General features: G+C 41.8%; 5 protein-coding genes across 6 annotated transcripts; 3 read left to right on the top strand and 2 right to left on the bottom strand.

Moving 5' to 3' along the window:
* Positions 1 to 1,415: 1,415 nt before the first annotated feature.
* PPP1R3E (protein phosphatase 1 regulatory subunit 3E) lies at positions 1,416 to 9,133 on the top strand. Its single transcript, XM_064723576.1, has one exon. It carries the CDS (start codon positions 1,767 to 1,769, stop codon positions 2,724 to 2,726), a length of 960 nt encoding a protein of 319 aa, XP_064579646.1. The 5' UTR covers positions 1,416 to 1,766; the 3' UTR covers positions 2,727 to 9,133.
* A 5,289-nt stretch (positions 9,134 to 14,422) lies between these two features.
* Positions 14,423 to 21,455, bottom strand: GCSH (glycine cleavage system protein H). The gene is made up of 5 exons (XM_064723069.1): positions 21,322 to 21,455; positions 17,882 to 17,961; positions 16,828 to 16,891; positions 15,123 to 15,254; positions 14,423 to 14,552 (listed from the first exon to the last, which is right to left on the bottom strand). The coding sequence occupies exons 1-5, from the start codon at positions 21,440 to 21,442 to the stop codon at positions 14,455 to 14,457; spliced, it is 495 nt and encodes a 164-aa protein (XP_064579139.1). The 5' UTR covers positions 21,443 to 21,455; the 3' UTR covers positions 14,423 to 14,454.
* Positions 21,456 to 21,678: 223 nt separating this feature from the next.
* Positions 21,679 to 57,818, bottom strand: LOC135452696 (polycystin-1-like protein 2). Its single transcript, XM_064723051.1, is given in 44 exon segments — positions 21,679 to 22,325; positions 23,113 to 23,244; positions 24,381 to 24,482; positions 24,999 to 25,209; positions 25,879 to 26,039; positions 26,375 to 26,502; positions 27,374 to 27,507; positions 27,606 to 27,933; positions 28,746 to 28,931; positions 29,637 to 29,777; positions 30,439 to 30,529; positions 30,967 to 31,195; positions 31,943 to 32,171; positions 33,102 to 33,315; positions 33,825 to 34,051; positions 34,212 to 34,411; positions 34,917 to 35,063; positions 35,410 to 35,588; positions 35,779 to 35,880; positions 36,111 to 36,341; positions 36,747 to 36,940; positions 37,198 to 37,420; positions 38,062 to 38,196; positions 39,076 to 39,202; positions 40,009 to 40,133; positions 41,130 to 41,312; positions 42,582 to 42,707; positions 43,540 to 43,734; positions 44,210 to 44,355; positions 44,510 to 44,695; positions 45,458 to 45,599; positions 45,851 to 45,971; positions 46,572 to 46,779; positions 47,372 to 47,477; positions 48,575 to 48,624; positions 49,344 to 49,442; positions 50,509 to 50,913; positions 51,554 to 51,783; positions 52,342 to 52,489; positions 52,912 to 53,022; positions 53,894 to 54,079; positions 56,658 to 56,822; positions 57,369 to 57,779; positions 57,782 to 57,818. Coding segments are annotated over 44 exon segments (7,557 nt in total). The 3' UTR covers positions 21,679 to 22,199.
* An 8,071-nt stretch (positions 57,819 to 65,889) lies between these two features.
* BCO1 (beta-carotene oxygenase 1) lies at positions 65,890 to 80,512 on the top strand. The gene is made up of 11 exons (XM_064723309.1): positions 65,890 to 66,062; positions 68,776 to 68,904; positions 70,630 to 70,759; positions 71,982 to 72,129; positions 72,985 to 73,132; positions 74,082 to 74,302; positions 75,142 to 75,399; positions 76,492 to 76,594; positions 77,201 to 77,295; positions 78,933 to 79,044; positions 79,221 to 80,512. The coding sequence occupies exons 1-11, from the start codon at positions 65,999 to 66,001 to the stop codon at positions 79,391 to 79,393; spliced, it is 1,581 nt and encodes a 526-aa protein (XP_064579379.1). The 5' UTR covers positions 65,890 to 65,998; the 3' UTR covers positions 79,394 to 80,512.
* Positions 80,513 to 84,557: 4,045 nt separating this feature from the next.
* GAN (gigaxonin) lies at positions 84,558 to 124,460 on the top strand. Of its 2 annotated transcripts, XR_010441657.1 has the most exons (12): positions 84,558 to 84,788; positions 98,122 to 98,236; positions 99,076 to 99,426; positions 99,901 to 100,118; positions 100,989 to 101,110; positions 101,609 to 101,721; positions 102,788 to 102,937; positions 103,280 to 103,416; positions 103,906 to 104,034; positions 109,861 to 109,970; positions 110,714 to 111,650; positions 112,913 to 124,460. XR_010441657.1 is itself a non-coding variant. In XM_064722843.1 (11 exons), the coding sequence occupies exons 1-11, from the start codon at positions 84,622 to 84,624 to the stop codon at positions 110,893 to 110,895; spliced, it is 1,794 nt and encodes a 597-aa protein (XP_064578913.1). In that variant the 5' UTR covers positions 84,558 to 84,621; the 3' UTR covers positions 110,896 to 112,903. The 2 variants fall into 2 exon arrangements, 1 of the variants encoding a protein (XP_064578913.1); XM_064722843.1 differs by lacking the exon at positions 112,913 to 124,460 and having other exon boundaries at positions 110,714 to 112,903.
* The last annotated feature ends 4,000 nt before the right edge of the window (positions 124,461 to 128,460 follow it).

Raw genomic sequence — 128,460 nt, 5'->3', positions numbered from 1 at the left:
TTCGCATATTGATGTAAAAAATAAAGTTCTCTACTTGATTTTAAGTGAAATTAACATCAGCAAAACCAAGTGTCAGTTCATTAGAAAATGTACATTATGACAGAGAGAAATTACAGAAAAATTAATTAAAAAGGATGTAGCCTTAAAACCTGTTTGACAATTATTTGAGTCTGTTCTTGTCCCCCTATTAACATGAGTAGACAAAAACCACACCACACAGGAAAGAGACCTAATAATATCTTTCTCATGGTGTGCATTAAAGGACAAGTGAGACAATTTAAAGATTCTGGGCTAATGAATTCAGATGTACTTATTTATATTGTTACTATTTGATTTTTCAAGACCTCTAATCAGGCTGCAAATGTGAGACAGTGGCACAATGAAACATAATGGTGTCAAATTTAATACCGATGGGCATAATTTTCTCTACTTATGAATCATCTGTCAATAAAAAGATTTGGAAGCCAGCAGCAATAATCTAGGAATTATTTTCATACTTATTAGTAAAGGAATTAAAGCTGATTGTGCTAATATGAGGCAGTGGGTAACTTCTCCCTGTGTTCTGGTGGCTTTTTTTTTTCCTCTTAGTCCTTATCAGGTTTACTTGTCCTATTCTTAATCTTATCAGCCGCATTTCCACTGCCTAGACTGTCAAAGGGACACCAAGTGCTGCAGATAAAATGCTGGAGGTGTAAAAAGCTCCTGCTCAGAAGCTAAATCAGAATCACATGTCAACACAGTTCAGGCTCAGGCTCTGGCAGGATGGTAGGATCATTGTTTTTAATGCCATTTACTAATTAAAAACGAGTCCCAGATTACGGAAAGTCTGGAATGAAGCGGCTTACTAAAGTGATGGTTTAGCTTCTTGAACCGGCTACATCAGAGTCTGTCATTAAAATGTAATTTATTTGAATATTGCTCAGCAGTTTCCAGATGCTCTTCTGAGGAGAGGCGGCGCGGTTTGTGTTTCACACAATCAACCCCCCGTGTTTCGGCCGGAGCTCGTTGTACCCCGATGGACACGCGTGGCAGGACTGCGGCAGGTGTATTTTATTCGGCAGATGTACTGTAAAGGCATTACAGCAGATCAGCTGGATTTCTTCCTTTAAATGTACACTGTGAGATCCAACTCGCAAGCCAGCTGTTTCTTATCGGCCCGTGTAATCTTCCCGAGCCCGGCTTTGCCTCTTCCTCTCGCAGCTATTTCTGTAACGGGATCGGACGAGCGAGAGCACCGCTATGAATTTTAATGCTTCCACTGGGGAATCCCTGCCGCCTCCTCTTTTTGGATGAGATCCTCGAGGAAAGACCCAGAACAGAGCGAGGAGAGGAGGAGGCGGAGGAGGAGGAGGAGGAGAGGGACGGCGTAGCCGCGGTACCGGGGAGAGCGGGAAGGGGGAGCCGCGGGGCGCACTCAGGGGCCGTGGCACGGCGACAGCGAGGCGGGCACCGGGGCGGGTGGGAGCCATGGGGAAGGAAGGATGGCTCGGGGCGTGTGGCGCTGCCTGACCGCGGCACGTCACCAGCGGCAGCGGCCGGAGCGCCGCGGTCCCGCCACCGCCCCCGCACACATGCACCCGCCGGCATCCCCCGGGGCCGGCCGTGACCTGGACAGCGCCGAGGGCATCCCGCTGGGTCCGGGCGACAGACAGAGCCCGCGGACCGGGCGCTAAAACCGCCTCGCCATCCGCACGCCGCGGTCCGAGAGGAGGAGCCCCGGGTGCCGCGCCAGCCGCCGGCACCGTCGCCGCTCCCGCCGGCACCCCATGGATAAGGCGGGCTCGCTGCACAGCTCGGTGCCCGGGCCGCCGCCCCGGCTCTACCTGCCGCGCAACTTCAGCTGCAGCGCCTGCCTCTATGGCAGCCTGGCCGAGCAGTGCAGGGCGGGCTGCAGCCCCGACGGCGACGCCGCGCCCACGCCCGTGGTGCGGGAAGCGGCGGACGAGAAGCCGCCGCCGACCCGCGGCCGGGAGCCCACGCTGCCCGCCGTGCCCCCCAGCCCCACGCAGCGCCGCCGCGCCAAGTCGCTGCCAACGCCCGGCGACCGCAGCCTGCGCCCCGCGCTGCAGCAGAGCCCGTCGCGCCGCAAGACCGTGCGGTTCGCCGACTCGCTGGGGCTGGAGCTCACCTCCGTACACCTCTTCTGCGAGGCCGACCTGCCGCGGGTGCCGCTGCCCGCGCCGCCCACGCCGCGCCCCGCCGACCTCCTCAAGACCAGGAAGCCGCCGGCGCTGGGCGACCTGGAGCCGGTGCTGTTCGGGCCGCCGCCGCCGCTGCTGGAGCCGCTGTTCCCGCCGCAGCCCGGCGCCAGCCCCGGCTTCGCGGAGCGGGTGCGGCAGCACAAGGTGAGGCTGGAGTGGGTGCGGGCAGAGCCGGCGGGGCTGCGCGGGGCCGTGCGCGTCCTCAACCTCGCCTACGAGAAGGTGGTGTCGGTGCGCTACACGCTCAATGGCTGGGCCAGCTGCGCCGAGGCTGCCGCCACGTACCAGCCGCCCGCGCCGACCGACGGCATCAGCGACCGCTTCGCCTTCCTGCTGCCCCTGGGCGCCGCCGCCGCCGCCGCCGAGACCACGCTGGAGTTCGCCGTCCGCTACCGCGTCGCCGGCGCCGAGTACTGGGACAACAACGAGGGCAAGAACTACCGGCTGCGGGGCCGGCAGCGCGTCCCGCCCGCCCCAGGCCCCCCGCAGGACCCCGACAGCTCTGCCTGGATCCACTTCATCTGAAACGGGGAGCGCGGAGCCCGCGCAGGGCCGGGGGAGCCCTCCCGAGTTGTGTTTACAGAGGGGGAATTTGTGTTTGCTGGGTTCTAGCGGGGCCGGGGGGAACCCTGGCTCGCCTCCCGGCGCTCACGGGCTGTGGGCAGGGAGGCCGGGCGCGGGTTCCCCCGCAGCGTCCCCAGCACTGTGGCTTCACCAAAGCAGCGGCTGCCGGCCGGGCTCCGGTGACAAGGCCGGGAATGTGCGGGATTCGCCGGTCAGGACCGGGATCCGCAGGTGAGTGCACATCCTCCCGGCCCCGGAGGCCAGGCTGTCACCTCGGCAGGTTACACGGAAGGCGCTGCCACAGGGCATCCTCCGTGTTTGCCTAATCCTGCTCAGGCAAAGCTCGGATCCGCCCTCAGCGCCTCGCTGACCCGCGCCTGTTAATTGTCCCACGGGGTCAAGGGCCTGACAGCGCAGGCTGAGGGGCAGATCGGTTCTGAACCCAAAACCACAAAAGTATGGATGCCCCAAGGCGTAGCTCTGTTTCATTACACAGTGAAAGTATTCGATTTAAAGCAAAGATTTTTTTTTTAATTTTTGAACCCTGTTTTCAGGTATTTAATCATACTTAGAAAGCAAAAAAATAGCGTCACATCCTATTTGAAACGCAACTCACTGAGAGGTTTTTAAAAGAAAGTGTTTTGGTTTAGAATTCATGCGGTAGGTTGATGGAAAGTTTGTCAGGATGTGGTGTTTGTTTCAGTAGGATTGGTCCCACAGAGCTGCTTGTGTTCAGGGCAGCAGGAGAGTTGTGGAATTGCACCAAAAGAGTGAGAGACGACAAGAGTTGAATCCCTAATTCCAGTCTGCATCATGAGCAACACCTTCATTTTTCTTCTTTTGACAGTTTAATTAAACAGTATCAGTGCAAGAGCCTGCTTTCTGAATTTCCTGCTCCAAATTCTTCATAATAATTTCAGTAAGTGATGGATTTTATAAAACTGGTGAGGTTTAATCAGAGAAATCAAAGAAACTTCTACCTTGCCATATAAAAGTATATCAATCAAATTTACACAGCATACTGACTTCTGCCTTCAAAGGTATATTTTAAATTATATCAGCACTAAGCAAAGCATTTTCCTTTTTAAACATGCTTTTTCAGGAGTTCAGCTGAATACAGGTTGTGCTGGTGCCAAATCTGGGTGCTAATTTTCCAGGATTGAGGCATGAATGTGTTTGCTGGAGAGGGGCCTCTGCAAATATAACTAATGAGAGTGGTAAAACCATGTCAGTGTGATTTTCTGGTTGTGAAGGGCTGTAAGATCAGGCATTTAGGTTTGAATTTTCTGTAGGTTTCAGGAGGAAATGCAATTTTTTAAACTGCATTTTGGTATTTCTTGAAAGGGTTAAGTGTCCCAAGCAGCTTGAGTAATGTCTGGAGTAATGAGTTCTCACAGAACCTTTTGACTCTGGTGAGAACTGAGAGCAGTTTTGTCTCCTGAGGGTCGGATTCAGTCAGAATAATTAAACTTATAAATTCTGGGGGAAAAAGAGCTGTGGAAACTCAATGGGAAAAGAACATTTTATTTCATTTCTGTAGATTACTGGTTCTGATTTAAGGGAAGTAATAGCAAGACTGCTTTCTGTAGTATTGGTAGCTTGGTTTTAATTTCCCAGTCAGTGTTCTAATCCCTGTGCTTTTAATGAAACTAAACAGAAATACACTGTCAGCATCTACTGAGTATTTCACATTTTAGTATATTAAGGTCCCCATCTTGTAATCCTGTAAGTTAGTAGAACACATTTATAAAGCTAGAATTGCACAAATAGGATCTTAAAATGTTCATGATTAAAACATACTAAGTGGTGTATTTGATAAAGCAAGCCCAAGTGTCTTTTAGTTGAACTTTTATAAGAGCCTTAATACTGGAGAGAAGGAAAAGGACTTGTCTCCATTTGAAAGCACTTTGAAATCTGGTAGAAATATAGCAAACCATCATTTATTTATGTGTTGTAGCTTTCCAAAGCTTGGCCTTTTTAACTGACAGAGTGAACCAACAGCAGTTATGTGGACTAATGAAAATGCTTGGAGAAAAAAGATCAACTGATGCTGCAACTTTGCTTTTGAAGTTTTAACAGGATTTTCTGTTTATTGTTTCAATGGCTTTAAAAAACATGGACAGCTCTAAAAAACGTTTTTCTAATGAGCAATTCTAGAACTCCAAAATTATTTCCCAGTGATTGGCAGTTTTCATTGTTGTTTGATTTATGCAGCATGTGTAGGTCTCCAAAAAAGTTTAAAAATCTCCTTCCAGCACCTGTGGCTTAAATACTTTCAATCTGGATTACCTAAGTGGATGTACCTGCATCAAGTGCTCAGGGAGGTTGTTGTATTTCACTTCATTTTTGATCATGACTTAAGTGAACTCACTGTTGTTCTTGGTTGGAATTTTGCAAGCAGAATTGAGTTTTATAATACTGTTCAGATATTACTGTTATTTATGGCCACCTTTGCCAAACACAAATCTGAATATTCAACATTTTGAAGCATACCAGGGGAGTGTTTTGCAAAACAGTCTCTTGAGCTTTCAACCAGTTAATCCTGACCTTAACCTAAATTTTGTGAGTAACTTTATCAGAGATTATTGATGAGACACATGCAAGTCCAGTAAAAGACTTGGTCTTGTAGGAGGTTCAGAGCCAGCTCCATGGGAAGGCTGCACCAGCTTTGGCCAGAGAATGCCATTGGTGAAGGCTGTGGAAGGAGGTTGAGGTGTTTTCATGGAAATTATCAGTAGCCTATGCCAAAACTGCATTACTTCAATTACATATTTTCACTTCTGTCACATGAATTTATTTCTGAGAAAGGTTTATTCACATTTTCAAATATGTGTTCAGTTCAGAGTATTCTTCCACTGGCAGCATTCATGTAGTTTTCAATCCATTAGATTTCAATCTGAGCCCATCTATTCCATCTAATACTTGCTAGAAGCGCTGTGATAAATGGAGATGAAATAGAAATGTCAAATGATATTTATATCATACATAAACAATGACTTTGAGGAGAAAAACCTGTGTTGAAAGGGGGTCATTTGCAAGTTGGCAGAACACCAACTATTTTATTGGGAGCTTGAGCAAAACATCATTTCAAACTTGTATTTCTAAAGAATATTGTTCAAGAAAAAACTTTCACAAGCAAAGTTAAATATTTGAAAATTTTCAAACCAATCTTCTTCTGGAAAAAAATTGTTTTATATGCATGAATAGGGCTCATGCCACCTCCCTTTGCAAGTGATTCCAGGATGGTTTAGGCAAGGCAAAAATCCTTTGGTTGTGTAATTCCCTGGTAAGGGAATCATTCATTGCTCGTGTCTCTGCAGGTGTAAAAATGTGTCTGTCATTTATGGAGCAAAGCTGTAGCTTTATGGAATGTGCCATGCTGTTTTATGGGCATTAATGCTCATTTATCCAGAGCTGGGTTGTCCTGTGTGTCTGACAGATGTGGATGGTTGCTGCTTCACCTGGAACTGGTGGGCTTTTGCATGTGGCTCTATGCCTTCTGTGGCAATATTTTGGAGATTTACCCTAATTATTAGAAATCCTAAAACAAATGAGAACTATTAAGTGACCATGAATGGAATTTCAGCTAGCTAAACATATTATTTATTAGCATAAAATCAGTAAATGAAGGTGTTGCACTTACTTTCACTAAATGTACATCATTTCAGGTAAATTAATTTCTTTCTCCTTTTACCATTTGCAAGTAACTTTTTGATGTGAATGTGTGTGCCTCAGTATCTCAGTAAACAACAGAGGAAGTGCACACTCAGTTGTTTCAGCAGATGTGAGGGGCAAATATATCACTTGAATGAACAAATGTCTGTTCATGCATGAGCATCCTCCCTTTACAGATATGTGAAATGTTTTTCCATAATGCCAACAGGCAAGCAGCTGCTAATTTTAATGTAAAGTAACCTGCAGAAATATTCAGAATCTGATTTTTTGAACATATCTTATATTCAAATTTTTATGTGCCTTTCAGCATTTCCTAGAAATAAAGCTCATGTGTTCCTTAGCTCTCCACCACAAATCCAATAATGAACTTGTCATTAAAATGAAATTTTTACAAAAATACAATAATCCTAATTCCTGACACATGATTTCTGGCACAGCTAAAAATGTATCTATAGAAGCCAGAAGGATTTGGTAATATTTTTCCCATATTACAGTGAAAGATTTGTCTGTCAGAAATGTCTTCCTGGTACACCTCTACATTTATGTAGTTAAGTAAAAAAAGAAACCAATTATGACTACAGTTAATATAACAGAGTATATTTGTTGTATATATTCACTTCTTGCACAAATATTCTAAATATATATTCTCTCTGAAGCCAGAAGTTCTAGTTTTCTACAAAATCCATTCATGGAGATCTGGCCTTTTCAACTTCTACTGTTACTTATCTGATGCTGCATAATGCATATTGTTAAAATTTTTTATGGGTTTAATCTGTCTACAGGATTTATATCATGAAACAGAAGTGCTCAGTGCAAGGAATACCTGAAGTAAATTACTTTTACCTTCCAGCTGTTCTGCAGGGCTTTTTGGCAAATCCCCAGCAATTCTGTTTCCTGTACATACTCCACATGCACATGCTTGGAGTGAATGGAGGGATTATTAATGGAATGGAAATATTTTTGAGCACTAAAATGAAGGATTTTCCTACATAAATAGTTCAAGGCAAGAAGTAAATATAGTCAATATTGCTGTAGAACAAAGCCCACTGGCCTTATGAAGAGCTGATCAGGATTTTGTTTAAATGGAAGACAGTGGTGTATTTCAAAATTAAATATGTTCAGGGAAATGCACCTGTTTCTGTGAAGGTTTTCTCAGGTTCAGCTGATAGAATTGCCCTAAAATAAAGAAGTGATAAGAGTATTTCCTTACATTTGTGGATGGGCTTGAATGTAGGTCTTCCATGAGCAAAGTGGACACTGAGCTATAAAACCATTGGCTATTGCTTGGAGGTTTTCTTTATCCAATTTACAAATACTGTTTTAAAATCCTCACAGAAAGGGTTTTTGACCCTGGGTTTTCCCCTCTCATGTGAATATCCTCTTCATCAGTCACTCTGGCTTTTGATTGAGGCCTCTGTTGTTGAGGAAAGATTTGATTTTATTTTTATGCTACATAGGAAGATTATTTTACATTAGATTTTTGGAGGGGAAGGCAAGGAGATTTTTTCCTTGCAATTTTCACTTTATAGATATTAAACAATAGCATGAAGTATAAAAATTGCTTGAAATTACATATGCACTAGTGATTCCAAAGAATATAGCTAAGACTAATGTCAAGTGTGAGATGTGCTTTTTAAAAAACATATGTGCTTTGATCTAGAAAGGCAGGGAGAAAGTCCTAGACTGCAGTGCAAGCTATTAATGCCAGGGATTTCTTTCTATGCAATTCTATGGTGCACCTGTTTTTATAGGGATTAACTTGATTGGTGTAGTTCATGTATCAGTGTGTTATGTGTAGAATACTCTGTTTAAAGTGTCATTAAGGAAACTGTGTGTCTTAAATGGTGTTACAACTTTAGGCTCTTTTTTGTCTAACCTGACTTCACTAAATCATAAGAAACTCCTCTGAATAACAATAACCAGACAATATTTCATAACATCGCATAATCAAGTCTCACACGTTACACTTATCACCTTCTAGGACAAAAGTTTTGTTACTGTTGTGAGTTTTAAAATTTTTTGTATTTCTGACTCTTAAAAAGCCAAACTGTGCTACACTTTTAAACACAAAGAGCTAAAAGTGTGTTTGGAAAGCTGATCAACAGTAGTCAAACTGAAATTGGCTGGGATTATTCGTGTGTCCAGTTCCTGAACTGTGGTATAAAAATGTTTGTGACCCTCCTGTGCCTCCTGCATGGAGGGACAACCTGCCAGACACAAACCCAGGCTGCACTGCAGGAAAATCGCTGTTCTTGGAGAGGTTTGAACAAACCCAACTCCTCCCTTGTAGCATTACACAAACAGAGGTTCTGTCTGTTGGAGAGAGTGTTCTTCAACATGCAGGTTTTTATTGCTGTTTCTTTGATTTACTGTGATTTCATTCTGAGAAAAATATTGTTACTTAACTCTGTACTTGACTAGTAAATTACTTTTAGCTGTAGTGTCTTTCTGCAATGTTTATATTTCACCAAATAATCTTTGTTTCTAATGTTTGTAAAAGTTAATGTAATATCACCAAAAGTCAAAAATCAACATTTTCTAATAATGCCTTGTAATTTACCTAGCCTTACAGTATTTCAGAAGATTTTCCACCAAAACTGCATCTAGTCACTGCTTGTCACAATGATGAAAAAGAGATATTTATAAACCTGTAGCTTCTAGCTGCCATTAAAGATTAATGAGACGAATCGTGAGCATGTGGTGACTATAAACTCTTTTTTTTTTAATTAAACCTACAAAAGATGATGACTTTTTTGTTGAGGATCTGAAGCAATGATGTTCCAAAAGCTCTACAGTGCATGTTGGGATGTACCTGCAAATCTGATATTTGGGGCATTTCCCAGGCAGCCTGTCCTGGGGATGTTCTCTGTGGAGGCTGCAGGAGGAGTTCTGGTGAGGGGATGGGAGTGGGTGTAAATGTACATGGCTGTTTTTATTTTCTTGTTTCAATGGCACCATTTCAGCCCCATTTCAGCTCTCTGAGGTTGGGGAAGGGCTGCCTGAACTGCAGAGCTGAGGCTGTCCCTGGATCAGCTAAATGATCCCAAGCATTCTTCCAAATATTCTTTCTCTGTTCATTGCCTACTTTACAATATTTATTTATTGAATTATTACAATGTGCTGCCATTCAGTCTTTTAGTGTATTCAGCATCTTCTGTTGCAATGCCAAGAACAGTTTTCAGCTTTTCTTTAAATAACAATTTTTAAGCCTTTTTTATAATACAGATAAAAGCCCTATAGCCACAAGGAGAAAAAATGTTCTGTGTTTGTTCTCATGTAATTGGTACAACTTATTTTTCTATCCTCTTTCAGAAACATCTGCCTAGCTGTCTCATTAATAATAATTATTTTTTGTGCAGGCATTTCTTTGGAAGGGTGCAGTAATTAATACTAGCCCTAGATTTTTAATTTTTTTTTCTCCAGAGGGAATTTTTCATGATTTAACCTCCATCTAATCTTTCTGTTCAAGTAAAAAAGAACTCTTAGCCCACATAAATTACAGAATCCAGAACTATTTTCTTAGCATACCATTACATAAATATTAGACTGCATTAGTTAGAATCACAGTGTGTAATTTAGATTTCTTTTTGGTAAGGAATATGCTTTGAATTTTAAACTGCTGTTATACTTGAATGCTCCTGAAGTAATGAGATTACAGTTCTGAGTGAAGATTATAATGAAGTTTAATGTAGTTTTACATTGTTCTTGGATTCATTTTTCTTTTAGTTCACCATTCCACGGGACATTACATGACTATGGTATTTCATCTGATGATTAATCAGAATTACATGTTGTAGATAGTCTTATATCAGAATTACATGTTGTAGATAGTCTTATTAATAACAGGAGTTAAAATTAGTGAAGTATTCAGACAGTTGTACTACTGCTAATGATAATAATAATAATAATAATTGTGGATGAGGGTGATGCAGTGCAGGAAAAAGGAGCTGTACAAGGGTGATCTTACACCACTTTTACCACTGGCTTTGCCTTACCAGTTGTGGCACAAGTGAGGACTTCTCAGAACAGCCAGGAGTTGCCAAGAACACTCAATTCTGTCATTTCCTCTTGATCCAGACCCACACAGTAAAGAAGGGAGGCAGGTGATGGCAGAAAGCAGAAGTTTGTGTCCTGAGAAGTGCAGACTCATCCTCCTGTGCTGTGGATTGACTTTCATGGGCAGAGAAAGGTACAAGTGCTGTACCTGCATTTAAATGCTCCTTACACAAAATACATTCAACAGCATAAATAATTAAGCACTATAAACAAAAGACAAATAAAACAGCCTAATAGCAAAGGATGTAGGATACTTATACTGCATTAAAATAGATCAGGTCTGAAGTGACTGGATTGTGCTTTGTCAGGAGGAGACAGCCATCAATATTGTGGGCAAACTCTGAGCAATCCAGATACCACAGAGTCAATTCTACTGCCAAGGACTGTTCTTGGACTGTCTCAAGGAGTGTGGGGAGAGAGGAGAAAATCACATCAAGGACACTCCTAAGCTGCTCTCAGAATTGGTCTGTGCCAGCTGCAGCATTTCTTGGTGGTAATTTGCAATGGTTGGACGTTGCTCGAGAGTTTTAACGTTGCCTCACAGGCATGAGCTCCTGTTCCCTGGGAATAGAATCCCCAGGGATGCTGCTTTCCATCACTTCAGTCACATAACAATGGGTACAATGAAAGGACGTTTAGGTTAATTTCTTTGTTACATGCAGTGCTGTGAGAAATGCGTTTGTGTGTTTTAAACATTTCCAATGGTGTCTTCATCTTTTTGCTGCTCTCGCAGTTGCCCTGGGGGAGTTGGAGGTCCCTGAGCTGCGCTGAGCCTGCAGCCCCGGGAGCTCCCTGCCCGGCTCCAAGGCTCCAAGTGCCACCGTGTGGTGAATCGGGCAATAATTCCTGTTTTTACTTGCAGTCCTTTCAGCCAGAGCACCGTTTGTAACCTGAAGAATTTTTTCCACCGGTGACCTGTGTTTATTAAGTAATTCTGCGATATTCTCAGGTTTGAGTTCTCTTCTCCAGAATATTTAGTGCAGGTGGTGCAGTTCCCTTTGCTCTTTGCTGTGTGAGCTCCCCACACCACAGCAGAGAAGCCTCGAGTGCCCAGAGGTTGATTGATTGCTGCAGTTCAGTTTATCCACTCAGCTGGGCTGAAGATGGATGGCGTGTCCTTTCTGTGTCAGTCTGGAAAATTAAAACTCAGTGATGGGAACCATTTCTATGGGGAGATTTTGGATTCCCACCCTATCAGTGTGAAGGAAAAGGAAAGAGGATCCTCAGCCAGGCATAGATTAAACCAGTATGGATTCTGGAGATTTGTGCATTCCCCAATCAGTGTGATAAAAGAGTGGTCTCATGCTAATTTAGATGCCATCCTTTTGCAACCCAGTATTTTACTGAGTTTTGCTGCTTTTATGTATTTAACAGAATTTTTCTTTCTGTAAGTAACATTACATGTTTTATCTCCATCAAAGCCCTAAGTAAGTAGTTTTGTTCCCTCTATCTGGCTGAAAAATCAAGGAAAAAAAAATGTAAGGTATTCAAGCTTTTGGGGACTGGTATCGATAAAATTCTTGGAAAATAAAATATGGACTGCAAAACTTAGTTCCAAGTTTAGCTTCTATTAGTCAGATAGATAATTGGGGAGGTAAAGGAGGTATTTGTGGAACAGTGAGGAAGTGTTGGCACAAAGAAAGGTGATGATGTAATTAACCCCCAGGAGATACAGAGATGTAATTATTGGTTGTGGGATTATAACTTGCTGTAAAGCAAATCTCTCTATATTGAATCTATAATGTATATAAATTATCCTGTAATTGTAATTGTTAAGTTCTTAAGAGGTCACAGATGAAGTGCTTATTTTTGTAAGAAATCACCTCCTTTATTACTTATCTGTAGGAGCACACACTGGTGGAAAAGTTTGATGTTTTTTCAGGTACTTTTCCCAGACAGTTGTCATTTATCCAGACTGATGTATGTAAGCTGCTAATACAGTTTAAATGGGCAAAGTTTGAGAACAGACCAGGTTTGCCAGCTTTTATTGTTCCCCAGGTTCCCTAGGTCATGATAGAAATTACTATTTTATTGATCAAAATAAAAGAATACAAACATTTTAAGGGAAAATGGTATAAAAATGCCCTAAAGTACTCGGGACTAACCTCTTTGAGGAGACCAACAAAGGTTACATGTTACATGGTAAATAATGAAGGGCCTGTTACTCTCTAGCCAAGTGGGATAAAAGCTGATGAAAGAAACAGTATCAAATAGAAACATTTTCCTGCATTCCTACCTCCATTTGCCCACACTTACTGTATTGGAAACAAACTTTCTCTTTCCCTTCCGAAGTGCAAACTGAGGCAGGGAGTTTGTAAGAGGCCAGGCCCAAGCTCCCAGCTCCCCGAGCCCTGAATGTTGTCTCAATAAATACTGCATGGAACTGTGAATAATGGATAAGAACTGAGAGTTTTTAAAACATTTACACTTGGTTTACAAGAGCCTTCTGTTTATCAGCCACTGCCAAGTTAGAGCTCCAGCGGAACAGTCAAACTCCCTCTTTCCTCTTACTCATTTTGCAGTTTAACTCCTGTGGAGAAGATGAAACCATCTTAAATACACAGTGGATTCTCTCCTGGCAGGGCTTTGATGTGTGACTTGTGCAGCAAAGGTTTGCTCCTAGGATCTAAACCCAAAAACCACCAGAGCAATTACTTTGACATCCTTTCAGATCATAAAAGAAACCCTCTTTTTTATACATTAGAAAGGTTTCTATATTACCAGCAGTGTATTTATGCACTTTAGAAGGTCAGTGATTCACATCCCTTTAGAAAGAAGGAACTCTCAAAGCAATATGAATTTTGCTTTAGTCATCTCACAGGAATTAACGTTCCCCTGCTTCCTCTTACATTGACCTAAATTGTTGGGGTTTGTTCCCTTTTTGTGCTTAGCTGCTCACAACCATTTATAATTGTGGGGAAAAGTTTAAGACCAAAACCCTGCTGTACTACTGTGTTTTCCTAAAGTGCAGGTGTGTACAACTCCATCTTATCATCAGATGTCACATCAACTTTGAGTTGACATTTGTGGATTCATTAAATATTAATTCTAATGGAATCAGCTGCTTTAGTTCACTGGTTTGCAACAGGTAAGTTTTGGGTTCAGTCCTGTGGAGTCATTAGAGCAGTTTGGTACTTGATTTTAAATACAGACACACACAGACACAGGATATGTCAAATTATTGCTGATCTCACAATTTTTACAAGTACCTGGCTCTGCTGAAATCACCACAACTGCCAGGCAAAAGATGTAAAATTAATTCCTTAATTACTTGTGACTTGGGTAGTTCTTACTAGACAAAAATACAGCCCAAATAACCCACTGTAGAACCTTGATAAACAATCACTGCAGGAGCTTTGCACACTAAGAAAGCACAGAAAGGGGAAGGTAGGGCCCCAATCCCTCCTGCCTCACAGGCAGCACTATTTGATTACACAATTAAAAAAAAAAAAAGGAAAGCAGAGGATTAATAAATTATATAAAGAAATAAAAATCACACAGAGAGGTAGTTGATATGGCTTCTCCTTTTTTGGTATCATCTTTGTAACCTTAAGAAAGAAGAACATGAGTAGGTTAGGAAGACACTGCTTTTCAGTGGTTTGGGAGCAATAGGAAAGTCCCCAGGTAATAAGAACAGTCATGTGCCTATGACAAAATTAACATGTTAAGGCTGCTATTACTAAATTTGATGTCAAATTAATCTATGGAACTATATATTTCAGCAAGTGAATTCTGTTTCCCAAAATATTACAGATAACATCTGCAGTTACACAAATCAGACAACGGAATAAAAAACCCTCACAGGTACACAGATGTGAAACACATTTATCACTGTAATTATTTATATGTGATCTTAAGTGATATTTTTCAAGTTGCCAAAACTGGATATTCAGTATTTCCTTAATTGATGACAAACTACACTGAGATATTTTATAGGAATTTATTTCATTATTCCAGCTCAGTCCTCAATGGATTTTATGTATTTCTCATAGGCATCTTCGGTCATCAGTTCATCAAGTTCAGCAGGATTTGCCACAGTCATCTTGATAAGCCAACCTGCAGTTAGGAAATCAAAAAGAATTGCTAATATCCTACAAGAACAATTCATTCATGTTACTGCTTTAGGAAAGCACTCCCAGCAGGAACAACCAGCCTTGGATCACTGGAGAATCAGCCAGGTTTTTGTGCAGGCAAAACAACATTTCAGTACTTAAAAAAATGAACAACCAACTAACATAAAAAATGTCCTTTTGAGTCAGAGCAGTTGTGTAATTTAGTGCTGGCTGTGACAGAGGCATAGAGGGAGATGCTGCCTCAAAAAATTAAAGGAGCCTGACCTCAAGATCATGGACTCTTACAAGATCCAAAACCCAGAAATGCAATCAAGGCAAATAGATTTAAATTCAGCCACAGTGTATATCTGAAACTAAGATGTTGTAAAACAGCTGTTCAAAGATGACACTGTGATAATGCTTTATATTAAATTTTACTGGGCTTGAACTATATTCAGTATATTCCATTTAAGTCTCCACACCATTAAGCTGGAAGAACAGGAATTGCAGAGCCATTTGTAATAGCAAGAATCCACAGACTATTCACTATTCAAAGATAAAAGTGACATCTTACCATCTTTATAACAGGATTTATTGACAAGCCCTGGATTATCTGCAAGGGCAACATTAATCTCAGTCACTTCTCCTGAGAGAGGGGAGTAGAGTTCACTAGCAGCTTTCACACTTTCCAAAGCCCCAAACTCATCTGAAACACAGAATATGATTGAGTGTTCCTAAGAGGAAAACACAAAGCACTTCCCTTTGTTCAGTCAGACACTCTGGTGATGACCCAAGCAGTGAAGAAATGTCTTATCTTGTGCAAGAAAATAGATTGAAGTCACCCACTTTATGACAGGGATCAGCATTATTAAATTTGATGTTTATGCTCTTGAATTCTGGGGAATTTGTGCTAGCTGGCTGCTACAGAAGGGACAGGAGCTCCTCACATTTGGGTAATCCTTTGCCTGAAGCCCACAGCACACGATACTGACTTAGAAGGAACAACACCCAGCTCTTACTGCAAGAGACTTAAATATGCCTTTTACCTACAATTTAAACCTTTTTATTTGTAATTTGGTTACAAAATCAACAAAGCCACAATTTCAGCAATCCCATTTTCCCTTCAGGAACACTATCAAGTGTTACATCTGCACTCACTGGAAAACACACATTAGTATTCAGGAGCACCACACTGGAAGCACCCAGAGCTCTTCCCTTTTCCCTGTTTTGTAGGGAGTTATGGAAATGGTGCCTGGAGCAATGTTAACCCAGAGCAGCTCCCAGGCACAAACAAGACAGAGGCTGAAGGAACAGGGAGCTGTCACAGAGTAGATAGGCACCAGGACAAGGGATCAGGGAACAACTTGTTCTGGGAAAGCTTGGAATTAGACTGAGGCCAGAATGGGCAGAAAAGAGAAGAACTTAAATGGAAATGAAATTCCTTCAAATAAAGCAAAACTACAAGTTGGTTAATTAAAATCCTACACAGAGGGACCTTTTGTCTAACAGTCAGCATTCAATGCAACAGATTTGGCCAAAACACTTTGATGGGGATCTATTCCACAAGAAGGATGGCAGAAGAAAGGCCTTCTACTTTACCTCATAAACCCCCATTTCTTTTTAAAAAAATTCTCAAAATAATGACAATTTTTTCTTCATATACTACTGAGACAGCTCTCCATATTAATACAGGAAAAGATTTTCATTTCTTCCTGTTAATGTTCACTTTCTTTAACAGGAAAAGTTGCATAATTGAATGATGAAGAATGTAACAACTTGTACACCACTAACAAGCAAAAACTCTGTGTCATATTTGATACCTCAAAATTACTGAGTCTCTACATTCAGAGAAAAATTAGAGCTTGATATAAATTAGAAGTTTCACATCATGCAACTCACAAAGTGCATAACTGGAGAATTGCAAATCAACACTTGCAAGTTCAGATCAAAGTATAAATATTTTAAAAATATAGATACAATTATTACAAAAATATTTTAATGCTTTATTTTTGAATCTTCACAGTTTAAAAACTGTGTATCTTCACAGTTTAAAAACTGTGTATCTTCTGCTGCTAAGCACAGTCTGACAGTGAGAATTTAAAATTAAAACTGTCATTTGTAGAAATACCTGAATTTCAGGTAAAAGGCATCCAAAAGCTGTATAATGGTATTAATAACCATAAATATTATTTCAGGAAATTTATCTTTGCAAAGGAAGAGTGGGATGAGTAGAATAATCACTTCACGAGCAACTAGAACCAAAACGTACTGAAACTTACCATGTTTACTTAATTTTGTCCCAACTTCTGGAAGACTACAGTAAACAACATCTCCTAATGCTTCCTTAAAAGAAAAACAAAAGCATCAGAGCATACATTAACAAAAATACATACAGGAGAGAACTGATACAGTGACTCTAGAATCTGCATATAAGTATTCTCTGTCTCTAAATATTGTTCTCATTCTTTATAGATTGAATATTTTTCACTTTTTCTTAACAAACACTGAATGTGAATAAACAGTCATGTTATCATGCCCCAAATACCAAATAATTGTTTCTCTATTACATTGCTAATAACCCTCAGGCTCAGTTTATATGCAGATTTCTTCTGGAAGAATAAGGAATAACACTGACTGACCTTCTTAGCATCAGCTACAGAGAGCTGTTAGCACACAGTTTGTCCTCACTGACTTAATTGGGACCCTTATCATCATAACAACTGGATCAACTCTTCTCTGGCACATGTACCCTATCTCACAAAGGGCCAGAGAGTATCAGTTATTGACAGAAATGTGAGATTAAAAGGAATGCTGCTTGTCCTGAGAAACATTAATTCCATTTATTGGTAACTTGTCCCATTCCTCTTTAAGTTTTACATACAGGCCAGAATTTTCCTGTGACTATTCCAAATCAAGTACAGCATGAGAACAAAAAATCCAAAGGAATTCCTGTGCTAGAGTAAAAACTCTGTACTGCCATGCTGTACATCTGCTCACAACTGTTCTTTAGCCAGAGGGATTTCACCATATTTGTGTTCAGAGGAAATCTGACCTAAAGCAGACATGATGTCCTTTCACACAGCCATGAACTGCTCTGGCTTAGACCAGAACATTGAAGTCTCCCACCAAGTTCAGCTCTCCACAGGTCCAACCTGAGGCCATGAAGGCCTTATCAGAATGCTGAGGTGGCACAAATCTCACAAATAACGCTCACTGTGTCGCATATGCGATTGAAACAATAAAAACACCCCCGTGAATGTCCAAAGAGCAAGGACAGAGCAGATAGGGATAAATAAATATTGCAGAGCTGGGCAAGGGCAGAGGGATCAATACCTGTGCAAAATTGCTGATTCCTACTGTTCCAATGCCATTTTCCACAGATACCCACTCATGCTTGTCTGTGAACTTGCGGGCTGAAAGGAAACAAAGCTGTCATTTCAGAAAGAAGTGACATGCTTAAACACAATAACACATTTCCAGGCTTAAACTGTGGGGCTTTTCACTGAGTTTGTTCATTTTTCTTGGAAAATATTTTAACCAGCACATGTAATTTAGAGAGAAGCTCAGAACACGCTCAGTGACAGGGCAGAGGCTCACTGGGTGTCCTGCTCAGAGCATTATCAGCTCCTGTGCAACCATCTGGAGACTGATAAAGTACAGGAGCAAAAAGAGCAGTTCTACTTCAAACAGAAGTGCAAACCTAAAGCTTAGATGTGTGTTTTACTCATAGTTATACATGTCTATGATAGCACAGTGGCTTTTCAAACATATTTAGTGTTTATTTCTGATAACTACTTATTGTGGCTGGGAAGGCTGGTGTTGGTGATTCCAGAAACCCTGTGAGCATTACAGCATCTCATTAAAGTGCAAAGCTGGCACAGTTCTATGTATTATTAAGGCAAATTAATACAGGACAAATTAATAAGGCAACTCATACAGACAACTGCTACTTAATAGACTTGCTCTCTGTTAATATTGTTACTGTGAGAAGAACACAGTAGTTATTCTATATCTCTATAAAATAGGTCTGTTAAAACCTTGTTAAGTCTTTTCACAGCAAGGTTACAATTCTCCTTACATTTCAGATCTGGAAGATTCAAGACAGCTTTATTAGAGGCAATTGTTTTTATAAAGTCATATGGAGAAACTTCAAAAGAAGTAACTGAAGCAAGCAACATTTTCCTTGCTCACATTCTTCCTGGAACTTTTCTTACTCTGAGAATTTTCAGCCTGCCATGTCTGTTTTCTCATTTCTACACTATTTTCCTAATATAAATATTATAAATAAAAAGGCCTTACTATCTTTTTTTTTTTTTTAATTTTAATTAATTTATTTTTATTTTCCACTTGCAGCACCCATCCAGTCAAGCAAGGGATGCTGTAAAAACTGGCTCCCTGAGGGATTAATGCCACCTTCCTTTCGAGTTCAACTCTCCTCTCAACTCATCCTGTGGGCTGAACTCTTTAAGGCAAACACCAGAGAAACTACACTTCTGCACCTGTATACTGGTATATTCCTTGTGTATTTTCTAAAACTGTACATGAAGGAAAACAGAAGCTCTCACTGTAGACCTGGTAAAATCTTTCCAGACAGTCAATACTTTAAGCTTCTTTAGTTGCAGTGATCCTCTTGTGTTTGAAAAGTTCAAGAGTAGCAAGTCTCAGATAAAACTGTTTATCTTAGAATAGGGCTCAAATTTTATAGAGCTCAGTAGAACAACATGTGGGTTTACAAGTATAATACACAAACAAACATGAGTCAACTGTAAACATGGAAATATTTTCCTATGAATTATCAGTCAAAAATACACAGAATTTCACCTAGCACTGTTTTCTATAACTACAAGAAATCTCATTACACACTCTAATGAACAGAGCCTTAAATGTCTCAAATCATTTTGTGTCAAGATGCTAAAGCCATGGGAATTCTACTGGAAATGAGTAATGAACCGTAAGAATGGAGAATGACAATTGACAAATCTCAAACTCAAGCTGAACATTAGTGATGTTACACATGGCACAAAGAAGCCAAGCAGTACATTTTTATTCAGGATAATAATAGTGTATGGAATCTGTTTATAAAGCAAAGCTAATAAAAAAAACCCAGAATATTTCACACCACTTTGGAATACAGCAGTGAAATGTCCAGTGCAGTTAGAAGAGCATGTAACTTTCTTGCAGGAGAAAAGAAAAAAAAAACAACAAAACAAAAGTGAAAAATTAAAATTCTGAGCATGCAACAAAAACCACTGGAAATGAAGGTCAAATTAAAGACAGTTAATAAGTAATCTCAAAATTTGAACTTTGAGCTTATGTGGGCAGCCCATTAAATAAATCAACCTAAAGGAATATGAAATGTCAATGCATACCAAATCTCTCTCTGCATTTTTTTACAGAAGAGCAGCTGAACTTACTCTAGCTTCATTCATTTCAACAGGACTTTGGTTTCAGCTTAACTAGCACTTTCTGAACTTGGCCCCTGACTTAGTGTAACCTGCCTCTATGAAGTATTTAATATATACCTGAAGAGTGAACTCACACCTCCACAGAGAGGCATACAAAGCTTTTCCTCACTGCCTCAAACAAAATCACTGTTATTCCTTTGAGTGATGCATACAGAAAAGCAATGGGTACATTGGCCAGAATAGTGAAAAACAGCTTAGATCTTGACTCAGTTTGCAAGTAATGAACAATAAAAAATATTTCTTTCACTTGCAACAGAAGGCCATTAAACATGTGGGTTTAAGATAGTCTGGAGAGAAATGGATGAGCTCTTTCCAGTGGTAGTCATTACCTTTACAGCCTATTCTCCTCCTCTTTTTGACCACTTTTTGAACATTTCTATTTGCTAGAGTACCACAGATTCTGTTTTTCAGACTTTCAGGAGTAATTTCCATTTAGAGAGCTTTGACATCGGCAGATGCTTTCAGAATTAACTGCACCAAACGCAAACTCACAGCAAGCAGTGATGCACGGGTCCATCCCGTGCCGTGCCGCTGGAGCAGCTGTGGCTGCACAGGAGCCAGAGCCAAACCTGGGCAGCGGCTCAGGGCCCTGCGAGCCTGGCGGCTCTGTCTGTGTGCCCACGCCAGTCCCTGCTGCGCTCTGACCCCGCCAGACACCCACCCCTGCCCCTTTCCTGTGCTGCTGCTGCTCCTTGGAGCCAACATCAGCTCTTTGTGAGCGGCAATCCTGGGAAAAGCCATCCGCTGCTTCGGGCAAGCTGATGCGCTCCCCGCTCTGCGAAGCCTCTGTCCGGGACCAGAGGGGACTGAGCGGAGACTCAGAGCAGAGGGACTGAGAGGAGACTTTGCTCAACACCAGCAGTGTGAGGATGAGGGTAAAAGTTTCTGGCCAAGTAACGGAGGTGCAGTTGCTCCTGTGGGAGTGCCAGCAGCGTCCCGGCCAGGTGAGAGGGGTTCAGCCATCTTGCGAGGTTCTCTGGGCCCCGCCGGCACCGGGGGGCTCCGGGCGGCTGCAGCATCGCGCTCCGAGGGCCGCCGGGACACGGCGCGGCGGGAGGCAGGGGAGGAGGGAGGGATAGAGAGAGAGAGGACGGCTGCCGCCCGCGGCCGCCAGCGGGACCCGCGCTACGGCCGCTCCGCGCACCCAGTCCCGGCTGGCGGGGGCTTCCCCTGCGGGCTGGCCCGGGTCGAGCCCCCGCAGCCCACCCTGCGCACCCTCCCGGGCACAGGCACCGCCGGCTCCCCGCTGCACCGGGCCGCCGTCCCGCCCGCCCGCCGCGCACCTCCCTCCCTCGGGCCGCCACTCACCGGCCAGCAGCAGCGAGCTGGTGCCCAGCCTGCGGGCCGCGGGCTCCCGCGGCGGCAGCGAGAGGAGCGGGCAGCGCGGCGCCAGCACCGGCCCGACCCGCCGCAGCGCTCGCCACGCCATCTTTGCCGGGGGCGGGCGGGGGCGGTGCCGGCGGGAGGTGGCGATGGCGGCGGGGCGGAGCCGGCGGCGGCCGAGGGGACCCGCAGGCCCTGGGGAGCGGCCCGGGCTCGGCTCCGCGCCCCGGCGGCAGCGGGCACCGGGCCCTGAGGGAGGGGAGCAGAGCCGCCATGTTCCGTGCGCCGCCGCGGCGGAGACGGAGAGGATTCAGCCAGACAGTGCAACAGCCGCTTGGTGTTTATTAAATAAATACAGGCGCCAAGTCTACAGCAAGTGCACGTGGGACGTTTCGCCTTAGGCTTACCGCTATTTCTTAGCTATTACTCCAGAATAACACGCCGGCAGCGCTTTAGGGGTGAGCATCACGTTGTTTACCCAGAGTCGCAGAACAGCTGAGTTGGAAGGGACCCACAAGGATCGAAGTCCAACTCCTGGCCCTGCAGAGACACCCCAACAATCCCACATGGGGCTGAGAGCGTTGTCCAAAAGCTTCATGAGCTCTCCTTGGCTTGGGGCCGTGCCCATTCTCTGGGGAGCCTGTTCAGGGCCCCAACACCCTCTGGGTGAAAGAACCTTCTCCTAGTATCCAGCATAAACCTTCCCTGACACAGCTCCAGCCATTCCCTTGGGTAAACCCATTTTAATCAGAAGCTGTAATAACCTAAGCCTGTAGCCTAACCTAACTCTAACCACTGCAGCTGATAGCAAACAAGTAAATAATTTGCCCACAAGCAAAGTGACTTTTCAAGGTGGTCTTCCTTCACTTGCTGACAGGTTGCTCCAGTTGTTCGCCAGTGACCGGCTTCTCTTCCTTCTTGCATTTTATCCCAAAGAAACTGAAGAGTTTCATTAGCATTAGATCAACAATCTCCTCTTCTTCTGAAGCCTGAAATAATAACAAATAACTTACTCAGAGGTGCCAAAGTGGATTCAGTCTCTGCTAAAGCCAGGGCAAGTTGCAAGACAGAATCTCTACTTGAGGTGAAATAAGCCAACTTTCACCAGAGCATGAGTGACTGCCAGGCAAAACACTGTGCCAATATTTTTATCCAGACAGAAGCCCCAGATGAGTATGGACTCTACAGAAATTTTGGCTGGCAAATTCCATGGAAATCTCTCTACAGGAGCCTGGAGTGCACTTGCCAACTCCCATAATCATGGTATACACAATGAGACGCCCACCATTTCAAGACGAAGTAAATGAGAAAAACTAAATATATATTGTATTCTATCAACCATATCCTTTGTTTTCATCTCCCTTGACTTTATTTAAAACATAGAGGAATTCTGGGCAGGAGTGTTAAGATGGATTTCACACCGCACTATCAATAGCTTGAATGGGTCAGGCACTCACAGTGAGTTTTAAAAGGAGCTGTAAAGCCTCATGCACTTCAGTTGCAATTTTGGCACTGATTTCATTACAGCCCAGCACAAACCTAAGAGTTTTTTGATGGATGTAGTATGTGAACAGAAGGCTACAAATCAGATCTGAACAGGGACTCATCTGAACAGGAAAGGACAGTGTAAATCTGGAAAATCTGAAGTGTACTTTCTCAGCAAATGTTGCCTTGTTAAGAGTTGGACTGAATTTACATGGCTTTCATCCATGGTTGAATACCTGAATAGGCACTGAACAAAAAATGTTAAAAGCAAGAGAGCTTAGATGAACAAACCTGGTAATGCTTCTGCTCCTCACTAAAAGCAACCAGAATCACCGAAATGAACAGATTCAGTACCACAAATGTCATAAAAACGATGCAGGATCCAATTAAGAAGGAGCCTAAAACTGGATTGTAGTCCAAGACCTGTATAATCCATAAGGTAAGACATTAAAAAACCAAACAAAAAAGCATACATACCTATCTGTATACATACATACAAGCAGTTAAGACCCAATAAGAAGTCTATCACCTTGAAAATCCTGTGTCTAATCAATTATGACATATGCATTATACACAAATCTAAATTTTCTACTCTAGTATTGCCCTATGTTGATATGATATAGTACAACAGAATATTTTATATATGTGTGTGTGAATGTGGGCAGCCTTTGGGGGTTTTTAAGTATTTGCATTTAATTGTAATTGTATGACAGTTTCATGTGAAAGTTGATCTCTTCACAATCTGTTTATCCACAGAACAGCTGAAGCTTCCTAATGCCTCAGCTTTCACAATAGGTGAAATCCCTGTAAGCATGTCATTTATTTTTCTGTATGCTTTACAAAGAAGCACACTCAGACTGTCAGAGACACTTGTAAACCAAGGGTTGCAAAAAATCAAACCACTAATTTTTATATAAGCTACAACATAGGAATATATTTTCATGATTAGGATGTAGAGGTGAAAATGTGCCAAATTACTGATCTTCAAAGCCACCCATGTCCCATTGGATCCATGGTCTAAAAACATCCACCAAGGAGGACTTCACAGAGATGTCCAAAAATTAATCCACAAATAAATGTTCAAAGGATATTGAAATATTTGAAAGATCTTACTGAAAAAGTGCTATATAAAGAATAACAACAGCAACAAATTAACATAAAGTTCCCTTGTGGGAGGCCTTGCCTTTCTTGGGAAGATAGAAGAGGTGTTCAGAACAAACACAGGGCTTTCCTCACATTTCTATCTGTAGCTTTCTAAGGAAATTGCTCAAAACATTTTGTAATCAATTTGTAACAGCTCTAGTAGAAATTTGAGCAGGTTTCTTAATGAAAGGTTCATTATGAGCCTCCTCGTGGTCAAAATAGAAAATGAAAGAGCTTTCACTGGATGTCCTTGTCTTGCTCAGAAAGGGTGACTGCCTTAGGGAGCTGGGGAGCTTGCAAAATTAGATTAATGTTTAGCACTAATTGAAAGTCCTTCTATTTGCTGGGTCAATGCATATTTGATAGCTGAGATGCCAATTGTATGGCTGCAAACTTCTCCAAATTAGATGTGGTACCTCCTCATAGTTGAAGATTCCCAGCTGAAGACTGACCATGGTCTCTGCTGAATCAAGGAGGGTTTTGTAAGAGAAGAGCTTCCAGCCAAATATCAGGTTTGCCTGCAGAGGACAGAAGTCATGTCTTGTGTCATGATCAGAGACCTTGCTGCAAAATGTGTTCAGCTTGAAGACCTTCTATCATGGATACCAGAATGTCTTGTATCTGATCAGCTTGCCACTAGATATGTAAAAATTATAATTATTTCCCACTTATAAACTAACCAAACAGAAAACGGCACTTTCTCAATGCTCTACAATTTAAGCTTTATCCAGAAAATCCTTTTTCCAGTACTTTGTTCTTTGTTGCATCTATTACACGCAAAAAGTCCTTATTTTTCAGCTCAGTGTTTGATTTTTCACTAAATTTCAGTTGGCAAAGAACAGACAAGTGGATGTTTTAATTTCTCTTTCATACAGAATACTTGGGCTCCAAGCTGCTGAACTAAGATATAGACAGGCAGCTTTATTCCATTTTGCATGGCAAGGCTGTGTTGCCTTTGGCATTCAGAAATAGTTGATTTAACCTGACAGCACCTGGGAGGAGACTGCAGACAGAGAAAGCACCATGGTACTCACAGCAATGGAGTAGGCAAGGAACATGACTGCAATAACAGTGATGAACCCAGAGATATCACCCCATGCCCTCCTCAGAGTTGAAGTGATCATGTTCAGTTTAGGGTTGAGCCTCAGCAGATGCCACAGTTTCACTGTGGAGAGAAGCACCAGGAATGCAATCAGGTAGCCAAGAACTGCATCAGCTCTTGCTGTTTCACTGAAGCTTATGGAGCTGTTAGGGGAAAAAGGGAAAATACATAATTTACTGTGCACACAGAATCCTTTGAAGTGCATAAGTGGGTATGCTAGAAAAGCCAGTCACCCTGTGCTGGGGTTTAGTAGAGACCTGATGAGTTCCTGTTTGAGTGTTCCCACTTGCAATTCCTGCTGTGTGCACACAAAAAGCTCAGTTGTGCATGGCTAAGATTTTTAAGGAGAGGAGGTCGAGGCTGTAGCCCAAATCCTGCTCATTATTCTGTGATTCTATCATCTCTTTCCTGTGTGACCATTTTTTAAAAGATGTTATAATTTTCTATTCTGTACTAAATGTTCCATTATTATCCTCTCACCAATGGCTTTTTACAACAAAGAGCAAGGCAGATTATGTGCTTTCTGGGTGGATGTCCTGTAGCAGAAAGGCTTGTTGGTTCACAAGAGGGTGATGCAGACAGGAAGGGAACCTGGTGCTCAAGGCTGCTGGATTTTATTAGAGCAGTATCAGAGGAAATTCCTATTGCTGACACAAATCTAAGCCCTGACACACTTACAGCCTTCATGAATACATAGCCATCTAGGATAGCAATATTTAGCACAGAAAAGGTGCTATCTGGGAAGAGGAAAAACATTTATTTCTGCATAAGTAGCAACAACAAAGGGTGCAGTAAATAGCATTAGTACTTACTCCTCCTTGTGTTCCTGGTAGTAGCTGATGTCCCTGGTCCCAAGGACCGTCCGTTTCACAAACACTGACAGAGCACTCCAGCTAATCAGTATAATGGCCATCTCCAGGAGATTCCACTTGCTGTGGAAGTATCTCCATCTCAGACTCTTCAGCAGCTTTCCCTGGGAGGAGTTTCACTGTTTCAGTCTCATGACTCCATATCACACAATCCACCTCTGAAGATTAGGGCAATGCTCTCCACAATAAAGCAGACTGCTCTGCATTAATAAAACTACATCTTGCACTAGTTTCTCATTATCTTTCTCAAAAACAGCATCCAAGCCAAATAAAATGTTGCCTTCCTATTATTTAATACTGACACTGTACCTGATTCAGTCTTCCATTGGTGTAGCAGCTCCAGTGCTACTGAAATCAAGTACAGTCCTGAAGCTTTTGTAAGTGAAATCAACAGCAGGCACAAGGTCATGCTCTCAGGCAGACCTTCCATGGGGCTCACCTGTGCTATCATGTAGTACACAATGAAGAGGAAATAAATGATTTCTGCTGCAACCACAAAGATGTGGAGGCTGTCGGTGTAGGGGTACAGCCGGACACTTTGCAGCTCTGCCCTTGTGAAGAAGGCCCCTAAAAAACAAACAGGGGTCACCTCAGGGCTCCTTCTGCCTCAATTCAAACAACTCAGCTCACCAGTGAGACTTCTGTACTTGCTTTCACATCAGTGTGAGGCTGAATTCAACCATCAAACTTAGATTTAGAGTTGACTGTGTGAGTAACCCTGTAAGGGTTTGAAATTTTCCTCAAACAGGAATTTCAAAGAGTGGTAGTGCTGTCTTGTGTGATAGCACAATAGTAATCCCAGGACTGAGTTTGGATTGGACTGCAAATGCAGAAATACAGCAGGAGGACTTGCAATTTTTCAAAAAAGCTGAATCTCATTCTAAACCCAAAATGAGCTCAGTTTGGGCATTTTCCAGTACTTGGACACACCCTAAGGAGGCTGCTGCTCAGATGAAATGTTTTCCTATAGCCCCTAAACCAGAATCTGCTTTCACTCTTTTTGTTGTATCCAGATAATGTATTACATGATTACACAGCTAAACATTAGAAGTCATCAGGAACAAAAAAAACCCAGACCATTATTTGCATTTTTGTCCTAATATTGTATTGATTAGCTGAAGTGATTAGGAAACAGAATTTTTCTTGTTCCTGTTGTGTAAATTCTCGAGATCAAGTCTCAGTGTCATGTTTTCTTCATCAGCAGATGACCACAGCATAAGAAACATAAGATATTCCATTATGATCTATATTACTGTGATGCTGCATTTTTTTCCTAAATGGTTTAAAAAATTTGCATTGATTCTCTCATGATTAGATTTATTAATACACTTGTGTTTCCTGAGGAAAGAACCAGGAAAACACTGATAATGTGTAAATCTATCCTCTAGGTGCATTTCTTGCTGTCTTCAGAAATGTGAAACTGAGGAAAGGCTCTCACCTAAAGCATTGCTTTCAAACATCAGGCTTATAATGCAGAACAGGTTCACGTTGGCATTGTAGACTGTAAATTCAACAAACACTGCTCTTGTGAAGGTGTCAAGCCAGACATTGTTGAAAAGGTACTGGAGAATTCTGCCAAAAGAATGTGTAGCCAGTGATTTCATTCTTACAGGAATGATACAGTATCACATGGAGGATGCACTGATAATTTACAAGAACACCAGTGGTACCTGGAGGCATTTTTGGGGTCAGTTCCCAGGTGAATCACATATCCCCCTCCGCTGTAGACAGCAAATTTACCCCAGCTGGGGTGTCCTCTCAGTTTGGACTGACTCTGATAGTGCCATGCTGAGCTGAAGTCAGAGGAGTTATCAGGGGCTGAGGTATTCCAGTGCTCCCCATAAAGTGATGTATCTTCTGTCTGCAGGGAGTAGGGAGCGTGGCATTCCTCAAGCACGTGCTGGAGTCTGGGAGAAACAGGGCAGGTGTCTCCTTTCACTCTTACTTGGCGAATCCGAGCACTTCCCACCAGCTTGGAATTGCCATCTGTAATGAATCCTAAACAGGAGATGGAAAAGAGCAGCACTGGCAATATGACAAAATTAATAATATTTCTTCATTTCATTTATGATTCACTGATGCATTAATATTTTGCCATATATTCTTTTCTCGAAAACACTGTAAGCAAAATAGTCATGAAAATGAAACCCTCATATTTATTTGAACTGAGTTCTTAAATAATTTTCCCAATAACAGAGTTCTGTGTCACCCCCATCAGTATTTTATACACAGGGAAAGTGAGGCCTGGGGAGAAAAGTGACTCACCTCAAGTCCCATAGAAGAGTAGCTTTATGCAGTGTTCATGTCCAAAGAACAACTCTGCTAATAAATTTCAATATTTACCCTTAAATGTGAGCTGGAAATGGGTCATATTTTACTGGATATGGCTGGATAGAAACATGCTGGTATTGCATAATTTGCCTTCACATTGACACAAGTTGTGATGCAAACAACTCTCCTAAGGAAAGCTGTATGGTGCCACCTGTCTGCCATTCTTTTTTTAATTATGGAAACAAAGTTGTGTAAACTTTCTGATATATCTGAATATCTGGAGTAAGTAATATAAAATGTGAAAAATTTAGCATTGCAGTGCAGAACTTTTGGGTTATATTAAATATAAAGAAAATATCAGGGGATATTTAACGTAGGGTCAAGCTGTGGGGTTTTGTTATCCACTGGTATTCATATTATAAAATTCCTTGCTAGCCTCATACACTCACAGTGCCTTTCTCCACTCAAATATGAAAGTTAGAGATAAAAATAAAGTTTCAGAATCCAGCAAGCTGAAGGGAAACAATGTGACTCTGCACCTTTATATGATCCATAAAGATTTCTGAGTAAAGTCGTGTTTGCCCACGTGAAAAAATCCTGGTAACTGTAGACATCATGGAATCCATCTGTAAAGCTGTCCTCAATGTGTTTGTTTAAATAGTAGGAATTGGGGTCTCTCTGCCCATAGGCAACCAGTAACAGCATCCATAAAAACCCCAGATAGGCTGGAAAAAACCAGAAAGAGACAACACATGTGAGCTCTGGTTAACAATGCTGTTCAAAATAGATTGCATGAATGATTACTGCTGCCAGCAGCCATTAGGCCAAGGAGGAGCTTTGTGCACTCTGAGTGACCAGTGCTAATGAAGGCACCCAAGGTGCTTCAGTGTGCTGCAGTTTAAGTGTTTCACGTTTGGAATATGAGTAGCAGTCAAGAAAAGAAGTGGGAAGGCTGAGTAGATGTAGTCATGGTAGCTCCAAATAAAATGACTAGTCTAACTTTGTTCCAAGTGAAGTTGAGGTAATTTTTTTTGCCTTGGATTTTAGAGGAAATAAAACAGGGGCATAAATCATTACCTATAGATACTGTCTGCTTTTAGAAAGATGGCCTCCATCTGCTCTTTGGTTCAGCTTCATTTAACTGTTCACCTCCTCCTTTTATCCTTTCTGCTGTTCTTCAATCTCTCATGTTTGTGATGTGTTTTTTAACCATAAAATGAAGCCTTAGCCACACTTTTAGCTCCAGCTAACACTCCCACCTCCCTGCAGCTCCAGCTGCCAGGGAACAGCCTGTCTCTACATCAGAATGGCTGGCAGAAAGCTGAAGATATGCCAAAACTTTGTCACCCTAGAGAACAATATTTTCACTGAAGTAAAATTACTGATGAGTATCACTGAATAAAACAAGATAATCTACAGATGGGTAATACCCAGGATTTCTCTGATGAGGGCAAATGCTTTCTGCTCCTTCATGTGGCTGAGTTTCATTTTCTCCACATCAGCAGCAGGAGGTGGCCGGTAAATGTTGCTCCCACTGTCCCTTCGGACCCCGAAGAGAGGGTGTGAATCACCTGTGAGGGACAGCATAGTTAATTGATCATCCATGTCCTGCTTTTTGTTTGTTTGGACTTTCTAAGGAAACATTTCTATCTACTGCTTTCCCTCAGGAATAGAGGATGTGATTTAAACAATTCCTATAGCAATTGTAAGGGAAACAGTGGGGAGGGAAGGAGCTCACAAAAACTGTGCTGGGTTTAGGACCAGGTGTGGTCCAGGTGTCTCTCTAGGTGGTGCATTCACAGCCTGAGGCTGAGCAGGGAGGAAGCTGCAGATCAGATAACTTTGCTGGGCCCTAGGATTCCTGTCTGCTAGTGAAGGCTTTATTTAGAGATGATTATGACTGCAGAAGCCACTGCTCAGTTTAGGAAATAATACAAATAATTGTGGCTGTGGAAAAGTATGTAACCTGAGAGCCTCCATATAGGGCTTAAGGGATGTGGGAAATTTCCTTGTGAGAGGTTTTAGTTATGCTTGTCAGATACAGACCTACCAGTCTACATGAAGGGTGATTTTTTTTTACTGTTCATTTATTTATTTTCACTAAGTTGTGGAATAGTTACAGGTTTTGTTGCAAACCAGTTGAGCTTAGTCACAGAATCATTCATTAAGCACTCCAAAAGCTTGGAGAATTCTGCACTTTCTTTAATAATTGTTAACTTTGCAGACAGTTACCTGGTAAAGGTCCATCAATAGCTGTGTTTTCTTCATCCTCATGTTCCACCTTCTTCAGAACCAGAGCAAAAAAAGCAGCAAATCCCAGCACCTGGAAGGAATCAGCTATAGACTCACCATATTCCCATTGCATATAAAGAAGCTCAGGCTTTGACCTGGATCCCTTTGCATCCAGGCACTGCAGGCAAACAGCTGTGCTTGGTTTGTTGAACCCATGCAGCTGAAGCCCATAAACAAGAGAACAGTGCACAGTGCTGGGGCTTGTCCTGCTAAACTGACTCTGTGACACATCCTCACTAGTCAGAAACCTCATTAAACCCTGGCAAAGCAAGGGAGATGAAACTAATGGAGTTAGTGTCAGCAAAACCCATCAGAACTCTAAACCACCTGCCTGCTCTTGTTTGAAGGGCAAAGAATTCTCATTTTATATCTTAAATCCTGCAGCTCTTTAGAACATTTTACATTGTCTTCCTGCAATGGCAGCAGGTGAGTTCATCTTGACTGGTGGTGTATTTCTGAGGCTCTCACCTTCAAGGGCTGTGTGATGAAAAGACTTTCCAAGAAGGAGATGACCATGGAGATGAGCCACTTGATGGAGTTCTCCTTGCCATAATGGAGTCCATAGAGCATGGTGAAGAACCCAGACACACCGCTGGTGGCTGCCACAAGGAACCAAGCAATGAACACAAACCACCAGGGCAGACCTCTGGGAGAACTTTTCTTGTCATCACTGGACAAATTTGGAGTATGGGACCACCTTGAGAGTGAACCAGAAGAGAAAATTCAGTCTGTGATGGAACAGGAACCAAAATCAGGTCATCAGGTTCACTGGGAACAGGCAACATCTTATGATATAAAATCAAAATATTCTTTTAATTAATGCAGTTATGTAGGATATATGGATACCAAAAAGTACAGTGAGAAAAAAATAATGAAGAAGTGTGCACAGAGATCAGCTAAAATCAAAATAAATGTGATGGGCTTCTTTACTCCTCAGTTCATGCATAACTGAATCTCCAGTAGAATTATTGACAAAGCTGTGAGTGCATTAAAGCTGCTGAATGCATCTCTTGTGATCACCATAATGGCCAAGTGACGTAATTAGTGCAATTGTTTCAATACTTCCAACTTAATAATCAGATTTCACAGAACTATTTTTGTCTGCTTATTAACTTTTCTTTATCCATACATTTTAAAAGGCTTCTGTGACTTTGGAGCTGGGTGATTTTCCCAGCCCTTTACTATCACATGGCATTTATTGTAACTTTCCACTTTGGAGGCAAAAATGACAAACAGCAATGATCTGTCATTATTGCCTTTGTGTGCAGTTCACAGTGCATGGAAATTTCTCTGTAACTCCTGCAGTGGTATAATAGTAAGACTTATTTTTACAGATATAATAATAGTTATCTAGCACATGTTAAGCAGTAATTATTTGGGCTCTGTCATCCTGTCCAATTTTGAATTCATGACCTGAATTCACTTATACTGAGAACTGGGTTACCCCTCACTGATGGATGCTGATGAGCAGATTTGCTTCTCCAGGAGGTTCTTCATATGCTGAACCTGACAAACAGCTTGTGTGTAACTCTGAGGCATCTGAAATTTATGGGGCCCCAGTAATTCCAGCTCCATCTCTACACGCTGGAGTTGCATGTACAAGCAGCGATGGTAACCACTGTATTTCAGCTGGTCACAAATTCTCTTCTCTGTAGTTGGACTTCTTGTTTTTTCTGCAGATAAAGAATAAATTTATTAAATTTATTTATTTATTGAGAAAATAAATAGATTAGAACACTGTTCAAAGGGTGGTTTCTCTGGAGCTAAAGATCATGAATGGTATGAAGTGAAGACTAACATATGAAAGGATATGTAAAAGCAGCTTTAGTACTAGAGTTTAATGATGTTCTGCTGGAATGGCCTGCAACTTTTTCCAGAAGGCAACTGAGTTGAACAGCAGTCCTAAAATCTTAATCCAGGTCAGATCAGATCAACTCTTAATTTGTTCATGGTTTACCTGTGCAATTAGTAGCTTGGAAGACTCCCTGGAAAAGCTAAATGTGAGTCTTAATGAAATCAGTGAGATTGTTTACTCATATATTCCTGTTTAATTGAGAGTCATACTGAAAGGAACAACAGCACAAGGCCAAGAAGAAAAGAAAATGACAGGTTAAAGAGTTTGTGAAACAAGTGATATTTGTGAGTCTTTTCATTTGTAGATGCTGATCCATCTCCCAAGCCATAGCAAGCATTTGATTCTACAACATAAGAAACAGAGATTTCACAGTTGTCTTTACTTAGTTGGGTGCTCAGTGAAAGAGCAAGAGGCAATGGGCACATCTTAAAACATGGGAAATTTCTGAACATAAGCAAAAACATAGATACTGGGCACTGGAGTGGGTTGCTCCAGTTGAGAATTTGTGGAGTCTTCATCCTTGGGGACATTCAGCACCTGACAGATTGGATCTTGGGCAATCCTGCTCCTGCTGACCCTGCTCAGAGCAGCGTGGTGGGATCCAGAGATCCCCTCTAACCTCAGCTGTTCTGTGATTCTGGAGTTGCCTTTGAGTCAGAATGTAAGAAGAGCTTGGGTCATCACATCCAGTGCTATCATCATTTTCATTGCAAGGGTTTCAGCAGGTATTTCTCAGTGTGTTATTTACCTTGGATATCCATAGCACCCAGTGTGACAATTATAGGGCCATCCTTCTTGCTCTCATCACAAAACCCTTGCCCAGCTCTGTTCTGCTGACAGATGACATCCTCAACCAATGACAGGAGTGTGTTGATATTAGCTGGTTTTTCAAGGTCTGGTGCTGAGGTGGGAGATGGAGTCTTCAGGGCTTTAAAGAGTGAGCTGGCAATTCTTCTTATGTCCTAGGAAAGACAGCAGCAGCACAGCAGTGACTCTGGCTGCAGTGGCTTAAGCTGATGTGATCTGACAGTACCAGTGGCTGGGAGCTGCACCAACTGCTAAAATCTCCAGAATGGATAAGAATAGCACATCCTACAGAGCTGGATGTGACAGGCAGATTTCAGTGAGTTCAGCAAGGCAGCTTTTGTGGTTCAAAAGGGCAGCGTGCCTGCCTGGGGACCTAAGCTGAGAAGATGTGGTCCATGATACCTTTTATCTTCACTGTCTTGCCTAGTGTTTGCTCCAACTCCTGAACACAGTGATTTGGGCACACACAATAACTGTGCAAGGGTTGGCATGTACAAGGGCAGACCTTAATGAAGGATTGCATTTAGGTGGGCACTTTGCACCAGTGGTAATTGGGTTTTCCCTTCAGACAGGCTGAAGAGCATTGAAACAGGGAAATTTGTGGAGCTGGGGAAGCCGGTGGTGTGTGGCAGCAGAGGGCAGTGCAGGACTCACTGGGACTTGCCTTTGTCACAGCCTCGGGAGTGAGAGAGGCAGCCTGGGAGGCCCCTGGGGTGGGAGGCAGGCTTGGGGACACTCGGCCGTTCTTTCCCAGCTTCTTCTCTCTGCCCTGCTGGGCTGGCCGGGGTCGTATGTTCCTGAAGATCTGCACAATGAGCAGGTTGATGGGGAACATGAGGAGGGAGCTCTCAAAGCCAATCATCACTTCCTGCCATGTGAATTCGATCTTACCTGTCAAGGTCAAACAGAGCAGAGAAGGAAGAATAACCCCAGGCAAAATAACCCATCAAGTCCCTTTCTTGTGAAAAAACCCCAAACATTTAATCAACTCTTGCTTCCAGATTCTGCTGTGTCTCTATTTGCCTGCCCAAGCAATGGTGAGGATTGTTACCCAGATCCATTTTCTGCTCAGCAGGATCCTTTGGCACCCCCCAGAAGATGATGCTGGTGAGCATGGTGCAGAGGAGCAGCGAGAAGCAGCAGGACACGCGCTGGGCGCGCGTGAAGGAGCTCCGAGGGGAGCGGCTGAACACCGAGTACCAGATGTGCCCATCCTGGAAACCCTTGGAGGTCTTCATGAAAAACAGATTGCTGGGAAGGAGAAGAGGGAAGTCAAATGGATATGTAGAAAGGAGAGGCAAGAACAAAGCCCTGGTTCGGGCTCCCAACCTGTTTATGCTTCTAGGCACTATCAGCAGAAGTAATAATTACGAGAAATGATCAAATATGATGGCTTGATTTGCATGGATTGGTCATAGGTACTTATGTCCTTTTCTTTTGGACACAGCATAGAGGGAAAGCAAATAGTCCTATTAAAATTGTTAAGAAAATTACAATTAAGAGAAGATGTTAGGGTTTCTGTGGGTTTGTCAGGCTATCCTTCTTTAGCACCAATATTTTCAGTATGGTACTACTGTTAGGGTAATGATTTGTGTAATCATCCTCCCTCTCACCCTTATTCAGAGCCCTTTAAGGACAGTGGAAAGACCTTCCTTGTTTTCATTTTTTTCTAGGGCTTTGGTCTGGTTTTTTCATGCTTGTTTTTCAAGACTGACTGCTATCAAGAGAAAAAAAAAATCCATTAAATAGGAGGTACCTGAACTGCTTCATGTCCTGTTCTGTTGCTACTGGGAACACTTTATCTAGGACACATTCTCCAATATCAATGGCTAGCCAAGAGTTGCAGAGGAAGTACCATTTCTGATCCCATGCCAGGTCATGGACTAATACTCGATTCACATACCTGTTGGAAAAACACACAGGGCACTGTCACATACCTATGAGTGTGTGAAATCCAGAGCTCAGCAAGGCTGTGGAGGACAAACTCTGGCCATCAGCTACTTGGGGTGACTAAACTGTAATGCACAGGACATATCCCATCCTGTACTGGACGTGGGATATGGGAAACACTCCTGGTCCTGCACTTTAGGCTATGATTTGATCTATTTAGCTGCAAAAAGTAGAATCTAACACTTCTTTCTAGAACTGCAGAAAGGAAAATTTTCAAGTGTTAGAAAGGGAAAGCTGTTGTCATTATAAAAATGTTTTAGTGGATTTTTACTTCCCAGCCTCTCCAGATCTCCACTTACCAGGATGGACTGTGCCCTGAATTATCATGCCACAATCTAATACTCTGCAGTTCCCCAAGAGGAAAGAAGGTACAGAGGAGGAAAACATCCACTCCTCCACGTTCAAAGACTGGTGTATCAGGATCATTTAGATGGTGGGGCTCACTCTCTCCATCCAGTCCATAGAGGGTAAGAGTCACCTGGAAAATAAAAAGGCAAAATGAAGATTTGCACATCTCCATCCTAACTGATTATTTCTCCTTTCATCAAACCTCAGGGCTTTCTGGCTCAGACAGTGCATTTGAGCCATCCTGTTCAATAGCCTCAGGTGCTCTATTATTCACCCAGCTCTCAAAGCAAATAAACTCCTCCCACACAGTGCACTGATACCTTGGAGGTTGTGGCTGCGCCCCGGCGGTGTCCTGTGAAAACTGTCACCAGGTAACGGTACTGGGCAAAGGGGTCATTGTCTTCCAGGACTGTGACTTTCACCTGCAGAGCCACACAACATGGGCAGCGTGTTAGCTGAACTGTAAGTACAGACTCCTGAAGGCTGTGAGTAGGAATTTGTGATCTTGTGAACAATGATTACTTACCAGTAAACAGAGAGTTACAGGGAAAGGAGTAGGAAAGGTTGTTTTCCTATTGAAAGAGGCTAGGCATGGTGGGAATTGAATACATGGTGGGCCTGAATACATGGACTTTATTAGCTGGAGACTTACTTTGGCATCATCCTGGATGTCTTTCCTTCGAGCCCAAATAACTACAAGCACATATATCAGAAAGATGCATCCTACAGTTGTCACCACCACAGGATTGTCCACGAATGTACCAAACAGCTGTGCTGTTTTGCTGACATCTATGGCATTGGGTATGACAAAGAAGGAGCTCCCAAAGAAGGTCAGATGGTTGCAGAGGCACTGTGTGCTGCTAGGGTTTGTTTTTGGTCCTACCTGAAACCCAGAAAAGATTTCTGATAAAACATCTGCCTTCACTATTAGATGACTTACCAAGCAAATGAAAAGACAGTGCTGATATTGGTAAGTTAGTATAGAGAGCTGCTGCACACCAAATTGTTCAAGTTCCAATAAAGAATGTTAATTCTAACACCTAAGCAGTAATGGGCATTACAATATATTATGGCCTTGTCAGAATGGTTCCATTTCTTCTTATATAGAAGTTCATCCCAAGAAATGGGACTGTTGTTCAAAGGTTAGTTCAAAATGACTAAACTTCTTGAGTTTATTAAAACATCTCAGATTGTTCATATTTCATGGTGTCAGTTACTGCAGATGGTGGTTATGAGGGCTGGCTTTGAAGTGTGTAACAGACACATGGTTTTGTTTTGCTCTACTTACAAAACATCCATAACTGTTCCAGCCTCCCTGGTGCTCGTCCCAAAACACGCAGCGGGATGCAAAGCAAGTGGCATTTATGGTTAGCCCACTGTAGGCTGCTGAATCCATTTCCATATCTTGTAAAACCATGAAATAGTAGGTTCCCTCTCCAAAAATGAGTTCTTCTGGGCTGAGAACCCAGCTGTTCGTCTCACCTTGAACATAAATATTTTAGTTTCCATGTATATATAGAAAGGCTAAATCAGAAGCATGCATGTAATAAATGAAGCAAAGAAACAGGTGTGAAATCATTCTTAGCAACTCATTGATCAAATCAATCTTTCCTCCTGTTAATGAACACTTTATTCAAGAGATTGGAACTTTGAAGCATGAGGTTTCTTTCCAGCTAGACACCTGAACTCATGGTCAAGACTCATTCTGCAAGTTCATGAGTCATAACCACTTCTCTTACCTCCAGTTTTCTTACAGAACAGATGATTTTTCATATCATAGTTGGTTTCATTTGGGTGATAACCATACCCTAAGTAAAGTATTAGTGGAATGTCGTGTTCAGATTCCAGGTGGATCACTATAGATGTATTTTCTGAGGTAACATTGACTTGAAAAGTGCTATAATTGCCCAGATTCAACAGAATCTTATCTTCCTGAGTTGCTGAAAGCCTTGGTAACATGATCTGTTTTTAAACAAAAAGACATAGGTTTAAATACAGAAAAGCATTTTTCTTCTTAGCATGCAGCCCACATGCTAGATTATCTTTTTTCATAACATCAGGATATCATGGCCAGCAAAAGTACCACTTTCAAAGTAATTTTCTTTTTAATGTCAACTAACCTCTGAAAAATTAATTTGAAATCTGTGTAGACTCATCACAAAGCCTAGGGTTAGTGCATTTCTGAACTGAGAACTGTGATTATGACTGAGACATTGGCTGCATAAAGTGCATGTATGAATGATTCAGATGTCAGTTTTCACATGGGCTAGGAAGCCAAAGAGTAGTTCAATAAATACAGTTGCTGGTTGGTGAAATCAGACTTCACATTGTGCTTTGGGATGATTGTAATCTGGAATCTATTTCCACAACCAGTAGCATTCTTACATCCATTCAAAGGAAGAATAAAATGCCTCCTTTTCAAGAAAAGACAGAAATATTTGGGGTTTTTTTTCACCACAACTACAGACAGCCCATTATCTGATGTAATGAACACCACCAGCATCTGTGTTCACCTCACAAATGATAACACAAATGACAGTTTGGTAATGGAGAGAAGAAAAAAATAGGAAAAGAGAGTGAGAGTTAGGAAATAGTGGATTTACCTCAATGTTCTCTTTGAGGTTGCTGACAGGTATGATCAAACCATCCAGACCAGTTAGACTTAGACCTCCCACTGTTCCACTGATGTCAAAACTGCTGTCACTGGAGAAAAAGGGATTCATGGCAAAGCTCACCATCTGTTAGGAGACATGAACAATCAGACAACTGAGCTATTGTCAATATTTCATTTTATTCACACCCTGATTATACTGAAAGAATGAGCTCAGACCCAAATAGAAGTAAACTTACATGAAGTCTGCATCTGGATTTTAATAAGACTCTACCTTATCTCTAAGGTGGGTCTATAAACCTTGGAAGTGATTTTCATTCTGAAATGTATACAATCTTTATTGTTTCCATACAGGGTGACACCTTTTTGGCAGAGGTGGAAGAGGTATAATGAAAAAAAAAATGTTTGCAGGGATTTTAGGGGTCTTCTGAGAGGATTAAACCAAGCAGAGAGATCTTCAGAAAATGTATTATGAAAATATGACAATTATATGCAATCTATTGTTTTGAGAGAAAGAACACCATGTCCTAATTCAGATGGGGGCTGTGCTACCATCAGCACATTTGTCTCCTGCAGGATCTGAGTCCCCACACTCAGGTGTTTCCTGCTGGGATGAAAGAAGGCTGCTGTGGCTTAGTTTGAATGTGATGTGGACTGTGAGCTGTTGCATCCTCCTCAGAGCATAAGAAGTAAACAAACAGCAAACAGATGTGGAGGTCTTGATTCATTCCATTGCCTGCTCCTGCCATCAATGTGTGAATCAAAGTGTATGTAAGGGGCTGATGGGATGGGGAATTTAGGAATTCAGTTGTCTTTGCTGAACCAACCTCATGCAATTAAGATAAATGAAAGCTTCTTTGACCAATAATTTCAAATTTTCTTGGCATGACAGGAGGAATGACACGTGCTCGTGTGTTCATTGTGAAAGGATAAACAATTCTAAACCCATTAGATGAGGAATGGAAGCTGGATATCAAATAGAGTTAGATAAAAGCTGTTTACTTGCCCTTATATCCACTGTTTCACCATCAACTCCTGAAATATTGAGAGAGGAAGCAGGTGGGAGAGTAAAGCTGGCAGAGCTGGAATTGGAGATGTTAATGGATGTGCTATCCATGTTTTCTGTTTGCAATCTGTCCAGTTAGGGTTGGGCATAAGCAAAGCAGAATAAAAGAGAAAAAATAATAGAAGGAAAAATATCCACCAGAAAAAAACCCAAACATCAATAGCATGGACTTCATATCTACAGAGAAATCTTTCTCTCTTCAAGAATATAATTTAGTTGCAAAACAATTTCTAAGTCTGCCAGTAAATGCTTTGTACATGACTCTGTCCCTGATGCAGTACTCCATGTAATGCTACCAGAGAATCATCAAAAAAGGGGCGGAATTGGCACATCTGGAGAGGAAGTTTTACCAAGGTGTACTTGTTTGAAAGCCTTGGTTTCTGTGTGAACATGCTCTTGCTTGGAATGCACAGTTTGATGTGGATGAAAACCAGGCTCTTGGGGAACAATTTAGGGATGATTATAGGGAATGGAAAATGCTCATCAGGCTCCTCAGGATTTTATTTGCTTCTGCCAAGCTGCTTCCAGTTCCATGTAACATGTCATTATTGGCAACTTGGAAAAGAAAAGAAACCCTCAGCTGGTATGACATGAGTTTTCTACATCATTTCAAAAGTAAGTGACTACTGCCTCATTCAGGAAATTGTAGCAAATTCTCTGCTGGTTAAAGAACACACAGCATGGGAATTTCTGAGGTGATGCTCCTGGAGTCCAAACTGTTCTTACTGTCAGCCACTAACAACAGACTTGATGCACTATTGAAATTGTCATTATGCTACAGTATTTAGTTAGTTCCAAACCTTGTGTTTAAGCAGAATGGAATTAACATTTGTAGCTCTCAGAAGCTTCACTGAGGGACACTGCAGCTTTTACCTGTGCATGTACATTGTGGCAGAGGGCAAGGTGAGCACTGTTGGCTCATCACCTGGTGCCTTCCCAAACAGAAGGGCACTCTGGAGATTTTCAACTGTACTCAGGAGCTGGTGTGACACTGAACTCTGGAAAAGAATTGGAGGAGGAAATTTACAACAAAGGTACTCAGGATTATCAAACTGCACATTATTTGTCATTGCTCCCATTTAATTTTGGTGTTTTACTAAGCTGACAAACTTGGTGATAAGCTTCCTAATCTCAGAGAAAGTTATTCTATTGCAATTCAGTTTCTGTAATTCTCATTGTGGCAAATAAATGCCTTACAGATTTTTACTTCTATATTGTTATATTTATAACTTCTATACAATGAAATGACAAGCATGCCATCAATCAATATATTCATGTACTTCTGTGTATTCATGCCCTTAGCTGCACATGTTAGTGTTTTGTTACTTGGAAAAGCAAGACCTAATTACATATCAGTTGTGTATTATTAGCGAGTTATTGTTGGAAAACTTGTCCAGTTGATAATCTTTTCTCTCAGATTTATTTCATCCCTGCTCCCTTGCAGTGATGAAATTAAAGTATGTTCAGCCCAGGACACTCACAGAGTTAGCTGTGACAATTCACATATAGATAGGAAAGGGTAGGACAAAATAGATATGTTGTGTCTTTCTGAACAGATAATCAGAGCTTTCTGCAAAAGTGTCAGCAGCAACCAGAGCTGCTTCAAGCTGTGAAGTAGTGGTGGCAATCATGAATATTTAATACCTGTGGCTTCCTTGAATTATGAGGCAAAAGGAGGGGATAGAAGCAAATCTGAAAAGAATCTCAACATGCTTGTCATTAATTAGGGGTCAGAGCTGATGCTGTGTTCCCTGTCCTGTTCAGCTTTCAATATAACAAGTCTTGGGAGGCCTCTATCATCTTCATTAACAGATATCTAATCTAACATGTCTAACTGGGGAGAAGTTTCCTCTGATATTTAGGTCTATCATGGTATCACAATGAATCTTTCCCAGTGGCAATTTAAAAATACAAGAGACAGCAGAGATTTTAAAAACCTCCCAAAGCAAACAAATATTCAGAGTACAGTACAAACTGGACCAAATCTAAATTACCTGCTTTGCCTCTGGCACTGAAGTGTTCCCAGCTCTGATTTCTACAGAAGCTTTAAGAACACTGCTCACTGCATCAAACAAATAGTTGGCTGCTTGCTTTAACTCCTGGCCATCTCTGCTGTGCTCTGTGTTTACAGTGAGCAAGGAAGCACTGACATGTTTCAGAGTGTTGCTGGCTTCCACCTGCAGGAGAAACACAGGAGCAGTTTAAATGTGCTGGCACTACAAATGACAGAAGTGACACTTGTGTCATTTACTGAATATTGCAACATCAGTAATCTTTTGGGACTATTAGTGGGTAATGCCATTTTTACTATAATTATTTGTGCTGGGGTAATACTTCAAATGCTAATAAAGATTATATACTAGGTGGTACACCAAAATGGAATACAGGCATGAAAAATGCAGCCTGCTTCTACAGATGTAATCCATAAAAAGATGAATAAATCTGAAAGAAGCTTGTCTGTCAAACCCTAGGCAAGGATAGCTTTTAGATGTAGGCTAAAGTACTAAATTAGGTTATAAGTTTCTATCTTAGTGACAAAGTGCTAAGTGCCAAAGGAGAATGAGTTTTACAATTTTTATTTTGTGCCTGGATGCAGCTTTGGGACTGGGAAAGCATTGGCCAGATTTTAGCCCAGGATAGTGAAGGAGCCAGGCAAATTCACTGCAGGCTTGGACACATCCATCCCCACAGCCTGTGAATGCTGAGCAGCCTTTCTGGAGGGAGAGGGCTGGATCTGAGCTGTGTTCTTGTCTTGCCAAAGTTAACCACATCCTGCTGAAATGCTCCAAGCCATTGTCTGGCTCCAACTCTACAATCCATCAGAAATCAGGACAGGTGTTTTTATTGCCTGCATATTTGGGAAACTTCCCCCAGTGACAGTTTGTTCTGTCCTGCCATGTGCTCACCCCATAACCATAAATAGCATCAGCTACTAATAATGCCTTGTTGCCAGACAAGACTCAGGAGATACTACTGTGGGGCCAACCTGCACATTTGTGCCCAGCTCCTCTGGGTGCTGACATGTTCCTTGACCATTGCCTATCTGCATTTTGTGCAGTGCCAGGATCAGGGATGAATGAATGTGGGCAACTCTAGAAAAACCCTCTTGGGACAGTTCTTCTTCAGGGCTCTAAAAGTGCTTTACAGGAGAAAATGTACACCCTGACATGTTTTTGACTAAAAGTTAAGGATTCTGTCTCAAAAATGTATGATGAATGTAATGGTCATAGCCTGGGTTGTAGAGATTGCTGAGACAATATCTGAGACTTGAATTTACTTACTCTAGACAGAGTCAAAATACTGCTGGTCAAAATACACATACTGGTACAGTTGAAAAAATGGGTAAGAACAGATAATTATAAAGCACTGAAACTCTTCCAAGGTCAGTGGGATAATTAGAGTCTGTACTATTAGTGTGAGGAAATATAAGATGAATTGCTTCTTACCTGTGCTGAGACAGACAGCTCCTCACTCCTGTAAGTGATTTCTTTCAATACCTCTGACATCTTCAGAGCAGTCTGCATTGATGTTATGTTAACAACAGAGAGAGTTGTCAGCATCAGCCCTCGGAGCTTGGGATGAAAAGGGATAATTAGGCAAAGGAACAAGATGCTAATTAGGCTGTGAAAGTAGTGCTGTGTATTGACAGCCAGGCTTGCTGTAAGTTATGCAGTAGAGTAAGACTCCACAACAAGGATCATTTGAGCTCATATTAGCTCTACTGACAAGATGCCACTTGCCCTAGTAATTATATAATCATGAGTTTTATGTTACCTCCCAGCACAGAGAATTCATACACTTAACATCCATTAAGAGCAAGGAGAGTTACTTGTGAGAATTTGTACTAATGTATGTGAATTACTGTGTAAATGCCACTTGCAGAGAAAGCAGAGCCATGTGTGATTGATGTTATTCAAATAATGAATCTTAATTGAAGGATGCATTCTCTAGATCTCTTCATCTGAGGCACTCAAAGCACTGTACAAATATCAGCTTGTGACTGAAACATCAACTGGTGGCTAAAATGGACTAAAGAAAATTACCTGCCATCTAGTGCTTTTGGGGGAAATTAGATAGGATAGTTATCCCTCTGGAGATGCCATTTTATTGATATTTGATATTCAAATTGCTTGGGAAAATTAGGTTTAGATTAACTAGTTCAAATTAATGAAATAACAATTGAGAATTAACTGTTTTACTGATGAATGATAAAACAAATAATTTATGTAGACAAATAGTGAAAACTAGCTGAGACCTGTGCCAAACACTGAGACAGATGCTCGAAACTTGAAACCTTCATTGATTTCAAGTGGTGATATGTGAGCTTTTTATTACACAAGAACTGTCAAAGAATATGAAGAGTCCATTATATGACATTTTACTGCAAGAAAGCATTTTGCTGACCTCTTTTCGTGTGTCTGTCTGTAAAGACATGTTAAAACTTTGCTCTTGGCTCTGCTGATTAAGGACAGATGTGACTGACTTGTACAGCTGGAAGAGACTCATGCTGCTGTTGCCATCTTTTAGGATGGTGTTTGCCTTCTCAGATACCACAGCCTGCAGGGTCAGGTTCCCCTCCATCACATCTGCAGGTCCAACCTGGTGAAGGAATCAGATATGCTCTCAACATTGTCAAGGCTGTTATAATTTTCTTTGAACAGCTTCCATGATCATCTTAATCACAGCCTAGGTAGAGTGGGACATAAAACTTCATGTTCCCCATTTTAAATGTTTTTTTTTTAATGGCCTGATAAGGATCTCCGTACTGTGGCACTGGGGAAGAAGCAGGAGGCTTTTGGGGCCTGGACAGAGTAATTCCAGACTCAGTAAATAGGCTTACACTGCTCAGTCAATGTACAAACAATTCTTATAGGCTTTTGTTCTAGAAAAAAGGGCAGTGGAAGATCTTTTGACCTTGAGCACACAGAGAATTGTCTCCGTTAGGTAGAGAAATGGTGATTATGGCACATTCAGAAGGAAGTATTACATCTAAAAGAGGAAGAAACTCCAAAAGTCAATTATGGGTTAGTTATCCACTTGAGAGTTCTTGAAACTAATTAATTCTACTGTGTACCTTCACTGAAGCATTTGTTTGAACGGTATCACCAAAGTTGTTGCTAACAATAATTTTTACATGTACAATAAAATCATTTTCCTCTTCTCCAAGCGGAAGATAAACTGGGAAGAGTTCAGGATCCGGGCTACAATCCAGGAGAGAATCTGAAACAGGAAAGAAGGGGTCAGGGACAGCACAGAGACACCTCCTGCTCTCTGAGAGCAGGGGACTCAGGCCGTGTTCACCCGTGAGCAAAGCAGGGCGGGTTGTGCCTCTGCTCTTGTCAGGAGAAGCCAAACACTTGGCCTGGGGACTTACCTGGTGTCACATAGAAGCAATAGGTGAGCTGCCTGCCAGGGCTGGCCGAGCCGGGAGCGCTGCAGGAGACTCTGAAGGCGGTGAGCACCGAGCCGCGCTCGGGGCTCAGGGCACAGCCGGGGGCTGAGGGCGGGGGCGCGGTGCTCAGCAGGAACCTGCGCTCCCCATAACCTCGCTGGGTCCTGCCTGCGAGGGGAGGGAGCAGGAGTCAGGCAGGAGTGAGCCCAGCAGAGCCTGGGGCAGCTCTGCATCGAGCCCAGCGAGCGACCGGGTCTGCATCGAGCCCAGCGAGCGACCGGGTCTGCATCGAGCCCACTGAGCAACCGGGTCTGCATCGAGCCCACCCAGCGACCGGGTCTGCATCGAGCCCACCGAGCAACCGGGTCTGCATCGTGCCCACTGAGCGACCGGGTCTGCATCGTGCAGAGCAACCGGTCTGCATCGAGCCCACCCAGCAACCGGGTCTGCATCGAGCCCACTGAGCAACCGGGTCTGCATCGTGCAGAGCAACCGGGTCTGCATCGTGCCCACCGGGCTGCCTGTCGGGCACACACACAGCAGGCTGGGCTAACGCGCAATTAAATCCTGCTACTGAATCAACCATAAGACAAAAGAACAATTTCCAGTATGTTAATGTCTGATTATAAAGCAAAGTGTTATTATTTGATCAAGCATTTAGCATAACTTTATTTCAGGTGAGCCCTAACAAAGTTATTGACAGCTTGGAGTGAGATAACTGAATTTCTCCTGCTATGCAACACCCCAGAACAAACTTATATCCTCATTATTTTAAAGAACTTGCATATAAAGTAACACTTTCAACTTGTGGACTAATTTACCTTCATATTTGTCAGTGAGGCTATGCATGTGTGACATCAATATGATGTCACGTCAGCAGAGATTATCTCAAAGGACTCTGTAAACCCTAAAAACCTTGTTAGCCCCTACCTGTTACTTTAATCTGAAAAGCTTCTCCCTGTGTCTGCAAGAAGGAGCTGTTCATTCTCAACGTGGATGAGTTGCTTTGAAGCAAATTCAAAGAGTGCTGCTGGAAACCAGTCAGGCCACAGGCTAGAGGGAGGGTTGTAGGCTGGAAAATCAGACAGAAAAGAACACATGGCAGTAGAGGCTTTTTGCTGTTCTTTCTGTTGTGATTTAGCAGAAGCAGGGGAGCAGTTTGGTGCCCTTCATTGTAACCCCTCCCAATCCAGGCACCCATTGTCTCCACCTTCACTAGTATTTTCTAAGCATCACTTGACAAAATACCCCTCTGCGGCCATATGGCTTTGTGGATATTTATTTGTGTCAGTGCAGTATTTCTGACAAATCTGGTGCTCTCACCTTGTTTTGGAATGTGTTATCTAAATACCAGTTATAATATATGGCCTGGGAGTCCTCCTGTCCAGAGACACTCAAAACAACTTCATCACTAACATTCACTGGCTTGCAGTTTGCCTCACACCTGCAAGGAAGTAAGATGGGCGTTACACATAGTATGAGATGTCTAGGAGAAATTTCACACAAATCTTATGGCATTTTTTCCTGTTGTTTCAATGAGGTTGATACATTGCAATTTCCAACACTGCAGTGGGGTCAAAAACCCTAAGTGGTTTTCAGAAGAATGTGTTTCAGTTTGTAAAAGGATCGTGTTCAAAAACATGGACTGAAAAATGCAGCAAGACTTATTTGGTCAGCATTTTTTATAATGGTAGGGCACAAATGGATTTAGAACAATAAGTTTTCTTTACTGTGAGGGTGTTGAGGCCCTGGCACAGGTTGCCCAGAGAAGGTGTGGATGCTCCATCCCTGGAAGTGTTCAAGGCCAGGCTGGATGGAGCTCTGAGTAACTTGATCTAGTGGAATGTGTTCTGCCCATGACTGAGGGGTGGAACAAGATGATCTTTAAAGTCTCTTCCAACCCAAAGCATTCTGTGATTCTAGTTCTCTATGATTCTAAAAGTACAGTACTACTTTATTATCATTATTATTGGAAACTGTGGCCTTGCACTATGCTTGTGCAGTAATAATATTAACCTGTGAATGCCAGGCTTTCAAACCAGACCTGATTTCCAGTTGCAGTTCCTGTTTTGCAGTCACATAGAGACATTGCTCATCCTGCCTCTCTTCACTGCCATGGTTTTGGACAGTAATCCTGACAGTCACTGCTGATTTCGGAGGAGGAAGGCAGGAAGGTGGGATTTGCACCTCACTTTGGTTGATTAGGATTATCTGTTGCTTCACACATTCATTCCAGGCAGGCCAGCAAGCTCCTGCAGAAACATTTCCTTTATGGTTAGAACAGCAGCCTATAAAGGACTTTCCTGCCATAAGTTTCAAAGAGCTTTAGAAACAAATTTCTTGAACACAATTTAAAGAGTTGGTAATCTGGATTCAGAGTACAGGCTTTTCCAAAGTCATGTGTGAGGTCAGGGATAATTATGAGGATAGGACACAGATGGCCTGAATCCCAATTCTGTTTTCAGCCAGAAATGTGTTTGCATCATGTTTAATGTTAATTATTGCTGTTTTATTGAGACACAGGTACTTTGAAAATGCCTGTGTAAGTCACTTGGGATTAGTCCTTGGCTATGAGAGAGAAGCTTAGGACAGGTAGATCTTGAAAAACTGAAACCTTTGGGAGAAGACAAAGTGGAGTACTATGCCATATTATATACATAATTAGTTTGGTCCCAAAACTAGGGTTGGGTAGAAGGAAATTCTTCATGTACATTGAGTAACAAACTTTAAAGCCACAAAATGAAGCATCCTTAAGTCAAATTTTTAACACTGGATCTGACACAACAGTGAGTTTGTTACTCATCAAGTACAACTTGGTGAAAAAAGCTCAGGAAATGCACAAACCACAGGTCCAGAGAAAACTGGAATTATTGTTGTTGTCTGGCCAGCCAAGTGTAACAGTTGTGAAAGGATCCACATGGCGACTTGGTTTAATATATATTTTGTGATCCTAAATAAGAAGTAAATGCATCAGTTAGAACACAAACATGAATAAACACATGTTTATACATATGTTGCTTCTTTATAATGAAAAAGGTCTGAAAGTTTAGACCCCGAATCACTGGATGCAGCTTTGTACTTTATATAATCTTTCTCTTAGCAGAGGTAGTGTGGCAGTAGAAGCAATGGGAATAGAAGAAGATAGCACAGAAAAATTGTGTGGCAAAATTCTCCCATTGGTTTAGGAGTGCAGCTCCCATTTTCAGAACTAGGTACTTAGGAAATCAATTCCTATTAAACCTTCACATCTGGACCAAGACTTCTAACCCTTGAACAACCACTTGTCTTCTGGTGCATTCCTTTTTTATCTTAATTGGATACATTGCAGCTATAAACAAAGAGGAGAAGGGGTAGCTGAGTTTGTATTTCTGTGTACCAAACTGTGATAAACTTGGGTGTGGATTAGATTTATATTCCTCTGATGCAATATATTTTCACAGGCAATCTGTAAAGCATGATGGCTTCTTGTGAAGCAGTATATCTCCCATAGCAGATGTCTGTCTGCTAGTGTTACTGTTAAAAACTAGACTTTTAACATTATTAAATATTCTGTCTGGCATTTTTATTATTTAAATTTGGACAGCTGCTAGCAATTGGTTTATCATTAACTTCTTAGTTTGCCAAAAACTGGGAGATTTTTCATTGCAAAATAATTTAAACACTCCAATACAAAAGCAGAAAACACTTGGGAGCCATATAAAATATATTAAACTCTACTTGAAGGATCACTTTCCAGAGAGAGGTTTACATTAGTCAAGTAGATGAATTAAAAAGTTCATCTAAACATATTTTAACTTCCAAAACTGAGTTGTTGTAAAAAGTTCATTTTCTTTAATCTTTTTTATGCATTGTAGATGGAATGCCTGTAAACACATTTGTCTCCAAGACTTGTGGTATAGATTTTGTGTTAAACCATATGGAGAACAGAACATCTAGTCCATAATTTACTGTGCTGCAAATACTTCTTTTCCTTGTCTTATACAGCACTTTCACTGGTAAGAAAAATCTCTAAGCAATTTTAAAGTAAGGTTCTTAAATAATACTTACATTTTTCTTTGGGATATTTGTTTTGTAGCTGCTTTCTTCCATATCAAAATCTGTTTAATGCAAAAAAGAACAGAATATTTTAGTGCTACCTGTAAAGCTTTCAGACATCCTCAGTGAATATGATTTAAATCCACAGGATTTGACTTGTGACAGTGTGAAAGATGGGGCTGTAAGAATCAGATCCAGAGCTGTGACAAACAGCACAGTCAAATGGGTAAAATGGTAACAACAAGCTCATCACAGACTACAAAGGGAGGATCCTGATTCTTCAAACATAACGGTATAAATCAAAATATATCCACAGAAGGTGGTGGAGTTTCACTGATGTACAAAGGAAAATTGATGGAAAGCACTGGAAAACTTTCAATACAATTAGTGCTGAGGTTATTTTATTTCTGGTATAATCTGCTCTTGTAAATGTGAGGATGAGCCATCTAGAAGCCATTAGTGACAGCAATTTATGAGACTGCTGTGATGCAAATATTTTCTGGTTTCAAAGCTATGTCCCAAGCCATAAACTTCACTCATTATTTCTAGGACAAACAGCAAATGTGCAATGTGTTACATATACAGAGTGATGCTAATTTATGACTACATCAAAGTCAGGGAATCTGCCTTCATCAGGAAGAAGCCTCCACAAAAGTTTTCAGCACTGTTGCTGGAAGGAAAGAAATTACTACATGCAAACCATAAACACTCCATGAAATGTTCTGATTGCAAAAAGACACTTCCATGGTGAAAACCAGCACTGTCAGATTAATGTAATTACCTTCTTTATGGGAGCTGTTTGCCAACACAGTGATGAATCCAAGATCCAGACTCATGTTGGAGAAGTCATTCATGGCCACCACTTTCACTAGATAAGTACCTAGAGAAGGAAAAGGGCCAGTTAAGAGTAGCAGTGAGCCCAGTCCAAAGGGTTTGTAAAGAAAATCCCCTTCTTTTCTGTTAAGAGTTTTCAGGAGGGTTTCTGATGGGTGTCCACTGCTGAAAGGCTTTTCCTGAAATGTTTTTCCCCTTTATCTCAATTTCTGAATAACTCAGCTGCCCTTTTCCTAGCCCTTGTCATGCAATTGTTTGTCAGCTGACTATGATATCACACAGGAAACTAGAGGTGTACAAACACTGGAGGCCAAATGAGTTTAAGCATCTTGAGACAGCAGTTATCTTGTTTGAAAATTTCTGCCTATGGGGAAGAGATGTTCAAATGGGTACAGGGAGAACAAATAAAACTTTTAATATTGAATAATTTAAAAATATGAAATGAAATCATAATTAGCTTCTACTGTTCCCACTTTGGCATGGGGCTGGAATAGCTCATTAGAGGTGGAAACTTTTTTATCTTCTGCCACTGTTAATTAACTCTTAGGCACAATCTGCCTAATTCCACGTTTTAAAGGCTTTGACTATGTAATAATGGAAGGATAATATTACTAAAATGTTTATTCATAATTAACTCCAAGAAAAGTTATGTGTTGGAAATGGACATGCAGAAAAACTCCCCTTTTTTTGTCATCTCTACTGAGAACTCCTCAGATTATGAATTACTTCAGTGTAAAATGCAGAGCAGTCTAAACTTGAAACATAATGAACAAATGGGAGGAAAACACTTTGCTATTCAAGCAAATGTCCTCATTTGTACTTTAATCAGATGGTGCCATGAAAAAATAAACCCTATGTCTCTTTACTGTGTGTTTTCCATTGCAAGAATCAGGTGAAGCCTTGCTCTGACTCTGCAGAGCAGAGCCATTTGTCGGCTTCAATTTTAGCTCGCTTACATAGGACTGTGCTGTTCATCCTGCTCTGCAGACTTTGAGCAGTCAGAAAAGCTGTCAAATTCAGCTGTGCACTACTGTCCCCTAGCCCAGGATGCTGTGACTCTTTGTGTGACCTGTGCTGTCCTGGAAGCACAGGAGGCGTTGATATTTCTGTACCTTCCCAGGGCACGGGAACGCCGTACGCCCGCGGCTCCCCACGAGGGCCGTCTGCTTTGTGCCGCTGGCTTTGGTTGGATCCAATCACCTCAAACATCAGCTCCTCTGGGGCACCATGGGACACAGAGACATTCACCTCCAAATCCTGCCCCAGCTGCAGAGTGTGGGAAGCCACTGCAGCCTGAATTCCAGACACTGGCTCAATTAAATGAACAGCAATAGTCACAGAGATCTGCGATGCCATCGTGCTCCTGGATGCTCGGATCTCCAGCTGGTGCATCCCTGGGCCTATCAGCTCCTGAGAGGCCCTGCTGAGTGTCAGGTTATGGGGGACAAAGCCTTCCTTTGCACTGGATTCACTCAGTGTCATGTTATCTGCTAGCACACTGTAGGTTACTCCATCGCCTGCAAAAACACAGATGAAAATTTCTCACAGCTTGTGCAACAGGCCAGCAAGTTCCAGCTGCTTTGTGCAGCATTCCAGTGTTTATACAGGAGTCACAAGAACACTGCAGCAATGCAGTCATTTTTAATAAAGTCACTTAAGGTGACTTAATGCAAATCTATTGCGTGTTTTCTGCTGGGAATGTTTTGAAAAGAGAATTCAAACATACACTACTGATTTTTATTTTTTTTCAGCACATATGTGGCTTCCAGGAACTTGAAGTGAGAAAGAAATGTACACCAGCAAATGTGTCCAGCTCAGAGAGGAATCCTCTTACTCTAATCAGAGGAAACTTCTAACTTCAAATACAGAAATATTCTGACTGGCATCACATAGATTTTTGTGACTAAAGTTAAGCTTGTGCTATCAGCTTTGCCAATAGGAAAAAAGGGTTTATGCTCATGCTTTAGGTGGTGAAATATCTCTGAGAAAGGACCCCTCCAAGGGAGCTGAGAGAATAAAATTGCAGGAATACAATTAGCGGGAAAGCATTGACTAAAAGAGAATTATTATTTTGCATCATGACAATCCTGCTTCTATCCTAAGAATGGCAATGATATTTATCCTTCCCTTTAAACCATGCAGAGAAAGGATGCTCACCTGCAGTGAGCTGAACCTGGATCCAGAGCAGCTCCCCATAGAGCGTTCGGCAGCAGGAGCTGTTCCCTGCCTCGTGCTGGCTGTAGCACCCGGTGATGCTGAGCTGCTCCTCCTGCTCCTGAACTGTCACCTGCCTCTGGGCCATCACGTGCCACTCGCTGCTGGTGCACTCCACAAAAACACTGAACTCCCCAGGAGAGGAGTACCTGTATGTGAGGTTGCTGACCAGGCTAGAATAGAAAGACAACTTGTTGTGAAAGACCATTCTGGGAAATCTTTCACCTTACAAGATAACACATCCCCAAATTTCATTCATTCAAAATGTCATTCCTACCACTAAGATGAAAACTGATTTTTAAATGCAGCAGAAAAATGTTCGCTCTATTAAAGACAGGATTTCTATGCAATTAAAATAGAAACTACAGAATGTCCTTGTTATATTTTGTTATCAAAAAAACCCTCTTTAAACTTAAAGAAATAATATTTGCTTATAGTTTAGCAATTACTGACATGTTTTCAGTAATTCTGCATCTTAAGATTTGGAATTAATAGTCTTGGAAATCAGAAACCCTTGTTATAATAGAAGAAAGATTGTGGTTGGCAGCTTCATATAAAATTTTATCTTGATTTCTAAACAGGTTTTTGCAGAATCCAAATCTCTCATAGGTATGTTCTATTACTGAGCTATCTAGTTTTTAACATCTCATTTATGAGACTTTGCACATTCAATAAAATGCAAGCAATGAAATGTACTGCTTGTCTGAAGAGAAATGAAGGCTACATCTTACGTTAGAGGGTAGTAAGGATCAATGGTGTGACCATCTCCAGTGCTGATGGTACAGGAAAGGTTCCCAGAGTAAGGTGATAGCAGCCAGATCAAAGTGACTGTGATATTTTCAAAGACAAAACATGTGTCTTTCATAACCAGCTGCAGACCTGCAAAGCAGAATCACAATTCAGTGCCACTGTTTGTCTACTTTCCTTACAAAATTCAATTTATTTTCAGGCATTGAGAGCCAGCCTGCTCCAAACCACAGCTGGTACTGTTGCTAATTTGTGTGCATTAGTGGTGTGACAGGGAGCTGATTCTTTTCCATGACTAGTAATCAAAATTATTGTTGGAACATAATTTCATCTAAATATGTTTTATATGTCTGAATTTCTGGGCTTTATATTCTACCCAGAACCCTCAGTTAGGACAGGGAATCTACATTTTTGTGCCTATTTTCAGTGATCACCACTATTCCAGTTTCTTCCCTGAGGATGGAACAGTGATTTTTAAGATAAATATCCGTGGTCTCAGTGTTACAGCACAGAACAGGACAGGCTTCTTGTGTGGGCATCCCCCTCCCTCTTACCTTCCTTGCAGTGGTACTGAATTGACAAGTAGCTTCCCAAAGCTGGACAAGGCTCTCCAAAGAAAGTGCCATCTGCTGCCACCTGGCAGGCCTGCAGCCCGTGACACTGGCCTGCAAAGGGAGCGTTTCAGATCAGCACGTGGCTCTTCCTTTACTGCCACAACAGCTCACATGAAAGATGATTGAGAAACAAAAAGGATCTCTAGACAAATTTCCACATCACTTTGACTTTAGTGTGTTGCTTATTTTGTGGCATTTCTTAGCAACAATTCATTTTATTGGAGCAAAGCTGAATTTGAAAAGGTACCCAAAAAAGGCTTTTGTGTTTTGTTGAATTTTGGCTGGAAACCCTAAGAATCTCCCTGGGGTCAGGCCACAGTCACTGTTCAGTATCCAAATCCTTGGCTGCAGCAGGGTGGGTGCCTGACACATGGCAGGGAGCAGCAGGTCCCTCCTGCCCTCATGTCCCCGTGGGTGTCAGCCTTGTCACCCCTCCTGCTTTGGAGTTAGGTTTGTCTGGATGTGTTGCCTTCCATCTCAAACCTTGTGTATCCCACTGAATTTGTCAAGGAATCAGTGCGCTCACATATTTTCTTCCTACAGTAAGAGGAGCCAGCCACACCCTTGTCAGGCACACCCCTCGCCCTTCATTCGCTCCTCCCCTCCTGTGAATCTTTGCTCTTTGCAAAAATCCCTCTTTTTGCTCCTCCTCTCCTCCTTTGAATCATCACTCCTCACAAAACCCTTCCTTTTGCTCCTCCTCTCCTCCTCTGAATCATTGCTCCTCACAAAACCCCTCCTTTCCATCCAGCCTCCTGTAGCAACCTCCTCCCCATCACAAGTTCTCTGTGATTCCCTTCATTTTAGGAACAATCCACTTTCCCATTTGCAAACTCTACTGGGAAAAAAGAGAAAGTATTTGAGGCACAAGGAACTTTGGTACCACTTTGTGTTTCTGACAAGCAAAGCTGTGAGATACCACCTGCTACTTCATCCTTGACACTGAGCCAGCTGCAGCCTTCATCTCTGTCAAACTGCAGAGGAGTCTCTGACACACAGTAGTGAGGGGTCTTCCTCCCATAGAAGCTCTCTTCAATTTGAATTACTTCTCCTGATCCACACTGTACAGTGGCATTGGAATTATCACAAGCGATGCTCTGGCCAGATTCTAATAGGAGAAAAAAACCCAAATATTACCTTTTTGAATTTCTGAAAAATCCTGCTACAATTCTACTCTATGTCCATATTGTTTTGTTTGTCTTTATTCCCTTTTCTCCCTTTTAATGTAAACAATTAAGAAAATTTAAGAAAATTAATAAGAATTAAATATTTTTATTTTTAGAAAGTCAAAATTAATAGATATGTGTTTCTACTGCCTTAAAATATTGAGGACATTTTCAATAAGCAAAAATATTTTCATTATAAAAATAGATAGTATTTTGTGAAAAGCTCTTAGCATTTGTCTGACCTGAAATACTGGAAGGTTTAAAGTTGCTCCTCACTTCCGAGAGAGATGTATGGATTGCATAATATTCAGGTAATTGCTTTGGAGAATAGTTTGCATATTAACTGTGGGAGCTGATCCCATTTCTGCTACAGAGACTCCTTTGTTCCTGTGTGATATTTGACTGACTTCATTCAGCAGGACTGCTCAGATGGGTAAGGTCATAGCTCTAAATACATACACCTCATTCTTTGATTAATCTGGGACAGTTAATTATCTTTCAGAATTCTTAGTTTCGTGTAGTAATCAGGCTGCTTAATACCCTGAAGAGGAGGATGTGAATAACTGCTCTCATATGGGAGTGTTGCAAAAGGATGTTTTTGTTTCAGCTGTTCCAGGTTTAAATACATTGTCCTCCCGTTGTTGTTTGGATCATTCCCCTCAAGTCCCTTGATTAACAGTGCCAGTGTGTGCACACTGCAATAATTGTGTGCTATTGTTATTTAAAGGCTAAAGCTAAGCCTGGCTGTAACTATAGCAACATGATCAGTTTGCAGATTAGAGCTCTCTAAATAAGCTTGAAAAATAACTTGCTGGTAAATTCTGGTATGGACCATTATCTCATGCCTTTTTTTTTTTTTTTTTGTTCTCTATAAGCAGGTTTCTCACAGTATTTGCTGTTCTCAGCAACTTTTACATGCAAAGATGGACAAAACTTGGTCTGTGTCTAGGTAAAAAGCCTGCTTTGATACATATATATTTACTATAATAAACTGCTAACCTACAGAACACCAAATGGTAGAATTGCCTTGATCTGGTCTTGTTTTCTTGGGTAGTGGAATGATGAATGTAGTGTAGGATATTGCTGCTCTTTGAATTTAATGGGCTCTCAGTCAGATCCTATGGTAACAGATGATAGTTTCCTTACAAACAGACAGTTGTTCTACTGTGGCTGTAATGGAAAAATAATTTTAGTCTGTTTTTGCAAGAAAAATAATCTTAAGGGATTGTGCTGTCTGCCAGTTTCCTCTCCCCCAGTCATTTTTAATGTTAGTCATCTTCAGCTAAATTTGATGTATAGATATAAACCTCCAACACCCTAAAATTTCATGAAATGCAATATCTAGGGAGAAGAGAAAGAGCTACATCAATACCATGGACATGGAATTCAAGTGACCAGCACACACAGCTGGAGCTCTGGAGCAGCTGCAGGGGAGGGAGCTGAGGCAGTGAAAAGAATTTGCAGAGATGGGACATGTTGGGATATGGGGGTGAACTGGGAATGCTGAGGAGAGTAGGGAGGGGATGTGGAGCAGAAATTCAGGATAGGAAACAAAACTTCATTAGCTTTGCTTATTGCAGAACAACTTGTTATTTCTGTCAGTAGTAGCAGAATGCTGGACAGGGCAGCAGCAGCTCTAGGGCTTGTGGAAACCTGTGCTTGCATACTTGGTTGGATTTTATATTAGTGAGCCCACAGCCAGACTGTCCTTCCAGTGCTTGTGACCCCAGTTCCTGCTGCAGTTTGAAGTACTCCTGTGCAAAGTGGGAGGAGCACGAATTCCCCTCATATCTATATGTTTCAAGGGATGATATTGCCAGCATTCCTGTCCAGAACTGTTTGTTCCAAGTCACAACTTGAGTGACACAATGTCTGTGGATTTTCTGTCTGAGCACAGGAAGTACAGGTTCCTGTCTGCTTCCTTAACCTGGGAAAACCTTGAACTTCACATGGTGGAAGGGTCTCAGAAGAAACAAGAAAAACTTGTTCTCAGTTTTGCTCACTCCAGGCTTCAAGGAGTGGTGCCTCTGGAAGCCTGCCTGTATTTTTGCTTCAGTTACAAATGGAAATGATTCTGGCACACATCAATGAGTGTTTTTATGGTACAGCCATATGGGTCCTACCTAGCCCAGATATTATGGTCTTGTAGGAGTTTATTCTTGCAGCCATGCTTAAACATACCCAGCTAATGTCCACTGAAGATGTGGACAGCTACACATTATATTCACTCTCAGATCCATTTCAATTTTATCAACCCTCTGCTGGAACCCTGGGCCTTAATGTCTGGTTGCTGAGCACCTACATCTCCCAGTGATTTGTGGGTTCTTCCTTCTTTGGATCAGGTCTTTATCAGCACACTGGAAAAAGAGCACTTGCTGGGGTTACATGACTTTTTGCTTGTTCACATTTAAAAAGATTCATGAGGTTATTTCCCAGCCACTTTGAAAGCAACAAGGCAATTTATGCCCCATTGTGATCACAGCACACTCACTTCACTGTTCCAGCTGTTGTGTATCTTACCAAACTCGCAAATGAAGTCAAATTCCTGGCTGCAATTTTCAGTCACACCCCACTGATACTTGGCATTCTTCAGGATGTACCCACACATGGATGAGAAGGGAGATGGCTGATCCTTGTACCAGTTACTGTAGATTATATTTGAAGTGTCCAGCCAAGTTATTGACCCTGCAAACAGAGAAATTGTGTTCTGAATGTTTATTTTCCACAGTAACACAATTAGAGTCAGAGCCTGCAGAGCAGGATTGTAGCCCTGCTCCTACTGAAGCAGAGATGGTTTAGGCTGGGTAATGATCTTCAATTACATTTTATATTGAACCTGATACAATCATGAAAGGAGACACTGCCATTTCCACCTGTGCTCTCAGCCTCCAGATTTCACCATTTCCCTTGCATCAGACCTTGCAGCACTTCCTAGTGGGATGAATTGGCTTCCACTGGAGACCTAACCCAGCACATTTGTTTCACTGGGTTCAGCAAGCTGCTCTCACTCACCATGTGTTCACACTACCCCAAGATCCAATGGAAAGGGTGATAATGTGCAACAAGGTAGTGAAGCAGGCAATTAAACATCTTAATATAAATCTGAATATACAGCAACAAAAGAGGCTTTTCAGCAGATATCTACAAAGGGACTTACTGCATTTTTTACCATGTTAAGAAAGCATCATGAGCTGGTACAATTTTAAAGATGTGATTTTAAAAAACACTTACCATAAGCAGTTTCATTCAGCAAGGAGTTGGAGATCAGTCCTATCCACCATTCCTGATCCTCAGCAATATGTTTTTGCAAGAACTCTTGAGTTTCTTCATTCTGAATAAAGACAAGATGCCCTCCTCCTCTCTCACACCAGCTCTGGGCACCTGTGAAGGTTTGCTGGAGTCTAACAAACTCATAGCATGAATGGTTGAAAGCTTGCTGGTACTTTGAACAAGGTATTCCTTCTTCAGTTGTTTCCTCCACAGCCCAACTCATGGCAAGAGAAATCAGAACTGTGACCCCCAGCCACATTCTCAGCCCAGTGCTGTGCATTACACTGATCTTGCTTACCAGGACACCACTCTTTTTGCTGCCTTCTTCAAAAGCTTGAGATGTCATCCTTGTCATGTCATCAGCATTCCGCTTCCTCCTTGCTGCTTGCCACAACAGCAGCAATAGAGCATGGGACAGAACAGAACTTCTAATATATAATTGCGATTGTGCCTGGGGGGCGTTGTGCTGATGCTGAGTCCCTGCACTGACCCTTGTGAGCTCTATTGTACAAATGTCACATCCCATGTGAGATCAGTTTGAGGAGAAGACATGAAATCATTGCTTTTCTTGTGAGCAGAGAAGATAAAGTTGATATATGCTACTGTTGGACATGTGGAAAAGTGAGATAAAGCTCCTACATCAAAGGATGTAGGAGCTTCATTGTGTGAACATTGAGGCTGGGGGGTCTTTACAACAGCAAAGAGATAAAATAGTGAGAATAAAAAAAAGAGAAACACAAGGAGTTGTGAGATGAGAAAACACACTGCTTCTCTAGATACATTTAATTAGTCTGGATTGTTTTGTTTTTAATAATTATTGAGGTGCCTCTTTTAGATGCTAATGCAATGTCTATAATTACTGTATCAGATCCATCCTGCCCACCTAGTTACACATGTGCAGATTCATCTCAGCTGTTCCAGGTAAGATTCATTTTGAACTGTTGTGTCTGTTTAGAATTCCACACCCCAAGTGAAATGCTTCCATCTTCCCTTAAAAGATTAGCTGCTCAGCTCTTTGGGGCTGCAGTATTTATACTTGCTGGGAGGCAGAAGAGAAGGCCATAACTTAAATCAATGATTTAGGAAAGATGAAAATATTGCTTTAATCATCAGAACTACTTGAGAGCCCTATTAGCACGTTCCAAAGGCTGATGATGGACTTTGGGAAGCAAGCCCAGCAACATTTAGGAGCTGAAATCTCTAAATGCATCTCAGCTTCCTTATAAAAGATATCCATCAGGTTTACAAAGCCACCAGCTTAGTAGAAGCACAGTACAAATAAGAATTTTAGCTATTGTGATCCTCCTGTCCTTGGCATTAACTCCATTGAGTTGGATGCCGTTATTATTCATTTATACCACCATGACACGAAACTGGAAGAACAAGCACTTATATTTAGACATGGGTTAGTGAGCCAGTTAGCAGAGCACAGAGGAATCAGCAGTGTGTGATTGATGGATTCCTGCACTGCAGAAATTCCTCCTGCCCTGCAGTGCTGGGCTGAAGGCAGTGCCCATCCCTGCAGTGTGCCAGTCCAGCTCCAGCTTTCTGCCAAAGCCAAGTGCATGCACTGCATCCAGTCAATATCTGAGAGTGAACTTCAATCCCAAGACCTTTCTGCATTTCCACTTTATGGCTGTCTTGCTCAGCAGGAAAAAGCAGGACTGTTATCAGGGTTTTCAAGATAAAGTTAATTGGAAAGTGTTTAATGGGTAGAAAACTAGTGGGGGATGAGAGGAAAGGAGAAGAAAATACACTGTTCTGGATGTCTTCCTTCTCACCATACCTGTAAATCAAGAGTTCAGCTATGGAACCCTTGGAGCAGCACATGAATTTCTGATGATTAATAGGGAGAGCTTATGGAGCAGCTAAGATGTGAATATTCTGACTGGATTTCCCAGCTCTGGAGAAGGCCAATCCATATTCTAATTAGCTAATTGGCCCAGACACCCATCCTCTTCCCAGATTAGACTGTGTAACTACTATTATCAGCTGCTTCTCTTGGGGGTGTCTGCAAATTAGGAGTCCCTTTCAGGCCCCATACAAATCTTGACAGGCTTCAGTTTGGGAACACCCAATCCAAGTGTTTTATATTCAAGCTGTTGCAGCAGCCAGAGCTGAGGGCAGCTGCATTTAAGTTAATTGGCCACTGTGTGTTTGCATGGTGCTTTCTTCAGACTCCCTGCTTCTTCCTGGGCCCTGCTGACTTGCCAGGCTTCACAGCAGCTGGCACCCAGCCCTCCCACTTTTTCCTCCTAGATAAGAAAAACACAGCCTGTTTCTGAAAGCACAGGCATGATGAAGGAGACTGTGCTTAAATGTACTGGCTTGGTGATACAGACATTTCCAGTAGGAGCTCACTTTTATGATGAATGTGTTCTGTAGCATTGTCCAGTTCTTTCTCTGCTGCTGGAAATCTGACTACATGAACATACTAAAAATGCCAGGGCTGGGGGTGCCACAGGCTCTCCCCTGTGAATCTGCTCCAAAGGCATTGAAATTAATGGAAGTCTTGTCTCTGGCTTTGATGGAATTTGAAATAGGCCCTGAAAAAGACCAAATAATGTTTGGAAATGTCTACAAATAAAGCCAAGCTCTCCAAGTGAGCCTACTGTTGGCAATTTCTATAGCAATGTGCATTTTTTTCCTAATCTACGGTTGCTATAAGTTACCCTTCAGCTGCCTGCAGCAGATGGAGAATGGAAGAAAGACAATTTCCCTCTTTGGCAGTTTGTTGACTTTTTATACTTTAGTGCCAGGAAAGCATTCTGTCAGTTTATTGTTTGCCACAAGAATGAGTAAAGCATTTACATGAAAAGAAAATGCTGCTTTTAAAGCATCAAAATCAGCAGTTAGGGTCTCCAGGAAGAAGGAAACTTCTGAAAACCCTTTTCACTCATAAGTGAGAACTCACTTGATGTCAAGGAAACAGTGCTCCTAGAACTTACCTTCTTGTGGGAAACATGTCTTTTGCATTCTTCCTCAACAGAATGACTTTCTTCTAAAAATAGCTTTCTTATGCCAGCAGTCATTGGCTTTGGAGTGGTCCTGAGCTGTGCCCCAGTGCAGATCTCAGATCACAGCAGCATCATGACAGCCTGAGAATGTGCTGGGATTCAAACTGCAGCACTGCAGAATAGCTGGAGTATCCATAATAGAGACCAGAAAGTGCTAGATTTGAAGAATTAAGGAAGTGAAGAGCTGCCAAAGAGAAGGAATAAATCACACCCCTGCTCATTTTGGCTGTTGTTCATTTGCCTTGAGGAAGAGCAAGTAAATTTACTCTCTATAGGAGGATATTACCATCTTTGCATTCCTGAATATTACTGAATGTAATATATTGATTTTTATCAGGAATATAAACATCTCTGTGTTTAATTTATTAATTGAATAAACATAAAAATGGAAAACTTATTTCTCTTGCTTTGACTTTGAGGTAGAAAAAAAAGATTATTTTCAGGTATCAAGAACTTGAGACAAGGTTATGAATACTTCATTTTACTGTGTCTTGTAAACTTGTGCAGTGTGAAGAACATTGTTACCCTGATAGGTGGGAGGTACTGAGTCCTGAGCAGACTCTACACCTACACCTTCCACCTCTTCAGCTGGCTTTAAAAATGCCCATTTGCCAATTAGTTTAAGAAGGTGGATCACAACCCCACTTCCTTCCTTGCTGCTCTCCTGTGCTGCTTATCCTGATGGTGAGACCCAGCTATTGCTGACTGAAAAGGGTTTGGTCTTGTTGTTGCTTCTACTGTCTAATTTTCCATGAGGCAACACACTGAACTTACCAGTGATCCCTGCCAAGTTGCAATTTTGATGTTATCTTGTTTATAAAAACAGGGAAAACAATTCTTATCTGTACAGGGTGCAAGAATTAAATTAGACCTTCATACCTGGCATGATGGGGTCAGGATAAAGATAAGTAGGATTACTTCAGGAGCTCTTGGTTTGAACATCATTTCTGTTTAGAAGATGTGTATGGTTAATTGGATAATTCATCACCTGGATAAGTCCCTGAGGGTCTTCCCATAGGAACTGTCCCCTTGGAAGTGTCTGGCATTGCCTTGAGGTCGTGGCTGGCCTTCCCTCACTGCCACAGTTGATGCCTCAGTCTCTGCCTCTTTCCCAGCTCTTTCCCCTGTGTTATTGCCTTCAGAGCAGAACTTTGACTGTCAGGAAGGAAAGGATGAGTGGACCCCTAGAACATTTATTGAGCTGGGGTTATTGGTGGCCAAACTGAGCCCCAAGTTCACACGGAAAGGAGCAGAACTATCTCAGGAACCTGATGACACCTCATGTGGCCTTGTGATCATATTTGACTAAGTGGCACAATTTAGATCTGCCATTGCTTTAATATCTTAATTAGAGAACTGTTAGAGTGTTAAAGGTGCCCTCTTTGGGTAAAACATTAACTGGTAGATACAAATGGACTGAACTTTGCCCACCACACACAGAGGTAAAATAAATTGCTTGGATCTGAATTTACAGCCATCATTTACAGCCACTGTCTCTGCAGTCTCTCCAGACTTCCATAAGTGTAAAGCTGGCCAGACTTCCAAGGTGTTTCAGTTTCCACCTCTTGTTTGTTTTATTTTATTTGGTTATTATTATTTTAATTTGGTTACACATTTTTCTTCTGGTTATTATGAGCTATCTCAGAGCTTACAGGGCATGGAAACAGAGAGGGAAAAAAGCTCTATTACAAGTTTTTTTTCATTGATAATGTCTCTTATGAATAGTTATTCAACAGCTTGCAAAAGAGATGAACTTCACAGTCCTCATGAGAGGATTGGAGGCTCAGCAGCCTCTCTGTTTGGGAACATTGGTTTTGTGCTAAGCCCCTACACTCAGTTGGCATTTACTAAAACCAGAAAAAAAATCCTTTTGAGTCTTTCTTCATGTTCCCCCAAAGATGTACAGTAGGCTACTGGATAGGATAGAGCAGCAACATGAATTTCTGTCATTGTACCTATTTGTGACCCCATTTCTACACCTTCAGTCATGGAAGTTAATGCCAACCTTCACATTGACATCCTGCCTACTTGAAAACACATGACTGAACTGTATAATTTACATATTAAAACTGTAAATAGGGATGTTGAAAGGTGCAAATAAGATTATAGAAGTCTTACAGCAAGGAAGTTTATGTGGGCACTGTGCTTGTTTATTTGTTCTAATGTCTAGTGTTTAAATATTTGGGCAGGCTCAGTCTGATGGATACTCAGTGTGGGTAGGCCAGCAGTTCCATGCCTCAGAATTTGAAGAGTTTTAATATTAAGTTACTTTATGTATTTATTTTAATGAACAATTCGATATTTCTTGTGGTAGGTATTAAAACTATGACTGTAAAAAGAAAGCAATACTTCTGTTTATCAAAAAAATGGTGAAATCCCACAAAAAACTCCCCAAATATAAAATCTTATAAAGGAAATTAAAATCTTACAAAACTAATTATTTTTGTCCAAATAATGAGCAAAACAGTATATGATAAAACAGTTTTGACCCACATAATACCTAGTCAGAATAATAAAGGGAAACTATTGTTATTTAAATTTGAACAAACTACATAAGTAATTTATGCTTGCAATTATATCTGGACAGTGTAAGAGACGTGTTTCTAAACAGTCTGGTGGCAGTTTTGTGAAATGAGATAATGGCAATAAAAGAGTATTTAACAAAGATAAGAACTTGTGTTTCTAGAAAGTGAGATAGCAATCAGTGTGACTTCAGCAAAAACAACTCCTAATTTCATATCAGTTTTGCTATTGGAGTTTTATTTCTTAGTAATAGATAACTGTTGATAGCTGAAAGTTCTTAGCACAGCTTAAAGCCATATATGTCAAGTCAATTTGACCTTTGTTAATGAGCTTTAATTAGAACTTAATTTCTATAAGCAAAAGACTGAGATTAAAATAAATTAAGTACAATGGAGATAAGGAATTTTATTGGTCTCTTTGTGATTTGTAAGGCAATAACTTGCTTCTTGCTAAATGAACCAAAAGTACAAAGGTAGGCACAAGCCAATGACATTATTGTTGTACTAGAAATGCTGTTAACAGGCTCTGCTGCTTTGGAAGGCTTTGTTTAGATTATTCACAGACATCACATCCAAAATGCAACCTCCAGCCTCCAAAAATGTCTTCATGGCTCTTTTAAATTCTGGGAGAGAAACTCAGGGCAGGCAGAGACTGGAGGGAAGTGAAAGTGAGAGAGAGCCCAAAAGGAAACTGCTTGTGGCCTTCACCACAGCTGTTTGTAGCACAGAGAAATCCAGAGAAGCAAATCTGCACGTGGTGGGCAGCTGGGGACTTCAAAAATGTTGTCATGGAGGGTGAATAGAGAGAGGAAACTGTGGAGACAAATGTGAGATTTGGTTGGGGGAAGATTTATATTTGAAGGGTTTTGCCACAAGGAGAAACATTGTGAAATAAAAAAATTAGAAAAGTCACCTAATCCACATCCTCTACTGCTGATAATTACACATTATAATTGTAAATCAATGCTTTGATATTTTGCCATTTCAATGTAAAAAGGGGGGAAATCACACAGTTGGCAAGAAAATTAATCTCCACATACTGTGCTAAACTGCTTATTTGTTATTAGTGTGAGGAAAACAACAAAAAAATTATTTTGCTGGTGAATTAAGTATTTTTTACTGACAAGCAGGAAGAACTAACCTCATAAATCTTCTTTATTTAAGTTGTCCAACACGTGAGACAAAACTTTCAGTCACAGACACCTAAAATTAGCGACCAAACACATTTAGGTTGATTTCAGAAGCTGTTGGATATCTGCAGCTCCTTGTTCTTCCATTCAGACAACTTTTAACACAGTTTCCAACTATCTCATCATGGCTGAACCTTAACCTACATGAACACTTGGCGTGGAGGAGGCAAAAGAGGTTTGAATTAATCTTTCTATTGCTTGCTTGCTCAATGGAAATCTTAATGGCACTACAGATTAGACTTTTCACATGTCAGATAATTAAAACTGCAGCATTAAGAGTGAAGACAAATGGATGAGGATACACTGAAACAAACATATTAAAGCAAACCAGAACATTGTGGAGAGAGAAAAAGTCCCCATGGCTTAGTGAGGGTAGAGTTGGGCAGATTTGGTTTTTTGCCAGATCCTTTTCAGCCCCTAACATTGCTGAAAAATCCTTTCCTTGCTTTGTGTATGAAGTGAATCAACATCTGAATGCACACACACCCTCTCACATATACACAAGGACCCAAGTGCATATGTACAGTGGATGTGCCTGTCTATGTGTTTGTCTCTCCAGATATTTGTGGATTTTGATCCCCTTCATCTCCTACAGCCTTCTGGCTCAATGCTGCTGTTTATTAGTATTACTAATTCAAACAAAGACCTTGTATTTTCTCTTCTAATCTGGCTTTTTATTTTGTTATCATCTGCTTCTGTCAGTGCTTTCCAAAAAGAGACCAAGGCATGCTGTCCTGATGATCTGGAGTGAAGATCAGCCATCAAACAGACAGGAGGTTTGGAGAAGAGGAACAATATATAATAAATGTGTAAGAAGAGTCTGTAGCACAAATTGTGTTTTGAATAAAATAGCTGTTATAGTTCTAAGAGATCAGTCAGTCTTAAGAAATGATGTTAAACATTTTGGGAACAATGGTGATTCAGCTGAAAAAAATCGGATTTTAGGGTAACCCCATATGAAATTGCATAATATATAATTGTGCAAAGATTTTCTTTATCCTTCTTGGCAATGGAGCCTAAGATTTACTCTGCAATCACATGCTTTATATTGAAGTAATTCTCTTTCCAGAGGATTTTAAAATTAACAACATTGAACTCAGTTAAGTACCTTATCTAGAAACAAAAGCATGAAGTTAAAAATCTGCCTTAGTCTTATGGAATCCTGCCATACTTTCATAGGTGGATTTGGGTCACATATGGGAGAATATGGTAGAGTGAAAAGATATTTAGTTCAAAGATGTGCCACTCAGTTGACTCTGGAACAGCTTGTACATAAAGAAATACATCCCATGACTATTCAGTGGTGATAATTTGTTAACTTACAGAACAGCCCAGTTTAAAACCACAGAATGAAAAGGATCATCCCCCTGCTCTGAAGTGTTTGTCATTCCCAAAATGCCAAATGCAGAACGGTGAGCAGAGATTTCTTTTTTTTTCCTCTCCCTACCAGAAATGGTACAAGCATCCCCAGCAGTGTCTAACCCTGACCAGGAAAGCTTCGGGAGATGTTTCAGGCACTCCCGGTGATGTTTCAGCCACTCCAGCTGTCCCCGTCTGTGCCTGCCTCCCTCTGCCACGCTCCTAAGGAGCAAACAGCAGAGACAACGCATTTCTTACTTCCCCTTCGAGCCAGCGAAAGAGTTAATTTTAATACGAATGTGCAAGAATTAGAGTGTATGTTCTAGGGATTAAAGATCAGCTATTATAAATAGTCAATCTATAAGCCAGCGGCCACCAGCTCCCGCTGCACTTTGACCTTATCTTTATATGTAACAGGAAAGAGCCGCTCCGAGCCCAGCCTGGGGGGGACCAGGGCGCTGCGGGAGCGCCGGCAGAGCGCAGGCACCGGGGCTCCATCGGACATGGACACGCTTTATGGCAGGAATAAGGAAGAGCACCCAGAGCCCATAAAAGCTGAGGTGCAGGGTAAGTGACAGAAAATCTGCTGTAAAACCAGCCGCTATTTTGGTGTTTTCTGATGCGTCAAAATCGTGACTCTTCTTCACCCGAGGCTGCGCTGGAAAGGGAAACAGAGAGAGGCGCAAGAGAAATTTGTTTAAAGGACTGATCTCAGATAATATTTGTGCCTCTACTGGGGGATTTTTCTCACTCCATGAGCATTTCTGTGTACTTTTCGACAGTCTGTTTGAACAGGACTCACTGAAGTTGGTGATGAGGGAGAGCCCGGGATTCCATCTCGGCCGCCCCCTCCCCCATGGCTCCGCTCCCACTTTCGCTTTCTGCCCTGTAACCCTTCCCTGCCCTCCGGGGCTCCAAAATCAGCGGGGCTCTGCACCCCGGGCACTCCTCAGTACCGAAGCACCACGACAGGATGCCTTAAAAAGAAAATAACCCAGGAGAAACTGCGGAGTATCCACAGTTCAAAGTGGCTCTCCAGGCTAGGGATGACACCCCGAACAACCCGTTATTTTTTCCGGTTTCTTTTACTTTACAGAAGACTTTTTTCCCCTACAGCTACAGGAGAGGTTTGTTGTTGGGAGCCCCTGCTTAGTAAATCTTGGCCGTGTTGTTTGTGGCCGTGTTGTTTGTGATATGTAGTCCAAGAAATGGTAGGAATCTGCCATTCCCAAGTACAAAACTTAAAACTTGCAGGGCTTTGTTGCTGTTCAGTTTCGTGCTGAATTGGAAAAGATTTTGTGTCAAGTCAGACAAAGTGTTTTGTTTTAATGCCTTTGAATTATTTCATGCTTTTATGGGTTTATACCTTCCAATTGTTTTGTTGGGTTTTTTTTTCTCAAGATAACAACTTATCAAAACATTTGAAGTGATTTGCAAACAAACAACTTATCAGGCCTGATCTGTGTTATGCAATAGTTTATTTGAACAAAGACTGCGTATTTCAGAAGTTAACGTTATTATACATACAAGACATTACTTCTTTGATAAAGAAAATAAAAGAGAACCATGACCCCTTTAAGTATTTTGGTAGTCCTGAATTCTGCTAGTATTTTGGCTCCTTGTTACTCAATATGTACACTGTAAATATGTGTCACACTTCTAAAATCATCTGCCATTTAACCCATGCTCTGCTACAGGCATGTGATTTTCTGAGGTGCTGTTGCTACCATAGTTAATAAACGTCCAAATATTTGGGGATTTCACTGTGTCACTGATGTGTCCTCACCCATTACAGAAAAGAATAAGGTCCACATTTTTAAAGCTATATAAGCATTCTTGATTTGGTGCTCAGTGTGATTTACAGAAATGCTTAATTCCCGCTAAGATGAATTGTCTGAAAACCTCGCTAGTTGACCCTTTGCTCCTTGTTTTTCATACTGAAATTATGTCCAAAATTACAAGGAATTGCACCAGAAATTTCAGAAACTAAATTAAGTCCACAATGCTTTAAAAAGATCTTTTTTCCTTTTGTATCTTTCCCAGCAAAATTATCATATATAAAAATATACTAAAGTTATTACCTTGGAGTTTCTTGTGTTAGAAAGGAAAGTAAGGTTTAGTTTTCTGAGCTTTTCTAGAAAATAGCAACAACAATAATGATGATGGTAGTGAAAGTTCCTCCATTGTGTCCATTTTTTATGTACCTCTTGTATTCCAGAGCTGTAACCCTAATGGAGTTATGCCCTAATGATGGTGCCCATCTCTGGAATTGCTCAGGGCCAGGTTGGATGGGATTTTGAGCAAACTGGTCTCGTGGACCTGCCCACAGCAGGGGTTGGAATGAGTTAATTTTTAAGATCCATAGGAGGACATTTCTAGCTGTTGTAAAGGGGTTTTAGCAAGAAGGTGTGTCAACATGATCAATGTGGGGTCACAAACTAAATGATAAGGAGAAATATAAGTTCTGAACAGCTTTTTATGCAAAGGCAATATCCAGAGCAGGAATTGTGTGGAGAAGCAGTATGTGATCCTAAGTGTTCCCTCAGGAGTCACAGGGACAAAGAAGCAAGTCAATGTTTTTATTTAATATCTGATATGCCTTTGTTCATCTCTTTAAACCTATTGACATTCTTTAATTGTTATTATTCTGTGAGTTAAGTGGTAGGTGATGCATTTCTTGCAGGGATTTGATGAGGAACATTTATGATTCAAGTCTCAACAGCACTTACACCTTTTCAGTACAATATTCATATACTTTATTTGTGTACAAAACACTATATTATGACTAGTGTCACAAAAGCATTTCCCAAATTACACTATATTATGCTGTGTAATCTAATTAATGAAATTTTAGTGGAATTAATTTAGCCTGAAGTCTAAGCTGATGTGCTGAAAGCCAATGCAAATCATATAACCTATAAAATATGTTTATTTCTGATAAGCTCAAGCTTTTTCTGGCACAAGTAGAAGGGTTTAAATGGATCACTGTAAAATATGAATGCAGGAAGGAAAGGTCCAAGTCTATTTGCTTCCTGATAATTAACAAATTACATTCCAGCAGTCTCATTTTGTTATAGTAATCCCTGATAGCAATAGTCATGCAGATTGTCGCTAGTGCCACATTTTTGAGTAGGGGAAATTTTAGCTAACCTAAACTCCAATATAATTATATGGTACTGCAAATCTCAGCACACCTACAGTCTGTGTGACTGCATGAAGCCTCTGTCTTTAGGAAAACTATCTGCCTGAATGAATACTGATAACTCCTTTTTGGTTATAGGGCAGCTGCCCACGTGGTTGCAAGGGATACTGCTCCGAAATGGCCCAGGGATGCACACCATAGGGGACAGCAAGTACAACCACTGGTTTGATGGCCTGGCTCTGCTGCACAGCTTTACATTTAAAAATGGTAAGTTGTCACACATTGGATTGAAAGGAACTCAACAAGCCACATTTTGGTGCCTTATTTGCTAATTCTGTTCTGAGTTGGGTCGGGGTGTTGTGGGTTTTGTCTGCAGAGTGGTGTGAGAGGGGGGAGCTGCTGTGGGGGAGGTCTCTCCACACAGCCCCTGAGAGCCCACCCTTGACAGCAGCAGCTGCAGTGTCTCTGCAGGGCTGTTTGCAGGGACATTTACTTGTCCTTCCTCCTGCAGTGCTGAAGTTCAGAGCTGCTGCCAGCCCAGCCCTGAGCAGGTCACTGCAGGGCAGCCTTCGCCTCCCACCCCAGGAAAACCTCAGAGGGTTCCAGTGGCTCAGCCACAGGGACTGTGGTGCCCAGAGGCTCTTCTGCTGTGCTTGAACAGCCCAGTTTCAGGGAGGACCAGCACTCCCCTTGTGGGATTTAGTTGCTATTGAAGTGAAGGAAGATGACCCTCCTTTGTTGGTCAGCATCGACTTCGTTTATTGACTCAATCAGTCACTTTTTTTAACCGTGTTAATTAATTCATGCATATTGCAAAACCCGAGCTCATCATAGGTCAGAGATAACACACCAACTCCTCCTTTTGTTTTCAATACCAAGATTTGTGTTCTCAAAATTACTTTTACTTTCCCAAAACAGCCAAAAATAGAATATTTACCTGTTATGAGAAAACTGCCTGAGAACCCTGGTATGAAAGGTTCTCAAGGCCTTCATGTTTGTCACTTTTGCTTTCCCATACCTTATCCAAGGACAAGATATTTACTTGTTATTAAAAACAACCTGAGAACTTCTGCTGTTTACAGAAACAGGCTGTGAGAATTTGCTCCTCACAGCTGCCTTCTAAGCCATTTCTGAAAAAATCTCTAACAGTTGCAGCTATAACAGCTGCCAGGAGAGAAACTGGGCCACTGTGTCAAACCTCACTTAGAATATTTGACACCCTACAGTCTCTCCTCCTTATGGAGGAAAGACAGGCAGCTCTCTACCCTAAACAATTCAATTTCTTTTTTTTTTTCAGTTAAAACATTTTTCACCCATTCAGCTGTTACACAGTGAGAGAGAGGATGGTTTACACCTGGATTTTGTAGCAAAAAAGATGTATCTATTTTAAAAAATGGGATTTACTCCTGTTATCCTCTAATCCTAGTATTTAACTTTTAGTTCCCATTCCTGTGATTGGAAGCATTTAATGCCATTTCAGGATCTCTAGCCTGTCCAGCTCTACATCCTTAACAAAATAACCTATAAAGAAATAGTCAGTGTTTTTAAAATTGCCAATCTGTCTTACTTACCTAAAGCAAACAGAGATCAGTTAGTTCAAGTATTCTTTAAACTGTTGATTCCTTCAAGCAATCTGTTACTCCCATAACTAAATTCTGCCAATACAGGAGATTTTTCACCACCTGTAAATTGATTGTATAATTAATCATTTTTGCACACATTGTTTTATCTTCTGGAACAGTTTATCCAAATCCCTTCTTTCCCCTCAAAATTTCCCCAGTATAAGTAGCGGGAGTCAGGAAATCTTGACAAATTGTTACCAATCTCAGCAGCCATAAAGCCTTTAAAACAGGCAGTTGGGGACAGTTTTGGTTTTATTCCAAATTATAATTGGCTAAAGGACAGTTGCTTGAGAAACCCTGGCTCTACCTGTGCTAATTTTTTGAAGGACTGAGTATAAAATGTGATTGAGATCTGTTTGTTCCTCCTCAGGTGAGGTTTACTACAGAAGTAAATATCTCCGAAGTGACACGTACAACTGTAACATAGAAGCAAACAGAATCATGGTGTCTGAGTTTGGGACTATGGCTTATCCAGATCCATGCAAAAACATATTTGCCAAGTAAGCAATGCTTTTCCCAATAAGATTCTTCTATCTACTTCTCTCTTCAGCACAGATGACTTTCTGTTTACCTTTGACACATATGTACAAATACAGCAGTTGATTTGTAAATATACAATTGCTAAATATTAAAAAGGCCAAGAGATATGAACTGCCTATGGGTTAGTCTAAGGTAAATATCTTAAATTCATTTTATCACCAATATTTGCTGCTTTATTCAGTAACACAAGTAGATTATATAAAAAACAAGCATTTTCTTTCTCCAGTTAGTGAAACATTTTGATACTCTGTAAGGGTAGAAGCAGCAAGAAAGAAAAACATTTAGAAATGGGAAAGGTATTAATACAAAATCTATTCAACAACAAAAAAAAAAAAAAAGAGAAGCATCAATAGCTACAAAAAAATTAGAAAAACTTTCTGATTAAAGATGGTTTAACAGAAAGGTGAGGTGTAGGCCATCATGTTATTCTTGGTCTTGTAAAATTGGCTGTAGAGGTTCACTAATAAGTACAAATAGGTCACCCTTCTCTCCTTGCCACTGAGCTTTCTCTGGTGACCTCAAACCTGATGTCTGGTAAGGGCACATACACAGACAGTTATTGCAAAAGAGCTGATATGTTGCAAGTTGTTCCCCTGAGATGAGATTTTCTTCCCTCTTCCAATAGCAATAGAGGAACTCTGGCATTTGAGGTTCACAAGGGTTATAGCAACTTTGTCTTGGCTTCTAGTGACTGTGATGAAATCACAGACTGATAAAGGAAACTGTCAAGCCTACATGATGTCCAATCTTCTTTGAAATCATAACTGTGGTATGGAATAACACTGGTAACAAAAATATTCCATTGGGGAGTATATGAATCTGTCTATTTAATGAAGCTGAAAAACCTACCAGCTTTTAGGTAGGAACTGGTAGGCCAAATTTTCCCAAGATAGGACAGGAGAGTGTGCAAGCTGATAAACCAGTGCCTGTCCTAGAGCTGACAGTGGGAATGGGCCTGGGTGCCCATTTGTGTGTCAAAACCAGTTACCTGCATGTCCTTAACCCTCCCCCAGGCCAAGGGCATTGGAGAAATCCATCTCCTCTGCTCTCCCAGCCTTTGCAGGGAGCTGGGGCAGCAGGGACAGCAGCCCCAGGGCTGTGGCACTGCAGGGTCACTCGTGCTCCAGGTGGGGGAAAGGCAGCTCTGGCTTCCATGGCTCTAATGAAATTTCCTCTGGACAGGGCATTCTCCTATTTGTCTCACACCATTCCTGAGTTCACAGACAACTGTCTCATCAACATTATGAAAGCTGGGGATGATTTTTATGCTACTGGTGAGACTAACTTCATCAGGAAAATTAATCCACAGACTCTGGAGACGTTGGAGAAGGTACAAACCACCATCTGTCATTCTGGTTCTTTGTCTGCTGATGAATAAATTTCAGGCTGACTCATGAGGATGCTTTAACATGTTCAGGACACAAAATGCTTTTCTTCTACTGTTGCCTTACTTTTGAAATTGTGGTAAAGTGAAATAGTGAAGATACCAAAAGATAAAAGAGATCTTTTAAGAACTCCTGAGTTAAAATTTAAATCTCATTTGGTTTGGGAAATGCTGGGCTTTGAGCAATTTCACTTGTACATAATCTAGGAAGGTTGCAGGAGTTATTTTGGGTTACATGATTATTTTGGGTGATTGCCATTATTATGTATCTGTAGTTATAAAATTATTTGCGTCATTAAAAAATCAGTAGGTCAGTTATATGACTACTTTTCAAGGACCTTATGTAAGATTTTATTTAATTATTAAAATGAGAACTTGAAATATTGAAATATATACAATGATTTTTTTTTCTAGCCCACACTACATTTTGAGTCCAATTTCCAAACTTTAGATAGAATAGAAATCTTTTGGCTCCAGCAGATTGCCAGAGAGCTCTGTTAAATAAAGTGCTTTCAGGGTGAAATGGGCATTTGCAGAATAACTTGCTTAGCTAATCCTCCCTGATGTTATGTGGCTTCAAGGGAGAGGTGGCTCTAATTCAGATTCTGTAACTTGATTTAGCTTTGAATAAGGAGCTCATTTGAATACCTACAGAAGTATTTTGGTTTAATTATTTAAATTTAAAAGCCATTTGTAAATGGGGTGCCAATATAAGACTGCCAGGGCTAAAAATCTGTTAGCTGAGATCAATTTTCATTCTCTTAACACATCTCTCAAATCTCTTATTGTATCATTTTCCAGGTTGACTACAACAAATATGTGGCTGTAAATTTGGCAACTTCTCACCCCCACTATGACAGTGCTGGAAACGTTCTCAACATGGGCACTTCAATAGTTGATAAAGGGAAGACAAAATACCTTCTATTTAAGATTCCTTCCTCTGTACCAGGTAAGAAATATGTGTTATTGGTATTTTCTAGAAACTTGTTAGCAATTTCTTTTCTTCAAAGGGCAAGGGTGGTGATACAGCTGTTCTAATAACCAATGGTGTTCATTTTCTTAATTTCAACTTATTGTGAACTTCATATTAACTGCTTAGCCTGTCTGGGCAAGTGCTGTTACAAAGGCTCTTCTTGAGTACTGTGTAAACAGGGTGTTTCAGTGGGAACAAACTTACTTTGAGATGAAGATTCTGAAACAATTTTCTCTATAGGGCAGTACATATAATTTGAAGTTGTAAATTTTAATTTCTTTGTAAATGAAAATTCTCTGCAAATGCTGATACTATGATTATAGTGGAAGCATAATACCAAATAAAACCTAATACAGAGTTAATTCTTCTTTAACCTGGCCAATGCTGGCCCTTGCTGAAATGCTGTCCATTGTTCACAGAGCAAATCCCATGCTCTTTTTCCTTCAAGATCTTTTTGTGGTGTGTGTTGTTGAAAGTCAGCTGCTATTGTGTTGCCTGTCCCTTCTTGTACAATTGAGAGGCTTTCCACAGCCTCCCCAGCTTGCAATTTCTAGCTGGGGCTCAAATTTGGAAACATCTCCTTAGAAGTTAAAAAACACAGGCACATTTGAACCCCTTGTAAAAGCTTCTGATTTAATTAAACTTATTTCTCCTCCATGCTGGAACTTCTGAAGACAGTAATCAGTGGAATCAAATCCCAGGACAAGGGGGCTGCATGAATGGATCCAGCAGTGACTTCACTGCATTGCTTCCTGCATGCAAAGTTCTGTGTTAATTATACAGCAGTAAACAAACACTTTCTTAACAGGAAAATGCAAATAAAACTGAAAGGAACCAGTTCTTCCCTGCCTGGGAGAAATCCAAGCACAAGTTTGGAATGGAATTTATTAGGAATATGATTTTAATTTTTATCATTTAATTTCAGAACATGAGAAGAAGAAATCTTGTTTCAAGCACCTGGAAGTGGTTTGCTCTGTCCCTTCTCGCTCTCTGCTCCACCCCAGCTACTACCACAGCTTTGGAATCACAGAGAACTACATTATCTTCATAGAGCAGCCCTTCAGACTGGATATTCTCAAAATGGCAACTGCTTACATGCGAGGTGTGAGCTGGGCTTCCTGCCTTGCCTTTAACAAGGATGATAAGGTACTTTTCTTACTGCTGAGCAATGGAATCAGGATGCCAGTGACCTCTTCCACACTGTTGTTTTTCATCTGGTTCATTCATTTCAGTAGTCATTTGTTGTTTTTTTGGGGTTTTTTTCAAACCTTGAGTTTCACAGTTGCACAATTTTTTTAGAAGCTGTATGTTTTGGAATATTGTCTCTCATTTCTAGAAATTTCTCAAATAAATATCTGATGCTGAAGCTATTGAGGGAGAGGATAGTTTGGCATTGCTAGAATACTGTGTGCTAGCAGAGACGTTCCAATCTGGACTAGCATCTGAGACAGATCCAGTTGCTCCTGGTCCAAACAAAATTCTGTGTGTGGTGGGTGAGATCTGCTCCAGGTGCATTGCATGTGCTGGAGAGCCCCACTGGTGGAAAAGAGCCTTTCACTGTGGGAACTGAGGGGAAAACTGTTTTCTGAGGATCTTATTTCCATGTGCTCTGGGCATCAACACATGAAACTTATTGAGATACAGGGCACCAGCACCACAGAAACTCTCAACCAAGGCATATTTATTTACCTTAAAAAGAGAGCAGGGGTTTTTCCAGGTTTTTCTGGAAAACTTCAATCCTCAGCCTAGCCCAAATAGTAATTTGCAACAGTAAAATGAGCTTAAAGTTGTTCCACACTCATTTTACTGCTGTGTTTTCTTCAGGTTGGAACCCCTTGTCTGCTAACAGCAAACCCTGAGATCTTAATATCCTTTAGTACAGATACACAGGGATTAGAATGTTGGTGGCTACCATTAGAAAACAGTTTTCTTAATAACTCTTTGCTGATTCTGAATGGTTTTAAATAATGTTTTCTCTCTTTCAGACTTGGTTTCACTTTATAGACAGGAGGACTAAAAAAGAAGTGTCCACCAAGTTCTACACCGATGCTATGGTGTTTTTTCACCATGTAAATGCTTATGAGGAGGATGGCCACATTATTTTTGATGTTATTGCCTATACAGACAACAGCTTATATGACATGTTTTATTTAAAAAACCTGACTAAAGACTTTGAAGAGAATGTCAAACTTACCTCCATACCAACCTGCAGAAGATTTGTGGTTCCTCTGCAGTGTGACAAGGTAGAAAGAAAATTACTTTTTAACCTGTTTTCTGATTGGTAATTTAAAATACATCAGTGAATAACTGGTGTATTATTAATTGGTGCATTATTAGTTGCCAGCCCTTGTGTGTAAATTTCTGATTCTGTGATACCCAGAGCTTGCAGGAGGTTTGGTTTTTGGATGTCCTGTGGGAAATGGCAGTGGGCAGCTGGACGTGGTTCTGTGGGTTGGATCCTGGTGCTGACACCATCCACTCTGGAGAGCAGGGCTCTGAAGAACATGCCATTTTCTTCCCAATGAGATTAATTGTTCAATGCCATCAAACAGAAGCAGACAGACCCAGTTGGCTGTTAGCTGCAAGGGCATGCAGGAGGTTTTGCACAATGTGTTTCTTACACTTCACTGGAAGCCCACATACAATACATGCATGCTCCCAACTGGTGCAATGGTTCAATTAAAACTAGAAGCTTTCATTTAAGTGTGATATATAGCAGGAAGAGAAAAGATTTTATCTTTTAGTTTAATTTAAAGCATCACTTTACATCATTGTTTGCAGGGAAGATTTTATACTGCCCAGCAACCTGGGCAAGTTTCTGCCTGACACCTTTGGAATGGATATTACTTTTTCTTTCTACAGCCTAGAACATTGCTGCTCTGTTCTTTTCTCAGAACTGCAGCAATGACAAAGGATGTGATGGATCACACCAGCTGTTCTGCAATCTTAAGAATTCAGCAGTAGAACATTATAGAGTATATCACATCTATTTTTGCACTTGATTTTTAGCAGGTGCAAAATCCTAACCTTGGTGACTTGCAGTGAAAATTTGACACCTTGTTCCTTGAAACCCATCTTCATTCATTAAATTCTCAAATTTAGGGTACTTCTGGACCATAGCCATGTGCATCTAAACATTTCTAAGGACTCAGTGTGATTCAAAATAATTATTCTATGTTATAATAAAATACTCTGAGTGTAACAAGATTTCTAATGAAAACCTCAGAATCTAAAATGCCATAAATTGTTAATATTAATACCAAACCTGATGAAAAATCTAACTTAGAAGGATATTTTTAGAGATCCATGACATTACCAGCATTTTTCTCTTTCAGGATGCTGTAGTGGATTCTAATTTAGTCACACTTCCCTCTACTGCAACTGCTGTAAAGGAGAAAGATGGAAGCATCTATTGCCAACCTGAAATACTATGTGAAGGTGAGATACATCCTTTAAATATCTGGTGCTACATCAGTTTATTTATTTATTTATCATTGTATTAATACAGGATTCCAAGTCTGATCTTGCAACTATTAATATGGCTTACAAATCTACTTGTTAAAAGAGAAATTTTAGTTAAGTAAGTCTGTTATATGTAGTACTTCAAGTTTTGCTGCATTTTATAAAGATTGCTTTCGAAAGAGGATTTTTAGCCTTTTGTCAGGGGATAATAGCAGAAATATGTAAATACAAAATAACCTAAGGTGAAAGTAATTTCTTAGAACGTTAGCCTCCAATTCTAGCCCAGTTATAAAGAAAGAAAAAAAACCCCAAACCAGAAAGGCCCTCATAAATTCCAGTCTAATGAATCTCTAAGAATAAAAAATTGTTGCCTTTTGAACTAACAGCCCTGGCTTACGTATGGTAGTACCCATCTTCAGATTGTTAGAAATTCAGACATTCAAAGTCTATACAACACCTTTTTCAAGTAATTCCAAGGTTTTTTACAGGGCAAAAGTTCCTGAAGATTGGTGTGTCTATATAGATGTACATTTGAGGTTTTCTCTTGTCATGTTTCTAAGTCTTGAACTTTATTTTATGCAGGGATAGAACTGCCTCGCATCAACTATGACTACAATGGCAAAAAATACAAATATGTCTTTGCAACACGAGTCCAGTGGAGTCCAGTTCCCACAAAGGTATAATTAACATTTATAAAGTCAGTGTTTTACCATTGGTGGGCCATTCACATGCAAAGAAACATGAAATGCCTAAATTCTCATATGGATAAGTTAATGCTGTACCATTTCCTTCATAAAGTATTCATAAACTCAGGCTTCTTACTCCAGCTTTATGTTCCATGGAAGTCTCTTGAATAGCTACTGAGATCCTCAGTTTTCTGCTAAATTGGGCTGGACCTTCTGTGATGTGCCAGGAACTACAAAGAGAGTAGGAACAAGAAGTATTATTTACATGTATATATTTAATTTTTTTCCCTTTAGGAAGCCTAGCAGAAAAATAAGATATTGCAATACTACCTAATACATTTTAAATATTAAAACAATATCTAATTTTTATATTTTGCTGGCTAGTTCTCTATTAGAGGTAGCAAATGCTTTATTTACATGTGCATGATTCCAGGAGACAGCCTGGAGTACAAATAGATTTACAGGGAAAGTATTTAATTAAGATTTAAGGATTAAATAAAATTAAGATAAATTAAAGATTTAAATGTATGAGTATTATGTGGACAGACTCACTCTTTATAATTCTTGTTCTGTGACTATTAAGCAGCACAAATTGAAGTCACTGTTGGTTCTTGCATATAATTACCACATCTGATTACAAAATAGAGCTGGATTTCTGCATGATGCAAGAAAATTTATTGCAGCACATCTGACAATAACTCAAACAAATCTGCAAGTTCATTATTTACAGTGTAGATAATCTCTGCTTGACTCAAATATAATAAAAAACACTGGTAGGAAGATCTTTTTTCACATCAGTGGCACTTTCATGAATGCAAGCACAACAACCTAATCCTTAGGTAAAGTCTGTCAGTGAAAGTGCTGTCACCTTGGCTAGAAGAGAGAATTCTTTCTAATTCTTCCTCCTGTAATTTGAATAGTTTCACTTTTGTGTAAACATATTTTTTGGTTCAAGATCAAAATGGAAAAGAATAGAACTGCATCTCTATGGGTAGAGAAAAGGCCTTAATGGAATTGAACTAAAAATGCCAGGCATCCCCTCTGGCCACTCAGTGGGATGAAAATCCACACTCTGCTCCTTCAGAAAACACCAGTGTCTGCCTCACTGCTTTGATCTTTACACCTCACTAGGAACAGCCTTTCTTCTGGCATATGTACCCTACTGCACAACAGAAGGCCTTGAGCAATATGGAAGTAGCAATAAAAGGAAAATAACTCACAGGATTAGAAAATGGGAATTTTAAATCCTATTTCCTGCTTTACTACAGAATCTCAGTGATTTGGAACAAATCACTTAAATATTGTGTCTTGGACTCTCTGCAGTGAGGGGCATTACTTACAGTGAAGGCTCTCTTGTGGCCTGTTAGCATTTGTGAACTATTAAACACCCATAAATGAAAGGTGCAAATGTAATCTAGTGAAATGACATTAAAAGAACATTGTGTGATTATGCAGCCGTAAAATGTGACTCCAAAATGTAACATTTTCCAGGTGTTTTTTCTTGTGATGATACCTGCCTTAACTCTGAGCATTGGTCCCCCCTGCCAGCAGTCTGTTCATGTTGTACCTTTGGAAAAAGCCACTACCAGGGTCACTGACATTTTTCTTTTCTTGTCACAACCATGTAGATTGCAAAATTTAATACCCAGACAAAGGAAATGCTCCAGTGGGGACAGGATGACTGCTGGCCATCCGAGCCTGTTTTTGTTCCCAGCCCTGATGCAAAAGAAGAGGATGATGGTAAAATAATGACAACACTCTGAAAGCTGGGGTTACATGAGTTTTGTATTAAATCTTACAAGATTCAATATTCTTAGTCAAGAAAGTTGGGTTGGTGCTTCCACTTTGAGATGGGGTTATCTTTTCTGCTTAGTGAAATTTCTTTACATTTCTAATTCTTCATTTGTGTGTCACAGGTGTTGTTCTCACCTGTGTTGTGAAGACTGATCCAAAGGATCCACCCTTCCTACTTGTCTTGGATGCTAAAACATTCACAGAGCTGGGTCGAGCCACAGTGAATGTGGAAATGCACATGGACCTGCATGGGATGTTTATACCACAGCAAGACATGAAAACTGAGACTGAGTAAAATCTGTTTGTTGTATTGCACAGACTGACATAACCTTCTACTGAATGTGGGATAATATCCTTCAGGAACAGCCTTCTCTTATGATAAGAAATGACTAATTATAACCTCCTCAATATCTACATATAATCTCTTAAAAGAGACAGAAATGACTTTATTACAAATCCTTGTGTGCACAACTGGTGTCTCACTATTCCAAAAGAAGAATTATCAATATGAAGTGCTAATGTTGAATACAGCTTATGGAGCAAGGAATAGGAGAGAAAGGTAACAAGAAATGTTTTATTTGAGTAGAACAAAGCTTTCTGAGCAAATGAAGTACTGTATTCATAGGGTGACACATGGCATGAGTCACTCATGTCTGCAGGTCATGTAACTTCCATGGGCTGTTGCAAGACTGCAGCTGACAATGAAAGTTGTCTCCTGCCAGAAAAACCTCATGTTAAACTATCTACCATGATACCAATAATTCATGGCAATATATTCTCTTGGTGCTTGATTTCTTAAACTCTACCATAACCAAAGTATTATCCTGAGGTGCTACATTTTTCTTATCCAGAACCTAACCCCTTCCTCCAGCTTTTCTAATCATTTCATGGTGTATTTTTAGCTTTTATGTTGACAAAACCAAGTAACTTTATTGAAATAGAGTACATGGTTATATGTAGCATTCTATTATACTTTAGTGACATTCAATCTTAAGCAGTTTGTATTTAAATCAGTTTTCCTTGGCAGAATATCTGCCATGGCATTTCATGTAACTAGATGATTACATTGTGTAAAAGATAAGAATTGTTTGCTATTGCCACTATTCTCTGTTAATAGCAGTATGTATATGAATGAGGGCAGTGTATTCCTAGCAGAACTCAGACACACATGTGCAAAAAACAGTTTAGGGAGAGTGAAAGATCTAATTTAGGCCTCATCTGAACCCCACAGTGGCTGAAACTAGGAGCTGTTATTGCCATAAATAAGCATTTCCTTTATGTCTGCTTAGGAGCACCCATGTTTTCACATGTGTTTATCCTTGCCTGTACCAGATGCTTCCTAATCAAAGTGCACAACTCTGACTCACAGTCACAATTAAAATGCACATTTCAACATAAAGTTCAAGTTCCAAGCACAGTGTGACTGGTTGTGTTACAGAAATGGCATTTCTTACCCCCCACTGTATTCCTGATTTGAGTTATTGACTTTTCTTTAAGTGAGAGGTTTTTTGCTTTGAATTTTATTTTCTTATTGTGGATATCTTTGCTGTTGGAGGCATGTTTACTGATGGAGAAAACCAGGTGCACATCCATCCATTTTGGGTGTTCCTCTGGTCTGTCTGTATCACCACACAGCTCAGGTACCTCTCACTTTGACACACACATCCCCTCAGTGCTGCTCACAGTGTTTCACAGGAAGGAAACAGAATGAAATTGTCATTTATTACCTCCCCACCACACGAGAATCTGTGCTTGGTGACCTTTTTGTGATTACTTCATTTGTTTGTGGCAGAGCAGGAACTGAACCAACATCATCCACAGTTCCTGTAACAACCAGACCTCTGTTCCTCTGCCTAAGTCTTTGCACTTTGTTAGGATAAAGATATACAGGCTATTTTTAATGTAAAAAAACCCCAACACTGTGGTCAGATCTAGTTAACATATGCAGGTTTGGGCATTCAAACGTTTACATGTTCCATAAAATGGAAATAAACACTTAGTAAGGTGTGTGCAGAAATAGTCACTTTTAGTGTTTCCAAGGCATATTACCATTAGTATTTAATAGAACTTTATCTTCTAAAGAAGGAATTTAATTCCATTTTTGTAAATAATATGGAACCAGGACTGGAAGAGAAGACTGACTTGTGATATTGGCAAAAGACATCAGCTCTGGGGTTGTTTCTTTTCATATGAAAACGTTTGGATTTAACAAAGGTCCACAAATACATTTCTAGAATTAGAAGGTGGCAATGAATCAAAAGTCTAACCATTCTTACAGATTTTCTTCTAAGAGTTTGTCTCTAGAATTTCTTCTGTAGTACTCACAGGGTTGTTTTTGGATAATCATAGGTTTGGATACAGGAGTTACTTGACTTCTGAGGAGATAATTTTTACTGGTAGAGATGACAGGATAGGGGACACACTCATCATAAAAACAACCTGTAGTCTAAGCACGCTAATGTGTTATTTACATTCATGTAGAAATAATGCAGAAAATAAATAATAAGAACTTTTCTCGGGTATGATTTTTTAAATGAGATGTGCCCTATTCCCTTGGTCAGTACTACACAGGATTTGATTAGCATTAAGTTTGTAGTTAACCTGAGGAGAAAAACCAGTGATGTAAATCTGCATTTGCTAATCCCAGTATCCTCCTGCAGCAGCGACAATAGGAATAAAACCATACAGCTAATCACAAATTTGTTCAAGAATGTGTTTAGTGGTTGCAATACCAATCTGATGAAACATTTGCCCTGAATATGGTAACACACTATCATTTCAGGCTGACAGAAGCAAGGGGAAATGCAGATATGCTTTGCCAAGTGGCTGCAAGGCTCGTGGGGTTTTTTTGATGTGGTAACATGGCACGTGGTAATGAGTGTCATTTGGTTTGCTTCTGACACCCTTTGCTGTGAATGGAATCTCAAGGGCCAGAAAGGTTTGATTCTTCTTTTGCATCAATTTAAGTCATAAATTACCCCAACAAAATTCATGGAATGATTATAATAATGGCTTAACACAAATCTAGATAGAATGACTGCAAATAAAAAATAGTAAAGATAAGTATCTTCATTAAAAGAAAAATACATAGTTGAGTGAGAGAACCAGGCCACGGGTATGCATACATATAATTAATTACCTCAGAGATGCTACAAATGGACCTTGATAGAGTGGTTTGGTTTGTTGTTGTTTTGTTTGGTGGGGTTTTTTTTGTTAATGGTTTCATTAAATGGAACAAATGACAAGGTATAACAATGAATTTGTTCTCTGGAACTGGATATTATCTGTTACACCTTGTACCATTGCCCCACATAGGCAGCAGGAGGAAGCAGAAACAGTGTTTACAAGGACAGGTTAAAAACCAGAAATGCAACAATGTTTTCCTCTGTACCAATCTGTGCTGGTGCCAGGGAAACACACCAGTGTCTTTCTTTTCAAATAACCAGGCCACTCAATGACAGCTTTTGCAATAATTTAAACCACTGCTCCCTTGGGTCTGCAATTACCTGAGCATTAATGACAAGCAAAATACATCTTTCCCCTGCAGCCAAGGAGCAGTGTGCTCTCTGCCTTCATTACCCTCAAAGGGAGCTCAGAATGTGTCCTGTGCATCCTCAACCTACACCTGACATCCTGCATAATTACACCCAAGCAAGAAAAAAGGGGACTTCTAATATTTGCAAATGGGCATGTATGACAACAAGTGTTGCAGAGCCACTGGTGTTTCATGCACACTGCTGTGGGTTTGGCCTTCTGTCCTACATCCTCTGCTCCTACAACTCCTGCTCAGAGCTGCACAACAGAGCTGCAGCACCGTGCTCCTCCCTGGGACCCCGCTCCAGTCAGGGAGCACTTCAGCAAGGGCTCAGCTCTAAAGCCTGGCTTTAGTCTGAGATGGCAGTATTTTTTACAGACCAACTGTGATAAAACTTATCTTTGATCAACAATTCTGAAAACACTGGCCCTTGGCCAGACTCATCTGTTTCTTCAGTTTGAGCTCAATTAGAAGACTCTACTTTTTCATGAACTCTGGCATGAAACAATCCCACGAGCCTTGCAGCCACTTGGCAAAACATATCTGCGTTTTCCCTGGCTCCAGCAGGGCTGAGCACACTCTTCACCCAGGCCCTGGGTGCAGGCTTTGGAGCTGGGTGATGGGTGAGGATGTCCCAGCTGCAGTCTCCATCTGCACAACAAACCAGCATTGTGAAAGAACAAGGCTGCCTTTGTAAGGCATTCATTTCCTACAGGGTCCTTTTCAGATACCCTGCTTCATTTTCCAAGTGGAAAAATGATTTGGAGACACCATCAAACTGAATGAATGATAGAATTTTGTTACATTTTACTGAAATGCAAGTAATAAAAGTAATAAAAGCATGTAGTAGATCAGACCCTCTGGAGATGCTCTTTTCCCAGTGAAGGAGTGGGCAGCAGGACATCCATTTGGGTGTTCCAGAGGCTGGCAGATCCCAGTGCCTGCCAGCACAGGGAGCACAGGGAGCTGCAGTGCTGGTCCCTCCCAGCAGCATCAGCTGGGTGTCTGTTTTACAGCAGATCACAGTTTGTGAAACACTTTCACTCAGTGCAAATAGTTTCACTACTTTAATGTTGGATGCTGTTAAGAAAGCAGATGGAGTCAAGTAATCTCTTAATTTGCAATTGAGCACGATAATAAACAGCCTAAAATGTATCATGTGAACTGTCGTAAAGAAGATCTTTTTTTGCTGGAGAAGGCCACATTTCCAGTAGGCAGCTGTGGAAAGGGACACTGCCACAATGAGTCTTGCTGTATTTAATTTTCATTCTCTTATTTTTCTTTGTGCTGTAACATTCACCTTCAGCTCATATTAGAGAACAAATAAATAAATAAAAGACCAGTTTTACGGGATCACAGAATCAATTAGATTGGAAAAAACCTCTGGGATCATCGCGTCCAACCTATGACCAAACATCACCGTGTCACCCATGGAGTGCCACTTCCAGTCTTTTCCTTGGACATCTCCACGGGTGGTGATTTCACCACCTCTCTGGGCAGCCCGTTCCGATGTCTGATCACCTTTCTGGGAAGAAATTTCTCCGAAAGTCCACCCTAAAGCCCCTCAGGTCAGCTTAGCGCTATTTCCTCTTGTCCTGTCTGTCGTTGTGTGGACAAGAGTGAGATCCCCCCGCGGCTCCCTCCTCCTGCCAGGGAGCTGTGCAGAGCCAGAAGGTCCCTCCTGAGCCTCCTTTCCTCCAGGCTGAGCCCCCCCAGCCCCCTCCCCAGCTCCGTTCCCTTCTCTGGACCTCCTTTAGCGACATTCCAAAGCCGTGAGGAGCCCAAGCCGAGATTTCCGCGGGCCGTCCCCGCCCCGCCCGCGGAGGGGCCGCGGTGCCCGAGGCCGCCGGGCCGGGCCGCCCCCGCGGGGCGGCGCGGGGAGATGATGCCGGGAGATGATGTCAGCGGCGGGCGGGCGCTCAGCCATGGTGTGAGGGCAGGGACTGAGCCGGCCCGGCCCGGCCCGGCTCGGCGGCGGCAGCAGCACCATGTCGGGCCCGAGCGCCGTGTCGGACCCGCAGCACCCGGCGCGGCTGCTGCGGGCGCTCAGCTCGTTCCGGGAGGAGACGCGGTTCTGCGACGCGCACCTGGTGCTGGAGGGCGAGGAGATCCCGGTGCAGAAGAACATCCTGGCGGCCGCCAGCCCCTACATCAGGTACGGCCGGGCCCGCGGCCCCCGGGCGGCCGCTCGGAGGGGCCGCGCTGCGGGGAGCGGGGCCGGGGTTATGTAAGGAGCGGGATCCGCCGCGGGTGAGGGCGGAGGAGCCGGGGGAGGCCGGCGGGGCGGTCTGCGGACCCCGGCTGCGCCTCGGCCCGGAGTTGGCCCGGGCGCTCGGGGAGGGTGTGGAGTCTCCCTCTCCGGAGCCATTCAGACCCCGGCTGGACGCGTTCCTGTGTCACCTGCTCCGGGTGGCAGCTCCTGTCCTGAGGCAGAGGGGCTGGGCTGGGTGATCTCCAGAGCTCCTTTCCAACACCCGCTGTTGTGTGGGAGCAGCTGCTGGGCCACCACCTTCCCTCCTTCCTTCCCTCCTTCCCGTGCCGCCGGGCCCCTCCGCAGGAGCTGTCGCGTTCTCGGCATCACACCGCTGCTTTTCCAGCTCTGAGAGGCTGTGTCACCCACCAGGGAAAAAATCCCCCCCAAAACTTCATTGCTGCCAGGCGCCTGGTGTGAAGTAGTGACCCCTAAAGAGAGAAGTGTGAGGATGCTGAGGGAGGTGTCCGGCGAGGGGCAGCATCCCAGGGGCATTGTGAGGCGCTGGTCTCTGTGTGTCCCTCGGCCGCACCGAGTCAGCACTTCAGCATCATTTTTTTCCTCCTTAATGTCTTTTAGCAAGACAGGGCTCCAGGTGGTGTTCATGGGTTCTAAAGTACACCGGCTTCTAAATTAAAAAAATAAAAATACAGGATTGTCTCCCCATCGCTTGTGCCCCCACAACATCCAAGAACATCGCTCGGAAATTGCCAGAGGGACAAAGCCTGGCGGTGCCAGGATCGCTGGCAGCTCTTGGCAGGGCTGTCACCAGCATGTGCAGTCAGAACTGTGCCACTGACAGCCAGTGCTGGGGAGAATGAGCTGCATTAGCACAGTCATGGTTTCAGCCTGGCAGGCAGCTGCTCCTGGGCTGTGTGTGCAGGGAAACCCAGGTCATGGAGAGTCCTGCTGACACCGGTCTGAACCCCATCACACTCGGTGCTGACAAGTCCAGTGACAGCAGGTGAAAAGAATATACCCTCCGTGAGGTGTTATGGTACATGTCTGCATGTCAGAGCAGGTAAACAAAACATACAAGTGGTTAATTTCAAAGGGTTTTAAGTCCACTCGTTTGTAGTAATAAAGGCATTTGTTTTGTCTTCATGTGTAAAGTAGGAGCAGACCTTCAGTACCATTTAAACACAGGATTAACATAAATCTGTAGCAGACTTTGTGTACTGTTTGGACATTTCTTTCAGCTGCTGCTTCCTGTGAAGTTGTCATAAAATTTGCATTTTTTTGCTAGGTAAGGATGGGAATTCTTTATGCTACAGTCTGAAAAAATTCAGCCTTCTGCAGTGTCATATCATCTGCTTTTAGGCGATACATTATTTTGGCTGACCGCTGAAGTACAGCGTAAACATTCTCAAATACAAAAATAAACTAAAAATAAATAGAATATGAGGCTGGTGAAGAACTTTTAAATAGCAGTGATCATGCACAGACTTAAGTAAACAGTTCTCTGCATCATCTGAGCTAGCAGAGCTGAGATGTGAAATAAAATGCACATAGAAGGAAGAACATCAAGAATTTGCAAAAAGGACATGGTGGAGCCTATGTACTACTAATGATTTTTTGTCACTGCTTGTCTTGAGCAGCAGGTTTGGAAGATTGTGGTGAAAGAAATCAAAGATGTGAAATAGAAATGAGCCGTTGATTCATACTCTTCAAAATGCTTGAATGCTTTTTAGGTCATTGGGCATCATATTTTAGATGACCATATGCCTGACATTAGGTTTCAGAAGAGTTGCTGTAGGTGGTAAGAGGTCATGTCCTTGGAAAAACTGCTGTTCTACTGCTACAGCAGGATGAGTTTACAGAAAAATGTCAATTTTTTTTACTGTGAAAAAAAAATCTTAACTAAAAGATACTGTAGACTATCCTATGGAGAAGTGCCTTTTCACAGAATTTCATCTTTAAGTTTTGCATTTTGTCAATCTCTGAAAAATGTGCTGGGGAAACATGGGTTAATTGTGAGTGAGGAATAAGAGCTCCAGACACAACTACATTAGCAACAAAACTTGTAGTCATTAGAGTTGTGGTTTTTTTAAACTCACAATTGTTCAGGTTCAAATCTCATGAAGGAACTCATTAACTATGTGTGAAAGTAGGTTACATGCATTAATATATAAATATGATTAAGTGTGAGCTTTGTTTTTTTTTTTTTTTTTTAAGCTTACTCATGTCTTCTCCTCAGGCTTTCAAGATGTAAAGAACCAAAAATACGTGTACCTAGTTCTTGAATGGCACATTAGGAAACACTGTATTACCCACCTTTGCAGAGCCTAATTTTTTCTTGCTGCCTGTCTCTCTTCTGTTTATCACTCCAGGATCTCTCTCTTAGTCCAGCTGGTCCTCACATTGGGTAGGATTGGTCAGGTAGGTTGCCAGTGTTGGAGCATTGTGTTTCCAGCCAAGGAAACACAGTGGCTTTTTTGGGAGTTGAAGTTAATCTCTACCTTGTACCTGTGCAACTCCCATTTATTTGGAGTGTTGGTTTTTCAAAGAAAATCAGTTTAGGCCTCTATATAAACTGTTATTGCAGGAGACACAAGAATTTCCTGCCCCTGTATTTTAAGGGTAGCTGATTGCAAAGCTCTGGTACCACAGGCTGCTACAGTCTCCAAATGCCAATTGATTCAGATTGCTCTCATTCGAAAAATTCCAATATAAAGCTCAGAAAAATCCATTAAGTACTTTCAGAAGTAAAACTTGGAATAAAAAGAATCGTTTATGTGAACCTTGAAGTGAAGCAGTGGCAGTATGAGTTGATGTGGTGTTTTCAGTGTCTGGCTGTCTCATTGTGTGCTGTGGCTGTGGGCAGGTTGGTGGGCGAGTTCAGAAGCTGTAGGGTTTGCATGAATGCCTAGTTTAGGGTGTGAGTAGGAAAATAAGTAGGCATGGACTTTGTGAGGGGGTGGTTGGGTGTGAGCAGTCTGTGTGTGCTGAAGGATTTGTGCAGCCACGGAGAGAGGAGCGTTACCTGTTTTTTAGTTTTGCATGGAAGCTGTTTGGCTGACTGGTTATGAGTAGGACTCTTGTAAATTATAGTGGTGTGTTTTCCCACTAGTTATTTGGCAACTGGATTATCCATGCAGCTCAAAGATAGCAGCTTCAGTGGGGAGAAAAAAAAATGCATGAAGGGGCACAGAGACACACTGGAAGAGTTATTGGTGTCATGGGCCCCACCTGCCTGTCTGATCCATAGGGTGGCTTCTGCAAGTACAGAAAAATAAAAAAAACCCTGTTTAATTTAAAAATTTTCAGTCTGTGGGACCAGTAAGAATTTTAGTTTTTGTGGTAGTTTCATTCTTGAGGTTTTGCCTCAACTTCTTAATGCCAAGTGGTTTGTAGCTTTCTCAGGCCAGAGAGGTCTGGGGTGGTTGTGTGAATTCCTACAGAATTCCTTTATAGGTGCAGGTTTATCTAATCTCTCTGTGTGCCCCTGGAGCAAATCCTGCCATTACAAAGCACAGAAGTCTCCCTGCATATCTCTAACATCTTGTGGTATGTTCCTGAGCCTGAGAAAAGGAGGGTTCCTCAGGAAGAAACCGCCACAGGACAGAGTGTGGTTTGGCTCAAGGTGATGCTGCTGTGCATCCCAGAGTGGTTATATTCAAGCCAGGTTGGCTCTTGGTTTTCTCTTCTGTAACAAATCAGCCAGAAACCTGCCCTTTTTTTTTTTTTTTGTTAGCACTCTTTGTCCTGGCAATTTCCTTAGTGTAGATCCTTGCCCTGGTTTAATTTATTTCGTTTGAGAGCTTGATGTAAATCCCAGTGGCGTGAGAGGGCTTTTCCCTGAGCAAACCATGCTTGCACTAGTAAGTTTGGCCTGACTTGTGGCATAGATCTGCCAACCTTTTATAGGCTAGATTTGGTCCAAGCATTCCTGGTATCCTCAGCAGTAGCAGCAGATGTTCCCATCCCAGCAGATCTGTCACTGTCTGGCATGAGTCGTTCCTGGCCAGCTGAAACTTGCAACTCTTTATATTTTGCTCACCTACTGTCTGCTTGCCTGGAACACAGGGAGCATGTGGGAACTACCTCAACAAAGAGGAAATTTAAGCCCTTATTCTTAGACAAATTTAATGTTGTTACGCAGGGATTGTGCTGCTGCATTACAAATTGAATTAAGACATTTTTGTTACCTCAGCAAGTTTTTGTCTTTGATTTTCACGCATCTGCGTGAGCAGATTTCAGATGACTGTATGTGTTCTATACTGTTCCCCAAGGCTTTTCAAACTCAGTAATGGACCAGTAATCATATTTAAATCTTTTTTCTGAGAAGCATAATATAACTAAACAAGAATGTAAATGTATGGTTAAGTTCATATTATTTTTATGTTCTTATAAATAGCTGCACTGCTTGTAAATGGGCCTTGGTCAGAAATAACCTGACAGCCTTTGCATCTTCTCACTTGTCCTGTTCAACCTTCTGACATTCCTAAAACACTGCAGACCTTGTAGGACCCTGCAGAGCCACAGGCAATGCTGAAATAGATTTCCATGGAGCTGTGGGGGGACGTGCCCCCATCACTGACCTGCTGCCCTTTCCTCTGTGTGCTGGCACTTGGGGCATTTGCAGTTGTCACAAGGGGAGCCTGCTGAGGCTCCATCCCTGTGTGAGTGTGTCTGGGAGCATCTGTGAGTGCTGCTGTGGGAGCTGGGCTGGGATGTGCCTCCTGCACCTGGAGGTGCCACTGGGCACTTCTTGTTACACCTGTTGGACAGTGAATATTGCAGAGCAGGGTCAAGTAGGAGCCAACACATGCCAGGAACTTCTGCTTATTTCCTGGTACCTGTTTGGTCTTTACTGATATTTATAGAGATCTTTTATAGTGTTTTAAAACTTTTCTTCAATTTGGGATGAATATTGAGGTCAGGAACGCAAATGGCAGCTGGAGCTGGGAGCTGTTTGGCTGTCAGAACGCCATGCTCCCAAGTTCTGCTTTAGCCAAACCCTGCTGTGATTGTGCCAGGGCTTGTTCCCTCTTCACTGGGTGTGCAGGGAGGTGTTGTGGTAACTGCACTGTCAAGGAGGGCTCTAAAGCCATTGTTGTCTTCAGGATTTCTTTTGAGAAGTTTGTTTCTGGCAGTCTCCTGGGAGCTTTGGAGGCTGCCCTGGCAGTAGGAAGTCAGGAACAGATCAGGCCAGAATTTGCTTGCTGACTTTTTTTTTTTTTTCAAATTTGACATAATTTTGTTTTGGTTTTGATTTAAAAAAAATAAATTGAAATGCAGCCTATTATGTTTTAGTAGTAGCTGAGTTGTAAAGTCTCTATGACTTTGAGAGGCAATAAATCAAAATAGTTGCCTTGGCCAGAAACTCTGCCTGGCACAACTCAGAAGTGCCTACATGCATGTTATGTTTGGATAAGTAGTTGAGGGGCAACAGTGATAGAGGTATGTTAAAAGTTTATGGTTTAAAAAGGGATTTAGAAGTCACTATACCAGGCTTGAATGGGGAGTTGTTAATTATATTCCTGCTCCAACAGGCCCCTAGAGATCGCCTGAAGGGAAGAAGCCATAAGGCTCTTACCCAGCCCAAAATAGTCAAAAAAATACAGTTGGGCTGCTGCTGCACGTCAGGCAGAGGGAGAACTGGGAATCAGAGCATCTTGTTTACCCAGGAGAAGCAGAGATGAAATTTCTTGTCCTTTCTTTGTACCTGCAGACGCGCAGCTCATCTGCGTGCCTGACGTAAGAGGCGAGCTGGGACGGAAGGTGTGGCAGGATGGGCTGCTTGGGATGTCTGGGTAATTTATACTCTGTAGCTTGCCTTTACACTTGTATTAATTGCCTTGTTTGGCAAAACTTTTATTATTAAAAGAACCTTTTTTATTCTTCTTTTTTTCCCTTGATTTACGGTGTATTTTGTGGCTGGAACAGGCTGATGTGTCTGGAGCTGATGAGTCAGAAATGCTTCACTTCTGTTTTGGTTTTTTTGGTGGTGCTCTTTTTTAATTCTTTGAACCTGTTTTGTTTGTGTTGGTCTCATCTGTAGTTACTTAAGGAACTTTTTTCTGGCGTGGACTGACAAATATGAACAGTAATGAATGGTTTGAAAGGATTTGTTTCCTCCCTCTGTTCAGACTCTTATTCTGCATATTGTACAGAAGTTTCTCTCTGTGCAAGTACTGAGTACCAGTGTAGTGCTACCCATGCACAGAGGAGTCTCCACTCCTCTCATATTTTATGTTTGCCATAGCTTAGTATGTCCAAAAAAACCCCAAATAAATCACTGCTTATGCACAGCCCTGAAAGTCCTGGTCCCTATCAAGGAAGTATGTCCCTGATACCATGTGGTTGGTGGCTGGTTTATGTCCTCAGGCATGTTGGTTTACATCCCCTGGACGATTTGGGCTGTCTGCTGCAGCTCTTGTTTATGGACATGGGGAGTGCTCTGGGTTGGAGGCTCCTGTGCTGATGAAATCCATGTTCCTGGTCCTGTGGCATTGCTTTCTGGGAAAGTCTTGCAGATCTGTGTTTTCCAGCTCTGGGCATATCCAGAATTCCGGTGCTTCCCTCAGTTGGATTCCAAACATATTCCAGCTGTTCCACAACACTACTCATGCACTTATAATTTTGTCCATTTGACTTCATACTTACCATCAATTATGAAAATCTTTCTCCAACTCTGTTGCTTATTGCTCCCATGTGCTGTAAGGATAAGTGAGGTATAAAAACCTGGTTAATCCAAGTTTTCCCAGCAGATCTATTGGTATTTGTTAAATAATAATATTTACAGGAATAAAATAAAATAAAATTAATTGAATAATAATAATCAGGAATATTTGGGCTATTAGACACATACATGCTGCTCAGCATTGTGGTTCTTAAATATATTTAACAGCAAATTTAGCAGCATGGGTACTGTATAACACTCTACTTGTTTCTTCTAAAAAAGCATTTTTAACAAGTTTAAAAGTGGAGTTAATCTGAAAGAAGATATATTTCCAGTAAGACACTCTTAATTTCTTGGCTTAAAACTCTATTTCAAAAATGTCTTCCCTTGTTTTTCTGAGGAAGTCCTGGTTCTAAACTGCTTCCTAAAAAGTGTGACACTGCTGGGATCAGTTCAGTGAGTGGACTGGAGTGTCAGGTGGAGCAGAAGAAAACCAAACCCAAACCACCTCTCTAACCCCAGCAGGTGTTTCTGTCACAGATGAGCAGCTGACATGAACCAGGTGAGCTCCACCACATGAGAGATGAGCCTGAGCTGTGCTTTGTGGCGTGCACAGGGTGCAGAACCACAGGTGCCCAGCAGCTGATCTGCACTGCCTGGGTGTCACTTGTTGGCAAGCTCAGCTGGTGCAGTTGCTTGGTTGTTTTCTGTGCTGGCTGTAGAAACCCAAAGTGAAATGAAGCATCAGGTCCTTGGTGCTGCTGAGAGCTGCCAGGGTCCGTCCTTGGGCACAGTTTGTTGAGTGTGTGTTCTGTCTACTTAGGCCTAACTCACATGTTTAGGCAAGACACTCTGGTTGAGGGTAGATTTCCAATTTAGATTACAATCTAGCTCTGGATGAGCTCAGTGTAATCAGGGTAATTTCAGATTTTCATGGTAAACAAGCTCTTCATTGAGCAAAGCCCATGAGCCCTGTACAGGTCCCTTGTGCTGCTGTTGAAGGAATTGCCTTGTTCCTTTTCTTATGGAAAGGGATGAAGCCACATTTTTGCCTGACTTAAACTTTTAAATAGTTGAAAAAAATAAGTTATATATCACAGTGTTTGTTTCTCTTAAAGCAAACAAAGCAACTTTGCAAGTTTTTGTGCTGAGCTGTTAAATGGACTCGTTTGCCTTGAGATCTGAAGTTGGACTTGGAGATAATCTTAAGGAGAGAGACATAGGAGAGACTCAGGAGAGGCATAGCCAAAATCTTCTGAGAGCTGGCACCCTTTGCAGGGTGTGGTGAAGACTGACTTTTATGTGTGGTGCTAAAGGCCAGGGTGCGACCTCAAAGGAAACCTTCTGATTTGGTTGTAAAATATCTTTTTAGGGGATGGTGGTGGGTGGAGTGAACTGCTGCATCATGTTTTTATGTCTGACCTGTTTAATAATGTGATTATTAAGGAGTTTTTTTGCACGTAGAAGGACCAGCCTGTATGGGAGAAAACATTGCAAGGAGAAAGGCAGACAAATGAAAAACTTCACCATTAAAATGGTCAGTCCTAACTGGGACTTAATTAGATTGACCATGGAAAGCTTGTACTTGAAAGACTAAAACATACATAAGGAAGCCCAGACCAGGAGACTAAATTGACTTTATGTTTGCATCAAAAGCAGATTTTTTGTTTTCTCCTTAGTGATGCAAAATCTCCAAGTACTCACTTGTCATTTTTGGGACTGAGTCATCCTTGTGAGCATGTTTTAGGTTTGGTGCATGTCTTTGCTGGAACAATTTGTTGGAGGTCCAACTTCCTTTTAAAATGCTGATGCTCTCTGGAGAAGGCCAAAACACTGGTGCAGGTAAAGGATAAATCATCAAACCCCAGTTTTATTGCCCTTTGGTTTCGAAGGACAGCTTTGCTGCTTGAATATTAAAGTTTGCTAGTGTGGCAATACTGGCAAAGCATGTGTAGACCGGCCCTTAATGGCTAATCTGGAGCAAAATCATTAATTTGGGAAGACAGCTCCTTTCCAAAAGACAAGTGTCTCCCTCTCGTCTGGTTGCTGACACCCTGCAGTGTAAGTAGGTCAGCAAACTGTGTTTGCACCGTGGTGACGTGAGAGCAGGTAAAAGTTTTGTGTTGCAAAGCATCAAACCCAAAGCGTCTGTCTCTTGTTTCCCAGATTTTCTGAGGGCTGTTCACTGTAAATATCAACAACCTGCTTGTGGTGGATGTGGTCTGGAGCATTCTGGTAGGCACAGTCTTTGCAGACAGGTGTTTTCTTTGTTTGTTTGGGTTCCAATATACCAGCACTGCAAGGATTAAAGCTTTCCAGAATTGTGCTCTTGTTCTCTGTATAACTTATGTGACCATTGTAAAAACACATCAGTTTTCTTTTCTTAGTAGTTTACAGATAAGGCAGAGATTTCAAAGATGAAAATATTCCCACACAATTATGTCTGACTCAGGAAGGACGTGGTGTTGGTGGTGGCCAAGTTCTGAGTTTGAATTTTCATTTTGTTTGTTGTCTTGTCTAGTTGAGTATTTAAAAGCAATTATTCCCCTCCTATAAACTTTCAGCTCTAAAATGTAAGAAAACCAAGTTTTCAGACACATGGATTTTTTTTTTCAATCTGCTTCTTATAAATCTTAGCTGTCCCACAACAGTGCTTTCACAGGGATTGACTGTAAGGTCAGAAGTATTGAGTGTGCTTTGATTTGTTCTGCTCTTTTAAAAACAGTAAGTTGGAAGTTCCATCCTAATTGTGGTAAGAGCTGTGGACAGTCTTATTTTCCTGTTTTGCTTTTTGGTTGTTTTTTTATTATTATTATTTGCATCTGTTTTATGTCATTAGAGGTAAATTGTTGTTCCTAGCAGCATCAATATCAGTTCTTGGGCCTGTGTTTTCATTTTGAGGATTCACCTTGCTTGTACTGCTTACCTCCACAGAAGAGGTACTGGAGTTTTTATCCTCATTCTGCCTCATGTAGAGCGTTTCAGATGACTCATTAGGATTGTATTCCTTAAGTGATGTGGAACAGCAGATTCTAAATTTGTCACACAGACAACATCAAAACACAACATCAACCCATTTGTTCTTATGCCACTGGCTCAAGGTGTTGTGTGTGCCAGCAGTTTTCCTGATGAGGCACAGGATGTTGGGGTGGATGCTGAGCATTTATGGAACAGTTTAATGTTACTGGAAGCATTTTCAACTTGCAATCATGGTCTTAATTAAAAAATGGAAATTATTGTTTTAAAACATGTATAGAGTCAAGTTGCTCAAAATTAAATTACTTGAGAAAACAGGATGAAGAAGTTGCCTTGTTTCATTTCCTCCAGCTCTGTCTTGCCTGCGCTCTGCTCCCAGCTCATGGGGGTTTTGGTTGGCTGGGAGGGTTATTTCCTTCTAGATCTCGATGTTCTGGTCTTCCATCTGAATTAAGGAAGACTCAGGCAGCCTTTTCAGCTGTGGCTTGGCAGCTTGGAGTGCTTTTAAAGTAATTAGAAGTGTTGTCCTCAGTAGGGAGCTGTCACATGCCTGCGTTAGAAGCAGCTGTGCTGCAGCTGGCCCATCTCTGCACCTCGGGCTGCTGGCTGCCACTTCCAGCTCTCAGCCACACAAATCACCCTGAGGAGGAGCATGGCAGCAGGAAGGCATCCTCCTTCTGGGATGCTGACAGATTGGAAAGCCTCTGCTTAAATTCTGAAGTGAAATTTGATAGTAGGCAAGGGTTAAGTATTTCTCCATGTGCTGCCCATTGTTTTCTGAGCTGGGAACAAATATGTTTGGAAACTTTCTCGTTCTGTCTCTGGTGTTGTGACAGGGATGCCCAGGCCTCAGTTTGCAGGCGAGGTGTGGGTGCAGGTCACAGCTGGTGCTGGGTGATGCAAGAGGAGATGTGGCTCCTTGCCCTCTGCTTGCACACCTCCTACTTTTCTCTCCTCCTTCAGCTTTCTTTCCATTTGGACTCATGATTTTTTTTTTTCCTTACACTTTTCCAGCCCCAAACCTGGTTATAACATGTCCTTGCATCATATTTTTCCTTCCCTCTTCCCAACAGGCAGTAGCTGTCCTGCAGTTTTGATGTGAGTTACAAGGAGTACCTCCAGCTGCCTTTGGGAATTGCTCTCTTGGCATAGCTCAGAAGTACTTGTACTGAAATAAATAACCTTGTATTTTATTAACCAACAAATTAAAATCATGTGACAGATGCATCACTATTGCTTCCCATGACAGATGATAGGAATAAAAGTTAATCTGAACTGGGAAGCATTTGCATAAGGTGAATATTTGCCTAGATACAAGTGTCTGTAACTTTGAAGTAATTTGATTTGTTCTCAAGGTTATTTTTCTGCTTTGGCTTCGTGTTTTGGCTTTGCATTAGGGCCTAGGTCATTTCTTTAAAGCTCACAAACTGTTGATGCCTGAAAAAGTACACAGTAATTAGAACATCTACCCTGATAAGACCCAAAAACTCTGAACAACACTTTCTTGTTACCAGGAGGCGTCAGTGTAAAGTCCACGCAATGAGGTGATTTAGCTTGGGTGTGTACAGGTGATGCTAAGATGAAAGTTACTGATAAATAGCACAAGGCCTTTCCCTAATCTCCCCATTAGTGCTGGCATCAACATGCTTATTATATGCCTTGGACTTGTTTCAAGCCCCTCAGTGTGTTGGGCACCCCAGGTTCTGTGTAGATACTGCTGTGTATTGGATCATAACAGCTACTAACAGGTACTCATGTGGGATCCAGGCGTCACCCAGCTGTCTTTTCTGCTGAAGGAAGCCAGACACTGTGAAACTTGATACATTTTATGTTAAATTAAAAGAATACACAGTTTCATCCTAGGAATCCAGAAGTGCCTTTTGTTACAAACCGAGAATCCCAGAGCTCAGGTGTAAGTGGAGGTAGTTTGGATGGATTTGAAAATGTGTGTAAAGAAGCCTTTGCTCTGTTAGAAGTCTAAAGGCACGTTGCCCTGTTTGTATCTGCTCTGTTTGGAGCTTGTAGACGTGGAAAATGCACACTGCACATGGGCAAGGATGGCTCAGGTTGAGGTACACGTTGTATGTTTTGCTGGAAATGTACATTTGGGGCAGGAGTTTTCAGCTGACAAGCCGTAAATCAGTGCCTGCTGTTACAGCATGAGCTTTAATGGGAGTCACATAACTTTCCTAATCTCCTTCCAGGTGTTAGGAAATAAACAATTTCCTAACCCATGCCACGCTGCTGTTGTTATTTGTATTGTAACTTGTGCCAGGGGGAAGCAGCTCCAGCCCTGGTGCATGGGCACCGCTATCTCCGGGTGCTCTGCAGAGCAGAAAAGGAATGTGGAGGCAGGACCACAATGATGATGAACTAAAGGGCTAAAATTACTGCCCTTATTCACACTTAAAAATAGCTCCTTACAGACTAAGGTTTTATTTGATGTGAGTTACAGCTCAATTTGTGAGAAACTTAATTTATTCCGATATGAGTAAGTGAGGCAGAATCTGCCCTTAGCTAAGACCTATTTATGTATTTGCTTAGCATGAGTGTGGATAGCAGGAGGCTGGACACTTTCAGCTTAGCAAAGCCACAGCTTTTCACATTAAGAAATGGATTCTATCTAAGGATATATTCAAATGAATGTTAAAAAGTTGTAAAAGCTTTTATTTTAGTGTGCTGTGGTGTAGATGTAGGTCACTATATATACACAGAAGTGGGGAAACAAACTTTCTTGTCTTTATATAATGTATTCTTCATTGACCAAAATGTGGAAAAATATGTTAAAACCTGATCTTTTATTAGCTCTTGTGTCTGTTTGCACCAAACTGGTGGATGCTGCTCCCTTTTGAACACTAAAGTTGTCTCTCCTGTAAGAAGTGTTTGCAGTGACAGCTGGTGGAAAGCAAAGTGTCTGCTGTGCTATTATTACTTCCTCACCTTTTCCCCTAGCCTCCACCATTCTATTCACAGGCACATCACAGTGCTCCTGGTATGTTTAAAGAAATGGCTTGTAAGGGAAGTGTCCACTGATGTAGGTGAATATTTAAAGCTCTGCTGAGCAGCACATAGGCTGTTCCCTGCAACTCTGAGTGCATGGCTTGGTTACAGCCAGGCACAGCATTAGGCTGATAACATCATAAACTACACAAAATGGTAATGCAATCCAAATGTTTGTGCTGCCAGTGAATATTCTGATCACATCTGCTAACTCTAATTATTTCTTCCTTGGTAAAAAAAGTTTTGGTTTTGTTTTGCTTTGGGTTTTTTCCCACCTTTATCAAAGCAAATTCTCGTGTTTTATCTGTCAGCAAAGCCGCTGTTCTGTTGGAAGTCTGAGTGAAGGTTTTGAATGCTTGTGATGAATGAGCTGGGATAAAACATACTTTGGCTCTTTGATGGCCTGGGTAGTTTGCAAGGCTGACAGATTTGTTCAGTTTGGAAAAGTGATGAGCAGTATCAGAGGCCATACCTATGTGGTAATACAAGGGACAGTTTTTCCATCACATTGAAAGTTTTTAACATCTCTGTTGTGCCTCAAGACATCCATATTCTGAGGTCTAAGATTCTTCAGAAACTGACAGCAACCAGTGCCCAGATTTTGAACTTTGCTCTTTTCCTTTTCTCTTCTCTTAGAACAAAATTGAATTACAATCCTCCAAAGGATGATGGCTCAACGTACAAGATTGAACTTGAAGGGATATCTGTTGATATCATGAAAGAGATATTAGACTACATCTTCAGTGGGCAGGTATGGTATTAAAACCCCCTAAACCTCACTTGGACTATTTGCCAAAATAACTGGAGTTTTAACACTGCTATCCTGAAAGAAGTTTAAAGCTTTGTGATAGAACTTCTGCAGAGTGGGACTGTGCATATGAAGTAGAGGCAGAAGGCTCTGCAGGAGTCGTCTCCTCTTCTTGTGTAGCAGGGGAGGACTTTAAAATTTAGAGTCAATGTCAAATCCTTGTATTAAAATTGGTGGCTACCTTCAGTAATCTGCTTTAAAACAGGCAGTGTTTGTCAGCTGTGACAGAGGACTGCTTTGGTAGCCATGAAGATGGAGACCCCATCACTGAGGGTTACAGTACACCAGGCACTCTCCCTCCCTGCCCCTTGCTCCCACCTCTGTGGCCTCTTGTCACATCTGCCTGCCAGGAGCCTTAGCAGGAATTAAAGTTGGTATGTCCAGTTTATTTGTAACCACACTGAGATTGCTGAACAAGGTTAGCTTTCAGCAGCAAAAAAACCCGGCAGATTTGGCTTGAAATCATTCCTCATGTGTGTTTAAAAGAATGTATTTATTTATTACAGCAAAACTCATTTTAGGTTCCCGGATGAGATGAGCAATTTTATGGTTGGTTACTTCAGGAACTTATCAAAATTTCTGCTCCACACCTTCTGTCAAGCAAATGCCTTTCCAACCCTGTGTTAATTAATTAATGGTTAGCAGTCATATCAGTTTCTCCTGATTCTTACACTGGCATTAATACTCCATTTTTCAGCCACTGAGAATGAGTGTAATGAATGCGGGCATGTCATGGAACAAATGAGTGATAGTAGCTATAACTTCTAAATTAATTCTTGCAGATCAGGCTAAATGAAGAAACTATCCAAGATGTGGTACAGGCAGCTGATCTCCTGCTGCTTACAGACTTAAAAACTCTCTGCTGTGAGTTTTTAGAAGGTTGCATAGCTGCTGAGAACTGTATTGGTATTCGGGACTTTGCACTGCACTATTGTTTGCATCATGTTCACTACCTTGCCTCAGAGTATCTGGAAACTCACTTTCGAGATGTCAGCAGCACAGAGGAATTCTTGGAACTGACTCCTCAAAAACTGAAAGAAGTGCTGTCCATGGAAAAGCTCAATGTTGGAAACGAAAGATACGTCTTTGAAGCGGTGATTAGGTGGATTTCTCATGATTCAGAATCCAGAAAGGTCAGGACATCCAAATGTTTGTATTTTGAACATGTCACAAATTGGAGTGTTCATTCTAATCAGTGGGAACTTGAAATAGATCTATTCCTTTCAGGACTAATCTCACAGAATTTATTGAAATTTATTAATCTTACAGAATTTATTGAAATCTTGCAAAATTTTGCCTGAAATGCAGACTATGGCATTGCAGTGAAAGAGTGAAAGCTGTGTGGATGATATATTATCTGCTGCCTTCATTATTTAATAGGCATTAAGAATAAAAGGCACCATTTTGACATTTGATTATATAATCTTGTTTGGATGATGAGAAAGCAAGTTGCATGTTTACAGAGAAACTTCGAGGACTTGATGCATTTCCTTACTAACACTCTCTTGTTTAGTTTATTACTCACCAGTATCAAAAACTCTCAAGTATTTGCTAAGCACAGAAGCATCTGCATGTCCGGGTGACTTTGTGTGTGTGCCTGTCCCCAGGTCCACATGAAGGATGTGATGTCGGCAGTGTGGGTGTCGGGGCTGGACGCGGCGTATCTGCGCGAGCAGATGATGAGCGAGCCGCTGGTGCGCGAGATCGTCAAGGAGTGCAACAACATCCCCCTGACACCCCCGCAGCAGGGAGAGGCCATGCTGGCCTCCTTCAAGCCCCGGGGCTACTCCGAGTGCATCGTGACTGTTGGGGGGGAAGAGAGAGTGTAAGTGTGCAGTGCTGTGACAGCTGGTCCCGCTGTCAGCGCTCACCGCCCTGAAAGCACAGATGTGCGCACCTAGTGCTTGTTACTCTATCATTTGGGTTTGTTTTAGGTTGGTCAGACACACCTGAAATACCTTTGGGGGTGATTCAGCAATAAATAGTTATTTTGTTTCTGACATTCAACATGTAGTAAACTTTGAGTAGGGTTGTTTGTTCAGTAAGTGTTGGTTAGATTTTTTTAAACTGAATAGGCTTAAACACAGAATCATTTCTGATGATCTGAAAAGCATCTCTAACATAACTTAGGGGTAATGAGCATGTGCTTTAAACTGTTTTGTTTCTAACAGATGTGGTTCCAAAAAAAGAAATAGTCATTATTGTTGCATCTGAGATGAGGTGAAAATTCCTGTTCCACACAATAATCCCTTCCTTCTCTGGAGTACCCCCTGCAGCAGAAGGGAGGGTGCAATCCTGTTTAAATAAATTTAGCATTTAGATGTTAGCTTTTTATAGAAGCGTAGTAAACCACTCAGATAACATTTTGCATGTCAGTTTGTGAATCATTTTACTCAGACATTACTAATACTGTCTATCAGTTCTTCTCAGCTCATTCAAAGTTCATAAAAAAAGTTACAGGCAGATAGAGTAGGAATGAAGTGAATCAGCTTTTTTTGTCTCCAAGTCTGTACAATACAAACTCAATTTACATGTTTGGTTTGGGGATCTTCTCCTTACCAGGGAAATGCCACGTGATGAATATACAGGAAAACAAGAACAAGCCAGCTTTGGACACGAGCTGTTAACAGTGAACTCGTAAAACTCTGTCTTTGTCTTTCTGTTTCTGTTTGTTCCCTCCCCACCCTGTGTTCAGATCACGGAAACCAACCTCAGTGATGCGGTGTATGTGTCCTCTTTATGATCCCAATAGACAGCTCTGGATTGAACTTGCTCCTATGAGTATTCCAAGGATCAATCATGGAGTATTGTCAGCAGGTAAAGGGGAACTTCATCTTCGTAAAGTCCATGTTATCAAAACTTACCAGTGCCTCAAAATCTGACATACAGCTTATAATAATATATTTTCTTCAAGACTGACTGCACTGGGGTTATTTCTTGCTTCCCCTTTGTCTGCCCAAAACTGTACTTGATTCTGTGAAAATCCCTGTCATCTAAGTGTCTTAAAATCACTATTCCTGCAACATTTTGTGGGAATCTGCTACATCTGTCTCTCCAGGAGTATTTCATGTTTTAAGTAAATTCTAGTTGCTGCATCACTGAATTTGTTGAAGGGTATCTGCAGGGGCAGACTTGAGTCAGATGTAAGTATGTGCTTTACCTTCTCCAGTCCAGAGTCTGACCTGTGACTGGTCTGGATCTCTTGGTGAATTTCAGAATACAGCTCACCAGTCATGTTGTTTTACTCAGTGTGCAGGTGTGAGTCCTCTTCTTGAGAGTCCTTTTCTTAAGATCATGTTACGTTTTGTTTTACAGAAGGATTTTTATTTGTGCTTGGTGGTCAGGATGAAAACAAGGGAACGCTAAGCTCTGGAGAGAAATATGATCCAGACACCAATTCATGGAGTTCCTTACCACCAATGCATGAGGCAAGATCTCTATCTAACTGTTGGGATTTAAGTTTTTACTTTGGCAAAATGTTCCTTTTCTTCTGCAAAATTTTATTCTGAATCTCCAGTCGCTTGCATCTTACACATTCAAAATCATGCTGCAGACTGACTTCTGTTTATATCCTGTTGTTCTTGTGGTCTGATGCTGACTGCTGGATCTGGAAAAACTAAACAATTGGTGAAGAGCTTACTGTAAGATGAACTACAAAATTTCAGGAATTTCATAATGAATCAGTCCTATAGTATACTTAATGTTCTGCGTGTACTGGCCTTCTAAAACAAGAGACCTCTGAGATGGACAAAGGGATCGGACTGTGCAGAAAAGATGGACAGAGGACTGGCCAACATACAGAACTTGGCTTGCACAGACATATTTAGGTTTGGTTTGAGTTAATGCTTCCTTCTTCATAATTACATTCCATCAAAAAGTAACAGTTTGTTATTTGTAAACATATATCCTCAATACACCTGTGTTTTTATCTTTGTAAATCAGCACAGGGTGTTAATTAAGAAGTTGTTTACCACAGGTTTTTCCTCTTTGCAATCTCTGGTTGACAAAGGCGTGTAGATTTGACTACAATTTTAGTTATGATGCATTAAATTTCCTGCTTGTGATATGTTTGCTGTGAGACTGAGGGGTAGCTGGGCTCATACATACGAATTAGAAGAGCTGCCTTTGCACAGAGAATGCGTTCAGGCTTTGCTGCTAGAGAGACCTGAAAGCAGCAGCTTCATTTAGAGACCACCACTATGGAACTGCAATATGGCCAAGCTCTCTTCCTAGATTTCTCTGTGGTCTCTTTGGCTTCTGCTACTCTGCTTTTTTTTTTTCTCCTTTTGATACCCTTTGTTTTGTTTAGTTGATTAAATTAATAATTTTATGCTTATGAAGTTTAGGACTTCACCATTTAAAAAAAACCAAAACAAAAGCCAGGCATAATACCAATAGCACTTTGCAGACAGTTAGTCTGAAAAATAAGGTTGTGTTCATTTATTCCCAATGGCAGTTATATTTTTCAATGTTGACTTTATTGATGTTCCTTAGGCACGACATAATTTTGGTGTGGTAGAGATTGATGGGATTCTGTATATTCTGGGAGGTGAGGATGGTGAAAGGGAGCTGATCTCTATGGAGAGCTATGACATTTACAGCCGGACCTGGACCAAGCAGCCAGACTTGACCATGGTTAGAAAGGTAAAAACTGCATCTTATATTATTGTGTTGCTTCTTGTTAAATAGTCAATGCAGATATATGTATGTGTGTGTGTGTATATGTATAAAAATATGTATTTTAATATTTTGCTTCAAGTAGAAGCTGTAGCAAAAAGTCTCAAAATGAAATGAGAGTGAGCAGCTTCTTCTCTTTTTATACTCCAAAACAAAACTGTGCCTGAGCATTTTTATGCCTCACATTGTTTGCCATGGGGTATAGGCAATCCAAATGCCTCTGTGTGTGTATAGACAGCTTTGAGCTCTCAATACTGTGCATTTGTGTGTCATTTCAGATATATTTTTCTCTTTTTTTTTTCCCATAAGATTGGCTGCTATGCAGCTATGAAGAAGAAAATCTATGCAATGGGTGGAGGCTCCTATGGAAAACTCTTTGAATCTGTGGAGTGTTACGACCCCAGGACTCAGCAGTGGACAGCAATCTGTCCTCTCAAAGAGAGGAGGTGAGAGAAAATGGAAGAGGGGGGACTAGGTTGCTTTTCCAACTCTCTGATGGGAGCGAAGTGTCCTTTTTCTGATGAATCTGAGAAGGTGGCCTATGAATCTCACAAGGTCTGAGTTGTGGTGGCCTGTAGTTAACATGTGGATGAGTAAAGACAAGAATCCAAGCAATAAATACAAATTTTGTAGAAACATAGCCCTGATGTTACAAGCACTACTTCCCTGATGCAAAGTGAAAGCAAGAAATTATAGTATAGTTCGATTGGAACTTACAGTATTTTTAGAGAGAAATATTTTTACTGTTTTTGGGGTTTTTTTTGAGATCTGAATTAGGTGCTTACAATTAATATCCATGACTCATCTTGTTGGATATTTAAGGCATCTGTGTGTATAAATAAATAAAAGAATAAAAGATGACTAAGGTTCCGAGGGGTATGCAAAAGGGTTTTGATACATGGCATTAATATTTTTTTCCTTGTTTGGATTTTCAGATTTGGGGCAGTGGCCTGTGGAGTTGCCTCTGAGCTTTATGTATTTGGTGGGGTCAGGAGTCGTGACGACAGCCAAGCCAGTGAGATGGTGACGTGCAAATCAGAATTTTATCATGATGAGTTTAAAAGGTAACTGCTGCAGCTCTAAACACAGAAAATAACTTGCCATCCAGTCATCTGCTGCTGCCTCACCCCTTGTTCCTGCACTCTGATTCACATGAGGTCTGTGCCACGTGTCTGTGGCTCATTTCACACCCGGTTTGGCTGTTGCTGAAGGCCCATCCACTCCACTTTTCCCTCTAACCAGCCCTGGAGCCACCAGGTCCTGAGAGCCCTGGACAGGAGAAGCACCTTGGTCACACAGGGAGTTTGTGGCTCTTCCCCTGCACTCTGCAGTGCCCCAGGTGCAGGGTACTGCTGCCCCCGCCCCTCCTCGTGCCCACAGCTCCCTGTTGAGTGCTCATCACAGGTCTTTTCCAACCTAAATGATGCCATGGTTCTATAGAGGAATGTGTGTATGTACAGGGATATTTCTTCATGATCCAACCCTATCTCCAAAGATTTGCAGTTTAGGGAATTCCTAAACTAGAGATAAGAAATTTGATGCATTTCTGTTCCAAGTGTTTATAGCTGATGATCCATGTAGGCTTTTGCCATAGGAAGGACACTATGGATGCTTTACATCCCACAGGCACCTCCCCACACTGCATGGCTCATCTCCTTCTGTTTCTTTTGAATTTGCATCCAATTACTTCATTTCTTGGTTCTGGTAGTGGAATCCACCTTACTATATGTGGTAACCATTCAAAATGTTACCTTACATTGAATTTTTTGTTTAGTCACCTTGTTCTGCAGTCATAACTGGCAAGCTTGGTTCCTCCAGTGACTTTTGTCTTGCATATAATGGTAAATTGAATTATTCTTCTTTCATAAATTAAATTTTAAAAAAGACTTTGTGGTCAGATGTTTCAAGGCTTGTTGACAAGTGAAGGAGATTAGCATGTCTTTATTAGAAGATCAAGACTGATTTATGACAGTGACCTGTATAAAAGGACACAAAAATAGAACAGTAGATGTAAATTCATTATATAATTTTCTTGCAAGATATGGCTGTAAAGAGACTTTAATTTCTGTATGAAGAGGTCTTCTCTGTTGTTCAAAGTGATGTCTAAGCTAGCTATAATCAAATGAAGCTGAAGAAAAACATCCTTTAAATTGGTTAAAAGAAGCAGATCAGAGGGGCTGCTGCTGCTCCCTTAGTGTTTGCTAGCCTTCTGGAGGCTGGGGAAATGGCAGAAATTTATTAATGTTTTGCAAGAGGTCTTTGAAAGGGAAAGAACTGTGGAAAGAAGTGCTCCCCTCTCTCCTGCTTGCTATTTTCAGCTGATTTGCTTGAAATATTTCCAGCCTGATTCTGTTCTTCAGAAGGCTATAGCTCGTGGTTCCTCAGCAGTGGCTGCAGACCTGTTTCACAGGTTGAGTTTCCATGCAGTGGAGTTTGGGGAGCTGGGAGGGCCCAGCCTGGGTGCTGCCATGGTGCCACCTGCTGACTGTGCCACGGCTTTGTGTCCTTGCTTGGTGGCATCCCCAGGCCTTGCAGGATCCCGGTGGAGCAGTGATAAAGCTGCAGCTGCCCCGCTGCTCTGAGTGCTGCCTGTGTGCTGGGAGGCTGTGCTGGCACGGGGCAGGGCAGGCAGCAGAGCTGACTAAAGGAGATGATGGAGGAGGCACATGGGGAGGGCAGATACAGACTTTGCTTTTCTGCTCTGCCACTGCCCAGTCTGAGCTTGGAACTGTAACTCAGCATGAACCTGCAGGCAGGGCACAGGTTTGGGGTGTTTCTGTGGAGAATGGGGACCAGGGAAGGCTGGGATGGTGGCAGCTGCTCCCAGGGTTTAAGAGGCCCCAGCTCAGGCCAGGGGTGCTGTAGCCAGAAGAGGGTGCAGTGTCTCTGTGTCATGTTCCAGCACCCAGCTCCAGGGTCTGTCAGTTCTCCCAGGTTTCAGTACCCTCAGAGCTCTGTGTAGCAGATCAATTCTACCAGTCTCAAACCAAAATTCACAGTGACTTTTTAAAAAGTTATTTGCCAATACTTGTAATAAGCTGTGGGCTTTTCCAGCTGTTTTTAAGTAAGTGGAGAGCTCTGTTGTGTTCACTTTCTGTGTGGATGCAGAGAACTCTCTGGGCTGTGGGTTCAGCTGTGGGTGGTGCTGGTTCTGGGGTACGTGCAGCACTGCACACCTGTGTCATCTGCACAAATTCCCATGTGTGCCTCAGGCCTCATTGCCAGAGCCCAGGCTGCAGCATCCTGCCAGGCACCCAGAGCCTGAGTGTCTGAGTTACAGGTTTTACCCAGAGTGAATGTCTAAGGATGTACTCACATCAGTATATAAACATATTAATTCATGTAAGCTGCCATAATTCTGGCTTGAATTGGATTAAAGGACTGGACTTGTTTAATATTGTTTACTTTGACAGCAACTTACTCTAAAATAACTCACAGTGCAGAGTCTTTCAAAATTGTTATTCTTAACCATGACGCAGACTTTTCAAAGACTGGGGATGTGCTGAGATCTTCACACTAGCAAAAAAATAAACATTGAGACTCCTGTTAAGCTGTGCTGTATAAACAAGTAATAGAATAAATGAAGTGAGACAAAATAGTAGCATCCACATGAAATGTGAGCAGGGTAATGTTGGAAATAATTCTCATACTTGAAGTGCTGCTGTAACTGAGATTTTTCAATTAATAAATGTTTTGTCAGGCTGTCTTTAGAGTCGTGCATGAGTGGATTTAAGTGAACCCAAAGATAGAAGAAGCTGTATGTCAGACTGCAGGGTTTTTGCAGGATGTAGATTTTTTTCAAAGTCTATAGATTGAGCTTTGTGTGCATTGTATCCTGTTTTTTTAAAATATCGATCAAGCTAAAAACAGATTTAATGAATGTGAAAATGGAAGATGAAAATGTGAAGGTATCCTTCACTCAGTGCCCCAGTGTTGGTCTACTCCATAAAAAGCAGGAAGTCTTAAATACATCAAGACCTTGATGGGTCAGACTTTCTATCAGAGTTCATAATTTATAATACACTTTTTGCACCGTGTAGGTGAGTGGAGAATTGCGTGATGTCTGTACACACTCAGTTTTTTCTTTTCTATGTGGATGGTTGGAAATATTTAATACAGCCCAAGTTGACTTCAGAGTTCTTTGCAAGATCTGCTGGTGTATGGCCACTGCTGCCTTTTCCTGGTGGTCTGTAAGTGGGGTAGGATTTCTTCCTTCTCATGATTTAAAAAAGAATTGTGAAAATTTGCAGGTACTAAGGGGGATAAAAGCGAGAGAGAATTTTCAGCAGCAATACTTTGGTAAAATATCCTTTACAATGTTCTTTTTGCTACTGGAACATCATGGAAATAAGGAAGAGCTTTCAGCAGCATATAACTAGTGAATTAAACAGTCTTGTAACATAGTATATGTAATTAGCAACATTCTTCCAGTCAGTGTGCAGGAATTTCATTAAAAGCAAGTGCTTATGCAAATGTAATGAGAACACTGATTGACAGCACTGTCAGATGAGAGGAATGTGGATTTTTATTCATTTCCAAGCTTCCTTTCTCAGCTGGGGTGATCTTGAGGTGACGTGTCTGGAATATGTTGGCTCTGTATCACATCTTTATTTACTTCCCACTTGGAAATAAAGCAGTTACCCCCATCCCACTCGTTAGCTGCAGCAGTGTGGATGGATCATTTTGTTTGTCTCACTTTAAGACTGAAAGAAATTGGGCTTCCTTCCCTTCTTTTTTTAAATTGGGTGGAATCCTGTTCCAGTTTCAGAGCCATCACTTCTGCCCCTGGTTGCAGCAGGATTTGCCTCCCCCCTGCTCCTCTTGGACTGGGTTTGAGTGGAGCCAACCCAGGGAAGTACGCAAGAGTTCTGTTCCAAGGACTGTTTTCAGATTCCTGAAGATTGTGAATTTTTGGTCATGGTGTTTTTTCCATACTGTTCAAACAGCAGGCACAACCCACATTAGTTGGAGCTTAGTCAAATTCTGATGAAACGTGACCCCTTGCCCTTCCTGTCTTTGTTCCTTCCTAGTTTTAACTGCTAAAGCTGCTGTGAGTGTTCCTGAAAAGTGCTGCCTGTTTTTTAAAGCATACACGTTGAGAAAGCCTGAGGATGAATTTTCACAAGCAGCTACAGAAACTTTAATGCTGTCCTTTGGTGATGCACAGTAGGAAAATGCTTGGGTCTCACCCTGTGGGTTTAGGTTTTTTATTTGAACTCCAAAACCCAGAGTATCTAGTGTAGATACTAGATTTGAGTTTTTTCCTTTCCTTAATCTGGTCCTGTAGTTAGAATTTAAAAAAAATAATAATAATAATCCAGTCTTCCTTCTGCATTTCTCTGCTACTTACTCAGTTTTCAGAATCCTAGGTCACTTGCTGCTAAAAAGCAATGAAAATACTGAGCCCTCCTCCTACAGTAAGGGAAGGAAGCTAATGAAATATGGTGCAAGTTGTTTTGATCTGTAAGAGTTTCTAAACCAGTGTGAGAACTTCTCCTTTTCTCTTGTTAGTCCATCTGTCCTCCTCTGTGACAGCTACAAACCATTTCCTTGCTTTGTGCAGAACGTTAATCCTTCAGTGCACAGCACAGACAAAATAATGGACAGCCAATCCTTTCATTTGCCCTTTAAAAATTGATTTCTGTCTCCAAGATAATTGATATGGAGCAGCATCTCCTTCAGGGCCAGAAGAGTGGTTTACTTCTGAATCAGGAGTTCAGATGATACAGAATTTTCAAAGATCAGCAGTATCTGGGAGGGCATTTTCCAACTTTTTCCTTCAAATTAACCTGGTATGGCCATGAAAATATATGGGATGATTTTCAAAGGTTTCTCAGACCTTTATGTTCTCTGTAAATCATTTAATAAGAAGTGTAGGAGCAGTCCCCTGAAATGCCTGGATTTGTACATGTCAGGGTCTGTGTGTGGTAACTGTGACAGCATCTGCAAAGGTGCAGCAGCATTTTATAGGAATTTGTTCAGAACCACAGAGAGGATGCTGCTAACTCTTGGAACCTCTTTATAAACCAGCATCCCACGTGGATGAGGAGTACATCCCTACCTGTTTTCCAAAGGCTTCAACAAGAAAAACTGCTTTTCACATGGTGGAAAGATCAGGCTGATGTAGTGTTGAAATGAGCCTGAGCTTACAGTGAACACAGGGGAATTGTAAGATTACTGTAGGAGCTGGAAAGGGATTGAAAAGAGCCTGGTATGAGATTGGGAAGATCTGTGGCAATTCCAGATAAAGGATATTTCTTTTCCAAATTCCATTACCACTTTGATTTCCAGTCTTTTATCCCTTGTTTGAAGTTAAGCATTGCCAAGTGCTTTATTCTTCATAGCTGGCAATGATTTGTTGTCCCTGCTAAAGCACTGTTAAAGAAGTTGAAGAATTATATGGGGGAGACACTGCTTAATAACAAGGTTCTGCTATAGCAATTTGTTTTTTCCCTTACTATGGATCATTAATATTTATATGTGTTTATTTTAAAGACAATTTAAAGACTATTTTTAAGACAAAACTGCCTAAAATTTTCTCTGTAGGGAAGACTGACTGGCATTGCTGTTGTTGGCTCTCTAACATGCCTGCTCTCTTCCAGAAGGTCACAACTGTGTGGCTGCAAGAAGAATTTATTAAAGGTAGATTACAGAGATGAGTGGAGCAATTCTGAAATTGAGCAACCTCAGGATACAGCAGTACCAGCTGCTTTTCCTGGCTAGGAGAAACCAGGACTATCCCAAAATATACAATGTTCCCTTCACATAACATATTAATATGTAAACTCTGCTTTTGAGTCAAAGATTACAGCTGCAAAAAGACTTAGGATTATTTTTTTTAATGTGCTCATTAAAAATCAAATCCTGTTTTTGAATTGTTATTTTTACAGGTGGATTTATCTAAATGACCAGAACCTATGTATCCCAACTAGCTCTTCTTTTGTGTATGGAGCTGTGCCCATCGGAGCCAGCATATACGTGATTGGAGATCTCGATACAGGTCAGAACCAGACTAAAAACCTCTTTATGCTCATTTCCTTCCAATATTTTCAATACTTGGTATGAAGACTGAATATTTTAAAAATAAGAGGCTGGGACACTGTTCTGTCACTGTTGGTCAAGGGGATTATGCTGGATGTCCAAATCCAGCAAACACACAGGTTGGTTTTGGACTCTTCAGTAAGAAGTTCAGTGCCATTAGCATTGGCTTGATTTAGTTGATTAGTTTGAAGACCACAAGAGGTCAAGACTAAGAGTGTGTTACTGCATTTATCTAAGGGTAAGAAGACCTGTTAGTGCCTGAGGTTGTAACTCCTGTCTTTGCAGTGGGAAACAGGCAATTCTGCAATCTAGGGGCATCGTCCCGTGGTTCATAAGGATGTGATAGTGACTCTTGGCTATCAATCCCAACCAAACACGAAGTATGTTTGTGCTATCAAACTTACTCAGTTTGCAGCTGCCAGCATCTGGCCACACTCTGTAAAAGAGATTTGGAAGACTTTTGTGGCCATGTGTATGTATATGAGTGTGTAGCATGGCTTTCTCCTAAATATAAACAAACAAAATTCCAAGTTTGATGGGTTTAGGTAGATCAGAAATGTCATAGTAGTTCCTTTTTGATGATAATTTCAACCACCTATGCAGACAACTGGTTTGTGTTCCTGTGCCTGCTCTCTTTGCCTTACTAATGGTGGCAGGTGCGCTGAGTTTTAAGCATTCCATCTCTTTTTTTCGTTAATTCAGGTACAAACTATGACTATGTTAGGGAATTTAAGAGGAGCACGGGCACCTGGCAGCGCACCAAGCCGCTGTTCCCCTCGGACCTGCGGCGGACGGGCTGCGCGGCGCTGCGCATCGCCAACTGCAAACTCTTCCGGCTGCAGCTGCAGCAGGGATTGTTCCGCATCCGCGTACCTTCTCCGTGAGCCCGTGCTGCCAGGGGACCAGACTGGAAGAGTGCTGTGCAGTCCACCATAATCTAGCTCTATTTAAAGGAAAAGCTGAGAAATTACAGCTGAAAATTACACTGTATGCTGTGCTTTGGTATGGTAACTGTTTTTGTTTTAAATGCTTACAAAGCTTGAGTCTCAGTACTTGTTTCGGGAACAAATAACTTAAGTACACATTAAAGAGGAGAGAAGGGGGAAAATAAAAGGGGGAGATCAAGGAAACACCTTCAGTCGTAACCATTTGGAGTTTAAACCTTGTTATTGAAGGAGGATTTTGTGTCTGAAACTGGTGGGAATCTGTTTCCTTTGGCGAAGCTTATTGAAAAGCAAAAACAAAAAAAGCTTTCAGGTGCGTTTCCCCTGCGGGGAACTGATACGAATCCATGTGCTATCTGGAACTGGATAGCTGTAATACACAGAAGCTACATGACAACCAACCTCCCTGGTGTGCTGCTGTTGGAGCATGAGGCCACAGGAGTTGTTGGTCATTGCACCTTTTATTTCTAGTCCTTTCTCAAAAGATAAGGTCTGTGCCTAAAAAATGGTGGAGGTGTGTACATATGGTTTTTCATTGATTTGCAACGGTTTCATTCTGACAAATATTTTTAATATATATAAAATGGACTAATCTGAAATGGATACACCCCAGAAAATGGATACAGTACACCACAAAGAAGTAAACAGTTTTTTCCTACGCTGTCATTCGAGTAGCCTGATGAACTGGTCTGCAGGTGGGTGGCGTGTGCTTCTGGGTGGGCTTTGGTGGCTGTTTTCCTTCAAGTGAAAAGGAAAGACATGTTTGGAACAGTTAGTGATGATTGCTGCTTTTGGTAAGAGCAAAAGGACAAACTAAATAGATTGTGTTCCTTTTTACTTCAGATTGCTTGCAAGCTAAGAATGGTTTTTAAGACTGAGGATTGTAGAAAGGTGTATTTTATGTCTCTTAGAACAAAGGTGAAATATGACAAGGATATATTTATTTTGCAGAAAACATGGGGTTTGGACTAAGAGTTCAGAAAAATTTGTACAGTGACTTTAAATTGGGATCAAAAGTTGGTTTACTAATGATTTCTGTGCTACAGTACAGTCTTGTTTACTGCTGTCTGACTTTGAAAGCTGGGTTTTATGGTGTGGTTATAGTGAAGAACTTAGTATCTTACGTTTTATTTCTTACTAAGCCTTGTTCACATCAGTAGTGATATTTAATTGACTTTTTATTTGTAGTCAAGATCAGCTGGTAGAACAGTTTTACCTCAATTTTTGATTTTTTTGTTGTTGTGATGGGTGGGACATAACCTGTATTTATTTAAAAGGAATAAAATGGGAGAGATGGAAAATAGAAACAATACCTCCTGCCCTTCAGAAAAAGAGACTTTGTACAACCAGTATTATAACTACATACAAGACTTTCCACTCTGCAACTCTGTGGACCTCAGACAAGCCAAACTCTGCCCTCAGTTGTGTTAGTGTAAACCTTTGTCATCTTTATTGAAATCATCTTACATATGTTGAAATATGATCCCAAACTAATTCAAAATATTGGTATTTCACTAAATAGTCCTTGAAGAGCCATTCTGAAACTTATTTCTGGTCTGTCCTTCCATAGCACTGATGTGGGGTTGGAATTACTCTGATTCCTGAGCAGAGGAGTGTGGGAGGGTGGGGAAAAGGGCAGCAGCCAATCCATTGACCTTTTTTTATTTTTATTTTTTACAATGCTGAAGTGCTGCAAAACTTGAACTATATACATCGATTTTCTGACCTATATTAGTTGGCATATTAAAAAGTTTATATATTTATGCATTGCAGTAAACTTGGTGTGTGTATATATATGTCTTTAGATTTTAAATTTATATATAATGCTTTACTACAGAAATGTGAACCACTATTTCCATCCTTGGCTGGCTTGTGAAATAAATCAAGTGCTGTTAGTTTATCTGTTAAACTTCCCTTTTTTAAAAAATCTTACATGGATCAATTTTTTTTTCCTCAGACAAAGTGCCAAGATCCCATATTCAAAAGTGATGAATGTTCCTAAGTATCTGTTTCACTTTGAGCTCAGTTTTCTAAGTGGCTTGGAAAACTTCAGAAAATGTTATTCAGAATATTGCAGCTGCTATCTCCCGAGTCCCTGTAGCTCCCCAGTACACTTGAGGGCATTCAGCATCCAGAAAACGTAAGTGATAAATGCACATGATAAACCCAAGTAAATACTCTAGCAGTGTTTTGCCGTTCAAGTTACTGAACCAAATGTTTACACTTAGAGTAGGATTAACACTAGGCGTTCTTAGTTTGTTTTTTTTAAAAGAAAATATAAATAAAAGAAACAAATCTGCTGGTGATTGGAGCATGTTGTGAATGCACTCAGTGAGATTTGACCAAGAACTTTGAGCCTCTGTACCTGAACCAGTCACAAACTGAATTTCTGAGCACATTGTACTCGTGTCATGTTTCATGTGGCTGGGACCAAGTCTCCAGGGATGCTCTCCAGGGGTTTTTGGTGTGTGCTCAAGATTTAGGCACTCCTGAGTTCTCAAAGCTGGCTTCCTTGGCCTTGCCTAAGGGGATGGGACCATTCCCCTTCTGCATTGTCTGTGGGACTGATCCAGGAGCTGTTCCAGCCTCTGTGTGTGCAGGAGGGAGGGGATGTGTCTTCCTGTCTGTCTGTCTGTCCAGCTCTGATCTGTGAATGCATCCCTTGGATTGTGCAATAACCAGGTTCGATTTCCCTCAGAATTTGGAGCAAGGCTTGTGGTGTGGTTCTAGTGAAGAACTGTAACCACACCATAAGTGTGGTTTGAAGCCAAGGCTCCCCTTTCTGCAGGGATTGTACCAGTGGTGGTGTGGGGGTGAAGAGGCAGAGCTCACCTCTGGCTTCTCTCTCTCTTTTCCGAGGGGGGGTTGCCTTCAGAAGGGGAGGGAGGCTGTGCTGGTACCAGAGGGCTGAGAGGAGGGAGGTCACCAGTTTGCTGAGTGTTGGATGTGCAAACAGCTGTAGATTGAACTGGCCTCACTGGTAAATGCCACCACTCAGCTGTCCCTGCTCTCCTGGCACTGTGTACCCCTGCTGAACAACTCAGGAGTTTTTCTGAGTTGCAGTCCAGGGGTTTTTGGTGGTTTGGCAGCTTAGAACCTTGTTTAAGTTGTCCTTGCTTAGCACAGTGGCCTTAATTCCTCCCAGCTCCTGAGTTGGCACTGACATTGAGCCAGGTCCTCCACAGGTGACAGTCTGAATGTGTGTCCTGGCCAGCTGTCCATGCAGGATGAGGACTGGCTGGGCCACCTTGAGCTTGAGGCACTTGGGCTGGGCCTCTGCATCCATTTTCCTTTCCCTGCTGAGGAATTGGACCAACTCCAGCTACTGAAATGAGAAAATCACCAAATACAGGTAGGAATTGTGGAAGATGGGATGAGTGGTGGCTTTTTTCTCCCCTTACTCCATCTCTTCCCACAATTCCCCCAAGAAAAGTTTCTTCCTTTTTTTCATGTGCCACAGATAATTTTGGAAAAATTTTGGAATTCTCAATTTTAGGGGGAAAAGTGGGGGAAAAAATACACAACTGTAAGCACACAGCAGTGTCCTCAGTGCTCGTTTTACACTTGTAGCCTTGTGGCTGCTCTGCACAGCAGAGAGAGATTACAGAAGCAAAGGTGTAAAGTGCTGTTGCTCTCATAAAATAAATCCCTTGAGTTTCTGAGGAAGGCACATGCCTGGCCTGGCTCTGTTCCTTACCTGGCCTTGACAGATGCTCGTGTTCCTAAAGAGTCAGGGTTGGATTTCAGATCCTCTCCCTTGCTGGTTTTATAACTTGAATAAGAGGCATTGTGAAAAGTCTTCTGTTTTGCTGTACCATAGCAAGGTCTAGTTGTCCTTAAATATTTTGTCAGCTAATCCTTAAATTTTAGTTATTGTGAAAGTGCTGTGTCAACCCAGCTGCTTCTGGTCGAGTGAATTTCTGTGGCTTTGAGGGTACTTCATCTTTAAATTGAAGACAAATTAATACAAAATTACACAAGAGGACAGAGGTGAATCTGAAATGAAAAGAAGCTCAAAATCAGCTCACTGATAGCTGTGGGCAGGCTGTGTCCCTGGTGTTTGCACAGCACGTGCCAGGCACACAGCCTGCCTTCAGGAGCACAGATCTTGATATGAAAATAAGGATTTTATCAAAGCTACTGAACCGCCTGGCTTCTGAGCTCCCCCTCCAGAACACACCAGGCAGCTTGGTTGCTTTGCAATATTTTTCTGGTGCCTGCATGACTCAGTAAATGCACAAGTACAGAAAGAGGGGTCTGGGGAGGTTTTCCCCTGTTTTCACTGCAGTTTCTGTGTTTTTTCCATAAATGCTGTGCAGGGGCTCTGCTACCATGCATGTGCTGTGCAGAGTGGAGGATGCAATAACAAATCCAAATTGTTACAAGTGCCAAACTTTTGGGTTCTTCTGTGTATAACAATAATTCAACTGTTCTACTAAAATACAGATATGCCTAAAATTCACTGTGTTCCAAAAAAGAGCAGTGGTTCTTTTTTTTTAAATGAATGCTATTGGAAGCAATGTAAATCTTTTTTTTTAATACTGTTCTGCAGGTTTGTGTTACTCTTCACAGCTGCCTTGAGTATCACTCCATGTGATGCAAATGGACACTTTGCTCTTTACTAGAGCACTGGTGCCATGCAAATATATAATAAAAGGCAGCTGACAACAGGCTTTAGTATTTAAAATTATAACTGTTTAGATTAAGTGCAATTTGTTTGCATTTATCGACCTGCAGAATGAAACTGTGCCTCGGGAAATGTGGCTGTGCCCAGGGACACGGGCAGACTGAGCATTGTAACTAAGGTGTGGTTTGGTGCCACTCACAGCAATGCTTTCCAAGGAATTATATTTAATTTAGTGTTAAATGGATCCTTTCTGCCTCTAATTTAGCACTGAGGATTTGGGGGTTGTGTTCTCTTTAGCTCTTTGGAGTACTTAAATGGCTCCTTCAGGTGGGTGGGAGGGGTGTTAATTGCATCCGTGTTTGTAGAAGCTGCTATTTCCATCTTCCCAAAGGAGTATTTCCTTTTCCCGTTCAGGACTGAGTACTGGCCTGTGTTTCAGTCGTCACTGCTGCAGCCTTTTGACATTTGCCATTTTCTGATGCTCTTCCTTGGTTTTTTTTGGAGCTGTGTTTCCAGGGCACATGGTCTGTGAGAGAAAAGCACAGGGCTTGGGAGGGTGAGCCAGTAAAAGCTAAAGGCAGTGGGGTTTGGGGAAACTCTGCTCATTTTCTGTGGGGGTCACCTCTGTGTGCTCTGACGTTCTTTGATAAGTTTGGCACCTGCTCTCCATCATCCCTATGGGTTTTGGTGTGGTTTTTTTTTTCTTATTTTTTTTTTCCCTGGGAAATTCCTTGCTGTAGGAAGGATTGCAGCCAGGGTTTAAGGTGACACCTCTGACCAGCCATGGCCAGTGTGACTCTGCAGTCTGATTGCTGCTGTGCTCCAGCAATCAGTTCTCCCAAAATTTTGATTAACATGTTACCTAAAAACAGAGACTAAAGCCATTCAAAGTGCCCAGCTTGATAAACACCTGTTTAAAAGGATTAAGGGTAATAAGAATATTAAACTATGAGCTACCACCAACAGGTGATTATGTTGAAAATTAATTGGTGATACCAAATCTGAATAATATTTTTAATTACTTATTCTAGGTAGCTGCTTTTTAGTTATAAAACTATTTGCAATACATAAAGGACTGGTATAGAATAATATTTGGAGGTTATTTGAAATAATCTCTTGGAATATCTTGAAAAGTGAGCTAGAAGATTGGAGCTTTTCAATGGAAAAAGGCTAAATCTTGATGCCCGGCAGTTTTGCAGGATTTCTGAGCAGAGAACACCTGCCAGAGCACTTCAGTCCATGAAGCTGCTCAATGCCACTGCCTACCTGTGCCCTTGAATTTGCATAATGAAATGAGGCTGTTCTGAGCCCTGGTAAAAGCTGACAGGTCTGATTACAGTAATAGAAAGAAGTATCCCCTGTGTGTAATCAGTGTTATTTTATTGATAAAACACAAATTATTTTTTTTAATACTAGGGGGTTTTGAATTACCACCTGAGGCACTAATTTAATTTTTTTTTCTTAATTTATTTGACTTTCTTCCATTTCTTTTGAGTTAATTCTGAGACAACCTCAGTTTTTGTCGAGGTCAAGTTTCTTTCATCTGTAGCTCTAAACCCTGTCAGAGCCTGACTGACCTCCTACCACCAGCTGTGCACTTGTTTCTCAAGTGTCATTTCTGTGCATTCTGTTATTGGGCTGCCAATTTCAGAACAGGAGAAAAAAACCCTGTGGAACAAATTTGTACCTGATGACAGCAAAAGCCATTTTGGAAAGTTTAAATTTCCATCTGCAATAGGCAGTGTGCTATGAAAACCTGATCCTTGGCTGGGCTTGAGGTTCTCTACTGAACAGCCTCACAGGGAAAAGCTTTGGGTTTTATTAATCTGCTTTATTCATTTACACATGATAGCAGGAAAGCCTTATCGTCACTTGTTTCACTGTTTTTATGTATTAAAAAGCAAAGCCTGCTTATTTGTTAGAGTGAATAAAGCAGTGCACAGGGGTATCTGCTGAGGTGATCAAGTTAAACACAGCTGACATTCTGTAAAGCTCTTGCTATAGTTTCTTTCTGAAGGGAAGCCAGGGAGTGCCCTCTCAAGAAATACTTTCAAACCCTTTCAGAGCTGGTCTTAAACTAGTGCAAAGGACTCCTCTGGGTTGCTTAGAGAACATAAAGTCTGTTCTAGCTTTTGTTTGCTTAGGGAAACACCTGCTAAGTCAATTTTAAGCTTTATTTTTTTTTTTTTTTTGAATCCTTGATTTCCAAAACCTAAAGTTTGCTTCTTGCAATTGAAACATGTTAGTGTTTAAGGGTCTGCATTGTGCAATGCATGGTGAGTGCTCTGTCCTATCTTGGCTACGTGATGTAGACAGCAAGCTGTGTTCTGGGGGGCTCCTGGAAGCTCCTTTGCAGTGCTGAGGGGTGGAGAAGGTTCAGTACAAAATTCTCCTTAGACTGCACAAGCCTTGCTGTGAGTGTCAGGGGGGCAAGAGGGGTTTGGTACAGAACTCATGGAATTGCCACCACTGACTGCCCTCGGTGTTTGGACCCCAAAGCCCATCAGGGGCAGGTCCTGGGTGTTCCATGCACGCTGTTTCCTCTGGCCTCAAGTGTTTTCTCTTTTGCTGTTATTAACAGGATTTTGCTTTCACTCTCCCTCTGAGCACACAGCCTGTGCCCATGGGCCTGGGAGCACAGCTCCTGTGGGCCAGAGGGTGGCCACACCAACTTGCTCCCTGTGAGAACTCACCCAGGCTTTGCACATCTCTGCACATCAGTGTGTGTGGGGACAGTGTTTAGTACACAATGAAATGACTTTTCCTGGAGCTTGTAAAACTGCTGCCAGCAGGTCAGAGATCAGCTGAGCCTGAGCAGAGCTGCAGGCAGAGCAGGTGTAGCCCAGTCCCTCGTGTGTGTCACTGTGGTGGGAGCCTGGCGCCTTGTCCTGGGGGGAAAAGCCCCTATGCCCAGCTACCTCATTTTTTCTTTCTTTGCACTTTGTCAAATATTTTTTATTTTGTTTTGTTTTAAATCACATTTTGTCCTTCAATTAAAAAAACCTAAAAGCAGACAAGAAGCAGGACAGAATGGTATCATTGCCCAAGGACAGTTTAATTTCATTTTAAATTAATGTTTCTGTACAAAAAGACCAAGGTTGACCTGCAGCTGCTGTAAAAAGTAAATAAAAATTTCTATTACTTGACAGTAACTATTATACTTGGAAATGAGAGTAGCAATTGAAAGGCTGTCCTGATGATTTTTAAATAGGAAGAAATCTGTTTAAAAAATAGAAATCTCTGCTCTTTTAAGGAAAGATCAGATAGTTTTCTCTCTTCCTCTACTCTGCTCTCACTGTTATGCCTGTGAACTTGACACATTGTCTCAATAGAGAGATTCACTGATTTTACTGTAATGTCTAATTAGATATTTTTCTGTGGAGTTCCCCATTTAATCACCTGCAGAGGAAAAACTGTTCAAATCAATACCCACCTTCCATACCTGAACTTATGTCATTGTCCATTTCTTTGTGATCTTCAGGTATGTGGGGTTTTGCTTAGATTGAAAAAGTTTTTTAAAAGATGTCTTTTCTTCTGCTTCTAAAGGTGCTATTTTGACATAGATTTGAATTCCTTACACTGTGCTTGACTTCTAAAAGTACCAATATAAGCTGGTAATCAGCTTGTGTTTGTTCTGTGGAGTTTTTCTTTGAGTATTCAATCTCTATTTTGAAAAGCATCCCTTTTCATAAAGATGGCTTCCAAACTGTCAAAGGCCTTAATAATACAAAATGTAATGGGAAAATGCTACCTTTTTCCTTTCTTTGTAAAAGCAAAGCCAAGAAATGCTTCATGGAGAACATCTTCCTCTAAAATTTTGAGGAGTAGCTCATACTAACTTTGACTTCAATGTAGCAAACATTTTAGTGGCCATGCACAAATAGTAGGGGTGAAACAAGGAGCTATTCATAACTCTGCAGACTGTACCAATTAGCTGCTAATTCCAGAGCCTTCCATTAGCATCATGGTGGCTATTCCATAAATATTAATCTTGCCAGGACGTGGCTGTGTGTCTGGGACAGGCTGACCCATGTGGCTGGCACATCTGGGATGTTGGGCCTGGTGTGGGGTTTGTCTCAGACCCCTCCTGCTCAGCCCCCAGGGTTTGGGTGCCACAGGTGCTCAGGAGGAAGGAGGAGGGAAGCTCCAAGTGCTGCCATTGCAGTGACATTGGCTTGGGCACTCTGAGGAGTGGCTCTTGCAGACACAAGCCATGGAGGAGAGAGCTGAATTTTACTCCTGCATAGGAGCTTTGTTGTCGTTTTTGTGCTGTCTTTATTTTTGTTTGATCTGTATCATCAGTTTGGTTTAGGCATTTGGTAACACTGCTACAGGAAGGTTTTTCTTTCTCTGAAGCACATAAAGTCCTACTCCTGCCCTGTCTGAAGCAGCAGGAAGGATCAAGGGTTGATGTTTGAATTTGTCCCATCTCAGACAGCAGGTTATTTATTGCCTTCTCCTGGGCTCTGCAGTCCCAGTGCTGTAGCATTTCTCAGTTGTGTTACTCTAAGAGCCCTTTAGGCTTTTGAAGAGAGTCCAGAGACTGCCTTGTCCTTCTTCTCCTTCTCACATTGGGTGCTGCCCTCTGGACCATCCAAACTCATGCAGGCTGTCACTGCAGAGGAGCCACCGGTTGGTGGCCTCACAGGAGTATCTGTGTTACCTGCAGTGCTTCTGAAAAACAGCTGATAAATGAGGGGCCATGGAGAAACCCTACTGAGCTTGCAAATTCCTGATCCTCTCATTCTAGGGAAGGCTGAGGAGCAGCATCATTCCTTGCCTTGCAGCTGCTCCCTGCTGCACAGGTAAGGATGAGTCCACACTGTTCCTTATGATATCAACATTTATGGGCTGTTATAGGAGATCTACTATTTTGCATTTGTTATATTTAAATCTGAAACTTCTGGAGCTATGGAATGGTGGGTTCTGGAACTGTCTGCAGTGTGGAACCACAGGTACTGGCCTATAGAGCTGGGGAGCTTCTGGCCACCTGTTTTTCCACTGCACTTTTTTCTTTTTTTGAGAAACCAGAGATGTGAAACTGCATCCCAGTTCATATGCCCACTGCTTCATAGTCCAGAGTGGGACCCTGATAAGCTGGAATTGTTTTACCTTCAGGAGGAAAAACTAAAATTTCTTCACATTAGATGCTCTATCTTCAGAGTTTTCCCTTGGTAAATCATATTTATTGAGTCCCATGAATCTTGTGGGATTGGGTTAAAGAATATGAATATGTATTATAAGAATAATAACTAGTGTGCTTAGTCTGACTTTGTACAGTACAAATAGTCTCTTATATCTTAAGAGAATGAAACAGCTATTGAATAATCCAGTTATGATATCTGTATTCCATGAACCAAGTAATAGGAGGGTGTTAGAATGTGATGTCACATTGCTGCCACTCTCCTAAACGTTCAATGTTCTGTCAAATCTAAGATCTTGATAATTACCAGGATATTGTCAGAATATATTGCCACCTTTTCTACAAAAGGCACATTGGTGTGGTGAGGTAAAAGCACTCACCTTTTACCTTTGCACTCACCTTTTCTTTACCACCCGTGGCATGCAGCTGGACAGCAAGGGTTACCCCATCACCCAGCTGTCCTGCTCTGACTCCTGCATTACAGATGTGGTTACTGTTACAGGCTTTTTATGTGTGTACATGTTCTGTGGGTCCTTCTGTGCTTTGTGTGGGAATGGAGTTTTGCCTTTTACGTGTCCACCCCAAAATCTTTAGAAATTAATTGATTAATTACTCGGGGGCAGGGTTTGGAATGCTCTGATTGGAGTATGTTGAGTTACTTCTGTTTAAAACAGGGAAAAATAAGACATAAATGCTCTTTGACCTCAATCAAACTATGCAATACAGCACACCAGAGAGCTGAATTCCTTGTGATACAGAAGTGCAGCTCCCGTGTCCTTCCAAACCCAGTCCTTGGTCCAAGGTTAGGAGAGCTTGTACTCAATGGCTGCCCAAGAATCTCGTATCCAGATCAACTCTAGTTCACTGCTTTTGCTCCTGCCCCCTTGCCTGGCCCAGCAGTTTAGCTGGGTCAGGTTGTTGGGTGTTTTGGCTCGGGATGATGTGATCTCCATGTGTGTCCCTCCTGTTGTGCCATGGTGTTGTCAGCTGGAGCTTGTCCTGTAACCCCCCCAGTGCCGCTTTACCACATTAGCACCTCCCTGCCCTGGAGCATGTCAGGTGTTTGGGGTTTGCTGTGCCCCCTGGGTTGGTGTTGTCTTCTTTCCCTGTGTCAGTCAGTTGTGGATCTGGTGCTTACAGTAAAGAATCCCTGTGATGTCTCCAATCAGTCCAAGTACGTTTTCATTTCTGCTGCTTCTGTGTGAGTTTGGTTTTTTTGCTTCTGTGGCAATTCAGCGATAAATGCCCATGTGGTCAGGACTGCTGGTAAAGGTTCTTTGTTCTCCCATTGCTTCATTTTTCCAATGAAATTTGTTCCTTGTGTTCCTCTTCTTCCCCCTGGTAAAAAACGGGTACAGTTTTTCCTGGTTCTGCCTCCCGTGAGGAGCTCTCCTCTCCCAGGTGATCCTGAATTCTTCATTTACTTAACCCACCCAGGACCTCGTACAGTTTCTGCCTCCTAACTCCCTTTTCTATTTTGTCTCTCTTTAATTCAGATTGACCTCGATTTCTTTCTCTGATTCCAAGCAGGGATTTTGGTGCATAGCCTGGGAGACCAGCAGGAAAGCTCTCTCTGTGTACATCCATTCCCTCCCCAGCACATGCAGTGTAAGGGGCTCAGCCTGTTCCATTCCTTCCCCCAGGTTTTCCCTAGTGCTAAGCAGACCACAGGCTGAAGCCATTTCTTATTTCTTTTGGTAACTGAAAATATTAGGAGATTTTCTTCTTCAGAAATAGCCACTGCAGATGGGCAGCTGGCATGAGAGAGGGTTGTTATGCTTCCATATTCAGTATTTTTAATTGAGGAACAAATAATTTATTTTGGGGAAAAATGTAAATTTTTTTGTATTTGTACGTCAAAGTGGCCTTTATAGAAAAGCACATAAAATATTTAGATTAAAATTGCTTAGTTGTGTAATTTCAGTGGGGATTTTTGTATTGACAGGGTTTCTATGCATTTTTCAAAATATACTTGCTGTTTTGTGTTAGAATTATTGGAAATCTTTTAAAAAACATATATTACCACATTTTCCATGGTTGATCCCTTTACTATCATTCCTTTTGAATACTAAAAAGATTTTAATTAACCCTGTAAATTAATTTTCCCCACAAATATTTGCATTAAGTCAATATAATGAGTTCTAGCATGGGTATGTAGCTTTAAGGGAATAAGCCTAGTAGTGCAGCTTAATTCTGGAGAGATGTGTTTGCAGAAGGGTGGTACAGCAGCGTTTCAATTGCACTTAAAACACTAAATTAGGAAATTAAGTTTTTGCTGTACCTCACTAGGGTTTTATTAAACATGTCCATCCTGTATTGTTTACACTTGAGCATCATTTAACTATGTATTATTTGTGCAGTTTGCAGTTCTCTGTTCTGTCAGGATTATGTGAACATTAACAGGTAGGAAAAGTTCTGGAGTGTGTGATGTCCTCATGGGTTTGGTGTGGGTTTGGGGAGGGAGGAGAGAGGAAAGTTAAATCCATTAGTGTATTTTTCCATTTAATTATGTACACATTTTCACATTAGATGAGACTGAATAACTGAAGTTACAATTGAACTGTGAGTAAAATCAGTGGTTTGGGGGTGGGGGAAATGGAGGGGTTGCAGAATTTCAGGCAAAAACCCTTCAGTTGCACTGTGGTACAACTGCCCTGACTGCCTGTGCAAAGCACAGCCCGAGGGGACACATCAGACCCATCCCTTTTTCTGGTTTTACTTTCTCTTCTCGAGGTGTTGCTGCAAGGTTTGCTAAGTAGGACCTTCCCAGGAATGTCTATCAACTGAGACTTGAGTTTTATCATTTTATGTTTGTAGTTTTAATTTTTGTTCTTGTTTCTGTTTCATAGGAGATCCCACACGTTCACAGGTTAGTGTAAGTGCAGGCTTTCAGGTGTAGCACCAAATGAGCGTTTCATGCAACCATGCATTCTGTAATTAAAGAAAAATGTGCAATTCTAATGGCACTTTGACCCATTGCTGAAACACTGGGTTTTGCAATTGAACAAACTCAAAAATTGAAAACACTCTGTGTCTTCATTAGATGTCGTGAAGGTGAAGCAAAAGGCAGTTACTCCAGTTGTACCCATGATAATTTGGTATTTATTTTAATATAGTTTTATGGTCTGTTTTTAGAAAAACACTCATTTCTTGGTTTACTTTAGTTGCCATAAATTGCCCAGTGCAGAGTCTGGTCCACCTCCATTCATTTATTTTCATGGAATAGTTGCACAAAAACTGGTAACAGCAAAGTAGGAAAGCTCTTTGGTTACTCACCACTAGCTTCCCTTGCAGAATTGCTTTGTGGCTCACACATGGTTTGAAAAGGGACACGGGAATTTTCCTGGATTCAGCAGCACTCGCTTTGTTTACGTGTTCAGTAGAACATTGGGTGACTAAAGGGAGGCTCCCTTTTTAAAGTATTGACTTGTGCTTTGAGGACTTAGTTGCCACTGTGCAAATTGTGCTGTAATATTGTACCAAGGATCAGTGAAAGTGTTTTATCTTTTTTAATGTCGTTTGTATTTGACCGGGTTTTATAAATGTAAGAAAACAGAGTGTTGTATTTTGATCTGAAATTTGCGTATGGTAAAAGTAACTTTGCTTTATGTATTGGAGGTTTGTTCAGAACTTGAATCATTTTATAGAAGGGTACAGACCAAAATTAATTGTCTTAAAGGTGTTTAATAAATTAACCAAATAAAACATTGATTGTTTGAAAACTTGTTAACTGCACCTTCTGTTTTTATTTTTTATTTTAAAAGGAAGAACGCAGTTTTCTCTCAAGGTCTTACAAAAAGTGGAAAAAAAAAAAAAGAAGTAGATTTTATAAATATCATCTCCCATGAGTTATCTGTTTTATTATTAAACATTCCAACATGCCAGAAGTTTAATCAAAGGGGAAAACCCAAAGGAAATAAATGGAGGAGGAAAGGCAATGAGGAAATGAGGGGAGGCGGGCTCAGTCCCTCCCTGGCTCTGCCCAGGCAGTAAATGCTCCTTGTTGCTGGGCTGTGGATGTTGTCAATGGCCACGCCAGGAAAAATGCGAGTGGGAGGGAGCTTCTGCTCACCTGGAAAAGCTCTCATGGTTGTTTCAAGGTGTCCATTCTCCCCAGCAGTCACCTTCACTCGTCCCCTTCACAAATACTGCTCTTCCATGTGACCTTTCAAAGCAGAGGAGAAAAATATGTGAAGCATAACTGCTCCCAAGGGCAGGTACAAACAGCTCCTTCCAGGGCTGCCTGATATCCCGACCCTTGGCTGTGTCACCGCGTGCAGACACAACCCCTGCAAGTTCAGAGACCTGCACATTTTTCAGATGCCAAGCAGCTGCAACTCCAGTTGAGCAATATTCTACCTCTGTGCTGTGCTGCTCCCTGCACTGGGGTACCGGCCCTTGCCTCTGCTGGGGCTGCCTCCCCTGGGTTTGATCTTCAGGAAAATACCCAGAGCTCTTTCTACCTTCTCCTAAACAAAAGGACTGAGGCAAGGCCAAATGTGAGGTAGGAGTCAAGGCAAAGCTGAGGTTTGGGGTAGCTTGGGCAAGGGGAGTGAAGGGGGAAGGCAGTAGCACGGCTTCAAAGCAGAGTGCAAAAAACAGTTGCTCCAAATACATGTTCTAAAAGAGATGGTGGGGACTAGGACAGAAAAATTCATATTTGTCCCATAAATCCCTTTCCTTACTTAGTTCCACAGCCATACCAAGGTCCAGGACTGCCAGCCAGGTTGTTGCAGGGAGCCTGAGGCCTCCAGTGTAAACACAGACTGATGATAGGGAATCTCGTGTTGATTTACCCTTGTTGCTGGTGTTCCTATGGTTATGGCTGTGTAGATGGGCTCTGCCATATCTCCCCTGTCTTACTGAGTCTTGGAAACAAAGACAGGAGGGTGAACTTGGATTTATCTTTATTCCACAGCCTGGAATCCTAACAGAAAAGGAAGAGGGCTGCTGCCTGGTTTCCTTTACCTCTTGTGCACAGAGGTGATATAACTTTTGAAGTTCCCATTTCTGTCTCTTTTTAACCCCTCAATTTTTTTTTCCCTTAAGTCTCACAGGAAGAATCCAGAACTGGTTTTTCAAACAGGATTTTCAGCTGAAGTTCTTGATGCCTGGGAGCAAGGCCTCTCTGTGCCTCCTTAACTGCAAGATGCTTGCCAAGGAGGCAAAGTTTTAAGTTTACGCAACCAGACTTGTGACTCTGGTGATTTCTGTTTCACAGGGAGTCACAGTTGTTCACCAGCTTCTACCTCAGCCTGAGAGAGGAGTGTCCCATCAGCTTTCTCCTGGCAGGAATTTGCTAGGAGAGGCATGCAGCTGGCAAAGGATCCCTGCAGGTAGAGGCATCTGGGTGTGTGAGCAGCCCCAGCTTTGCTGAGCCAGGCTCCTCCCAGGGTTGGTGCCTCCTTGGGAAGAGGTGGCATCTGTGTCCTTTGCATAGCCCAAGTTTTGGAGCCATCTTTGAACAGGCTGAGTTTTCCAGGTGGAGAACAGGCTTCTCGCCTTTAGAATCTCAAATCAAGCAGCCAGACCCTGCTGTTCACTAAGCTCCATTTTACTGAGTTGTCCCTTTGCACAATGATCACTGGAAACAGTAAAATTAACAGAAATATTTACTGCTGTCCAGAATTCAATACAACCCATAACGTTTTGTCTGGAAGCAGCTATAAAGTTACAAAATTAATGTGGAGTCCGTGGGGTCTTGGTACAAGCCATTTGAGCTGAATGTTTTTGCCACTCCACAGATTTCTCTGCTCCAGGTGAAGGCAATGGCAGCAGGATCAGAGCTGTTACTTTTGCTTTTTCCTGAGTGTGTTTGGGCGCACATGCCAAGCTCTGTCACGTGTGGCCTCTAAGGAATTGTGAACCCCAACACTGTGGGCTGGGCTGAAGGAGTTGGCTAATGGAGAATTTACGGTAAGAGCAAAATGTATTTTTAACCACCAGGATATGCTTATCATCAGGAAAGGGCAAGCAGCACTCCTATCTCTCCAGGGAAGGGGAAGTGTTGAGCATGACTTTATTTTTTTCCAACTCCTTTTCAAACTCTGAAAGGTTTTTTTTCTTGCTGAGACATGTCGTGGATTAAATCAGGGAGTTACACAGACATCAATCCTGGGTCACAGGTGAAAAATATTAAATGCCAGGCATGCAGTGTTTTTCCATTGCATGTGATGTACGTTCAGGGAAAACCTTTGGAAAGAGTGCTTTGAAACGAGTCCGTTTTGCGTTTTAAAATACACCAAGAGCCCGTCTAGAAGCTTTTAATTTTTTAGGACAGCTTTGATGTTCTCTGTGTTGAAGAGGAAAGCAGATTCCCCTCCTTGTACCCCACCCTGTGCCTCTGGAACAAGCAGCACATCAGGTGTCTGCAACCGTGGGCTGCTTTTGGCTCGGGCTGCTTTGCTCAGGAGGGGGCTGGACGGTGTCCCCGTGTTTGTCACTGTGCCTGCCTGGACTCTGCCACCCAAAGGAGCACCCAGGGACGCCTGTCCCCGTGTTTGTCACTGTGCCTGCCCGGACTCCGCCACCCAGGGATGCCTGTCCCCGTGTTTGTCACTGTGCCTGCTCTGCTCCTTGGACTCTGCCACCCAGGGGAGCACCCAGGGACGCCTGTCCCCGTGTTTGTCACTGTGCCTGTTCCTCAGATTCTGCCACCCAGGAAGGCCTGTACCCTTGTTTGTCACTGTGCCTCTCTGGACCCTGCCACCCAGGGACGCCTCCCGAAGCGAGTCCAGGGTTCACCTTACCAGCAGCAGCGGCAGGGCCCTGCCATTTCCCACAGCCGGCGCTGCTCTCTCCCTTTCCATAATCCTGCCCGGCACCAGGAAAGCCTTGGATCAGACACCGCGATTTGCTTGCAGGACACAGCAGCGATGCCTTTCAGGCCACCTAGGCAGGAGGGGCTTGGCTGATCCTGTAAATACCTGCTTGCCTGTTTTAGTCAGCGGTTGGAGTCACAAAGGAAAGAGACGCTTTGAAATGCTAAAAGCTGCCTGACCAAAGAGACGGGCTGAGGGTGTTCCCACCCTGCCTCGTTCCATTCCCACCCCCTCCCAACCAGTCTCGCCTGTCCTCCCGCTGTGTCCTCATCACTGCCGGGCCTCCCTCTCCCCCTTCTCCCGGCTCCCCCCGTGCCCTTCCTCGGGGAAGGTGTTAGGAGTCCCTAGAGCTCAGATTTAAAAGCCCAGGCACAGAAACAATGGCGCAGAGCGAGGCGGCCGGGCAGTGGCTCTCACCACGGGCCCTCCTTGCACCCGCCTCGGTTTTTCCCTCAGCGCTGGAGGAAGGGCCGGCAGGATGGGGAGGGGAGGCCGGGCTGTGCTGCTGCTCCCCGCCGAGGGGCTGGGTGGGTTTGTGCCGCGTTTCTTCCCTTGTGTGGCTGTGTGTGTAAGGGTGAATCACGGCAGCCTGGGCAGAGCGAGGCGCTCCCCGGGGACTGCGCCCTCAGAGCCTGGGGAAGGGCCGCTCTCATCCCTCGCCATCAGCTGCCATGGCTGAGGGCAGCGCTCTGCTCTGCGGAGGGCTCGGGCCTCAGGTGGGGTGATTCTTTGCCTCTTGCTATCTGTGCTTCAGCAGGTTTCGCTGATTTGCAATTAAATCTCCTTTCATGTTGGTTTTAATTGCCTTCTCAGTTCCCCATACTACGGAGTAATGCTGAAGAATCCATTTTTAGCCTTTCAATTAATCTCCTCCTCATTTCAGCTGCGTCTGTGCTTTTCTGCTTGCTGTAGTA

Source organism: Zonotrichia leucophrys, chromosome 11 (assembly GCF_028769735.1).
Source record: "Zonotrichia leucophrys gambelii isolate GWCS_2022_RI chromosome 11, RI_Zleu_2.0, whole genome shotgun sequence".
Lineage (NCBI taxonomy): Eukaryota > Metazoa > Chordata > Aves > Passeriformes > Passerellidae > Zonotrichia > Zonotrichia leucophrys.
The sequence above is the reverse complement of the archived record's forward strand: the minus strand, read 5'-3'. Positions and strand labels throughout refer to the sequence as shown.

Excerpts from the sequence above, each read along its gene's own strand:
- PPP1R3E (XM_064723576.1), top strand. The coding sequence starts at position 1,767 with ATGGATAAGGCGGGCTCGCTGCACAGCTCGGTGCCCGGGCCGCCGCCC.
- GCSH (XM_064723069.1), bottom strand. The coding sequence starts at position 21,442 with ATGGCGTGGCGAGCGCTGCGGCGGGTCGGGCCGGTGCTGGCGCCGCGC. Across the intron at positions 15,255-16,827 it reads GACAAAATTAAGTAAACATG|ATGAGTTTGGGGCTTTGGAA; the intron begins GTAAGTTTCAGT and ends TCTGTGTTTCAG. Across the intron at positions 14,553-15,122 it reads TAAATCCTGTTATAAAGATG|GTTGGCTTATCAAGATGACT; the intron begins GTAAGATGTCAC and ends TCCTAACTGCAG.
- BCO1 (XM_064723309.1), top strand. The coding sequence starts at position 65,999 with ATGGACACGCTTTATGGCAGGAATAAGGAAGAGCACCCAGAGCCCATA. Across the intron at positions 66,063-68,775 it reads CATAAAAGCTGAGGTGCAGG|GGCAGCTGCCCACGTGGTTG; the intron begins GTAAGTGACAGA and ends TTTTGGTTATAG. Across the intron at positions 77,296-78,932 it reads GGAGTCCAGTTCCCACAAAG|ATTGCAAAATTTAATACCCA; the intron begins GTATAATTAACA and ends ACAACCATGTAG.
- GAN (XM_064722843.1), top strand. The coding sequence starts at position 84,622 with ATGTCGGGCCCGAGCGCCGTGTCGGACCCGCAGCACCCGGCGCGGCTG. Across the intron at positions 101,722-102,787 it reads CCTTACCACCAATGCATGAG|GCACGACATAATTTTGGTGT; the intron begins GCAAGATCTCTA and ends GATGTTCCTTAG. Across the intron at positions 102,938-103,279 it reads ACTTGACCATGGTTAGAAAG|ATTGGCTGCTATGCAGCTAT; the intron begins GTAAAAACTGCA and ends TTTTCCCATAAG.